This window comes from Pelodiscus sinensis, chromosome 23, assembly GCF_052426305.1.
Source record: "Pelodiscus sinensis isolate ZL-2025 chromosome 23, ASM5242630v1, whole genome shotgun sequence".
In the NCBI taxonomy this organism is placed as follows: domain Eukaryota; kingdom Metazoa; phylum Chordata; order Testudines; family Trionychidae; genus Pelodiscus; species Pelodiscus sinensis.
The window spans coordinates 20186552-20327554 of record NC_143074.1 but is presented as its reverse complement, the minus strand read 5'-3'; the positions used below and the strand labels follow the sequence as shown (position 1 = coordinate 20327554).

General features: G+C 50.0%; 4 protein-coding genes, 1 long non-coding RNA gene and 4 other non-coding genes across 11 annotated transcripts; 2 read left to right on the top strand and 7 right to left on the bottom strand.

Annotated features, from left to right (window-relative positions):
• The first annotated feature begins 26515 nt into the window (after nucleotides 1-26515).
• On the top strand, nucleotides 26516-83932 carry DIPK1B (divergent protein kinase domain 1B). The gene is made up of 5 exons (XM_075905323.2): nucleotides 26516-26870; nucleotides 41091-41225; nucleotides 67574-67681; nucleotides 69411-69587; nucleotides 75143-83932. Exons 1-5 carry the CDS (start codon nucleotides 26670-26672, stop codon nucleotides 75953-75955), a joined length of 1434 nt encoding a protein of 477 aa, XP_075761438.1. The 5' UTR covers nucleotides 26516-26669; the 3' UTR covers nucleotides 75956-83932.
• LOC102459471 (uncharacterized) lies at nucleotides 79082-89039 on the bottom strand. The gene is made up of 6 exons (XR_012897169.2): nucleotides 88963-89039; nucleotides 87829-87876; nucleotides 86895-86945; nucleotides 85918-85966; nucleotides 84228-84289; nucleotides 79082-79333 (listed from the first exon to the last, which is right to left on the bottom strand). It is a non-coding gene; the product is annotated as an uncharacterized LOC102459471 (long non-coding RNA).
• Nucleotides 83333-83463, bottom strand: LOC112545422 (small nucleolar RNA SNORA17). The gene has a single exon (XR_003088889.1). It is a non-coding gene; the product is annotated as a small nucleolar RNA SNORA17 (small nucleolar RNA).
• LOC112545423 (small nucleolar RNA SNORA43) lies at nucleotides 85300-85434 on the bottom strand. The gene has a single exon (XR_003088891.2). It is a non-coding gene; the product is annotated as a small nucleolar RNA SNORA43 (small nucleolar RNA).
• On the bottom strand, nucleotides 86730-86863 carry LOC112545425 (small nucleolar RNA SNORA17). Its single transcript, XR_003088893.1, has one exon. It is a non-coding gene; the product is annotated as a small nucleolar RNA SNORA17 (small nucleolar RNA).
• On the bottom strand, nucleotides 87157-87293 carry LOC112545424 (small nucleolar RNA SNORA43). Its single transcript, XR_003088892.1, has one exon. It is a non-coding gene; the product is annotated as a small nucleolar RNA SNORA43 (small nucleolar RNA).
• Nucleotides 89040-93494: 4455 nt separating the features above from the next.
• On the bottom strand, nucleotides 93495-98192 carry MRPS2 (mitochondrial ribosomal protein S2). Its single transcript, XM_006120758.5, has 4 exons — nucleotides 98034-98192; nucleotides 97518-97640; nucleotides 96398-96527; nucleotides 93495-94624 (listed from the first exon to the last, which is right to left on the bottom strand). Exons 1-4 carry the CDS (start codon nucleotides 98059-98061, stop codon nucleotides 94081-94083), a joined length of 825 nt encoding a protein of 274 aa, XP_006120820.2. The 5' UTR covers nucleotides 98062-98192; the 3' UTR covers nucleotides 93495-94080.
• Nucleotides 98193-100387: 2195 nt separating this feature from the next.
• On the top strand, nucleotides 100388-104519 carry PIERCE1 (piercer of microtubule wall 1). Its single transcript, XM_006120757.5, has 3 exons — nucleotides 100388-100621; nucleotides 101224-101302; nucleotides 104240-104519. Exons 1-3 carry the CDS (start codon nucleotides 100476-100478, stop codon nucleotides 104426-104428), a joined length of 414 nt encoding a protein of 137 aa, XP_006120819.1. The 5' UTR covers nucleotides 100388-100475; the 3' UTR covers nucleotides 104429-104519.
• Nucleotides 104520-114264: 9745 nt separating this feature from the next.
• Nucleotides 114265-131875, bottom strand: PPP1R26 (protein phosphatase 1 regulatory subunit 26). Of its 3 annotated transcripts, none has more exons than XM_089772891.1 (5): nucleotides 131707-131875; nucleotides 129873-129995; nucleotides 122745-126591; nucleotides 118114-118231; nucleotides 114265-114441 (listed from the first exon to the last, which is right to left on the bottom strand). In XM_089772891.1, exons 3-5 carry the CDS (start codon nucleotides 126527-126529, stop codon nucleotides 114412-114414), a joined length of 3933 nt encoding a protein of 1310 aa, XP_089629017.1. In that variant the 5' UTR covers nucleotides 126530-126591; nucleotides 129873-129995; nucleotides 131707-131875; the 3' UTR covers nucleotides 114265-114411. The 3 variants fall into 3 exon arrangements, with proteins under 3 accessions (XP_089629017.1, XP_089629018.1, XP_075761437.2); XM_089772892.1 differs by lacking the exon at nucleotides 131707-131875 and adding an exon at nucleotides 131596-131681; XM_075905322.2 differs by lacking the exons at nucleotides 114265-114441; nucleotides 118114-118231 and having other exon boundaries at nucleotides 120558-126591; nucleotides 131707-131874.
• Nucleotides 131876-141003: the final 9128 nt, after the last annotated feature.

The following is a 141003-nucleotide window of genomic DNA, read 5'->3' as shown; positions in this document are numbered from 1 at the left end:
GGCATGATGTCACGGCCTGGGACTTTAAAACTGCGCAGCCCAGCATTGCACCGTGCAGCCCAGCTCCAGGCCCGGCACGTGGTCTGGAGCCCCGGAAACAGCTGGGGCCAGGGCTGTGGGGACTTCTGGGGCCCGACCACAGACTCCAGCCCCGCAAACGGGAAGGCAGAAGCCGAAGGTAAGGTAGGGGAGGGGAAAGAAAGGGAGGGGGTAAAAATAGGAGGAAGAGGTGGGAGAAGAAGGGGCTTGTGCTGAGGGGAGGGGGGCAGGTCAGGAGAAGAAAGGGGAAGGCACCAAGGGAGAGGGTGGAGGAGAGAGACAAATGCCAGGGGGCCAAGAGGAGACAATGAGGAAAAGGGCAGGAGGGGAGGTGTCAGTGGGAGGGGGAACAGGGTGATGCTGGGAGAGGAGAGGGTAAGGGCATTGGGGGTTGGGGGAGGTGCTGGGAGAAGGCTTGAAAGAAGGGGTGGGCATGAGGAAGGTGGAGATGGAGCACGGTATGGGTGAGAGCACAGGGGCATGAGGGGAATGGGGGCAGACAGTGGTGAGGGGGTGGGCATCCAGGAAAAACAGGGCAAAGGGTGCAGGGGCAGTGAGGGAAGGGGGAGGCACCAGGAGGGTGCAGGGGTAAGGGAAGGTGCAGGTGCCAGGGGATTCTGGGGTGAAACAGAAGTTTGTATTTTTTAAGTAAAGTTTAGTTAATTTAAAAAAATATGTTTAGTTAAGTTTTAGTTTCTTTAGTTTGTCTGATGAATAAAAATAATGTCCTTTATGACTGAGTATTCAATACATGTTTGCCTTTAAAAAAAATAAAAATAAAATTCCCTGGGTGCACACCCTAATGAAATGTGCTGCGCACGCCTACGTAGAACCATAGAACACTAGAACTGGAAGGGACCTCAAGAGATCATCAAATCCAGCCCCTGCCCTCACGGCAGGGCCAAGCACCGTCTAGACCATCCCTGACAGGTGTCTGTCTAACCTGCTCTTCAATATCTCCAGTGATGCAGATTCCACAATCCCCCTAAGCAATTCCCAAACCTCCCTAGGCAAATTATTCCAGCGTTGAACCACTCTGACAGGCGGGAAGTTTTTCCTCGTGTCCAACCTAAAGCTCCCTTGTTGCAATGTCAGCCCATTGCTTCTTGTCCTGTAGGAGCTGCACTGCGCATAGACCTGGGTGTTTGTGAAGGACTGTGCCATCTAACCCTGGCACTGTCCAGTTACAAGGCACGTGCCTTGCCCACCTGGCAGGCCCACTGGTGGAACTGCACAAGTGTTTTCCTCGCAACCGGCTTTGCCTCCTTTAAGATAGGCTCGAACCAGGCGAGATCCTTCCGTGGAAGTTTGAAGACGCTAAGGATCCTGCAGCTGCTGCTGAGCAGGGTTGGGAGGGTTTGAAAATGGCCCTGTGTTTGCATCACGGCCGTACAAGTTACCCAGCCTGCCCTCCTGCCCTTCCTTTTGAAGCAGAGTCTCCAAACCGGGTTTCAGCTGCACCTTCCAGCCTCCTGACGGGTTGTGTATCCTCAGGGTGCTGGCAGCCGGGAGTCAAGAGTTGCTAAGCTAAGCCAGGCTGCCCTCTAGCTGTTCACCAGGGCTGCAGGACGCTTTGGGGAAGAGACACGCACGTTCCAAGCACTGTGGCCCCGAAGGCAAGTGCCAAGAACAACCCCCTGCCTGGGTAAGGCTAATGTGGCTGAGAGCCTCTCAGAGGGGTCACCGTGTTAGCCTGCAGCTTTAAAAACAACGTGTGGTCCGGGGGCACCTTCGAGACGAAGCAAAATGCCCAGAATCACGAGCTTTCATGGGTAAAACCCACTTCCTCAGATGAGTCGGAGTGGAACTAACAGTGACCGAGATTATATATAGAGAACATAAGAACATAAGAACGGCCGTACTGGGTCAGACCAAAGGTCCATCTAGCCCAGTATCCTGTCTGCCGACAGTGGCCAGCACCAGGTGCCCCAGAGAGGGTGGACCGAAGACAATGATCAAGCGATTTGTCTCCTGCCATCCCTATATAATAGCAGAAGTACCTGTCAATTGTGGAATCAGTGTTAATGAGGCTAATTGAGTGGTCTGGGTGTGTCCCATCCATACCTTTCGATATGGAAATGCAGATGTGAAAGGTGGGAGAAATTGGCTTTGTAACGCTCCAGCCAGTTGATGTCTTTGTTCAAGTCCAGGATAACGGTGTCAAATCTGTAGCTGAATTCCAGTTCTGCAGACTGTCTCTGTAGCTGGTCAGTGAAATTCCTTTAGAGCCACCTGGCTACTTTTAAATTTCCAATTGAGTGACCAGGCAGATTAAAATGTTCCCCTGCGGGTTTCTGTGGATTAGATAGAACTGCCCAGACCCTCCAAGGTGTTTTGTTGGGTAACTCCCAAGATGAGTTTTGCGAGGGGAGATTCAGAGCCGTCATTGGCATTTCACATCCAAACCATGTTTCCTTCCCAAACTTAGTCACTCTTCATCCACAGGACCTCACTCTAGCGGAGGAAAGGACGCAGGAGCCCTGCAAGATGGGAATTTGGTGCAGGGCTGGTTTAGGGCCATGTCTGCACTGCTCCAAATCTAGAGTCAAGTCCTGTATTTGAGTGAAGGGACTCGGGATTTACACAGAATGAACCTAGACTTCAGCTACGAGGGACCAGATTTTCCCTCCTTTTTTCGGAAACATGGTTCCAGGGTGAGTGCCAAGCACTTGGGAGCTGGGCCCTACATACGTCTACCCAGAAGTTTACGCTACGACATGCCCCTTTCTGCCACACCAACCCGGGTGAGTTCTTCAGGGGAGCAAGGTGGAACTAGGAGACAGTGCCCCAGTGGCCAGGCCCCGAGGCTTGGGGATCCCACCGGCATTGGCTCTTCAGCCCCACAATCCCCTCCCGCTCCCTCCCTCCCTTCCCCCATGAGGCTGGAGCACCAGTGCTGGCATCCCACTGTGGGGGGAGGAACTCCAAGCCCCGTGGGCCGGAGTCAGGCAAGCCAGAGCCGGATCTGACCCACAGGCTGTGCCCGGGAAGGGGGAAGGGGGAATTGTCTCCACACACTCCCGCTCCCCTCCCCCTGGCTGGCTCAGTAAAGCGCTGCCTGGTGGCTTTCCCCTCCATCCCCCACATCTATTAGCCCGGGTCCCACTAGGCTCTGGTGTGTGAGGGGAATGTGGGGGCCCACTGTGACGGCGAGTTGGGGGTCCCCCGTCTCCTGCACCCCGAAATGGCACAAACAGACTGCACCAGCCGGTGGAATAGAGGAAGTTTATTGCCTCTCCAGGATACAGCACAGCACAGATGTAATCTGGTCACAGAGCTGGGCTAGGATGCCTCAGGCCCCCTTGAGATGGGGGGAGACTGGCCCCTAAACTCCAGCCCCTTTCCCTAGGCTGTCTCCTCCATGCTCCCAGACAGCCACTAACTAACCCTCTTCCAGCCCTGCCCCCCAGCCAGGGCAGCATTCCCCCTTCCTTTGTTCCTCTCCATGGGGGATGTCTGGCCACTGGTTTGCATAGTGACTCATCCTGTTTTGCTGGGTCGTGGTACCCACAGCAGCCAGTGGGGGTTACCCCAGAGCCAGCAGCATAGAAACCAGCCAGGTACCCCCACTACGTCACACCCACATCCGACAAGTTGTTGTTGTTGTTTTGCTTTCCACCTGCGGTCCCCGACTGATTTCCCTGTGGGTCAGTGGCCCCCGGCCCACAAATGGCTCCCCACCCCCGAATGGATTGATTCCTTCGGATGACTCCAGCTACAAAAGCTTGTGGCTGTAGCCGGGGAGGTGTGATCAATGGAGAGGCATTGGCACAAAACACAGAGGAAAGACCTCCTGCGTGTGTGTATGGAGGGGGGAGGAGGAAGGGGTGTCTCTTCAAAAATCATCTCAGGGAGAAAAACCACAATGTGCCCAATCAATGTTTCATCCTGACCTCTCCCTCCCCTCCTTCCCCCAGCCCGCTGGAGAACAAAGAAAAGCTTCAAATCTTGCACAGAGACTAGATTATAACTCTCCCGATTGATCGTCTATATAAACAAAACGGAGGCCTTTTAAGCCAAGCGACTGCATTGGAAAATCTTCAGTACAGATAGGGTCAAACTCTCATTAGTCTCTAAAAGCTTGGAACCGGTCTCCTATGGATTGTGGACCCTGAGCTGCCGCACCGGAGAAATTCAATTAGTTACGGCAAATTTCAACTATTCCTCCCCAGAGACTTCCCAGTCACTGGCAAGACCTTTTCACTGATATCAGAGTCAATTTTCTTCCTTCGCCGGTTAAAGTCGGCCACGGATACAGGTTTTGACCAGAGGTGTTTGGAGTTAAGATTTGAGGTGAGAGTTTTGGAGAGCCGGATGCAGATCCAAACTTACCTCGATCCCAAGAGGGTCGAGATTTGATTCTGCCCATCATGCAAGTCGTGACATTTAGATCCTGGGTCTAAACTGTCCCAAAATTCAGACTCCTGTTTTCGGGTCCTGGGGACCGTCCTCTGTAAGAAGGGGAGGGGAAGACACAGAATAAAATTCTGCACATCGAGGTCTGGGATCTGCTTGAAAGTTGGTTGAAATAGCTATCATGGTGCAGGCTATTAAAAAAAAAAACACCCTCCTCCCCGGCCTATCTCTAGCACAGATGTAGCTATGTCAGTAGCAGAATGCTTTCAGCAATGTAGCTTAGGGTGAGTCTACTTCAAAAAATCCACAACCCGGAGACAGAGCTATGCCGCCATATGCTCCGGTGTAGACAATGCTACGTCGATGAAAGGATTCTTCCATCCAGCGAGCTACTGCCTCTTGAGGGAGGTGGATTAACTACAGCGTGAACCTCTGTCGTCCGGCACTCTCAGGACCTGACCGATTATGAACCAGAGAATTTTCTGGACCACGGGAGTCAATATTGTCTAGCAGCTTTACCCACAATTCCACTGCTTGCTGGGCTCTGAGAAAACATGTAGGAGTCGATGAGAGCTAAATAACAGCATAGAACATGGAGAGCCAGGACTGGGGTCTGGAAACAAACTTTATGGGATTGCGGGGAAACTCGGCCACGCCCATGAAGAGTGGACATCCAGCTAACTAACATCATACCGGACCACGGATGGTTCCCGACCAGCGAGTTCTGGACTAGAGAGGTTCAACCCTGCAGCAATGGGAAAACTTCTGTAATGAGCATCTACACTGCTGGGCTACGGCTATTTTAACTGCAGACACCACCTAACTTCCTTTGGGGAGGCGGCGTTCCTCCGCTGATGCAAAGCCACTTCTGCTGCTGCAGGCTGTGTTACACGATGGAGTCACGCCAGCATAGCTAGGCCAGTGTTGCTACCGCAGAAGAGTGGAAACACAGCCCGATTGGCCAAGATTCGGCATGATCTAGTGAGCACAGAATGGAGGATAAACGTCGCCCGGTTCTGCAGCGACACCCTGGCTGACTGAGGCACTGTGCCTAGGGCTCTAGGGCCACCTCGTCTTCTCCGCTGGGAGTTGTGATTACGGGGGCCTGTCTGCAAGTGGCAGAGGAAGAATTTAACATGTGGCAAACCTCGTCAGACCGGCATCGTCAGCCCAACCTGTGGGCTGCTACTAAGATGGGCTGGTGAATACAGGGAGACCAGAGTTTGTGAACACTTGCTCACCTCTCCAGAGGCTGGTTGTGCCAACCACATCCAGGCTGCTTTTATAGAGCTCTTGGTGAACAGGGGGGTTTTGCTGACATGACTATTGGGAGAACCCAACAACTTCCTGACTCTGCCACTGACCTGCTGTGTGGCCTTGGCCATGTCCCATCACCTCTTTTCCCAACAGGATATTTGCCTTCCTTTGGGAAGCACTTGGAGAGATATGGCACTAAGAATCTTTACTGAGGATCATTCATAAGGTGCTTAGAGGCTTTTGGACCAGGGCCATCGTGATGCAGTGTATAAACTCTGCACAGCAGTGGCCACAGAGCAGGGAGGGAACACAGCAGCTGTCTCTCCACTTGCAGCTAATTGTTTGACTAGCAGCTAGCCGGGATAGCAGAGTGTCGCTGAGGCCTAAGGGAATGGCTTTCAGGGCCTGCACTGAGGAAACACCTCCCCAGTGGCTGGTAAGGCCCAGGCCCAGCAGGAAGTACCTGCAAACAGCTAGTTAATTTCTCCTCTCCCCCACCCCCTGCCCACCCTGCGAGGTGGGAGAAAGGACTGGACTTTCTGAGATGCTTGTTGTCTGTCCCTTAAGGTACATCTACACAGTCGTGCATATCTCATATCTCCAAATAAGCTACGCGATTATTAGCTTATTTCGAAATTTGGCACTCTCTACACAGCGCTAATTTCGAAATACAGGAGGGCGCTGAGCAGAGGCGTCTCAGCCCGGAATACGGGAAAGGGCTGTGCAGGAGGCCAGGAGGACAGGCCAGAGGCTCTGGGGGATTTGCAGAGGTCGCCCCGCTCTCGCCCTGCCGCCGCAGTGACTAGGGCTGGCTCCCCACCACCATGACGGGGCTCCAGCCAGGCCATAGTTGAGTGAGCGGCCCAGCTGCCGGGGCCCACCCGAGCAGGGGGGTGATCCCGGCGGACGCCCTGCGCAGAGCACGAAGCTGAGCCCAGTCAGCCCGGGGGGACAGGAGCCGCCACGAAGGCGGATGTATCGTGTTAGCGGGGGTGCTGCACAGCGTGGGCAAGGAATAGTTAGCGAGCCAGAGGGGTTCTGCACTCATGGGATTTCCTGGGTTGGGGAAGGCTCCACGGATGGGCCTTGGGGGACGTTACCTTGTCCCGGGCTGGCGGCAGTTCCGCCCTCCTGCACGACTCCCCTGGCTGCCTCTGGGCGGTGCTAACCCCGCAGAGCTCGGAGACGCCGGGATAAAGCCGGACCGTGTCCAAGCGTCTTGATGCTGCCGTTGTCCGGGACTGGGAGAGGCTTGTGCCAGGCAACTCAACACCCATCGTCACCTGAACCAGGGTTTGAGCCCAGGTCTCCGGAGGTGCAAAGCCAATGGATTAACCCCCTTCTCTCCCCGGCACCGCCAATGGCAGAACTGTATTCAGAATGCGCATGAAGGAAAACCACCCCAGATCCAGGGAAAGAGAAGCGGCGGCAAATGGGTCACCTCGTGGCGGGGGCCTCAGTTTCCTCCAGGCTGTGGGTGCTGTGAGGGTAGCGTGTCCCTGTCATGTGGGTGCACACACAGATCTGGCGGGTGGTCGGGAGGGCACGATGCGTTTGTGTATGCCCGGGCAATAGCTCTGCGGGTATTGGCTGTGTGTGAGTGTGTATATGTGTATGCGCACACAATAGCTCTGCAAGTATTGGCTCTGTGTGTGTGCGCGCGCACATAATAGCTCTGTGGGTATTGGTTTTATGTGTGTGTGTGTGTGTGTGTATGCACACAATAGCTCTGGGGGTACTGGCTCTGTGTGTGTGTGTGTGTGTGTGTGTGTGTATGCACACAATAGCTCTGGGGGTACTGGCTCTGTGTGTGGGTGTGTGTGTGTATGCACACACCATAGCTCTGCAGATATTGGCGCTGTGTGAGTGTATGTGTGTATGCGTGTGTGTATGCCCGCACAATAGCTCTGCAAGTATTGGCGCTGTGTGAGTGTGTGTGTGTGTATGCACGCACAATAGTTCTGCAAGTATGGGCGCTGTGTGAGTGTGTGTGTGTGTATGCACGCACAATAGTTCTGCAAGTATGGGCGCTGTGTGAGTGTGTGTGTGTGTATGCACGCACAATAGTTCTGCAAGTATTGGCGCTGTGTGAGTGTGTGTGTGTGTATGCACACACAATAGTTCTGCAAGTATTGGCGCTGTGTGAGTGTGTGTGTGTGTATGCACGCACAATAGTTCTGCAAGTATTGGCGCTGTGTGAGTGTGTGTGTGTGTATGCACACACAATAGTTCTGCAAGTATTGGCGCTGTGTGAGTGTGTGTGTGTGTATGCACGCACAATAGTTCTGCAAGTATTGGTGCTGTGTGAGTGTGTGTGTGTGTATGCATGCACAATAGTTCTGCAAGTATTGGCTCTGTGTATGTATGTGTGAGCATGCGCAATAGCTCTGTGGGTATTGGCCGTGTGTGTGTGTGCACGCGCGTTCAGTAGTTCGATGTGTGATCTGTGTTATTGTGAGTAAAACTTTGTCTCCTGCATCCATTGCCCTGGCTGCCCGGGGAGAGATCTCATTGTCTGAGCCTGACTCCTGAGCAGGCGACCTGGGAGAGATGCGTGCCAGTAATGCTCCCGGGAGAGCCAGGCTGGCTGTGGCCCAGGGCGCTTGCTCTGGAGAGGACCCAGGCTTTGTCTGAAGAGCTGAGGGCGGGATGGTGCTGTGGGGTGGCGGGGGGGGAGAGGAGGTGAGAGATGGGGGAGAAGCAAAGAAAACTTCCCACGGTCGTTGCTCTGCACAGCCAGAATCTTCCAGCAGCACTAGTGAAGTTTATCTCGCTAACTAGCAACCAAACAGCTATCTTCTCTTCCCACAGTGGCTCCTTCCGCAGCCCCTTCCCTTCCCCCTGCTCTCGCATCCTCAGCTGGGCAAAGCCTGCAGTTGGCACATGACAGAAATCCCAATGCAGGCAGCTCCCCTTTCAGAACCGCCTGGCTGGCTGTTCTCAATGGCAGCCTCTTCTGGCCCCCGCTCTCCACCTTTTTGCCTTTAACTCCTGGCGTCAGAGCCAAGCGAGCAGCTCAGGCTGCGCCCAATTAACTGAGCTGGGAACCTGCTGGTGGAGACGCAATTCACGGCCTTACGCAGGGCCAGGAATTGCTGCCTCTCAGGGGCCTCCCTCAGCTCCTCTGGGGCTTGGGCGGAGGCAGAGCAGGGTACCACACCACATGAGATCAGGGCTCCGGCCCAGCTGAGACTGACGCTGCCTCGTCTGAAACCATCTTCTCAGTGGGCAGTCAGAAAAGCAAACAGAACGAGAACTCACTGCTTCAACCCCATTGTCCTCCCCCCGCCCCGAAACCTGCTCCAAAGACAAGCGTGGCAGCTGACATCCCTATCTGGGCTAGACACCAAAAACGATGGTAAAGACCTTGGATGTATGGCTTCTTACAGCCATCTGGGACCCACGGACCTTCCCGTGTCCTGTCTGCCGAGACATTTGATGCCCCCTTCACTTCGAATGGTCTCTCGCGACATGTGTTATCAACTCTTCCTGCTTAACCGTCTGGTCCACCTCATATTGAGCTGGGCCACGCGGAGTGCATTTCCCAGGCCTGAATCAGAGCTCTGTGTCAGCTCAGAAGCGTGTCTCTCTCATGATCAAAAGTTGGTCCAACAACAGATTCCCCCACCCACCTCGCCTTTCTCATGTCCTGGGACCCACACGGCTACCCCACTGCTGCAGAGATAGGTCGGGGTTGGTTTGCGCTGTGGGTAAATGTTTAGATCACATCACTTCCTAGTTTATGGGAACTCGGTGGGATTTCACCTCCCTGAGAAACACGTAGATGGTATCGTGAGCTTTTGTGGGCACAACCCGCTTCTTCAGTCATCTGACAAAGTGGATTGTGCCCATGAAAGCTCACGTGTCGTTAGTCTTTAAGGTGCTACTGGACTATTTGGTGTAATGCCCACAGGCAGAATCAAACCCCCAGACCTCTGGAGCTTAGTGCAGGAGCCTCTCTACCTCTGGAGCTAAAAGCCAGCTGGCCTCATGCTCACACTCTGTAAGCGACCTCAGTGCCCCTAGCTGGGCCAGTGCCCCACACCCAGAGGGTGGATGGGTTACAGAAAGACAAATTTGTCTTCAAGGGCCCATCTAGTGCCCACAGACTGGGTATGTCTAGACTACATGCCACTGCCGACAGAGGCATGTAAATTAGACCTACCGACATAGTCAATGAAGCGGGGATTTAAATATCCCCCGCTTCATTAAAATAAAAATGGCCGTAGCGCTGTGCCGGCTCAGCTGATGGTCAGCACAGCGCGGCAGTCAAGACGCGGATCGGTCAACAAGGAAAGCCGTTGTCGACCGATCCCGGTTTACAGGATCAGTCGACAACGGCTTTCCTTGTCGACCGATCCGCATCTTGACTGTTGCGTTGAGCCGACAATCAGCTGAGCCGGCACAGCGCTACGGCCATTTTTATTTTAATAAAGCGGGGGATATTTAAATCCCCGCTTCATTGACCATGTCGGTAGGTCTAATTTACATGCCTCTGTTGGCAGCGGCATGTAGTCTAGACATGCCCACTGTCTCCAGAATCCAGCTGCACCCAGAATCCTTTGCCCTCCTCCAGCCCCTGGTATTCAAAGATCTCAAAGCACTTTCCAGCCGTGAATGGAATAAGCCTCGCAAGGCCTGGCGAAGGGGCGGGGATTATTATCCCCTTGGTAACCGTGTCATTAACAGGACTTTGTAAGGGCTTTGAGAAGGGGCTGAGTGTCCTTATTCCACACCGGGGAGGTAGCTGACTGGGATTGTCCAATGTTCCCTCTAATCTGTTCCGTCCAAGTGGGGAATAAATTGTGGTGTGTGCACCAAAGCATGTGCAGATGCGCACCACCAGTAGAACCACCTGCTGTCGGCCGCGGGAGCTCAGCTAACCAGCAGGACAGCATTTGAGTCTCCCTTGGGTGGCTGCCCATGCGCTTAGCTTACCGGGAACTGAGGTATTGTCTCCATGGCACAGAGGGGAAACTGAGGCACAGGGACGGTGCCAGAAAGAGACATACCCCAATCCCTCAGTCAGAGCCTCCCTGAGCCCTGGAGAGGTCCCGGTGCTATGTGTGACTCGCACGAGGGACTCAATGGAAGAGCCAGGAATAGAACCTGGCTCCACTGGGGGAGATGCAGAGGGGGATGGGAGATGCTCAAAGCGGCCAAATCTCAGCTGAGGCAATTGCATCCTGAGGTCCCATGGCATGAGGAAGGCAGAATTCTCCCCTCCCACCCTCACCAGCCTTTTTCTGGTTCTGAAACAGCCTGGGCCATGCCCGTGAGCTCTGTTTCAGGCCGAGGGTGGAGGCAGAAGTGCTGGGAATCCGCTGGAGGTTGCTGGCCCCACTTGGCAGAACGATAAGTCCCGGCGCATAATGCAAAGTTTGCCCCCCTCCGCGCCCAGTGCTGATCTGAACAGAGCCTGAATCCCAAACCTTGGGAGACTCCCGGCTTTCCGCAGTTTGATGAAACCCGGTGGGGCATTCAGCGAAGGGGTGGAGGAGGGAGCGAAGGAGAGAGCATTGTGTCGGGGGTGGGGAGAGGGGCTGCCAAGCCAGGAACACAAGAGCCGATTAGCCGTTCTAATTATAACCGCTGCACCCAGCAACATCAGCCCCGTCGAGCAGCCGGAGGCAGCTGCGGGCGCCGTGTATCGCCAGCTGTGCAGTGCCGGAAGTACGGCTCCTCGGAAAAGAACGTGACTGTCGGGGCCCGTTCGTCCCCGAGCAAAGCTGGGGAAGGTGGGAACCCCAGGTTGGATGATGAGCCCAAACCTGCAGCGATGGGGGTCCCCAGCTCCACACTTAGCAGGCAGAGGGGAAACCCTTCGCGTGATGTTGCCTTTGGAATGACGACCGGGTGCAGTGGGAGCTGCTTCCAGCTGATGGATGTCTGGGGTTCGGGGCGTTGACCCTTTTCTCAAAGGCCTGGCTGGAGTTCATCGCACGTAGCCCCCTTCTCAGGTGTGTCCTTGCTCCAAGGAAAGTGCCCAGGTGTGGGCCTAGCATCTCCCTGGGATGTTTCCTGGCTCTTTCCACAAACACACACTGCGCGTCTGGCGCCAATCTGTATTCTCCTCTCCCGCCCCCTCCACAGAGCTCGTCCCTCTCCTGCCTTCAGGGTGCGTCATCTGCACCCACTCCATGGCAGCCTCACAGAGATTGATGGTTCTTGGACAACTAGATCAGGGGACCACAATACACCCCAGATTCAAGGAAGAATGGAACTGGGCCCCAAGGAATCAGAGAAAGAGAGAGAGAAAATCAGAGGGGGGATTTGACAATTCATATCCACTAGAGCAGTGGTCTCCAACCTTTTTACACCCAAGATCACTTTTTAAATGACAGACCAAGCCAAGATCTACCGCCCCGCCCCTTCCTTGAAGCCCCGCCCTCTATTCTCCTCTCCATCACTTGCTATCCCCAATCCTTATACTGCTACTTTAAAAAAAAATTCCCACCATTCCTCGCAGCTACTCACCTGTGCTGTTGCTCGGTGAGTAGCTGCTCCTCAAATGAGGAAATCTAATGTAAATGTACTGCGCAGGTGTGCAGTTCAAAGAGGGCTCAAGAGCTACTCTTAGAGCCTCCGAGATCTACCGGTAGATCACGATCTACTGGTTGGTGACCGCAAGCAAATATAAGAACAGCCCTCGGGCCCTGCAAACTATTTGGGTATGTCTAGATAGCATCCCTCTGTTGGCAGAGGGCTGCAGATTAGGCAGATCGACATTACAAATGAGGCAGGGATTTAAATATCCCCTGCCTAATTTGCATAAAAATGGCCACCACGTTTTGCCAACTCAGCACTTTATCGGCAAAAAGCGGCAGTCTAGAGCGGGATGTGTCGAGAAAGAAAGCCTTTTTCGACAGATCCTGTAAATCTCCTTGCAGGAGGCAAAATGGATCTGTCGAAAAAGGCTTTCTTTCTCGAGACATCCCCCCTAGACTGCCGCTTTTTGCTGACAAAGCGCTGAGTCGGCAACACACGGCAGCCATTTTATGCAAATTAGGTGCAGGATATTTAAATCTCTGCCTCATTTGCAATGTCGACCTGCCTAATCCGCATCCCTCCGCCGACAGAGGGATGCAGTCTAGACATACCCTTGGGCCGGGCCTGGACTCACCGCAGGGAGCTGGGGATGCAAAGCAGCCTCTTTGCAATTGAGCAGAAAGGCCTGATCTGGGCCAGAGATGCAGCCTTGTCACCGGCCACGTTCCTTCACCAAGATCCATTTGGAGCTAAATGTGATGAGGGGAGGTCTCGGCACCAGGCCTCAGGCACTCGCCAGTCCCAGGGGTCCTTCCGCTCCATTATCCAACCTACCCTGGTATCGCCCCGCAACGACCTCGCGCTTCCAGCCATGGGCGGAGCAGCTCCCAGGAGATGGCGGCTGGGTGCGGAAGGGAACACGACCGAGAGGGGCACATGCCTCACGTGGAATCCGGCTCCTGCGTGTGTCCGTGTGAGAGTTTACACGGGGATGGCCGGGCATTAGTGTGCAAGCATGTCCGTGTGTGCGTGACAGTGAGTGTGTGAGAGTTTACATGGGAGTGGCCGGGTGTTAGTGTGCGAGCATGTTCGTGTTTGTGTGACAGTGTGCGTGTGAAAGTTTACACGGGGGTGGCCGGGCATTAGTGTGTGAGTGTGTCCGTGTCCACGTGACAGTGTGTGGAAGTCCCCACGCCCAGCGTGGCCAGCTGCGGAGCAATGGGAGTGATACCTTTCCTCTCTCCGCCAGGGGCTGATCCGGCAAAGTATCCAGCTCCCTCGAGTTCCCAGGAGTCAAGCACCTGGCAGGATTGGGTCCCTAGTCTTCCCTGGACCAGATGGCAGGCTGATCCGGAGAGGTGCTGAGCACCTGCCTGGCCCCCGAAGGCCAGGTCCCTGTAGGATCGGCTCGGAGAAGGCAGGGAGGTTTCTGTGCTGCTCTCCATTTTTGCATGAACGGTTTCCATGGGGATGAGAGGAGAGGTTGAAATCTGGATTCTGCTTTTCTTTCCACCAGACTAGCCAGAGCGATGCTAATTTACCCCAGCCCAGCTCCTAACACAGCCTGACCCTGTGTGTTTCCTGTAGCGCTCGCTGCCTCATCAGCCCCGCCAGGGGAATCGAAAGACTCCCATTTCAGTCTACTTGACTCTCTGTGTCCGATTCCTTTCCCTTTGCTGTGTCAGGAAGGGAAACCTGTCATCCGGCCACCCTGGAGGGTCCCCTCCCTCGGAAACCCGGTGACAGCAGCCCCCAAGAGACGGCCAGCTGCTTTTCACAGCCCCTGTGTACTGGGAAAATCCCTGAGGGCGTAATCTGGAATGATGCCGAGTGGTGAGCAGGGTCCCTGGTAACCCGAGCGCTTGGGTGGCCACCCAGGAGAGAAGCGGGTGCCGTCCAGCTGATCAGCAGAGTGCCTGCAGCATGTGTTTGTACTGGTGGTGCACATCTGCACTTGCCCTGGTGCATGTCACAAAATTTATTCCTCACGTGGATGGAAAAATTGAGAGGGAATCCGGGTGGTGAGCGAGGGCTGGATGGGGAGGGAGAATGGGCCCTAGTGAGGTGCATGATCCCGACAGCAGCAGCTCCTACAGAAGCCAGGATCGGTCTTGAGATAGGACGAGGTGGCCTGCGCGTAATCGCCCTGTGAGGGAGGCAGTCATGGCAGCCGTGTGCCGGGGGGCAGGGCCCACACACAGATGTTGTTGGTAGACGCCTGCCCTGCAGGCGGCACCTGGGACGGTTGGCAGGATTCTGCTCAAGATGGCGGGAGCACCAGTCATTCGAAACCCAGAGCGGAGGGAAGGCGGCTTTGTTGTCAGGGTGCTGGGGTGACTCTGGGGAGCCCTAATGCCAATTCCTGCCTCTGACACAGAAACTGTGTGACCTTGGGCAGGTCGCTCGGTGCCTCAGTTTCCCTTCTGGGGATCGCAAGACTCCTTTTCTCCCGCCTCTAAGCTCTTGAGGGACGGGGATTCTCTCGCTATGTGTTTGTGCAGTGCCGGGCACAGTGGAGCCGTAATGGCCATAGGGGCCTTTAGATCCAGGTTAGGCGATAAGCAGCCTGCGGGCTGAGCGGAGTTCACCAGGGTTAGCCCCTCACGGCCCACTGGTGCTTTATTTACCTGCCCATCCACAGGTATGGCTGCTTGCAGCTCCCGTTGATTACAGCTCCCCATTCCTGGCCAATACGAGCTGCAGGAAGCAGTTCCCAGGTCCGAGCTACTTCCCACGGCTCCCATTGCCGGGGCCAGCAATCCGCAGCCCACGGGAGCGTAAATAAAGTGCCAGGGGCCAAGGCTAGCAAACCACCTCGGGCTTCTTGCCCACAGCAGTGCTAGGTGATAGGCACTTGGGCAGGGCTTGATACCCCATCGGGACAGCCATCACTATCAGCATTTGGTGGCAGCTAATCATGGGACCTCACTACGGAAAATTAAGCAAGTGTCCCATCTGTCCATCCTTCTGTCCAGTCAGCCAGCCAGCCATCCTTCTGTCCGTCCATCCATCCATCCCTCTGTCTGTCCATCATTCTGTCCGTCCGTCCATCCATCCGTCTGTCCATCCTTCCGTCCATCTGTATATCCATCCATCCATCCTTCCGTCCGTTCATCCATCCATCCATCTGTCCATCCTTCCATCTGTCTGTCCATCCTTCTGTCCATTCATCCATCCATCCATCCTTCTGCCCATCCATCCATCCATCTGTCCATCCATCCATCTTTCCGTCCGTCCATCCATCCATCCATCTGTCCATCCTTCTGTCCATTCATCCATCCACCCATCCTTCTGTCTGTCCATCCAGCCGACTGTCCATGCTTCTGTCCTTCCATCCATCTGTCTGTCCATCCTTCCGTCCATCCATCCATCCATCCATCCATCCTTCCATCTGTCTGTCTATCCATCCATCCATCCATCCATCCGTCTGTCCATCCGTCTGTCCATCCTTCCATCTGTCTGTCTGTCCATCCATCCATCCATCCATCCATCCATCCATCCATCCATCCATCCATCCATCCATCCATCCATCCATCCGTCTGTCTGTCCATCCTTCCGTACATCCATCCCAAGAGCCAGAGGCGCAAAAGGACAACAAAGGTGCTGCTGTTGGGCCTCCAACACCATACAGGCTTGCTCCTCACCCTTATCCCTTCTACTCCTAAACAACCCAAGAGACAGAGCCATCAGAGACACCACCATAGTCTAGAGTCAAAGGCTGAATGGCCACCTCCATCCTGCCGGGCCTAAGGCAGGCCATAAAACTGCACCCCAGTCCCATAAAGCTTGCCAACGGGAATGGTTCAGAATCCGTTTATTTCTCCCTCCCCCACGGCTCGTTAGGATGCCACTCCCACTGCCTGGGTCGAGATGACCTTCCCCTGAACCATCTGGTCCTGGACATTGTTAGACAGATGATCAGACCCAAAAGGACATTGATGTGGGGTGCTACACCAGCGTGTCTGGCACATCTGTTTGCCAGGGAACACCCGTGGCCTGCGGGGAAATATTTTACTAAATGATGGAGGAGCTGGAAGTATCATTGCTACATAAAAGCTGTTTATATTACAGGACTGCTTATTATGTTCTTATAAGGACTATATAGTACGCTATTTGCATATATGTAACAGACGGAGACAGATATCTGAGAGCAGCCTCTTGAGAGCTTCTGTCGATGTAATTGGGATGCATTAGGTCTCAACAGCACTTCAGAAGAAACGGACTCCTATTCGACTCCGAGTATACACAGAAGCATTCCTATGGGTCTCCATATCTTGAGAGGACACTTTGGAAACCGTTTCACTCTTTCTAGATTTAAAAACAATGAGTAGTCCTGTGGCACTTTAAAAACATAAGAACGGCCAGGCCGGGTCTGATCAAAGGTCCTTCCAACGCAGTATCCTGTCTGCCAACGGTGGCCAATACCAGATGCCCCAGAGGGAGGGAACACAACAGGAAATCACTTTAGGGTACATCTACCCAGCAGGGCAAAAGTCAAAGTAAGCGACACAACTCCAGCTACGTCAATTGACTTAGCTGAAGTTGAAATAGCTTAATTCGGCTTTTGGCGCTGTCTCCACAGCCGGAAGTCGAAGGAAAAACGCCCTTCCTCCGACTTCCCTTGCTCCTGGAGTCAGAGTAAGACGCCTTCCAGCTGTGTAAAAGCACTCTTTGTGATGTTGGAATAACGTCAGTTATGCTGAAATAACACTGCTGTGTAGATGCACCCTTCGGCTGTGTCTACACTCGCGGCTTCTTGCGCCAGAAATATGCAAATCAGGCTAAGCGTGGACCATCGCCGAGCCTCATTTGCATGCCTAATGAGCCACCATTTTTGCAGAAGAGGCTCTTGCGCCAGAAGGAGCTGTCTACACTGCCTCTTTTTGCGCAAGAAAAACCCTCTTGCGCAAGGCCGTTCTTCCTGAAAATAATCAGCGTAGCGGCATTGCGCAAGAGGGCTTTTCTTGTGCAAGGAGGGGCAGTGTAGATAGCTCCTTCTGGCGCAAGAGCCTCTTCTGCAAAAATGGCGGCTCATTAGGTATGCAAATGAAGCTCGGCGATATTCCATGCTTAGCCTCATTTGCATATTGCTCACACAAGAAGCCGTGAATGTAGACATAGCCTTAGGGTGTGTCTAGACTACAGGGTTTTTTCGAAAAAGTGGCTTTTTTTCGAAAAAACTTCCCCTGCATCTAGACTGCTGCCACGTTCTTTTGAAAGTAAATCGAAAGCACATGGCAGTTTTTCTGACCACGGAAAACCTCATTTTACGAGGAAGAACGCCTTTTTCTGAAAGTGCTCTTTCGAAAAAAGACACTATGTAATGCAAACTGTGCTTTTTCGAAAGAGAGCATCCAGACTGCCTGAGTGCTCTCTTTCGAAAAAGCGTCTTGCTTTTTCGAAAGTATTGGTTGTAATCTAGACGCTCTTTTTCGAAAGAGGCTTTTTCAAAAGTCTTTTTTGAAAAAGTCTCTTTCAAAAGAGGCTTGCAGTCTAGACGTAGCCTTGGAGACTAACCAAAATAGATATAGTTTCATGAGCTTTCATGGGAAAACCCCACTTCTTCAGATGAGGAGCAAAGAGGAATAACAGAAACAAAATATTTTATAACAGAAAAAAAGGGTACCTGTCAATTGTAGGTCCGGTGCTAATGAGGCTAATTGAGTGATCTGGAAGTGTCCTGTTCTTAGCTTTTGATGTAAAAATTAGATGTTAAATGCAGGGAACAAGGGTGCCATTTCAGGTGCGTGTGTGGGGGGGGCGGCAGCTATGGGGGGGGGGTGACTAGCTTTTTATCATGTTCCCCGGATGTTAAGGGAGTGCAGGGAATGTGCCTGCCAGCCAGGTGTGAGAAGGGAGCTCACCGGCCAGGCGTGAGAGGCAGACACAGAATGCAAACACTTTCCCTTCACTCCCTTAGCGTCCGAGGGATGGGATGAAAAGCTAGTCATGTCCCAGAGTGCACGGTTGCCGCCCCCAGCCCCCTCGCACCTGAAATGGCGCCCTTGGTAGGGAAGGCTGGCTTTATAATGTGACATCCAGTTAATGTCTCTGTTCAAGCCCAGGGAATGTAATTAGGCCCTGTGAGGGGGTCTAAGGTGCAGATTCAGGGTTGGGATGTGGGGTCTAGGAGGGAGCTAGGGTGCTGGAACAGGCTCAGGATTAGGCAGCATGGTCTGGGAGGGACTCAGGGTGTGGGAGGGGGCACTCCCACAGTGCCTGTTGGCTGCAATCCCCAGCCAATGAGAAATGCGGGGGCGGAGCCTCCAGACAAGGGCAGTGTGAGCTTCCCAGTTTTTGCGGTGATGAGGCTCCAGCTGGGGGAGGGGAAGGAACGCCACCCCACTGGCCAGGAACCCAGGGGCTTTAAGGGCTGCAGTCACAGCCCCGAGCTAAGGGGCCCCCTTTAGCCTGGGGCTCTGGGCTGCAGCCCCCTAAAGCCCCTTTCTTAATCTGACCCTGGTGAGATGGCGTCTCTGGGTGAGAATCTCTGCTCTGGAGGTTCCAGGACCAGGTGAGGAATTTGAAAGGGCTGCCTCTCCCGACAGCCACCTCCACAGGCTTTGTCATTGGTGGAGACAAAGGAGGTTTTCTTAGTTCCTCCCTTTGATTCTCCCCTGGAGATACCAGCTGTGAATGGGAAACTTTGCCCCCATCTCCCTGGTCCCCAATCCAGCCAGCCCTGCACAGCAGAGGTTCGGTGAGATTAGTGCAGTCTGGTCCACGTGGCCCACAGAGGAAAATTTCTCCACTGGAAAAGGGGCAAACATCTTGGCTCTGTTACAAGTCCATGGCGCGATCCCCATCGACCTCAGCAGAGCCTGGCGGTCGCCCCAGGCCTTTTATGACTCCGTTATATTTGTAGGCAGATCTTCTGCCAGCCCACCAGCCCTTCCCCCCTTCGTTTGCAGTGCCTCTCGGTCAAACAGAGACGGGGTGTCTTAAAGAGCTCTTTGTTTCCATTGAAACTCTTGGATGGAAAATTTGCTTCTGAGACACTTCATGGAAAACGTCACTTTTTGGTTGACAAGTGTGAGTATCTTGTAAAAAGAAAATGCTGAGACCTGAAACAAATGGATGAAGATGTTTGACAAAAACAACAAAGTCATTTTTAGCATGGGGAACTGTGTCATTTCCCAACCAGGCACTTGGTTGGATTTCAGCTGTTCCTGGAACAAAAGCAAGATCTAAAAACTCCCCGTGCACCTGACGTGAAGGCACAGAGCCAGAGTAATGCAGTTTGGGCAACATGCCCTCTTTGTGTCGGTGGAGCCAAATGAGAGAGCTATGGGCTCTGGGTTTTATCCTGGTGTAAGTCCAATGACTTCAGCGGAGTTACTCCAAGATTCACGTTGGCGTAAGGATCTAATCTGACTTCTGTTCATTTCAGAGGTGCAGGACCAGAGCCTTAGAACAGAGTAGATGCACCTGCTTTGTGCCAGGGATCAGAGTCGGATGCGCACAGTATGTAAATACATGTTGCTAGAGATCAGAATGAAACAGAGAAGCAGAGAGATCCCCTACCCATGCTCAGTTGGCCGGTAGAATCATAGAACTGGACAGGACCTCGTGAGGTCATCAAGTCCAGTCCCCTGCCCACACGGCAGGACCAAGCACCATCCCTGATAGATGTCTGTCCAATCTGCTCTTAAATCTCTCCAGTGATGGAGATTCCACAACCTCCGTAGGGTGTTTAACCACCTTGACAGTTAGACAGATTTTCCTTATGTCCATCCTAAACCTCTCTTGCTGCAGTTTAAGCCCATTGCTTCTGGTCCTGTCCTCAGAGGCCAAGGAGAACAATTTCCCCCACTCCTCCTTGTAACACCCTTTTAGATACCTGAAAGCTGCTGTCCTGTCCCCCTTCAGTCTTCTCCTTTCCAAATTAAAAAAACCCAATTCCTTCAGCCTTGCCTCATAGCTCATGTTTTCTAGACCTTGAATCATTTTTGTTGCTCTTCCCTGGACTTTCTCCAATTTCTCCACATCTTTCTTGAAATGTGGTGCCCAGAACTGGACACAACGCTCCAGCTGAGGCCTAACCAGCGCAGAGTAGAGTGGAAGAATGACTTCTCGTGTCTTGTTCACAACACTCCTGTTAGTGCCTCCAAGGATCATGTTGGCTTTTTTTGCAATGGGTGTCACACTGTTGTCTCCTATTTAGCTTGTGGTCCACTCTGACCCCTGGATCCCTTTCTGCAGTATCCTTCCTAGACAGGCGCTTCCCGTTCTGGATGTGGGAAAGGGATTGTTCCTTCCTAAAGGATGATATAATCACACCTGCAGAATTTTTATTACTCTCATTATTGGATCAATTAATCATTCCGTGATAACTGCTCTTTAAGCATTTCACCAATCAATACTAATCACTTAATTACATGGCAGGATGCTGCTGTAGAAGGTCTGCTCACTCAGGGTATGTCTACACTACCCTCCTAGTTCGAACTAGGAGGGTAATGTAGGCATACCGCACTTGCAAATGAAGCCCGGGATTTGAATTCCCCGGGCTTCATTTGCATAAGCGGGGCTCTGCCATTTTTAAAACCCCGCTCGTTCGAACCCTGTGCCGCGCGGCTACGCGGAGTACGAACTAGGTAGTTCTAACTAGGCTTCCTAGTTCGAACTACCGTTACTCCTCGTGGAATGAGGAACCCTTCTCGCCAATGCGTCATTTCTCATCTAGCTCCTTATTCTGCCAGGCCTCCGCACATGGGAGGATTGTGCCCAGGTGAATGGAGCCCGGCCTCACCACTGGGGCTTTTAAAAGGCCGAAGTCTCCAGCAGGAGAATGAGAGCGTCTGACAATCAATAGCACACGTAGGGCACAGGAGGGAGTGACAGACCCAGAGCCATGCATCGGCCAGGGCCGTGTCAGCAGAAGCCTGCTGGAGTCAAAGGCAGAGCTGTTTACGAAGGCGCAGTGGGCGGTTTTATTAGGTAGTGTCGGCTCAATGGACACAGAGTGGCCAGCGTGGTGTTTTTTTGCAAGCAGGACAAGTAGGTCACCTGTCCGTAAAAATGCAAAACAAGGATCACTGCAGAATCTTCTTAGGAGGACTCTGGCGCACGCATGCACATATACACGCAGGTGCACACACATGCACACACACACATGCAAGCATGCACACACGTACACACACGTACAAACACACACCTACACACACACACACACTCAAATGCACAGATCCCCACAGCAATGAGGTTCCAACAACTGTGAAAATAATGATCCTAAGATTCCAAGCGCAGTAATGAACTATTGCTTAGTAACACGGCCGATTCCTGGCTTTATGATCCCAGTCTGCGATGAGGCGGAGGGATGATAAAGGGGAGCGGGAGACCCACGTCACCTTCTGCTATGAAATGAAATACCAGGTGGAGGAGAGGACGGAGTGTGCACATGAGTGTGTGAGGGTGTGTGTGTGCGTTTGTGCATGTGCTTGTGTGAGTGTGTGTGTGTGCGTTTGTGCATGTGCGCGCGCGTGTGTGTATGTGCATGTGCATGTGTGTGCACCTGCGTGTGTATGTGCATGCGTACATGTGTGTGTGTGTGCATTTGTGCGTGCGTGCATGTGTGTGCGCGCTCTTGCATGTGTATGTGCATGTGTGTGTGTGCATCTGTGCGTGTGTGCATGTGTGTGTGTGCACTTGTGTGCACCTGCGTGTGTATGTGCACACGTGCTCTTTTACAGCTTTTGTGTCACGAATGGCAAGCAGGATATTCCTCTTCCCCTCTCCCATTCCTCCCCCTATCCCCGGTCTCTCCCAACTCCATCCCAGCTCCCTTCCGCCAGAGTCTTTCTAATAAGATTCTGCAGTGATCCTTGTTTTGCATTTTTGCGTACGAGTGTGTGCACGCACGTGTATGTGTGTGTGTGTGTGCACGTCCGCACACCTGCAAGTGAGCAAACACATCACGGATCCCTCTTATTCCAAACAGATGGTTCCCGACAACTCAGGTGGCAGTCTGTACATGGCAATGCACTGCGCCCATTTGGGACTTTCATTCTCTCTTACTCGGAGGGCCTTGTCCGTACACTCATCCTGCGTCTATACAACTTCCCTTATGCCAGGAGCCACTGCTGTCCGTCAGTGCCCACATTTCCCCCTGGGGACTTCTCTGGACGAATCCGGCTTGCAATCAAAGCAACTCCGGCCGAGTAGGAGTGAAATTGGCGTAGTAGCAGCTGGAATGCAGCCCATTTCTGATTTAACTAAGCTCATGGGAGTCGGTATCCAACGCCTGCCCAAGCCTGCACTGCGGAACTGGTCTGCCCCGGTTGCTTTCGGGGCTCCGCTGCTCCAACAGCATCTGGTCCAGCTCACACATCAATCACCTGTTTTAATTGCTCTGGCAAATGCATTAAGCGAGGCAGAGGCCCAGCTGTGTCCCAGCTTTCTGAGGGCCTCCTGAAGAAAAACACTTGAGTCTCAGCAGTGCGGCTGGCGAACAACAGGGCCCCAGAACATCCACCCTGCACTGAACTCATCTGACAAGTCCTGCCAACTTGCAGCAGAGCCTGGGATGGATTCTCCAGAGAGGCCATCTCTCCTCTGATGGCGGTGCCAAAGTCCTGACCGGAATCATGATGGGATGTTGCCAGGGCATTACCCAAAACCTTGGATCAAACATGCCTTAAATATGGGATTGTCTGAGCTGCGAAACCAGGAGCCAATCCCCCTTTTCTGCAGTTGCCTCCTTTCTTTATAATGATTTGAACGGAAAACCCATGAACGTTAGCGGGTTCAAAATCTGGATCCAGCCTGGGACTTTTGGACTCTTTGTATTGATGCAGACCAAGGGACGGATCCTGCAAGGTGCTACCTACCTCCTGAGTGAGGCTGAGTGCTCTCAACCAGTTGTTCCCTCTGATTTTTTCCATCCATGTGCAGAATAATTTTTTTCTATGTGTAGCGAGGCATGTGTGGATGTGCACCACCACCAGAAACACACGCTGCCGGCTGTGGGCGCTCTGCTAATCAGCCGGGCACCATTTGAATCTCTCTTGGGTGGCTGCCCAAGAACTCCTCTTTCAGGGAACCCTGCTCTCGACTCTCAGAGCATGCCTACCCGAGAAGTACCGATTTTGAACTAAGCAGTGTGGACTTATAAATTCGATGTAAGGGGGGTTATTTCGAGATAAAGTCCTAGAGGAGACCAGGGCTCACTGTAGTCAGCCGGTGAATCATAGATCTTAAGACCAGAAAGGGCCATGATCCCTGTCTAGTCTGACTTCCAGCTCAGTACCTCTCAGGATCAGGTCTTACAATAGGGGTGGGAATTGTTCATGCTTAAGGCTAGAGTAAGTTGCATGGCAGGTGGACTTTTGGGGAATGATGGAGTGATGGTGGACTTCAAAACATCAGCTACTACCCAGTGCTCAAAGTGTAACACTAGGCGAAATTAGCGCATAGACTGATCTGGTAGGGTGTCCTATTTCACTGACAAAGTGCTGTTGACAGCTCCGTTTCCTCTCACTGGGCTGACTCCGGATAAGCAATTCTATTGGACCAGTGAAATACGTTTACACTCCACTGGCGTGGTCCATGCCAGCGTTCTTGGCGAATCTCTGTGTTAAGAGGAACACCTGTTGGCTGGGTCATTTGACACTTTCTCCTCTTGCCCTGGGGGTTGCTGTACATGCCCCTCTATGTTTTCCATAAAATGGTTTCTTAGAAGAAAACTCAAGGGTCTTAGCACGTTTGCTGGGCCAAGTAAAACTAAAAAGAAGATGGGCAAGCTCCAGGCTTGTTAGGAGAGGGATGCAGTTAACTAGTACTTGAAAACACTAAGCACAGATACTGTAATAAAATCTTTCTGGGGCTTTCAGAACGTCGTATCAAAAGAATGATTTTTTTATAGTAAAAGCAAAATTAAATAAACAGGGTGTTTTATTTATTTATGTAAGCACATCCCTGGAGCAGTACAAACATAGACAAGAGCAACTTTGTGATAATATATAAGACCTAGAGAGAAAAATGTACTGGAAACTAATGTGACCTTAATCACATTCTGGCTTTAAATTCCACTTTGAGTGAAGTGGAAAAGCAAATAAACCGCTTAAATAGCGGAAAGGGAAGTGAATTCAGATCAAACTGCAAAACTACCTGCGCAGATTTAATCGCCTAAAGTGCTGCAAGTAACCCAGGCAGGCAAATATTTTAAAATATGAGTTGTATCTTTCAGGTGTGATCTTACCCCTGCCATTTCTGTGCTGCTGTTTTTCTTCCTTGTATCTTGCAAACTCACTGGGGGCAGGAACTGTCTTTTTCTATCAGTTTGTACCATTCCCAGCATGATGGGGCCTCTCTGTAGCACAAATCACAATCATTGATATTGTTATCAGTGTACTGTTAACTTCATAAGATGAAACAAAGAAACTTGGAGTTCGTTTTCTCACTCCGTGGGAGGAACGTTCTCCTAGGTCCGACTGGCAGAGACCCTGGGTTTGTTTTGCTTCTTCTGCAGCGCAGGACACATCGCTTGCTGATTTGAACGACACTAAATGATGGACTCTGTGCAAATTGAAGTCTTTCAATCAAGATTCGAGGACTTGGGTAACTCGGCCAGAGGCTGTGGGCCTACTCCAGAAGTTGGGGGGAGGTTCTGCTGCCTTCTGTGCAGGTCAGTCTAGAGATGATTGGCCCCTTCTGGCTATGAGAATGGCTGTGTGGAGTTTCTAGGACAAGCCTCATGTATCGGACCACAGAACAAAGGGGAAATGTGCAGCACTGAGAACGTTCTCATGTGTTCATTACTGTAAGCAGGGCAGGGTCAGCGTGCTTTCGTGCACATCGGTGTAAATTATTGGTCAGGAAAATCAGTGCGGTTAAAATCAGCCTAGGAAACCCTTTTGTCAACTAAACACATTATTTCCGATTGAACATCTTGCAGAAATCCAGTGGGGACAGCAATCCGTTAGCTGAGCACTTGTGCGGCTGCCCTGGAGAGAGTCAAATGTTGCCCCACTGATTAACAAAGCACCCACAGCTGGCAATATGTATTTCTACTGGTGGTGCATATCTGCACATAGAATCATAGAATACTAGGACTGGAAGGGACCTCGAGAGGTCATTGAGTCCAGAACCCTGCCCTCATAGCAGGACCAAGTACTGTCTAGAGTAGACCATCCCTGATAGACATTTATCTAACCTACTCTTAAATATCTCCAGAGATGGGGATTCCACAACCTCCCTGGGCAATTTATTCCAGTGTTTAACCACCTTGACAGTTAGGAACTTTTTCCTAATGTCCAACCTAAACCTCCCTTGCTGCAGTTTAAGCCTATTGCTTCTCATTCTATCCTCCGAGGTCAAGATGAACAATTTTTCTCCCTCCTCCTTATGACACCCTTTTAGATACCTGAAAATGGCTATCATATCCCCCCTCAGTCTTCTCTTTTCTAAACTAAACAAACCCAATTCTTTCAGCCTTCCTTCATAGGTCATGTTCCCTAGACCTTTCATCATTCTTGTTGCTCTTCTCTGGACCCTCTCCAATTTCTCCACATCCTTCTTGAAATGCGGTGCCCAGACCTGAACACAATACTCCAACTGAGGCCTAACCAGGGCAGAGTAGAGTGGAACAAGACTTCTCGTGTCTTGCTTACAACACACCTGTTAATGCACACGCTTCGGTGCACAGAACAAAATTTATTCTGCACATTTTCTGGGCATACTCTCTAATGTTAAAGGAGACCTCAGAGGAGCTATTCGGGCATACCGGCCACAAGGGTACCTCAGATGGTTCGATCCCTAGCTATCCAGAGGGTTATCAAAAGGGATAGGTGCATCGCAACGTTTGTTCTCTCCCCTCATCGTCCCCACGACCTTGCAGTGGGAACTGTGGGCGGGACAGGGGCTAGCAGATGTCCTTGCAAGACGGGCGCTCCGGCCTGTAATTTCATGGTCCGATGTGCCGGCTGTTCACCTGGCAGCAAAGAGCCGTGCCCTTGTGGGGCCCTCTGCAAATCCCCGGCCCCCTTCCTTGAGAGAAGAGGGGGGAAGCTCATTCGGCCTCCGGTGGGTCTGTTTGCCGGGGGCCTTGCTCTCTGTGGGCCTGAGACCCTCAGGAGGGCTGGCGTGCAAAGAGACGCAGGCGGTGTCCGCTCGCCAGGCAGAGGTGAGAGCAGGCGGGTGCGCAGGGAGCCACTGAGAAAGCTGGCAGGACCCCTGGGGGGGGTCAGAAGCGGAGAGGGAGTCACCCCTGGCTCCAGGACTCCTCCCCTCCTCCCCCAGCTTGACTCTCCTCCCGGCCCGGAGGCGAGAATGGGGGCTGAGGACGCGCACAGCTCAGCGCAGCTGCGGGAGGGGGGGGGAGAGGAGGGAGGAGAGGAACCCCCCCCCCCCCTTCCCTTTCCCATCGGCGGACAGAAAGTCTCCCTTCGCCGTCGCCTTTAACTCCAGCTCCGCGGCGCTCGCAGCCCGAAGGCTCCGCTGCGGCTGCTCCCCCGCCGGGCTCCCCATGCAGCAGCCCGGGGGGGTGCCCGGGGCCCGGCCCCGCGCCTGACCCTGCGCCCCCGGGCAGGGGGATGCGCCAGCCGCGGGGCGAGCCGGGCTCGGCAGCCAGCCCCCCCGCTCCGCGGGCTGCAGCCGGGCCCCCCTGCGCTGGGGCGGGCGGCGGGAGTCGGGGCGCGGAGCCGCAGCCCCCGCGGGGCGCACGTCGCAGCATGAGGAGGCTCCGCAGGCTGGTGCATCTGGTGCTCTTCTGCCCTCTGTCCAAGGGCTTGCAGGTGAGGGGGGGGGGGCGTCGGGGGAGGCCGGTGGGGGGGGGGATGCCTGGGCTCCCAAGCTGGAAATCAACCCCCCCCCCCGGCCCCTCACCCTGATCCTGAGCAACCATTTGGAGAAGGAAATGTTTCACTAAAGGGAGGGGGGATTTAACTCCCCCCCCCCCCACTCTTTAGGGGATTCCACCGAGGGGGAAATGGAGCCCTAGTCTATTTCACCGCACCTCCGCCTGGCCCTGCGGACATGGGAGGTCAGGGAGAGAGATGGACATGGGGGCTGTTTAGTTCTGCCTGCCCCCCAGGGTGGGGGGCTGGGAAGAGTCCCAGGAAACCGGCTCCCTGCTCCCGAACTCCTGTTCTCCTCCATGGCTGGTTTCCCACACCCCACCCTGGCAAACCCTCCAACCCGGAGCCCAGAGTCATTGTGGCCTCCCGGGGGGATTTTGTATTTGAATTTGGCAAGACTGGCTGTCTGTCTGTAGCTGCTGGAACGGGTCCGAAGGGAGGGTGCGGTGGGATATCGGTGTCCGCCCTGCTCTGAAGGAGATCTCAGAGGTGCATGCGATGCCAATAGATGCGTGTTCATCTCCGGCACCATGGTACTTAAGGCCCTAAGCTCGTGGCAATCCGCCGGAGTCTTTCCCCTAGCTCCCCCGGGAATGGGATCTAGCCCTTAATCCACTGGTTCGCAGGGGACATTTTATCCAGGGATGCATCTCCCCTTCCCCTGCTTGTTTTTGAAAATGCTCCTGGATTATTGGAGGTGGCGTAAATATGGACCAGCATGGCCCATCGGTTGCATAACCAGGCGCCTCATGTTGGGAATACCCCACCTTGCCCTTCCATAGAACGTCAGAGCCAGCCCTTCCGTAAATAAGTGGACCTGCCGAGGCAGCAACGTCCCAGTCTAGAAGGACTCCTTGTTTTCCTTGGCATGCCCCCCTGACTGGATTGCAAGTCTGGTTCCTAGAGGAGGAGCGAGGACTGGGAATGAGCATCCCCCAGGTGGTGCCGGGAGGGGCAGAGAACAGAAGCTAGCACCAGAACCTGATGTTCTTACTCAAGGAAAGGGATCACTTGATTCCCTGTTCTGTTCACTCCTTCTGGGGGCACCTGGCATTGGCCCCTGTTGGCAGACAGGACACTGGACTAGATGGCCCATGGTCTGACGCAGTGTGGCTGTTCTTATGTAAGTTCCCTCGCTGTGAACGTTCCAGCAGCAAAAGTCACAGTGGAGCCAGCAACGAGGTTGGTGTTTTCACGGGGCCATTCTTGGGGGCGGGACAGCTCAGCCACCCTGACACGGTTGCGTGGATGGAAAGCTAATGCAGGGAGGAGCTCACCTCTTCTCCCCTCCACCCAGCCCCGGGGCGGGGAGGGAGGGGAATGGAAAGGATGTTGGAGAAAATGCGAGCCAGGCCAGGCGGGGGGACGGGACCCAGCGAACCCCCAAAAGCCGCGGGACCAGTGACAGAGCAAAGTTCCCCGCTGGGGCCGAGCTATTCCTGCCAAAAGTCGTTTTCCATCCCTCCCTGCAGTCGCCTTCTCCATCCCTCTCGGACCGGGACCCTCCCAGTGCGGGCAGCACAGGTCTCCCCTCGGCCCTGGGCCGCAGCCTGAGGGACAGTGGCCACGAGATGGGGGCCGCGGGAAGCTCTCGGGGGTGAAGGGTCTCCGGGCTGCCCACCGCTCTGCTCCCCTTAGCCTGGGAAAGCGGGGCACCGCAGTGCTGTGGGAGGAGGGATTCTCTACAGGGGGTGCGGCGTGGGCTTTACACGCAGCAGGACTGCTCAGGCCTGACCGAAGGGTGAACTACGACTTTGGTGCCCCCCCCAATCAATAATTTGGGAGGAGCAGCGAGAGAGCCGGCGCTAAAGTCTGCGTGGCAGGCGCTGCCTGGTGGGGGCGGGGAGAGGCTCTGTGCTCTGCCCTTCCTTCTCTTCTCCCTGGCTGGGGGAAGCGCAGGGCAGGGGAGCCTGTGTTTGCAGGCCTTCCCCCGCCGCGCCCGTTGCCCGGGTTTCTGGTGCCCTTAAGGGCTGGGGAACCTTTTCGCCACCAGTGAGAGGCGGCCCCTGACCGAGAGGGAGAAAGACGCTCCCCTCTTTCCCCTCTACATAGGGTTGCCAGATGGCTGAAACAAAAATACCGAACACCCTCCCCACCCCGCAAAAAAAAAAACCCACCGGGAAAAAATGTTGAAGGAAAAAAAAGCGGGATTGGGGGGGCACCAAAGTTGTTGAGCAAAAAAAAACAGACTCCAAGAACCTGGCTCACTGGTAGGGGTTACCAGGTAGTCATTTAACAAAAAAACAGGACACACTTCATGGGGGGAGGGAGAGAGGACTGGCCAGGAAGGGAGCAGTGCTGGCTAGGAAAGGGGGGGGGGCCTGGAAACAGCTAACGGGGGGGGGGGCAATGGGGCCAGGAGGGGGCAGGGCTGGCTGGGAGGAAGGGGGGGGCGGGAAGCAGAGCTGGCGGGGTGTGTGCGTGTGTGCGGCAACGCTGGCCGGGGAAATCAGGAAGAGAAACGGGCCAGTGGGAAGCAGAGCTGGCGGGGGGTGGGGGGGGGAGGGGGCGGGGGGTGGGGGCTGGGGGGGTCAGGGGCTGGCCGGGAGGAAGGGGAAGCAGGAAGCACAGCTGGCGGGGGGGGGGGGTGCCGTGTGTGGCCAGGAGGAAGGGGGGGCGGGAAGCAGAGCTGGCCAGGAGGAAGGGGGGGCGGGAAGCAGAGCTGATGGGGGGGCAGCAGCGCTGGCCAGGAGGAAGGGGGGGCCAGGAGGAAGGGGGGGCGGGAAGCAGAGCTGGCGGGGGCAGGGAGGTGCAGCGGTGCTGGCCGGGGAGATCAGGAAGAGGAACAGGCCAGTGGGAAGCAGAGCTGGGGGGGGGGCGGGTGCAGGGGGACTGGCCAGAGAAGATCAGGAGGGGAAGTGGGGGAGAACCGGCCGGCCGGGAAGGGGGGGGTAGTAAATTGGCCGGCAGGGAGCGGGACTGACCCGGGCACTTGCTGCCTGTCCCGCGCAGGCTCCCGGCAACGCGCGAGCGAGGAGGAGGCTTCCCCTCCTCCTCACGCTCACCCAGCTGAGGGCTCCCGGCGGCAATCGCGGCCCCGCCCCTCCGCTGGGACTCCCAGCCGCTCCCCAGCCCACGCCAGGCCTCCGTCCGGTGCACAGCCAGACAAATCAGGAAATAGCAGACATTGCACGTGTCCGGTATTTTCTGGTTTTTTTCTACCCGACAGAGCACGCAAATCCCGGACTATCCGGTACAACACCGGACACCTGCTACCCTACTCCCACGCCAGTTTTGGGAGGCCCAGCCTAACAGTTTTTGCGAGTTCCAGCCCTGCGGTGGGGCAGTGGGAGGGCCGGAGAGCTAACGCAGTCTCCCCAATGCTGGGGAGAGCCCTGAGCCTTGGAGGCCGGATCCAGGCAAGCCGAGGGCTGCATCCGGCCCCCGGGGCCTGAGGTTCCTCACCCCTGCCTTAAAGCCTGGAGCGCTAGGCGACCACTTTAGTTCATCTGTGTGGTTGGCCTGGCCTGAAAGCAGGGCCTGGCATGGCAAATGGAGAGTCAAATACTGAGCCACCACCGATAGGGAAGAGAAACATTCAGGCAGGTTAGCCATCCACTTTGGCCTCTCTTTACCGTGCCTAGCTCTTCCCGGGCCAGCTTTACCCCTGGTCGTATGGGGCAGCCTCTGGCACTGGCATTAGGTGGCTCCATTACTATTTCGAGCCCTCACTGTGCAAACCCCTCAAGGCAAGGTCAAAAGCCCAACGTCACTGTTTCAGGGCCAAACCCAGCTTGGCTACTTTGCACCGGAGGTCTCACTGACAGCGCAATGCCCTGATTCTCTGGGCCCTGCCTCTTGTGTCATCATTCCTACTTGGGCAAAGTAGGCCAAGCCCCCACGTCTTTCCCCAAACATGCCCCATGTCTCTAACTGGTCCCTATCCACGCCCCGCCGGCGACGGAGGCCTGTGACTGTAAACGGCAGCTGTGCTGATTTGCAGCATCTGAGGATTTGGCTCGGGGAGGGCAAAAGTGGGAGTAAAATGCCAGCGCCAGCAGGAGTGTCAGCGTCTGATCTGATCGCATTTCACGCTCCCTTTGCCCAGGTGCACATGCTGCTGGGAGGTGCAAGGCTGTGGAGCATGTGCCTCTGGGTGTCTGTGGGAAATCAGTGCATTTGGTGGGGGGAGGAGGCGTGCTCATGTCTGATTTTGATCTGCTTCACCAATTGACACAATCCGAAATCCTGGCAGAAAGGAACTTGATATTCATTGGCTAGCGAACCTCTGTCGGTTGGAGCCGGGTGCGAACCGATAACGGTCTTGAGCCATACGTCTTGTTCAAGAGATTTTCCTTTTTTTTTAAATTGCCTGTTCTACAGTTTACTCCTTTAATGTAAGAGTCATGGCAAATCTTACTGACAAGTCCTTCGTTTCTCACTCTATTAGCAAGGCCGGGCAGTTGGCAGGGATAAAGAATCACAGAAAGCGGCTTTTTCCTCCAACGCTGAACTCCATCAGAATAAGGTTTTTTACTCACTCTGTCTCTGCCTTCAAGGGGGGAGCTATGGCTGAGAACCCAGGGCTCATCTTGTTTGTCTTCCTGGGAAAGATTTAAAGACACAGTACAAATACACAGGCCATGGGGTAAAACGTTTTGAAAAGAGCCAAAATTACATAGGTGATGAACCCACATTACTCCTGACGGAGGATGGGTTTGAAATGAACTCGTGCTCTCTCTGGTGGAATAACGAGTCTGTCCGCTAGTAAAGCTCAGCAGAGATGCGAATGGATGAGGTACGTTTTTGCACTAGTCCCACCGTGGGATGTAATAGTGTAGTCGATTGACCGATTAACCAATAAGCAAAAGCGTATAGGTTAATGCTATAGACTACACGCATTTCCCTCCCCCTGCCAGTAAATGTTTTAGCAGGCTGGCCAGCAGCCTAGCTCAGTCCTGGCTTGCAACAGATCCGGGACCTACCCCTGCTGAGGATCTGCATTTAAAGTATATTAGGAGCAGAGCAGGGGAGCAGCCTGGCTCAGTCCTGGCTCACACTGGGTCCCAGACCTGCCTCTGTTTCAGCTCTGCATTTCAAGTGTATTAAGAGCCGGGCGGGCAGGCAGCCCAGCTCAGTTCTGGGAGCTCAGATTTCCCCTAGACAGGCTGCTGCCACCCCGCGCTGCTGCCTCTTTTTCAGAAGCAGCAGCCCAAGGTGACTGATTTTTAAACTGGCTCCCCTTGTGGACCAGCTCCCGCCTAGCACCCCGTGCTGCTGCCTCTGATACAGTGGCAGGGCTGCAGGGGGCTCCCCAGGAGTGGGACTGGAGCGCACTGGCTGCCGTCCCCGTCCCCAGGGACTATAGAATAGTCGACTAACCGATTCAAATTTCATGAGGTTGCTCAGCTATTCAAGTATCAGAGGGGTCGCCGTGTTAGTCTGAATCTGCATAAACAACGAGAAGTCCTCTTATAGACCAGCGGTCTCCAACCTTTTGAAGCATGAGATCCCTTTTTTAATTTAAGTGCAATCCAAGATCAACATAACACCCAAATACCCTTGCCCCGCCTCCTTTGTGCCCCTTCTCTGAGGCCCCGCCCCCTGCTTACTTTCACCCTCACTTTCACCAGTCGGGGGCAGAGGGTTGGGGTGCAGGCTCTGGACTTGAATTAAGGGATTTGGAGTGTGAGAGGGGCTCTGCGCTGAGCGTGGGGCAGGGAGTTGGGATGCGGGAAAGGGTTCTAAGCGCAGGTTCCGGCAGGGCATTTGGATGCAGGGATGCTCGGGGCTAGGGGAAGGGCTTAGAGTGTAGGAGGGGATTCATGACTGCGGGAGGGTTTCAGGATGTGGACTCCAGCTGGGCCCTCTTACCTCAGGTGGCTGCTGGGTGGTGGTGCAGTGGGGCTAAGACAGGCTCACCCCTGTCCATACCCTGCTCCGCTCCCAAAAGCAGCCTGCAAACTCCATCCCAAGACCTGTTGTGCCCCCTCTCTGCTCTTGGAGATAGGACACAGAGTGGGAGAGGGGCCACCCTGACATAAGCATCCTCCTCTCCCTCCCCTGCTCAGTAAGCAGTTGATAGCTTCTTGGCCAAACCTGTCAGGATCACCTGTCAGAAGCTCCAAGATCTACCAGGAGATCCCGATCGACTGGTTGGTGACCCCTGTTATAAACTAACAGCTTTATTGGAGCATAAGCTTTCGTGGGCAAAGACTCACTTTGGACATGAATCTGACGAAGTGGGTCTTTGTCCATGAAAGCTCATGCGCCAATCAACGTTAGTCTATAAGGTGCCACAGGATTTCTTGTTGAAATTGAGAAATTGACCGCTATTTAATTGACCGCTATTTATCCCTAGTCCCACATCTACCCTGAAAGAGCATTGTCAGAAAGGCAGCGAGGTAGGCGTGAGAATGACCGGCAGGTCACGGAGAGCTGCCCTAGAAGAAAGGAGACAGAGGAGCCTTTGAGCACTCTGTCAGTTTCACCTTTGAAAGTAACTCCAGCTCAGGCCAGGTAGCACTTCAAACAGTAGGCACTCAAAAGCCCCGCTGGCCAGCTGACAGCGTGTCATTCTGCCTGCCCGCTGGTTGCTGGCCAAGGGAAGGGCAGACGCCAGCTGCGGATGGGATGCAGTTGTGGCTCAGCTTTTGTGAAATATGCCTTAAAATACCCGGAAGGGTTCCGTCCTCACAGCTGGTGGAAGCTGAAGAGCCGCCATTCTCAGGGGTCTGGAATAGGTATCGGGAGCTTTCCTCTGTCCGGTCCTGCTCTCTCTCTTTTTCGTCTGTGTCGCATTGTATAGCTCGACTGTGAGCTCTCTAGGGCAGGGAAGTGCCTCTGTATTAGCTGCTGGGGGGCCCCTGGTCTCCGCCTTTAGGGGTTACTACACTAGCAGTAATAATTAGCCAAGGAAAGTGACCTTTTAAACACCAAAACCAATTCACTCTGAATCCCTGGAAAGTGGCCCATTTGCTGCCGAAAACTAAATACTTACAGCCAAGCAAACAAACAGATCCCTACTGAGGCCAAATTCTGTTCCCATTGCCACCGTAGGAACCCCGAGTCGCTGAAGGGTTTAGCTTGACGGAGTTACTCATAAAACCAGAGGAAATTAAATCCATAGATCCTGCTCTGGTGTAAACGGGTGGAAAGGGAAGCTCTGGTTCTAAATAAAGCAGAGACACTTGGGTCCTGTTATTATTTCGAGGGGCCAGTCCCATGGTGCTAGGCGCTGTACAAACAGCTCCGGTGTCAATCCGGAGGAGGAGATGTTTAGCTCAGTGGATTCCTCCTGGATCCCCTGGGCTTCGCTGAGAACAGAAGCAGCCCTGACCCTGGAAGCTCTAAGACTGATCATCCCAGCTCCGAGACTGCCTGGTGCAATTCACCGGGGAGGCCGAAGAGCGGAGTGAAAGGGGCAGGGTACCGCGGCTGTCTCCACCATAGAGACAATTTGTCTCCTAGGCCGTGCAAGAAAGATAAGGGGCCTCATTCCCCTTCCATTCATTGCTCAGGCAGGAGTGGGCTGCTTACACACGGCCGGTTATTCCACGGCTTGGAAAAAACCTGAAGTCAGCGGATGAACGCTTGTGATGGACAAGGCCCATTCGATTATCGAGCGCCTCCACCCATTGGCTAGTGTCCAATACTGCCCGCTGGCAATTAGCCCCATCCTCAGCAGGGCGTCCTCTTTGGGACGCTGCCCAAGGGCAGGGCTCACGACTCCGGTTTCTCGCCTCCTTCCTGGGTGTCTCAGCAGGGCTCAGTTTCCCGCCTGCCACCGTGGCCAACTGCAGCCAACGTCTGGCCCCTCACTACACGGGCAAGTCACAGTCTATCAAGGCCACGCTCAGGTGCAGAGCAATGGGGGAGGGGAGGTACCCAGGCTCACCCACTACTCAGGGCCTCAGCCCAGGGACCCCCTGGCAGCAGCCTTGTCCTGCCTTCCTTCTCTGCTCTTCCAGTTCCCTGGGCACGTCCCCTGTGACCCCTGCACCTTCCTGGCCCCTGTATCAAGCACTGCAGCCTGGCAGGTATCAAGCTGGAGACTTCTTTTCTCCCATTCTGTTGCAAAAAAGCAGACATGATTCTGGGATACATGAACAGGTGTGTTGTGAGCAAGACACGAGAAGCCATTCTAACTCTGCACTGGTTAGGCCTCAGTTGGAGTATTGTGTCCAGTACTGGGCACCGCATTTCAAGAAAGATGTGGAGAAATTGGAGAGGGTCCAGAGAAGAGCAACAAGATTGATGAAAGGTCTAGAGAACATGACCTATGAAGGAAGGCTGAAAGAATTGGGTTTGTTTAGTTTAGAAAAGAGAAGACTGAGGGGGGACATGATAGTTGTTTTCAGGTATCTAAAAGGGTGTCATAAGGAGGAGGGAGAAAGCTTGTTCAATTTGGCCTCTGAGGATAGAACAAGAAGCAATGGGGTTAAACTGCAGCAGGGGAGGTTTAGGTTGGACATTAGGAAAAAGTTCCTAACTGTCAAGGTGGTTAAACACTGGAATAAATTGCCCAGGGAGGTTGTGGAATCTCCAGCTCTGGAGATATTTAAGAGCAGGTTAGATAAATGTCTGTCAGGGATGGTCTAGACAGTATTTGGTCCTGCCATGAGGGCAGGGTTCTGGACTCGATGACCTCTCGAGGTTCCTTCCAGTCCTCGTATTCTATGATTCTGTGATTCTCCTGAGCCTGCAGCACTACTCTCTGAAAGGTGCTTCCCGTTGGAAAGCAGCGCAGCACCCTCCCTGGTCAGGTCCTAACTGCTCTCTGCTCTGCTGAGCAGCTTTTTATAGTTAGGGCTGCCCCAGCAAGCTGCCTTTTGATTGGCCCCTTCTAAGCCACTCTGTTATTGGCTGTGTTGGCTCCCTCCTGCTGATTTAACCCCTTCTGGCGGAGTGAGGCAACCCCCCCAGTACACACTGAAATTAAACCAGAGCATCGTCCCAATTTCCAGATCCAAACATCTTGAGACTCCAGGTCATTCAAAATCTAGCTCCAACATGTTGCTGTCTGGGCCCATCCCATAGCTAACCCTCTAGAGACTGGTTCTCAACTTGCCCCGGAAACCTCAGCCAAGGGCCTGGGTTTTTTATAAAGAATAAAATGTTCCAACAGGCCAAAGGCAATTGCTATTTAGATCGAATTCGTCAAGGGGAGAATAGCCACGGGTGTCATCTTCTGGAACGACTGGCTGGCTTGCTTCACAGATGGAGGCCAGATGTAAACTAAAGAAGGCTTCACATTTTCGTGGCCTCTCTTGTCGTTCTTATGTAGGAAAGGCTTCCGCACCAGGGCCGGCTCTAGGTTTTTTGCCGCCCCAAGCAAAACATTTTTTGGCCGCCCCCCGGCCCACTGCAGCAGGACAGGCACTGAGGAGGAAAGTGCCCCTTTCACCTTGCAGCTCTTTGACTCCTACCACGCCCTCTGGCCAAACTCAGCCTACGTCCTGTCTCCCCTCCATACACATCCCGACCCCCCCACGCACTCACGGAACCCAGTTGCCACCTTCTCTCCCCTCCCAGGCAAACCTGACCCCTCAGTGACTGGACCCAGTCCACCCCGATTCTCTGCCCCACCTGATCCACCCTGCACCCTCTTCCCTCCCAGCCAAACCCGATCCCCCCTGCTCCTGACCAGACCCAGTCTGCTCCCCTCTCCCACCTCCCCCCTACTGACCCAACTCCGTCTCCTTTCCCTCTCCCCGCCAAAACCTCGTGTCCCCTCCCCACAGCATGCGTGGAAATGTCGGAGCGCCCTGGGGAGGGGTGAAAGTGGCCCGGGTCCCCCGACTTCCCCTGCAGCTGCCACGAGGGACTCTGCAGCCAGCGGTTCCCGGGGGTGCTGCGGCAGTGCTGAGGGGCCGGCGCGGTAGCACAGCTGGCTGGCAGCCCCGGGCAAACACCTGGGAGCAGGAGCGAGGCAGAGCGCTGGGTCCAGGGTCCAAGCTCCTCGCGGAGGAGGAGGAGGGTCTCCCGAGCTCTCCCGGAGCTGATTAGACAAGAGGCCGGAGGGAAGGGGATAGGTGGGGGGAGGGAGTGAAATCTACAACAACAAGCGGCGCAGCGGCAGGGCGAGCGGGGACGGTGGCAGGCGACTCAGACCGTGGAGCGCAGCAGCCCGCCCCTGCCTGCTGCTGAGCTCGCTGGCGTTCGCCATCGGGGTGGGTTAGGTGCGGGGCGCACCTGGTCCTCCCGCAGGCTCAGCTCGCACGCGGCGGGGCTCAGCGCTCGCCCGCCTCCCGGCCGGGCTGCCCACCATAACACTCCCTAGGACACTGGCAGTGGCTAGCGGAGCGCGCTGCACCTGCCTCCATGCCAGCCCCGGCCCGGTCGCCTCTCCCCGCCGGCTGCCGCTCCACAGATGCTCGGCTGCTTCATGCCCAGGCCGGGCTGGGCATGTGTGGAGCATGGTCCCCCCATACCGGCTTGCAGCCCCCTGCCCGCTGCCGGGACCCTGCTGCTCAGGGCGGCAGCAGCCGCATCTGGCGCCCCATGAACTTCAGTCGTCGCCTAGCGCAGCCGCTGGGGGAGGGAGGAAGCTGCAGGGGGCAGGGATGGCTGGTCTCCGGCATCCTGCTGCATGGCCCTGCTCCCCTCCCCCTCTTTCCTCCCCTCCTGTGTCTGAGGGGACATAAATAATTTCCTGTTCATCCAGAAATATAATTTATGCCATCATGTGCCTGACGTGTCCGTCTGCTATGAATATTGGACAGATTTCTCAGACACTTCGCCAAAGAATCAATGCACATAAAACAGACATCAGGCTCTCTCACAGACAGAAAACTGTTGCTTGCCATTTTAACCAGACTGACCAGTCTCTCAATGACCTTAAAACATGCATATTGCTTCAAAGAGATTTTAACTCCAGACTTCAAAGAGAAGCCTCAGAACTGTCATTCATGCTTAAATTTGACACTTTGCGTACGGGTCTTAACAAAGATGCTAATTATCTCACCCATTACAAAGATAGCTTCCCCAATTATCACCCCTAATGTCATTACCTCAGACACTCACCTTCCCCCCTCACCCCTCCTCTGTTCTTAAATCTGATTCGTCAATTTTATATGTATTCACTTTTTTTTGATTGTATCACTTTTGGTATATATGGGCGTGCCAATTTTCTTCCACGTATTGATCTGAGGAAGTGGGTCTGGCCCACGAAAGCTCCTCACCTAATAAACCATCTTGTTAGTCTTTAAAGTGCTGCATAGTCCTGTCTTTTGTTCTTGCAGAAAGAGGGCTGCTTTTTCCACTACACATTGTTGGCTCTTGATTTCTTGCTAGGTTCTGTGGGTCCCCCTTCTAATGGATAATTTAGGAGCTATTTCTCTTTTAACACCCGGGGGGGGGGGGGTCCATTACATTTCCCAGTAAAGGACGTGAGTAGGAGTTTGAAAAGTGCAAGGAGGGGCATATTTCTCCCTGGCCTTTCTGCTTGCTTTGTATATTTCCTGTCCAGATTTCTCTCTTCATCAGCCAAGACTCTGGCAAACTCCACTCTCTTCATTGTTCTCGTTATCCTTCCTGACTCTTCTTCATTTCCTCCCTTTTCTTAAATGTAAAATATGTTTTGTCTTGTTCCTTCGGAGCCATCCAAAGCACCTGGTGAAGCTTTCCGACCATCAGAGATAATCCTCATGAAAATCCCTCCATCAGTTCTCCTGGGCCAATTTGACATCAGGACATTGACCTACAGGCAGACCGATAGCCCGATTAACTTGGACAATAAATATGTTTAGGCCTTCCAAAGAGCCCTAGTCACACAGCATGTGGCCTTGCAGTTGTTTGGGCTTACAGGTGCTATCCTACATTGAGCAAAATTCCTCTCGCAGCCTGATGCTTCTGAAATGCCGTGGCCCAGCGTGGTTTGTCCCCCTCTAGTGGTCACAGCACGTAAAAGGCCCACGAGTCTGTTACTGATTCCAAGCATGCCGGTAGCATTAGATACTCTGGGTTCAGTGTTGTGGGGGACCCAAGCAAGGCGTCATTACATTCAGGTCCCAAGAGGTGGAACAGAAAACAAATAGGAGGACCGTGCTCACTGATCTGATTTCTAGTCTACGCCCCTCAGTCTCACTTGACAGTCCCACATCAGGCCCCCTCTAGATCCAACAGAAGCAGCCTCGGCAGGAGTATTAAACTGCCACTAGAAAGCCCCATTTGCTAATGATAAGTGTGAGCCATTATTGAGTACAGCTGGTTTTAGATCTGAAATCACAGACTCAACCACACTCCAATCGGAATAGCCACAAATCTCTTGTGTTTGACAACTCTTCGTGGTAATTAGAGTCCACCCTTTTACAGACATTCATTAGCGGGGAACTTTGTGATGTTGAAAGCAGGCCTGCTAACCCAGGGCTTTGTGGGTTGATTCACACCTCGGTATTTGCAATTAGCATACAATGCATCAAGATGCGCAGTCAAACCTAGACACTTTTATCCTTGTCTGCAAATGAGCTCTGATTGAATTGAAATAACGAACACCACCACACTGACATGGAGAAGGGGAGGTTTCTCCCTTGTTGACTGCAGCCGATCAGATTCCCGTGTGGCATTCACGCAGCTTGATTAGGAAGGTGGCATCGGCCCGATGTTTAGAATTCATTAGCGGCGTTGGAAAACGTAACGGGCCAGATCCTCAGATGATGCGGACTGGTATAAATCCATTGGGTCCATTCAGATCCAGCTTTACATAAGTGGAAGCAGTTGCCGATTTTGGTTAATTATTTCACTAGAACTGGGGGGGATCAGATTCACACCGATGTGACTCTCTGATGAACTGGATCGGTGCGTTTATTATTTTTGCTGAAGACCCAGACAGAACATCCTAGATACACCAGTAAGAGAGAAATCGATGGGTTGATACAAAATGTTTGCTGACTGCTCTCAGGCTCAGCCGGAAACCCGCTAATGAAAGAGCCAAGTGAACAGCTACAAAGTGACTCCCAACGTCCGGGGAATTTCTCACCATTTCTTAAAACCATGCAGGCCCCTCTGGCTCATTCCCTCCAGGAAGAGCCTGCAGCAGTAGGTGGGCATTGAAACACACACTGCAGGTCAATAAACCGAGTTATAAATAGATCCTTCTGTTCTGCCCAGCGTGCGTTACATTCAGCGCAACTGCAGCAGTGAAAAACGGGAATGACTTCTGCATTTTTCTCGTGATTCTTCCTTCCACCCCCATGTGGCCAATCCCCAGTTGGCGTAAACTAGTCTAATTTAGAAGCACTCCACTGACTTCAGTGGCCAAGTGCCACCAGCGAAGGATCTGGCCGAACTGGTCTATGGGGGAGCCAAGCCCTCATTGTACCTTGTGCTATACAAATTGATATGTCCCCTAGTGGGCAGCCAAACCCTTAATATTGCTTCTCTCTGCAGAGAGAGACTCCTTCCGCTACCGGCTTATTTTATCTGTTCCCTAGAGGAAGGAGAGTCATTCTGCTCCCATGGGACCCAAATCCTCTTTGCTGTACTTGCCTCTTGTTTGTTATTTGCATGGCAGTCGTGTGCAGAGGTGCCAGCCCGGGGTTACGCATGGTGCTGGGTGCTGTACAAACGTCGACGCGTACACTGCTGCACGGCAAACAACAACCGTCTGTCCCTGCCCCAGAGAGCTTACAATCAAAACACAGCAGAGCAACTGCTGAATACAACCACCGGGGATGGGAGGGTGGACAAGGTGACAGTGCGAGGCCACTTGGAATGGAATAAGGGCGTGTCTACACGGCACCGTTTTTCCGGAATAATGGCCGCTATTCCGGGAAAGCAGTACTAGCGTCCACACAGCAACTGCGTTATTTCAAAAGAAAATCGACATGACGGAGGGCTTTTCCCAACGTTGGTAAACCTCATTCCATGAGGAATAACGTCTCTTCCGAAAAAGCTTGTTTGGAAGAGGGGGTGTGTGGACGCTCCACTGTTGCTATGTCGAAATACCTCCTCCCCAGGGCTGTTTTCAAGTTATTCCTCCCCAGTGCCTCTTGGGCTGTCAATCAAGGTAGCGCATCTACATTAGGGGAGCCTGCCTTGGACTAATTCGAAGACTTCCCTGTAATGTGAACGCTCTATTTCGAAATAAGATCTCTTCTGGAACAGTGTATTCTGAAAGGAGCTTGCAGTGTAGACGTACCCTAAGTCACAGCAGAGCTGCTGCCATTTGCGAGCATTAACTTGTATGTAATGGCCTTTTCCTGGTTTTTTCCTCAGAGTCGCCTCCCTGGCATCAAAGTGAAATACCTTTTCCTTGCCTGGCTGGGCGTCTTCGTGGGCAGCTGGGTGGTCTACATGCATTATTCCTCCTATTCTGAACTGTGCAGAGGTCACGTCTGCCAGATGATAATCGTGAGTACTGGCGACTTGTGCTTGCTCCTGCTGCTTTGCTTCAGAGCTGTGTGTTTTTCCAACCCCTCGGGAAGAGGAGCGGGGGATGAGGAGGCCTTGGGAGACAGCGACGTCCGAGTAGGGAACTGCGCTTGGAAGTCCTGGCTAGATTTCACTGAGGGAGACTGTCACTAGGATAGTTTGGATGTCGCTTTTGACACATTTGGGGGGTTCTTGGGGATGAAAGGAGCCATATAGAAGAGAGGAGCATTTTTAGTGTCACATCAGGGCTCGTCGTTCACTGTTTGCTCCTGTCATAAATCCAGGCAAAGAGACACATGAACTAGTTTTTCTCTGTATTTTTCTTATTCCATTTTGTGTTAAAATTCCAGAGGGAACATTTGCACTTTCATTTAGGGCAGATAAGACAAACGTATTCACGGAAAGGAAAGTAGCACCGGACCTGAGCTGATATTACATGCTAACGGCCTGCAAAATATTTCAAAAGTGTAAACTCCAAGCAGGGCGAGGTTACTGGACAAGGGGCCAAAAAGGAATGAAATGTGAAATGTAGAAGGGATACGAGAAAGAGTGAGGTCTGTTGGGCTGTGGAAGAATCTGCTGAGAGAAGTAGTGGAAACTCCATTGCTTACAGTATTTAACACTGGACTAGAGAGAGTCAAAGCCAGTTTCCCCAACCTTTGATATTCACATTTTCACATCAGTAGCTATGAATGGGACACATGCATCCAATTAGCACAGGTCCTGCAATTGACAGGTAAATGCAGTTGCTGTGATATATATACCTTGAATTCTGTATTTTCCACTCCAATTCATCTGATGAAGTGTGTTTTAGCCACAAAAACTCACAATGTCATCTACTTGTTAGTCTCTAAGGTGCCACAGGACTGTTCCTTGTTTTTAAAGCTGCCAACTAACCCGGAGACCCCTCTGAGATTTTGTACCGTAGGCTGTGTCCAGACTCAGGGGTTTTTTCGGGAAAAGTAGCCTTTTTCCGAAAAAACTTCCCCTGCGTCCAGACTCAAGTCGCGTTCTTTCGAAATTAAATCGAAAGAACGCGGCTTTTCTTTCGATGGCGGTAAACCTCATTTCACGAGGAAGAACGCCTTCTTTCGAAAGTTCCTCTTTCGAAAGAAGGCGTTCTTCAATGTAAATAGGGCTTCTTCGAAAGAGAGCATCCAGACTCACTGGATGCTTTCTTTCGAAAAAGCAAGCCGCTTTTTCGAAAGTTCAACGTGCAGTCTAGACGCTCTTTTTCGAAAGAGGCTCTTTCGAAAGTATCTTTCGAAAGAGCCTCTTTCGAAAGAGGCTTGCAGTCTAGACATAGCCGTAGAGAGAATAGGGCAGTAGTGGATGTGGTGAGCATCTAGCTCTTCTCCAGCTCTGCTCTGCACGGTTCTGTCACTGATCAAACGAAGTATCGAGGTTGCTGTTCTGTATGTTTCAGGGTGGTATCTACCATGCATGGCCAGCTCCGGGCCTCCGCCAAGAGGAGGGAGCTCTTTCCATGACGTGTGCTAAAAGAGACACGGCACTTTCTGTATTCTCCTCTCTCAAATCTATTCAGGCCACATTGCCTAGGATACGGGCCTGGGTGAGCCTCGGCGTAGAATCATACAATCTTAGGGTTGGAAGAGGCCTCAGGAGGTCATCAAGTCCAACCCCTTGCCCAAAGCAGGACCAACCCGAACTAGGGCCTTTATCCCCCAAACATCTGAGTGCCTCCAGTGGCGTAGCGAGGGGAGGGTAGCGAGGGGCAGTTGCCCCTAGGCACCACACTAGGGGGGCACCAATTTTGTCCCCTTCCACTCCTCCTGTCATCCCTCGGCTCCCCTACTCCTCCTCCACCCCCGGCTGGAGCCACCTCCTCCCTGCCTCTGCGCCCACCGCGTGACCCTCCTCCCTCTCTGCCGGCGGGTTAGTGCGTGTTGGGGCCCGGTCCCAAACTGGAGGGGGCGGGGGAAGACGCAGTGCCATCTCTCCCTTTCCACCTCCTCCCAGGGTCGGGTTCAGCCGTGCGCCAGGTTTGGGGCCCTGCTGCATGGCAGTAGCAGGGATGTGTGTGCAAATTTTGCCTTTGTCCCTGGGCGCATAACACCCTCGCTACAGAATGCCCCGGCTGCAGTGGGCTCTGAGAATGCAACACGTCCATGTGGGCAGAAATGGCTTGCGGCGAATAGGGTTGCCAGATGGCTTTACCAAAAATACCGAACACCCCCCCCCCCAAAAAAAACGGGGAAAAAATTCTGATCAGGAAAAAAAGGGGGAGACCACAGTTGTTGAGCAAAAAAAAAAAAGGGGGACCCCAAGAGTTGTTAATCTAAAAAAATTAAAAAAAAAAAAAAAGCGTGGTTCCTTTAAGAAATGCTTTTGAGGCTTTTTGCCCCTAACAGGCTGCTGGCGGCCATTTGCAATCTTGTCTCCCTGCTCCGGGCCGGACAGCTCCCCTGCGGAACCAGGTAAGTACCAGGAATTTTCGGCTGCTGGCCGGGAAAAAATCAGAAAACACCGGACATTTTAGGTGCCCGGTATTTTCTGAACTTTTTGAGTGGACAGAAGGCGAAAATACTGGACTGTCCAGGTCAATACCGGACACCTGGCAACCCTAGCGGCAAACCACGCGGAAAACATCTCTTGACAAATGTGCAGCGTGAGGGGGTGGCACAGGCTCTGTGTGCGGCAGGGGTTGTCCCGACACGTTCGGTCTCACGCCAGGCAGAGCCAGCCCGACGCTTTTGGTTAGAGGAGACTCCGGGCCCGGCCCACTTTGCCTGGGTGCAGCCCCATGAGGGCTGGCGCCTCCGTCTGGTTTCTGCAAGTCCTCGTCCGGCGGGGCGTGCCAGGCTGGGAGCAGGGGGAGGTGGGTTGTGGGCACAGATAAGGGTGAGTGCCAGGCACGGCCGTGCAGTATCTCAACCCCGGGGGAAGGAGAGTAGGGCCAGGGTGGGGGTGTCTGAGCTGACCTGGGCTCGGCAGCTTTTCTCACCTTGCTAAGCAGACACTGGCCAGACTCCCCCGTCTCGGCCTTGCTTGTGGGACTTGGCCAGAGTACCCTGGTGAGACGTTCTTGCCGGGAAGGCCCTAGGCTGGGTATCAAACAGAATCACAGACGTAGGACTGGAAGGGACCTCGATAGGTCATCTAGTCCTGTCCCCTGCCCTTCAGGTAGGACATCTGGGTTCAGATCTCTGCTCTGACTCCCTCTGCCAGTCACCCCCCCCCTTGGGGCCTGGAACCAGGGGATAATCTCCAGCTGGGGGCATGCTGGTAGCACAAATAGCACAAGGCAGGGCCCTTGCTCAGCCGTGCGCGTGGCCCTACCCACCCCTTTTCACCTTGTGCCCATGTGCCCTGCACACATGCTGGGAAGCCCTTCCCCCCCGTAGCAGCCTCCAGATGTGCTGAGCGAGCCGTCTGGCACCGTGCTATGTGATTCCACAGGGCGATGGCTGGGAAGCGGTCTCAAACCATCCCAGTGCGTCTTCCGATGCTCCTCGGGCTTTATGAATAGACATCTCATTAGAGTGATCACCCTGCAGGTCGTCCCAGATGCTCGCCCAATGCTTCTCACCTGTGACCTCCCCAGGCCCCACGCGTCCGACCTGCAAAGAAGCCCACTTAGCATTCGCCCGACAGCTGTAATTAGTGGAGAATCAAAGATCTTCTATGCCACAGTTAACACACACAAGAGTTTTCAGGGGGGTAATGAGGCGGAGATGCCGGAGAATTTTCTGCTTCTCTGGCTCCCTCCTTACTGCCGTCTTAACCCCGTTACCACTTGCTGGGTTCTGCTTCGTCTGAGCTCACCTCTGCTCTTCCCCCACCTTCCACAGTGGAGATAACATTGGCCCCAGAGCCAGCTTTAGTGGGGGCCCATGGAACCCCAGAACTGGGGCTGGGCCCTGTCTGTTCCGATCGCCTTTAAGAATGAGTAACTCTCTGCCAGTGGCATAGTGTGGGGGGGCAGTTGCCCCCGGGCGCCACACTAGGGGGGCATCAATTTAGTCCCCCTCTACTCCCCCGTCATCCCTCTTCCTCCACCCACTGCCACCGGCAGGAGCCTCGGACTCTCCTCCATCTCGGCTGGCAGGTTACTGCGTGTGGGGCCCAGCCCCAAACCAGAGGGGGTGGGGGAAGACGCGGTACAATCTCCCCCCGCTCCTCTTAGGGTTGGGCTCAGCCGTGTACCAGGTTCGGGGCCCCACCATTCGGTGGTGGCGGGGGACGGGCACAACGTTTGCCTTTGCCCCCGGGCACATCACACCCTCGCTACGCCTCTGCTCTCTGCCCCTTCTCACAGTCCTGGTACCAGCCCCGGCCCCAGCTCACAAAGAGAGCGCTGGCTTTGTATGCCGGGAGTGAGACAGAAGCAGCCTCATGTCCCCAGCAGCAGCGCCCCAGGCGTGTGGGGATGAGCAGACACATCGGATAGGACAACGGCCTCAGGCACTCAAAGGAAATTGCAAATGTTGCCGCCTTGTGAAGCGGCCTCACTCCAGTTGCTTGCTCCACAGGTGACTCTCCCCGCCCCGCTTCCTTCACCTGAGGCTCCGCCCTCTTCAAGGGTCAAGCCCCGCCTCCAGGGCAGGGCTCCAGCTCCCCCACAAGCCATCCCCCACTGCAAGGGCAGGTCCCCAACCCTCTCCCCGCCCTGCTTCCTTCACCTGAGGCTCCGCCCTCTTCAAGGGTCAAGCCCCGCCTCCAGGGCAGGGCTCCAGCCCCCCCACAAGCCATCCCCCACTGCAAGGGCAGGTCCCCAATCCTCTCCCCGCCCCCAGCCTCGGAGTGCGGGACGGGCAGGCGGCACGTGGCCCCACGCCTCAGCGTGGCTGAAGCCCATAGGTAGCCCGGGAGCCACGCTGAAACGGGTTGGAGTGTGGGCAGGGCCACGCGTGGCACTTAGGGAAGGCAATGCCTTCCCCTGCCTCTTCGACCCGCTGCCCATGTCCACAGCCTCCCTTTCCCAAAGCCTCCCCCTAAAACCCAGCCCCGGCAACGTGGCCGCTTCACAAGACAGACTCCTGATCTCCTACCCATCTAGTCCCTGGAGAGCCACATGTTGACGCCTCATCCGGGGCAGGGAGGCGCTATTGACTCTGGGGGAGGTAGCAGCTGCCTCCCACTCTCCATTTCCCCTCTCTTCTGCGTGAGGACCCTATCCCCGCTCTTGCAGGAAAAGAGCTCTCGGGCACTGGAGGCGGTGAGCAGACAGCCGGCTAGGAGACCCAGCAGGAGAGATGGGGCGGGCAGCGTGGAGGGACGTTCTGTGTCTCGATAGGACTGTCGTCTGGGGGGTGGGACCATGGCACCCAGTGACCAAGAATCTCCTATTGAGCTACCAGGCCGCGATTTGCAAAAGCAGCGAGTGGTTTGGGGCCCCGCGATGATCCACTTCCGAGGCCTTCAGCGGGCACCATTTTCAGAAACGCTGGGCATCCTCCTCGGAAATCTGACCCCCTCCAACATGACTCCGGTTGGGACCCACCAGAGATCACAAGTCACTTTGGGAAACATGGGCCTAAGTGTTTCCTCTGGGAGTAAGCAGATGGCTAGTAGAGGAGGGGGCAGGAAGCAGACAGAGACCCGGCGTGCCTAGAGCCAGGGTATCCTCTACCAACAGGGGTGCCTGGGAAGCTGTCCTGAATTTTCCAGGCCCCCCTTTGAGACTCCCCGTGCTCTGTGTTGATAGGGATGCAACATTCGGGTGCAGCGAGTGTTGCTGGCAGCCTGACGGCGTTTTCATGGCGACGTCCTGCAGAACTGTCCCAGGGGCTCTTTTGTGGCCTTCTGGGGTGCGTTGGCCCTGCCAGGCAAACCTCCGCCACTGACGAGGCTACTAGAAAGGGGAATGGGAGGGGGAGGGATGTTTTGAAGTGGGGAGGGCCGTGCCCCCAAATGCAGGGATGCACAATGCCCCCAGAGACAGAGAGGCAGACGTTGCTCGGGGTCACGGGGGGATTCTGGTGTCTCCCCTTTAATGCTCACCCAATACCCATCTGACTCTAGCAAGGAAAATCATTCGGGGTTAGGTCCTGAGCATCTACAACTCCCGCCGACTGCCGGTGCTCTCAGGGTCTCCGTGACGCAGGCCTTTTAGGACGGAGCCCTCTGCTGCGAGAGTAATGATATACAGAGCGAGTGGGTGTCAACGGGCGTCTGTATGGATACTTGTACGTACAGGTGCGTGTGCATACGTGTGTTAGTGCATCCGTAGGTAGTGCCTACAGGCGGAACCGAACCTGGGGCCTCTGGGGCTTCGTGCAGGAACCTCTACGGCTTGCGCAAAAAGCCAGCTGGTGCTCAGTTAAGGCTGTGGAGCAAACTCCATCTCTCTCAGTGAGGGGGCTCAGGACCGCTACGCGGAGCAGGGGCCCACCCCCGGCAAGTGTGTGGCTTACACGTGCACGCTCCCACGTGTGTCTGAGCGTGTGTGCCTGTTTGCACGTTCGTGTCTGAGCACGTGTGCCTGTTTGCAGATTTGTGTCTGTGCAGCTTGGCGCAGGTGGGCGTATTTGTGTTGGTTTGCACTTGCACACATGCGTGTGTGTTTTCACTCCACTTAAATCCCCAGAACTGCCTTTCCTGGCTGGCGCGGTGGATTTCATCGAGACAGATTAACTCTCTCACCGGCCCCGCCCACAGCCCCACTAGCCTGGCCTGACCGACTCCTGCCAGCGGCCATGGCAGCATTGTTCCCTCCTGATCCAAGAACCGCGGTGGGGGAGGGAGGCTTGAAAAACGCTTCCTCTGGCATGCAGGCTGAGCTGTATAATTGAGCCAGCCAGCGCAGGGAAGCCATTAAAACCCAAAGGGACGGAGGATGGGGAGAGCGAAGGGAGAGACAATATTGAATAAACGAGGCCGGGCCGTCCATCAATTTTATCGTTAACTCTCTGTCATCTCCCTTTGGGGTTCTAAATAGCTACTAACACGTTACTCGTTAAGGATGTAAATCCTGCTGTCAGGATTAGAATGAGACAGCGGCGCGTCCATTTACCCCCGCCCCCCCCCCCATTCTTATTTGAAAGCAGCGAAGGGACTTTTCTGCTGCAGAGCAGGACGGGGCCGAGGCAGGATCCCAGCTGGGTCCTGTCACCCTCAGGGCCCGGAGGGGAGGAGGCAGGAGTCACTTTGACCCACCGAGCTGTCATGAGTATTCCAGGGCTGGGGCACATCGGGCGGAATCTCTGCCCATGGGGCGGGGGCCAGGCAATGCAGCGGTTGCCAGAGCGTCTCTGAGCGTCGACCTGGAAGGGTCTAGCTCCACGCCAGTCATGCCGCTTCACCCCACCCGGGGAGTCTGCCCCTGAATCTCTTGCTATGCCGAGGGCCGTAGGAGCAGGTTTAGGTGAGAGAAAAGGATGTTGGGGTGCAGGTACCGTGGTGCTAAGCAAACATGGGACTCAGTGGCCAATACAGGGGTCGGGTGTTCGTGTTTGTCCATCCATCTGCTGCTGTCCCATAGGGCCTGTGTGTTTCCAGGTCGGGTTCCCTTTGGAACACAGAGGACCATAAGCTTCTGAAGCCTGCTCCAGCTGAGACATTGGTAGGGTTGCCAGATACTTTCACACAAAATCCCGAACATGGCGGGGAAAAATTTGGTTGAGCAAAAAAAAAAAAAAAGTTCCTGCGCCTTTAAATTCCCCCCGCCCCCCGGGGTATTTTCTGGTTTTTTTTACCGGACAGAAGACGCAATTACCGGGTGAAAACCAGACACCTGGCAACCCTAGACATCGGAAACTGTTACACTCCGGCTGTTGGTCCTGCCCTAGCTAGGAACGGGGGAGGAAGAAGAGTTCTAGCCTCTGTATAGACTGGGGTGGGGAGGTGGAGAGGGCCTGCGAACAGCTGAGTGAGGCCCGGAGGAACGGCCCTGCACATACTGACTGCAGAAACCCAACGGTTTGCGAACTGAGCTTGGTCCTCTGGGCATTCACGTGGGGCCCTTTGTTTGGAGCGATCGTAGCTCACTGGATACCTGGCCCCATCTTGACTGCTTTGGACTCGGTCAGCTCTCCCTGAACCCAAACCCGCTCCCTCATAACAGGATGAGAGAATGGTGTGAGTCCACCACAGCGCCCACTGGCCTGTGCCGGGGCTGGCTGAGAGTTAAGACCAAAACAGATTGTGAAGAGCTTCCAAAAGATCTCCTCAAACTACATGATTGGGCAACAAAACAGCAAATTAAATTTAATGTTGATAAATGTAAAGTAATGCTCATTGGAAAAAAATAATCCCGAGTATACATACATGATGGGGACTAATTTGCCTACAACTACTCAAGAGAGAGATCTTGGAGTCATTGTGGATAGTTCTCTGAAAACATCTGCGCAATGTGTAGGGGCAGTCAAAAAAGCAAACGTTAGGAAAATATCTTATTGTTTCTATATAAAACCATGGCACGCCCACATCTTGAATACTGCCTACAGCTGTGATCGCCTCATCTCAAAAAGGATATATTGGCATTGGAAAAGGTTCCGAAAAGGGCAACAAAAAGGATTTGGGTCCCATATGAAGAGCAATTAAAAAGACTTGGACTTTTCAGCTTAGAAAAGAGGAGACTAAGCGAGGAGAGGATAGAGGTCTATAAAATCATGAGTGGTGTGGGTAGGTAGGGTTGCCAGATGGTTTCAACAAAAATACCGGACACACTTGACATTACGTCACAATCTACATTACATCTTATTTAGAAAATACCGGACATTAATATTTTCTCAATGGGCTCGTCTACACTGGCCCCTTTTCCGGAAGGGGCATGTAAATTTCATGAGTCGTCGTAGGGAAATCCGCGGGGGATTTAAATAAAAATGTCCGCCGCTTTTTTCCGGCTTTTAAAAAAGCCGGAAAAGAGCGTCTACACTGGCCCCGATCCTCCGGAAAAAGCGCCCTTTTCCGGAGGCTCTTATTCCTACTTTAAATCCCCCGCGGATTTCCCTACGACGACTCATGAAATTTACATGCCCCTTCCGGAAAAGGGGCAGTGTAGACGTAGCCTAGGTGTGGGAAAAGTGAATAAGGAAAAGTTATTTACTTATTCCCACAATAGAAGAACTAGGAGTCACCAAATGAAATTAATAGGCAGCAGGAACAAAAGGAAGTTTTTCTTCACTGGTGCACAGGTGCGATTTGCTCCCTGACCCCTCCCTGAGCTGCAAGGGGGTGGAGTCATCCGCACGGTGGGTGATGGAAGCTGGTTCCATGCTGAAGGCTTCGTGCAGCTAGTGCAGGTTGAACCTCTCTAAAGTGGGACTCTGTGGGTCTGACAACATCTGGGGAGAGGGGTGTCCAGCAGGGCCACAGATGTTCCTGGACCACAGAGCCCCGGTGGCTGGGAGTCCAGCCAGGCTGGCAGCAGTGGGGCTGGCAGTTGGGAACCCTGATGAGCCGGTGGCAGTGGAGTTTGGGGAGAGCCCGGAGGCCAGTAGCAGAGGGACCAGAGGTGACCTCCCCTGGTTCGGCAAATTCCCTGTTCAGGACCAGTCTGGTCCTGAAGGTGCTGGACTAGGGAGGTCCAAGTTGTAGAGAGTTGGTGAGTGGAACTTCCACTCACTACGAGCTGTTGATATTGGTCCCCTCCCCCCCCTCCCCACTGATGTGCACAGCCGGCCCATGCTGCATACAGACATACACACCTCCATACATTGCCTTCCATGGCAGCTCACCATGCCTGGCCAGGAATCCACCCAGCCAGGGATGGGCAAGGCCTCTTACCAAGACAGGCTTTTTAATCAGCCTTGATTCTTAAAAGGATTTCCTGGTTTTTGCTAATGGGTCAGGAAGCGAACGAAAGGGAGAGACACCCAAAGCTTTTAGCACCTGGGCCACGGAAGCCGATGGACAGGGCAGCCTGGTGGCCAATATTTACCATCCGTGGATGGGAGTAACCTTGGACGAACTGATTTAATGTCTGTTACATAAGCAGTGACCTGCCTCTGTCTGACTGAGTAGCTGCTCCAGGCACGGCAAGGAAAATAATTTTATGGCGAAGGGCTGGGTGAGAGGAGGAGGACACAGCAGCCAGGCAGCTAGGGATACAAAGACTGGCAGGGGACATTGAGAATAAGGAGAACCGATGGCTCGTTTGCCTTTCTGTCCTGAATATGCTCCCAAAAGTGATGATCTACTGGGTAGTTGCGTGGAGCGGCGGGTGATAACCAGAGTGGAGTGTCTCTGTATTGCTACGAATTAATAGTTTGTATTACAGGCACGCTCAGTGGCCCTAGCTAGGATTGTGGTCCATTGTGCCCAGCAAGCACGGTAGGAGAGAGTCCCTGCCCTAAAGAGCTAGATCAGGGCTGGGCGGTGATAGGACGGTGGTTTGCCAGGGTTAGCACCTGGCAGGTGGCAGCCACTATATTGACCTGCACCTCTGCAGGTACGGGCGATCGCAGTTCCTATTGGCCATGGATCCCGGCCAATAGGAGTGGCGGGAAGTGGCACGGACTAGGACACCACTTTCCACAGCTCCCATTGGCCGGGAATGGTGATCCTCCACCAACAGGCGCTGCGATCGCTGGTCTCTGCGGCTGTGCAGGTAAATAGAGATGCAGGCCTGCCGGGGCTAACCCTGGTAGACCGGATCCAAGCCAGTATTTGCCCACCCTGGCTTAGACAGGGTGGGAGGAAGGCCGGATAACTCTCTGAGCTTTGTAGGGAAGGGTTTTCTTGTCCCGTGAGAATTTTGGAGCCTTTTGAAAACATTTCCTGTCCCAAATAAGGAGAAAAAGTCAAAACTCTCTCCAGCATTCACGAACTGGAAATCCTTAGTGCACACCTGCTCCCTGGGCGACGGCAGAGAGATTAGGCTGGAGGGGAACTGTGCGGGGACCTGGAGAGACGGGAACCAATTGGATGGGCTCAGAAGAGGCTGTAGCCAATTGCCGCACTCAAGAGAGGAGAGGAGAGGTGCGGAGACGTGACCAGAGGCAGCTGAGTAGCAGTAAAGCTTCGGAGTCAGTCCCCAGCGAGGTGGGTTCTCCGCTGGGGGCTGTGATCAGCAGCGAGTCTCCTCTGCCTGCGGCGTGTGCAGGGTTTGGCAGCAAAGCTCACAGGGACGTGCTCCATGGTGCCACGTGCTGCCCTTTATCTACAAGCACTGAGCCCACAGCATCTACTGGCCACAGTTCCCCATTACTCATCAATGGGAGCTGCAGGAGCAGTGTCTGCGGGCATGGACAGCGTGTGGAGACCCCCTGCTCTGCCTCTCTCAGGGGTTGCAGGGACGTGCCAGACCAGTGGTCACTACCCAGGATCTACGGGTAGATCTTGGAGCCTCTGTCAGGTGATCCTGACTCATCTGGCCAGGAAGCCATCAGGTGCTGGCACTTCAGTTGCCCCTGTCCCCACTGCTCTGCTGCTCCCGCCCTCTGCCTTAGAGCTGCCCCCTGCTTGCTGTGCAGAGTGTGGGAAGGGGGGGGGCGCTGATGTCAGGGTGTCCCTCCTCCCCCCACTTCTGTACCCCCCACAGATCTCCCGGCCCAACACACACGTGGGTGGTTGTTTTTATTTCTTTTACTGCCTGCAGAGTGGGGCATTTTGGGTTTTGGGCTGCTCTGTGCATGTCATACCTTTCATTTCTCCCTTACGCTTACATTGAATTCTTTGAGCAGTAAGTTCTCCAATGCCAAACCCGTGGTGGCTGGAGTCATTTTCCCCATGCTAACTGCTGCTCCTGGAAGTGTCTGGCATGGGGGTCTCCAAGCTTTTTAGCACGAGATCACTTTTTAAGTGCGATCCAGGATCTACCTCAGCCCAAATACCTTTGCCCCGCCTCCTTCCTGCCTCTTCTCTGAGGCCCCGCCCCTGCTCACTCCGTCCTCCTTTCCCCCATCCTCCCTCCCTTTCACCAGGCAGGGCAGAGGGTTGGGGCGCAGGCTCTGGTGTTGGGCTAAGGGATTTGGAGTGGGAGAGGGGCTCTGAGCTGAGCCTGGGGCAGGGAGTTGGGGTGCGGGGGGGGGGGTTCATGGCTGGGGCAGGGGTTCGGAACTGGCTCTAGCTAGACCCTGCTGACCTCAGGTGACTCCTCTGTGGTGGTGCAGTGAGGCTAAGGCAGGCTCACCCCCGCCCTGGCCTGCACCCTCTCTAAAGCAGCCAGTGAACCCCCCCCATCCCAAGCCCTGTGCCCCCCCCCTCCATTCTGTGGAGACAGAATACAGGGTGGGAGGGGGGGCACCGTCACATCAGTGGCCCCTCCTCTCCCTGCCCTGCCCTGCATAGCAAGCGGGAGGCTCCTGGAGGTGGGGGCAGTCTCCAAGGCAAAGGGCAGGAGGTGCACAGCAGGGAGGAGAGGGGCAGCTGAAGTGCTGCACTTGACAGCCTCTTGGCCAAACCAATCAGGATCCCGTCAGGGGCTCCAAGATCTCCCAGTGGATCCCAATCTATGGTTGGTGACCCCTGTATTAGAGTGATGGATGTCTGTGCAGGGTGACACGGAGGTGGGTTGCCGGAGGCTATAGGAATGGGAGGTGGGTCCCAAGAGTAGAGATGTTGGAGGGATTTGCAGCTCTCTGTTATTCCACTGGGGGTTTTATTTGCCTGTCTAGTCCCTCGGTCCCCGCATCTAATGCCAGGTCCATCATTGTGGCCTCTGGGCACCTTACAAAGAGATCGCTCCCTCAGCTCTCCTCTCTCTCTGTCTTAGGCAGAGCCTTAGCGTGCTTGAGTTTGACTCCCAACTCAGCTCGCCCGGCATGTGGATTTCAGTCCCGGAGGGCCAGACCGGGAGGAGCTATGCACCTGCATTGTCCCGGCAAGGGGAGGGAGTTAGCAATCTGGGCTCCTAGCGTGTTGCGTTTGTTGATTAATATCATGCCTGGATAGCAGCACCGGCGCGCCGGTCACAACCCGGGGCCTCGCTGTGCTGGGCGCTGTACAAACACGGAACGAGAACGCGATCCTGGCTCCAAAGAGCTGACAACCTACGTGTGAGGCAAGACACAACAGGTGGATACAGCAGGGGCATAGCCACTGGTGGGCCTGCGTGGGCTGTGGCCCACCCACTTAGTATCCAGGGCCACCCCTGTCAGCCCGCTTGGCTGTCCAGCTGAGGAGTGGGGCTGGGGCATGCCTCGCTCAGCCCCAGTGCTCCAGCTGGGGAGCAGTGTCAAGGTTTAAGCGGGTTCCTGTTCTTCTCCCCGCCCTCCCCACTTATCCACCCTCTGCAGTCGAGGCTCCTCCACATGGTCCTTTGTGGCCACGCCAATGCGATACAGACAGATCCCCAGGGAGCATAAGGAACCAATTAGCATTGGCCAGCATGATCAGCCACAGTCTGAGCCCACTAGTGGCCTAGCTTGTCAAGCGTTTTGTAGGCATCCTAGCAAAGGCGAGCTGAGCTATTCAGACATTCAGGACTGAGAGCTGGTCCCCACAAATGTCTCCGAACTCCTAATTCCCCTCCCTGTTCACAGCTTAGGACGTGGCCCCGGCACGTGGGCAGAGGAGGTCAGCGTGTCCCGTCCGGAGAATGGCAAAGCAATAGAACGGAGTGTCAGCAGAGATCAGGCCGACAGCGGCAAATTAACATCCCAGTCGGTCCATGGAAACCAAGTGACAATGACAAAGCCGTTCCCGCCTCTGGGGAGATGACGCTGCGCCAGTGGAATGGCAGCCCGACGAGTTCAGGGCACGCCTGCGGAGGGAAACCAGACCCCCTGTGCAGAGAACAGGCGTGGAGGGGGGAAAGCCATGGCGTTTGTGACTAGCAGCCAGCAGTGCCGAGGCCCAAACAAAACCAGCGAAACACAGAGGCTTTGTGTGAATGTAACGTTGCACGATTGACCTGAATTGCTGAATGGCCTGTGGCATGCAGGGGGGGGAAGGCTGCAGGGGGGCAGGCGTCCTTGTGACCGGACAATCCATCAGTCTATAGGAGCAATGAAGGGACAAGGGAAGGCTGCCAGCCAGTCCTCAACGTGGCTGTACCTCGGCTTTGTAGCACCCACACTCTCTACCAGACGGGCAGATGCAGCTGGAGAGAACCTGAACACATAGAATCCTAGAACTGGAAGGGACTTCGAGAGATCAAGTCCAGTCCCCTGCCCTCACGGAAGGACCAAGCACCATTTAGATCATCCCTGACAGGTGTCTGTCTAACCAGCTCTTAGATATCTCCAGTGATGGGAGATTCCACAACACACTTGGGCAATGTATTCCAGTGTTTAACCACCCTGACAGGTAGGAAGTTTTTTTGAATGTCCAACCTAAAGCTCCCTTGCTGCAGTTTAAGCCCATTGCTTCTTGTCTTAATACCAGAGGCCCAAAAGAACAATTTTTCTCCCTCCTCCTTGTAACACCCTTTTAGGTACTTGAAAGCTGCTCTCCTGTCTTCTCCCTGTCTTCTCTTTTCCAAGCTAAACAAACCCAGGTCTCTCAGTCTTCCCTGCTAGCTCATGTTCTCTAGACCAGAGTTTCTTAAACCTTTTAAGACCGAGGAACACCAAACAATATTTTTTTTTATGAGGAACGCCAAGGATATTTTTGTTGAGCAAAAAAGTTGGGGCAGGAGTTTTTGAGGGAAAAAAAAGGGTCGAGGAAATGTAGTGAGAAAAACAAAGAAAAAAAAGGTTGCCTGCCCCTTTAAGGGTAGCCATTTTGAATTCCGTTGTTCTCCGTGGCATACCGGTGTGCCACGGAACACAGTTTAAGAAACACTGCTCTAGACCCTCAGTCATTTTTATTGCTCTTCTCTGGACCCCCTCAAATTTTCTCCACATCTTACTCAAAATGTGGTGCCCAGAACTGGACACAGTACTCCCACTGAGGCCTAACCAGTGCGGAAGAGAGCAGAAGAATGACTTCTCGTGTCCTGCTTGCAACACTCCTGTTAATGCACATCGGTCTGTTGCTGGCAAGGGCACCTGCTGCCCATACACAAGAAAGTCGGGTATATTGCTGGGCCTACTTCAGTAGGGCTGGGCTGAGGCGTTAGGGAGACAGCTCTTGCTTATACTATAGTTCTTTATCAGCACCCCCATCCTGCATGTCCTTTCTCCTCCACTTGGGTCCCAAGGAAGCCTTCAGGGAGACTGACATATCCCACTTCTCGGGCAAGGAGATGGCTACCCATTAGCAGACAGCTTCGCCCTCTCCACACCAGCCTGTAGGTAATGAGGTTTTAGCAGCAGCCCTTGATTGTCCTTGCTAAGTAACGACTGAGTTCATTGTGTCAGGTGGTGGGTGCCTGATCACTTGTCCTGCAGTCCTAACGGGAATGGAAGCTCAGAAGGTCACAAGCAGAAAGCCATTAAGCATGTATTAGCATGGAAAAGTCCCAGTTTCGCCCACCCACCCACGTGGCCCCCAAGAGGGACCTGGAAGCACACACAGGCCCTTATTAAGAAGTGCTGGCAACAAAGCGGGGCAACAAAAATGGTTAGGGGCAGGGATCTATTTCCACGTGAGGAGAGATTAAAAAGATGGGGGCTGTTCAGCTGAGAAAAGAGACAACTGAGAGGAGTAATAATAGAGGTCTATAAAATCATGTCTGGTGTAGAGAAAGTGAATCAGGAAGTGTTATTTACCCCTTCCCATAACACAGGAACCAGGGGTCCCCCAGTGAAATTAATAGGCATCAGGTTTAAAAATGCTTCTTCATACAACACATCGTCAACCTGTGGGACTCCTTGCCAAGGGATGTTGTGAAGGTGACACGTATAACTGGGTTCAAAGAAGAATTAGATAAGTTCATAGAGGATAGGTCCATCATTTAGCCAATACAGTCAGGGATGCAACCCCATGCGCTGGGTGTCCCTAAATCTCCGACTGTCAGAAGCTGGGCCATCCCTGTTTGTGTGTTGGGGGAGGGGCAGTGTCACCAAGGTGTGGGGGAGTCACCGGGCCCTGCACCCGCATCTGCAGCCAGAGGTGACGCTCAGCTGGCAGGCAGAACAGAAGGGTTATTAGCCCACAGGGACACAGACTTGTCAGCACAAAAGCAGCCAGTAGCATCCGTCTTGGGGAGAGGGGCTCAGAGCCAGGGCCTCTGACCTCCGCTTGCCCCAGCCAGCCAAGATTGACTCCAATGCCTAGCAACCCTGACCTAAGCCACCCCCCCGACCCGCCCTTTCATCACCTGGTTGCACCTCCTGCTGGGCTCAGGTTAGGAAGGGCATTGGCCATTGGGTACCGGCTGAGGTCACTTCCCTCAGTGAGAGCCACACCCGAAATCCCCATCTGTATTAGGGCGGTGCCCCGGGAAACTGAGGCACACGCACGGGGTTACTATAGGACAGTAGCGCTCACATGCAACATCATAAAGGGGATAAAATCCCCACCTCGTCACAGGCACCCTTGCTAGCCACGCGCATCACCGGGGCCCAAGACGAGCTCTCTGAGCTCAGTCCCCTCCCTGTTCCTGCATCGCCCAGGTCTGTCGGCCATCTTGGCACGATGTCAGGCCCATTTCCACCCCTCCCCCCACACACAATCACTGATAAGTTTCTCCTCGCAGCACCCCGGGGAGGGAGGGAAACGCTCTCTCCATGTAGGGAGGCTCGGGGCAGAGTGACTGTGCCAAGGTCAGACAGGGAGCCTCAGGCCAGAACGGCACCCACGCCTCCGATGTCCCAGTCCAGAGCCCTAGCGACTAGCTCATCATTAGGCCCGACAGGGACTCGGCACCTGTGAATATTGGGCCTCCGAGTATCTTAATATGGACACGAGGCATCGGGCACCTCTAGATTGTGTCTCCTTTCCGCTTCCCTTCACTCCACCCCTGCCCTCGGTCTGTTCCCTGGCTCGTCGCTGTGCAAGCCGTGTCTTCGGCGGGTTTCCTGTTGCATTTTGAAAGGCGTCCATGACCAAACCAACCCAGAAGCATCATTAGCTCCCCAGCGTAGACCCTCATGCTCCAGGAGGTCCAGGCCCGAAAGGGGACACTCGACCGGAAATGCTGTACAAGTGGAGTTTCCTCCCAGTCAGTTCCTTCTTTATGGCCTCTTCCTGCTTGGTCCTTTCTTTTCCAGCCTAAAGGACACGGCCTAGAAGCAACTCCTGGAAGCTGTTTCCAGCTTTGGAAGCCGGTGGTTAAAGCCGCTGGCTGAGAGCCAGGCTGCGTCTCAGCTTTGGAAGGAGACTGCAGGCCTGTACTTAAGGCTGCTGATAGATTCAGGACTCCTGGCTTCTCATCCCCTGAGCCATCACTTCACCTTGCGGTCGCTCGTCTCAGATGGATTTCAGAGTACGCTTCCGCCGCTGTTGCTGAGGCGTAGCTGACTGTAGCTCTCCGACCGAGCATCCTTATTTTAATGGGTTTTCCTCTTGGCATGCCAATTCTCCAGCTGGTTCCTGGTCCCCCCCTTTTGCTCGGGCTTTCTAGGTTGCCGCCGTGAGACGAGGGGGGCCTCTCTCCAGCTGGCAGTGGGCAAACTGGAGGTACGTGGCGAGAGCGGCTCTCCGTACCATGCGTCCCAAAACTGCCATTCGTGCTGAGCTCTGCTCACCCTTCCGGGCGGCAGCTGTCAGCCAGGCTGCGATTCCGCCCTGTTTGTGCTTCTCTTTCCTCCCTCCCCGCTCCATCTCTAATAATGGTTCCCTGGGTAGGAGCCTTTTCATTTGCAGCCGCGCTGGGCCCACTTCCGATTTCAGCCCTGCTGCGCCTGCCTTGTTTTGACACATTAATTGATTCTGCCTTGCGAGACCTCGCTGAATCAACCCTGCTCGTAACGAGCCTGCCTGACGAGGGAACGTAGAGCAGCCGTGCGGGGACAGATAAGGCTGTCCTCGGAGGTGCACGGCTCGTTCCACGGAATATGTGAGGGGTGATTACATGCTCCGGGCTCCCCAGATCTGCTGCCCTCATGTTGCTATCTGAGCGCTTCCCCCTTCTCCCTCCGCATGCTCCTGCCCAAATCATCACAGCTATGGCATGGCATAAGTGTCCCTCTAACACAGGGGTGCGCGTGTGGATTGTGGGGGCGAGGGGTGGATTGCTGTCCCATGCTCTCGACCTAGAGCTTGCAGTTTAACGTTCCCTCTAATCTTTTCCACCCACGTGCAGATTTTTTTCCGTCCACATGCAGAATCATTTTTTGTGCAGGCCGAGGCATGCGTACCAGCAATAGAAATAAAACTCTTTCGCTGCGGGCGCTCTGCTAATCCGCTGGGCAGCGATTTGGAGCAGCCGCACAAGCGCCCAGCTTACAGGGAACACTGTAGCTGCTCACAGCAACGCACACAGATCAGTTGCATCATTCTGGTAGTGCAAGCACATGTAGGCATGGGCGGCGGGTAATACAGGCAAGGGAAGGCATTGCCTTCCCCCAAACTGCCCACACTCTCCGCCAGCTGCCTGGGAAGGGTGGGGACAGCTTCTCACTGGGGCTGGGGGCAGTAACCTGGGGTGGGGACTGGGCTTGACTCCACAAGGGTTGTGGAAGGGGTGGAGCCTCAGGCTGCCTTCCCCAGCTGCTCCTGCATATAGAGGAGCAATTTTTGGATGACAGTCTCAGGTCTGTGCTATGCAAGTGGTCAGACTAGATGACGACAAAGGCCTCAAACTTTATTCATCTAAAGCTTGGTGGGAGAAGGGGTTTATTTCATTTGTTGTTTGTATTACAGTAGTGGCTACAGTCCCCGACTGCTATGGGCAGCCCCACAATGCCTGACACAGAACAGGCACATAAAAGACAGACCCTGCCCCAAACTTCCAGTCTGCATAGACATGACAAACCGACAGATTCTCTAGAGCAGTGGTTCTCAACATTTTTTTATCAAGTACCCCCTTTAAAAAAATAAGTATCCCCGGTTCCTACAGTTTTCAGACATTTTTTTTCTACCATTGCAACACATTTGTTTAAACAACTTAATTGTACCCGGGTGGGCGATGAAATTTTTAGGTGTAAAAAGTACAAAAATAATAAAGAGCTTAAAACAAAAATTCAGTTTTCTCTAAATTTCAGTTGTGTTGACATACCCACCCACCCCAGACTTCCCTCGAGTACCCTAAGGCTGTGTCTACACTCGCGGCTTCTTGCGCAAGAACATCTTGCGCAAGAAAACGTCCACGCTGCCATGTGCGAGCTGTGCTTTTGCGCAAGAGTGCCCATGGCAGTGTGGACGCTCTCTTGTGCAAGAAAACTCTGATGGCCATTTTAGCCATAGGGCTTTCTTGCGCAAGAAATCCCTGCCGAGCGTCCACACTGCCCGCTTGCGCAAGAGCTTCTGCGCAAGAGGGCTTACACCTGTTAAAAAAAGAGAGTAGCTCTTGCGCAAGAAGCCATCCTTACCACGCCGTCCTGGAAATTTCCTTGCGTGTGGACGCTCTGCAGATTCTTGCGCAAGAACGGCCATACTTGCGCAAGAAGCTGTGAGTGTAGACGTAGTCTAAGGGTACTCGTACCACTGGTTGAGAAACACTGCTCTAGACCATTCGTATATTATACATCTTATTGTCATGGGCAGTGGGTGATGGTAGGGCTGGGGGAAGCAAGCCCCCAGCCCTGCCCCTTCTGCTAAGGCCCCGCCTCCCATGGGTGAGAAGCCCCCCCCCCCCTCAACACTATGGGGAGGTGGGGCAGTGTACAGCCCCAGCTGCCCGGGAGGGTGGGCACTCATCACAGCATGCCTACAGCAGGCCTTCTGGGGGTGGAGTGCCGTGGGGCCAGTCTGGTGGTTTGGGAAGGCAGTACCTTCCCCTGCCCATTATACACACTGCCCCTGCTTGTCATGTTCCCTCCTGATCACACCGGCTACGTCTACACTGGCATGATTTTCCACAAATGCTTTTCACGGAAAACTTTTCCATGAAAAGCATTTTCGGAAAGCGTGTCTAGATTGGCAGGATGCTTTTCCGGAAAAGCACTTTTTGCAGAAAAGCGTCATTTTTGCGATCGGGGCTTTTTTGCGGAAAACACTACTGTGCTGTCTACACTGGCCCTTTTCCGGAAAACTGTTCCAGAAAAAGACTTTTGCCCGAACGGGAGCAGCATAGTTTTTCCGGAAAAGCACTGATGATTTTACATTAGATCGTCAGTGCTTTTCCAGAAATTCAAGCGGCCAGTGTAGACAGCTGGCAAGTTTTTCCGGAAAAGCGGCTGATTTTCCGGAATAACTTGCCAGTGTAGACACAGCCATCCACTCTAAATTAACCAGTCTTTTCAGGCTGTCCACCTGCCCGTGCTTATTTCCACCTGCTGCCTCTGAACGTCCAGCTAGCTCTGCCATAGCTGTTTAAAGACAGCGAACCCCTGACATCTCTAGTCAATTATTCCAATGGTCAGCTCTCCTCACTGTAGAAAAACATGTGCTTTGTCCTGGTCCTGAATTCACCCAGCTTCTGCTTCCTGCCTTCAGATCTTGTTAGGCCTTTGTGGAGCCTCCAGCCAGCAGAAGTTGTCTCCCCATTTAGATACTGGTAGACTGTGTTTAAGTCACTTCGTCTCGGATAAAAATAAATAAATAGCCTGAGCTTCCCAACCTCTCATGGTAAGGCAAGTTTGCCAGATCTCGGATTATTCGGGTACAGGTTGGACCTCTCTAGTCTAGTGTTTGTAGGGGGAGAGAGAAACTAGCGAGCTGGGATGAAAGCAGGCACAAGTACAGGTTGGACCTCTCTCGTCCAGCAACATCCATGGTCCGGCATGATTTCAGTTAGCCAGATGTCCACTTAGCGTGGGCGTGGCCATTTCCTGTGGCTGATTTGCACTCAGCACCCCCACCAGCCACCCAGCAAACACAGAATACACATGGCAAGACCCCCTTCCCTCACCCGGATTCAGGCTCACCTCAGCCAGCTCCTACTCCCAGCAGCTACCCCCTCCTCCCTCCAACCTCAGAGATGGTTTTTTTGACTCAACAACCTGGCTTGGCTGGGCTGTCTCGATTCAAAGGCTCTCCTGTCTTCGGCTCTCTTCTCCCACCACTAACTTGAGCAAAGGAGACAAGTCTCCCCCTCCCCCAGCATCAAGAAGGGCCTGTGCACTGCAGAGACTAGGAGGCTCACTAGCTAAGGGCAGCCCAGCCCTCAGACAGGCCCTTTTCAAGGCCCAGAGACCTCCCCCTCCTGCTCTCCAATCAGCCCCTGGCAGCCAGGCTCAGTGGTGGCAGCTGTAGCCCATCTCCTGGGGTGAGCTTGTCCGCCCAGAGAGGCGGCTGATGAAGGGCTGCTGCTGGGCTCCACCTGCCGCCTCTCTGACTCTGGAATCAGGGAGCCTGGGTCCAGTTTAGCTCAGGCCGGGGTGGGGAACTTTTTTGGGGGGGAGCTGGAGCACCAGTGCAGGCTCCCTGATGCTGGGGGGAGCCCTGAGCCTCAGGGGGCCAGATCCAGGGAAGCTAGGAGGCCGCATCCAGCCCCCAGGCCTTCTGTTTTCCACCCCTGGCTTAGGCCATAGGTCTATTTGAGGCCATGGGGAGGGAACCCCCTCGTCCAACATCCTCCTCCTGGTGTTATATATGGTGGCTTTAGCCAGAGCCAGGAGGAGGCTGACGAGAAGGTCCCGTGACTTTGTGGTGCCTCGGATAGGGTGTGCATATATGAAGAGGTGAGGGGACAAGTGCAGCCAGAACCTCAATAAGAGGTTCTGGAGGAGCCGGAATAGGGGCTGCAACCTGGCGCATTCCAAATATGTGTGCGCCAGGTTCTCCCTCACGCCGGAAAAGGGGCAGGTCTCCGGGATGGGAGTGAACCGCGCCAAGTACACGCCTGTGCTCGCGGCTCTGTGAAGGACCTGCCAACTAATGTCCCCGATGGGTCCCCCACCCTCAATGGGTCTTAGATAGTCCTGGCACTTGGTAGCGGGGTGGGACAGGAGACACGAGGACACGAGAGTGGGGAAATGCAGAGTATGGAGCACGAGTGTGTACAGATGTTCCCTAGGCACGGTTTGAAAGCAAACAGCTGCAAATTTTGCAGCCAGCTGGGGGTCCAAGGATGGGGATGGGGAGACCGGGGGGTCCTGCAGAACAGGGGCCCAATAAGAAGACACAGAGGGTTTGCAGGAAGGGAGGGCTGGGGCATGCCCTCTCACAGGGCCTGCTGTAGGAGATTGAGAGCAGGCCCTGGCAAGGCTGCCTTCACCTCCTGGAGTAGGTGCAGGGGAGTTCAGAGGGTGGAGAGCCCCATGTGCTGAGCAAGTGCTCAGGGATCCACCCAGTCCCCCCTGTAGTAGTCCAGGAGGTCTCTGACCTTGGTGGTTTCTGCCAGGATCAGCCTCCAGTACACTGTGGGAGACTCCACCACCTGCACACACAAGGCTGGATTGTGGAGCAGGGGCTCTGTGAGGAGGTCTGCTCCCTCAGTGGGCAAAATTCCCCCCTGCCCTCATGGCAGGACCAAGTACCATCCCTGACAGATTTGCCCCAGATCCCTAAATGGCCCCCTCAAGGATTGAACTTACAACCTGGGGTTTAGCAGGCCAATGCTCAAACCACTGAGCTATCCCTCCCCCTCCTGCTTGTAGGCAGCCCACCCGGCCACCAGACTCACAAGCCCTCGCTTGTGACTGCCTCCGGGCAGGGCTTTGCCTCTAGGTAGTGATGACCTTGCCTACCTCTGCCGGGCAGGGGATCTCAGCTCTGCTCCTGGGCCTGGCAGTGTCCCCTGAACTCGCCAGCGAGTAGGAAGCGGCTTCTTCCCACCCATTGAGCTAGATGAGTGGGGAGTCCATCCAGGCACTTCCCCAGCTGGTGCTGCTGCTTCATGCAGCCGGTAACTCTCTTCTACCCCCACCAGGGTGGGCAGAGGAGACTCAAATCTAAGCTGGGAGATTCAGATGCTGCCCAGCCAATGAGGAAAGAGCCCCCAGGGGCAGCATGTGTTTATACTGGTGGTGCACATATGCTCATGCCTTAGAGCGCGGAAAAAATTATTCCACACGGGTAGAAACAATTAGAGGGAACGCTGGTGATGACTCAAACCTGCAAGGGGCTGAGCGCTCCAGGGAGACACCACGGGCCCTCCACTTGCTGACATCAATGGGGCCAAAGAGCCCTCTGCCTCTGGCAGGATGAAGCCCTCAGTCAGGGGAGGGGGGAGGTGGATGTGATCATTGCAGCTTGCAGTGCAAGTTCACAAAGGTGGCATCTTTCCCCTCCTGCCCTTTTATGTGAGCGGTGAGGTGGGCCTGGCCCTGGCGGGGGGAGGAGGGTGTGATCCTGGGCTAAGGAGTGGAGGAATCTGTAGCGACGATGCTCCCTTTACCATCAGCTGGGACATTCCTTAGCACCTGGCAGGGGGCTCAGAACAACACCCCTCCACATCTAGCCAGCCCGGACTACTTCAGAGCGCAGCTTAGACCAGGGGTGAGCAAGAATTTTTTATGGAGGGGGCTATTCTAAGATTTTGGTAAGTGGTCAAGGGCTGTACTTGTCTATGGAGGGGGTGAGGGGTGTGGGATGGAGGTTGGGTGCAGAAGGGAGCTCGGGGTAGGGGGCTGGGGTTCAGGAGAGGGTGTGGGATCTGAGCGGGAGTTTGGGTGCAGGAGGTAGTTTGTAGCGCACAAAGCTTCCCCCTACCCGCCAGTGCAGACAAGCATATGGAACAGCCAGCCGCTCTGAGCCTGGCGCTGCTCCCTGCCTGTGGGTCCAGTGGGGCGGCCTGTGGGCCAGACTGAAAGGTCTGGCGGGCAGGATCTGGCCCCTGGGCCGGATGTGGCTCACCCCGGCTTAGGCCCTGTGTGGCATAACAGGCCCAGTCCCGGCATCTCTGACAGCTGGGAAGTTTTGGAGCCAGACGCAGCTCACCCCCCTTTCTGGACCAGTGCCCCGGCGGGAAGGCTGCACTTCCTGGGGGAGCAGGACAGAGAGCGAGGGGAAGTCACAGTCCATCCCCCGCCCCTGCGCGAGCAGCAGGTCATTTCACACCCTGCTGCCTGCCCATCCGGCCTAACGAAGGCACCGCTCGTGCTGTCGGCTGGAGCCTGCCACTCCAGAGTGAGCGAGCGCCAAGCATTGACCTGCTCCCGGCCCACAGGGACTCATTTGTGTATTGATGCCTGCTGGATCGTTAGGGCAGCGGAGGCTTAAAGGGATGGCTCTCTTTCCGAACAGAGCAATTAGAGCCGCCAGGGCAGCTCTTGGGGGAGCCGGATGAGCCACACACAGGCCTGGCTGGGGGAAGGGGGAGGGGGAGTTCACTCTACGCCCAAGTACTGCTGCTGTCTGCTTCCAATAATGGCCGTTTGCTAGTGGCCAGGAAGGGGCCGGACATGTGCTGCAGGGGCAACAGGGCAGATCAAACTGGCAGGAAAGGCAACCGCTCCAGCCAAGCTGCATGACCTGCTTCTGCAATAAAGCTAAATGCACATGGCACATGGCTCCAGCGTGGAAAAATCAGGCCCAGCTGGGGAAGGCAAGCCCCAGCCCCAGCCCCGTCCCTTCCGCCCACGCCCTGCCTACCTCCAGCTCAGGCGACTGTGCAGCTTTCAAAATCTGAGCGTGTGGGGGGTGTGCTTGCAGCTGGCACAGCTCTTCTCTTTTGGCCCCTGGCCTTGGGCTTCCTGCTACAGCAGGAGTGGGCAGAAGGGCCTCCGTGGGCCGGATCCAACCCGCCAAGCAAGTTGATCTGGCCTGTGGAGGTGCTGCCACTCCCCCCGCCCCCAGGCCAATCAGGGTCTGGGGGTGGGGGAAATGAGCTAAGTATCCCACCCTGCAAGGAGTGCACGGCGCTTAGGGAGGGAAGAGACTTTGCGTGCTGCCCCCAGGCCAATCAGGGCTTGGGGGTGGGGGGAGCGCGTGAAGTCTCCTCCCACTGTCAAAGGTGCGTAGTGGGAACCGCCAGCTGTTCAGAACAGCTGGGCTACGTCTAGACTGGCATGATTTTCCACAAATGCTTTTAACGGAAAAGTTTTCCGTTAAAAGCATTTTCGGAAAAGCACGTCTAGATTGGCACGGGCACTTTTCCGCAAAAGCACTTTTAGCGGAAAAGCGTCTGTGCCAATCTAGACGTGCTTTTGCGCAAAAAAACCCCGATCGCCATTTTCACGATCGGGGCTTTTTTGCGCAAAACAAATCTGAGCTGACTACACTGGCCCTTTTGCGCAAAAGCTTTGCACAAAAGGGACTTTTGCCCGAATGGGAGCAGCATAGTATTTCCGCAAGAAGCACTGATTTCAGACAGTAGGAAGTCAGTGTTCTTGTGGAAATTCAAGCGGCCAGTGTAGACAACTGGCAAGTTTTTCTGCAAAAGCAGCTGGTTTTGCGGAAAAACTTGCCAGTCTAGACACAGCCCTGATGTTTCTTTCTGGGGAGGCAAAGTCTTTGCATACTCCCCCACTCCCAGACCAATCAGGGTCTGTGGGTGGGGAAGCATGGACGTGTCCTGGCCCCGCCCCTTCCAGGGTGGCCCAGAGCCACTTGAAAAATTTCTGAAGTGGCTCCCAGTCAAAAATTATTGCCCACCAGTAAGGAACTTGCTTAATCTACATGGATGCATCTCTAACGAGGACAACATTAGCGTTCCAGCCCTTTTTTGAGCGCAAAGAGGATTCTGGATGCTAGAGGACCGTCTATCTGTGCTCTCAGGAAGATGCTAATCTCAGCATGTAACTAATTAGGTGCTAGGAGAATGTGGAAAGGAAATTGGGCTGATCTTTCAAATGGATTTTGAAGCATGCTGATTCATGCAGAGCCCCCACTGGCTGTGTGTCACTCCCACTGAGGGAAACACAGATCCCTTAGTCCTGAGAGGCTGGACTGTACATCAATGAGAGGCTAACCGAGAGAAGACTGGCAGCAGCCATTCATAACGTAGCGTAAAAGCCTCGTGCCGCTCCAGGCTGGTCTGTGCTTATTTGCGCGTGGGTCCCAGCCTCAGATGCTGAAGCGAACCCTGCTGCCTCTGAGAATTCATTCTTGGTTTGGTTTGGCATTAGCAGCTCGAGCTGTTTTAGCTCTGTGTTTGCGCCGCGCGATGACGTTAACATCCCGTGAAAATGGCGGTGGGTGGGTTGGAGAGTGGCATGTTTCGGACGGCACGACTCGGCCGACAGATCTATGCAGAGCAGGTGCGCCACCATCAGACGGGGCGATTTGATTTGGCTGTTTACATTCTGCATTTAGGTTACATCAATCCCACCCTCCTTTCATCCATTGCCCTCGGCCGTCCCACCAAAGCCAGGTGCTGCAGTGAGGGCAGCTAGACCAGGTGCTGGTGACCTGTCCCAGGCAGTGGGATGCCGTGGGATCAGGGCTCCAACATGAACGGTGACACCTTGCAGCTTGGGAGTAACTCTGGGATGGTAGAAAATGCATCCGACTCCTGGGCAACAGCTAGGCGGTGTGGGGGGGGGGGCAGGGGGAATAGGGGCATAGCCACACACAGCCCCTTTGGGCTACCTCCCTAAGTAACAGAAGCCAAAGGACACCTCTGACCCTGCGACTGAATTAGGTAACGTCTCTCTCTTTTTCCCCAGTGCGATCAATACAAGAAGGGGATCATTTCTGGCTCAACATGCAAAGACTTGTGCGAAGAGCACACCCTGGTGTTCCAGCAGTGTCTGTCTTCATCCCCCTCTCAGCAGGTAGGTTGGTCTGGCTGGCTGAGCCCTGGGAACTTAGCGTGGGGCGTGAAGGAGTCTCTGTGCCCCTCTATGATAGCAACATGCCACGCACCCTCTGCTCCTCATAGTCTGTTTTGTGGCAGGGCTGGCCCACAACATTTTGGCCCTTGAGGCGGGGAGCTCAAATGGCGCCCCCAGGCCCCTTTTCTCCTGCCTTCCTGTTATGGCTCTTGTGCCCTCCTTCCCCCAGTACAGCACGCCACCATCTCTCTGCTCTAGATGCACAGAGAATACATATGCATCTGCAGCAGACAATTTTCTACACTCTGGGTCCTAGAGGCGCCCCCCCCCCACAGTCTGGCATCTGAGGCAACTACCTCATTTCGCTTCATGGCAAGGCCAGCCCTGGCCAGTGGGGTGGGGGGTAAACACACAGGTGTCTAGTGCTTCAAAGGGGCCTGGAGCACCAGGCCACCAGCAGCAGTGATTGGGAGCCCCGGGGCCCTTTGAAACGCCATGGGAGCACCGCTGTGCCGCTCTGAGGACGGTGGGGGTGGGGAAGAGTCCAGCACCGCGCTCTGGGCAGCACCTGTAAGGGCTGAGTGCTCTTGGCCCCGCCCCTTCCACCCGAGGCTCTGCTCTGTGAGCAGACTCAGGCCCCCCACATTTTGCCCCGGGACCTGCGATGACTGCCAGCCCCACTGCCTGTCCCCCCACCCCATTCTTCCCACAACTGGCTTTTGCTTGGGAGGGCTGAGCTGAGCTCTTAGCGACCTCAGTCGATGCAGCTTTCTTCTGGAGCTGCAGGCCAGTCTGTATTGCTAGGCAACCGCATCATCTCCTGGCCAATCAAAGCAGGGAAAGGGGGGAAACTATGCAGGCCTGGGGTAGGCAATAAGCAGCCCATGGACCAGATGCGATTTGCTGGGGTTAGCCCTGGCGGGCTGCTGATCTGCATATCCGCAGAAACAGCTGCTTGCAGCTGCAGTTCACTGTGGCTGGCCAATGGGAGTTGCACATGGCCGTACCTGTAGACACACAGGTAAATCAAGCATCCAGCGGCTCACGAGGGGCGAACTGTGTCCGGCCCGTGGGCCATTTATTGCCCTCCCCTGATGTAGGCCCTGATCCAAAGTCCGTCAACGTTACTACGAGCCATTCTTATGACTTTGGATCAGGCCCTTGGAGATGAGGCAGCCTTTCCCCCTCCTCACCCGCCCGCTTTGCGTGACCTCTGGCGGGGGTGGCATTGACAAGAAATAATTGCTGTAGGAAGGCCATTGGGAGGGTGGGGATGCACAGCTCCCCTGAACTCGCTGGAGTTGGCACCCAAGATCCCTGTTAAATAAAATGGAGAAGGCTTGATGCAATGCTGGGCCCCTGCGCCTAGCTGCTGGGGTAGCTCCTTGGGGCTGCTTTTCAGTCCCCAAGAGCCCCCAGCACTCCTCCATATGGGCTGCTTCAGTAGAAAGGCCAAGGACTGCACAGGCCGTCCAGACCCCTCCTCTTCCTTCCTGAGGACGCCTGTCCTGCCTGTTCCACAGACGATGGGCTGTATGGCTGTCAACCCACCAGCTTCCTGTTCACCAACAGTGAACTAACTGAGATTGGTAGAAGGAATCGCAATGATTTCACCCAGAGGGCCTCCACCTTTACTGGGCTCTCCTGGGAACCGTTCAGGAACCCACCGCTAACTGACTGAACACAAATGCAAGTCTTCCCATGGTCACTTACTTCTTCTTTGGTCCAGGTGTACAGGGGGCTCTGGAAGGAGAAAGAAGTCATCATTAAATGCGGTATCGAAGACGCCTTCAAGGCAGACAGCAACCCTGACGCAGTGCCCAGGAGGGACCTGGTTCTCTTTGACAAGCCGACAAGAGGGACATCTATGGACGAATTCAGAGAGATGCTCCTAAACTTCCTAAAAGTCAGTGCTGCTGAGGCTCTTGCATTGTTTTTCAGGACATGGCCTTGCCCTCTTGATCCCCTGTCATGCTTGAAAAGATCCAGTTCTGTCTGCAGGGCTCTGAGCTCCACTGTTTTAGCGTGAGATTCCATGTGATGTTCAAGATCATTCCCAGAGCAGATACTGTAGGAACCGTTAGGGAAGGATACATAGCAAACAAAATCCGCTTGTTAGGTGAGAGGGCACATTTCATTCTCATTTTGGAACTCTATTTGCAAGACAGTCCCCCGCAGTCAGTCACAAAGGCGCTTAAGCTGCAATCTCTGTTGATTTCAATGCAAATTAGGAGATTAAATAGCTTTAAGGATCTGGGTGAAAGGCGCTCTTTGGCTCTACTCATCAACACTGCTAGTACAGACAGAGCACTAGGCAACGTACTACACACATTTATATAGTCCAGGTCAGCAGTCTTGTCAAACCAAAGAGCCAACCTACATCAAAATTCAGAATAAGTGGTCAACAAAGAGCTATAGAAGCCATTTGCATGACTGAAAATATACAAATTAATATTATGATGATTAATAAGAGCATAAACGAAACATTGTACTCACAGAGTTTATTTAGTGGGTCTTCTGATGCTACAACTTTTTGTGCATTTCTTTGACGTTTACATCGTAACTGATCAAATACAGGTTCATGCACAAATTCAATCTACATGAGTAATTACGCGTTTTTAAAATTTTGAATTTTTCATTTTAATTTAAAAAATTGTATGTATTTTGGGAATGACTAAAGAGCCATACTTAATTCCATACTGAGACATATTTGGCTCAAGAGCAATAAGCTGCAGACTCCTGATAATAGACATTGAGAGAACTTTATTACTGTTTTTTAATGCAATGCTACTGGGGAATTATTCTATTTTGAATTTATATATCGGTCCTAAGCACTTATAGATCTTTTAAAATACCCTGAGTCTGTATTTAACTTTATTGAACATTTTCACGGAATGTATTCGTTTTCCCCATTTTCAAGGTGTTTTTTTTTAAATGTTGAATTAAAATGAACCCCGCAACCACACTGATCAAAAACATTTTAAAAAGCATTCCCTGAAAAAATGGAAACTGAATTAAACGATGCAAAAAATCCCAAAGTAAAAACTTTTTACTTCCAGCCAATTTTACTTTTTTTCGGATTGCCTGTGCTTGTGACTATTAAAGAAGTCCCCTGCCCTTTTGCTAAGGAGTTTATAATCCTAGTCCACCCAGATTCCAATTCAGGTACCCTTCTATTCTCTGTGAACTTTGAAGTAGTTATAAAGATGGTCTCTGTAGCTATGTCTAGGCAGCGGCACTATTTCGGGATACCGGAAGTACCCTGAAATAGCTATTCCGTATTTTTTAATGTGCCTGTTATTTTGAAATATTTTTCAAAATAATGGGCATGCTATCCTGGCGTCCCTGTAGCCCTTGTTCCACCAGGGGTAAGGGTCTTGTTGGAATAGCCCTTTATTTCAAAACTTGGCCCTGGGTAGGCAGTGCCAAATTTCAAAATAAGCTATTTTGAAATAACCTTCAAATAAGCTATGCAATTTGCATAGTGCAAATTGGGTAGCTTATTTCGCGGTAAGGGGGCAGTGTAGATGCACCCAGTGTGACAGAGATTCATTGCACCCAGTGCTAAAACTACGGAGTAGTAGCACTAACAAACATTTGATACTTTTCACTCTAGGAGTGTGGATAAAACAATCTCTGCATTCTGCATGTCATAAAACCATATCGAGAACCCTAACGGCCATGGTATTTGATTATGCTTTAAGTTATCATGTTAGGAAAACTCAGATCACTTCTCAGTTGGTAATTCCCTCTAAGTGAGGTAGGGATAAAGCCGGCATTATGGGAAGAATTAGTAATCTTATGTAGCACAAACCTGAAATTAAGTTTTCTGGCTTCTTGAAACTGGCATGCAAAGCTATCATCTTTAAAGGGATACAAAAGGGAATGTTCTTAAAAAAGGGAGTCTGCATGGATTACTGATCACACCAGAGGCTGCTACTGTAATTTCTGCAAAAGAGCATCCCAAACTGCTCAGAAACATTTTAGGAATTCACACTGAACCACTCCAGTCCGACGCCCTCAGAACCTGACCAGCGCCGAACCAGAGAATCTGCTGAACCATGGGAGGTTAATATTGTCTAGCAGCATTATCAACACTGCCACTGCTTACTGGGCTCTTAGAAGACATTTAGGGGCAAATTAGACCAAAATGACAGCACAGAATGCAGAGATAGGACTGGTGGCTGTAAACAAACTTTATGAGACCATGGGTAACTTGACCACACCCCTGATAAGTGGACATCTGGCTAACTAACATCATGCCAGACCAGGGATATTGCTAGACTAGAGAATGCCGGACTAGAATCATAGAATAATAGGACTGGAAGGGACCTCAAGAGGTCGAGTCCAGCCCCCCGCCCTCAAGGCAGGACCAAGCTCCGTCTGCACCATCCCTGACAGATGTCTATCTAACCTGTTCTTAAATATCTCCAGAGAGGGAGATTCCACCACCTCCCTTGGCAATTTATTCCAATATTTGACCACCCTGACAGTTAGGAATTTTTTCCTAATGTCCAATCTAAACCTCCCCTGCTGCACTTTAAGCCCATTACTCCTTGTCCTGTCCTCAAAAACCAAGAGGAACAAATTTTCTCCTTCCTCCTTGTGACACCCTTTTAGATATTTGAAAACCGCTATCATGTCCCCCCTTAATCTTCTTTTTTCCAAACTAAACAAGCCCAGTTCATGAAGCCTGGCTTCATAGGTCATGTTCTCTAAACCTTTAATCATTCTTGTTGTTCTTCTCTGTACCCTTTCCAATTTCTCCACATCTTTCTTGAAATGTGGCGCCCAGAACTGGACACAGTACTCCTGAGGCCTAACTAGTGCAGAGTAGAGCGGCAGAATGACTTCACGAGTTTTGCTTACAACACACCTGTTGATACAACCTAGAATCATATTTGCTTTTTTTGCAACAGCATCACACTGTTGACTCATATTCAACTTGTGGTCCACTATGACCCCTAGATCCCTTTCCGCCATGCTCCTTCCTAGACAGTTGCTTCCCATCTTGTATGTATGGAACTGATTGTTCCTTCCTAAGTGGAGCACTTTGCATTTCTCTTTATTAAATCTCATCCTGTTTACCTCTGACCATTTCTCTAACTTGCTAAGGTCATTTTGAATTATGTCCCTATCCTCCAAAGAAGTTGCAACCCCACCCAGTTTGGTATCATCTGCAAACTTAATAAGCGTACTCTCTATCCCAATATCTACATCATTGATGAAGATATTGAACAGTACGGGTCCCAAAACAGACCCTTGCGGAACTCCACTTGTTATCCCTTTCCAGCAGGATTTAGCACCGTTAACAACAACTCTCTGACTATGGTTATCCAGCCAATTATGCACCCACCTTATCGTGGCCCTAAGTTATATTTGCCTAGTTTATCAATAAGAATATCATGCGAGACCGTATCAAATGCCTTACTAAAGTCTAGAGAGGTTCAAGCTGTACTCGTGCCTGCTTTCATCCCAATGTGCTAGTTTCTCTCACTCTCTGCAAATGCCTATTTGTAAATATTTATTCTAGCTGCACCTCCCAAAAGGAAGTCGATTAAAATACAAAAGTGGCATCTTGTACAGACTTTCAAACATGGTGAAATAAGTGATAGTCTCTTCCAGTGTGAATTTCTGCCATTCCTGTGCTGGAGGCTACGGCACAGTCCGTTTGAACCTAAATCAGGGTGTTACAGTTGTAATATATCATAGAATACTAGTATTGGAAGGGACCTCATAAGATCACTGAGTCCAGTCCCCTGCCCTCACGGCAGGACCAGACACCATCTAGATCATCCCTGATAGCTGTCTGTCCAACCTGCTCTTAAATATCTCCAGTGATGGAGATGCCACAACCTCCCTAGGCACTTTATTCCAGCGTTTAACCAACCTGACAGTGAGGAAGTTTTTCCTAATGTCCAACCTAAACCTCCATTGCTGCAGTTTAAGCCTGTTGGTTCTTGTCCTGTCAAAAGAGGCAAAGAACAACAATTTTTCTCCCTCCTCCTGGCGATACCCTTTTAGATACTTGAAAACCACTATCGCGTCCCCTCTCAGTCTACTCCTTTCCTAACTAAACAAGCCCAGTTCTTTCAGTCTTCCCTCCTAGCTCACGGTCTCTCGACCTTTAATGATTCTTGTTGCTCTTCTCTGGACCCTCCTCCAATCAATCCAAATGCAATAGGTTTCTCGTGACAAAGGGGTTAGAGTCTCCCAGCAGACTGACTGTACTTCCAGGGCTGGCCCCAACAGGCGAACTACTGCACTCCAAGGGTGGCAGGCAGGCAGAGGGTGTGTCAAGAGCCCAGCCAAAGCATGCTGCACACTGCCTAGCCCTGTGAGAGCTTTTCTCACTTTAGAGCAGCTCTCAGCTGCAAAATGACTTTGAGGATCTAAAGGGCTGTAACCAGTTGGCTGCAGCAGAGCACGTGTCCCAGAATTATTCTAGCACTCATTGGCTATGTCTACACTGGCATGATTTTCCGGAAATGCTTAAAACGGAACAGTTTTCCGTTATAAGTATTTCCGGAAAAAGAGTGTCTACATTGGCAGGATGCTTTTCTGGAAAAGCCCTTTTTCCGGAAAAGCGTCCGTGGCCAATGTAGACGTGCTTTTCTGGAAAAAAAAACCCAATCGTCATTTTCTCGATCGGGGCTTTTTTCCAGAAAAGACTACTGTGCTGTCTACACTGGCCTTTTTCCGGAAAAAGGACTTTTGCCCAAGCAGGAGCAGCATAGTTTTTCCGGAAAAGCAGCTGATTTCTTACAGTAGATCATCAGTGCTTTTCCGGAAATTCAAGCTTATTCCGGAAAAGCGGCTGATTTTCCGGAATAAGTGGCGCAGTGTAGACACAGCCATTCAGAAAGGAAAAAAACAGGACCATGTAGCACTTTACAGACTAACAAGATGGTTTATTAGATGATGAGCTTTCGTGGGCCAGACCCACTTCCTCAGATCAAATAGTGGAAGAAAATTGTCACAACCATATATACCAAAGGATACAATTAAAAAAATGAACACATATGAAAAGGACAAATCAAATTTCAGAACAGATGGGGGGGGAGGTAAATGTCTGTGAGCTAATGATATCACCTCTAATATCGTTAGCTCACAGACATTCACCTCCCCCCCCCCATCTCCCTTATGTTCTGAAATTTGATTTGTCCTTTTCATATGTGTTCATTTTTTTAATTGTATTCTTTGGTATATATGGTTGTGACAATTTTCTTCCACTATTTGATCTGAGGAAGTGGGTCTGGCCCATGAAAGCTCATCACCTAATAAACATCTTGTTAGTCTTTAAAGTACTACATAGTCCTGTTTTTTGTTTCAGCTACACCAGACTAACACGTCTACATTTCTATCACTGTTCAGAAAGCAGTACTCTAACCCGCTGCCCGGAATTCATTTGCATAGTGGGTAACGTTTAAAAAGCTGATATGATTTCTTGTGTGTCCGCAGGCTAACCTAGGAGATCAGATGTCACTTGCAGCCTTGGTGAACCAAATCATCACCACAGCAGACGTGAACAAAGATGGGAAAGTGTCTTTGGCAGAGGCCAAATCCATCTGGGCTCTCCTTCATCTGAACGAATTCCTGCTCATGCTCTCCTTGCATGAGAAAGAGCATACCTCCAAGCTGCTGGGGCACTGCGGGGACTTGTATGTCACAGAGAAGATCCCTCACAACTCCCTCTACGGTACTAATGTCCCTCACTTCTTCCAGCCATTGCTGCCTTCCGCCATCCACCGGATTATTCACCAGTGGTTTGCCCCGGCCTGGCCCAGGAGAGCCAAAATCGCCATCGGACTTTTGGAGTTTGTGGAGGAGATATTCCATGGGACGTATGGGAACTTCTACATCTGCGAAACCAGCTTTAAGAACGTGGGCTACAATGACAAGTATGACTTCAAAATGGTCAACCTGAGGAAGGTGGCAACCGAGATGACCATCAGAGGGTTCCTCAAGGGCCGTCACTGTGAGCAGAATGTGGACTGCACCTACGGGAAGGACTGCATGGCAACTTGCGACAAACTCATGAAGCAGTGCAAGAGCGACATGGTCCAGCCCAACTTGGCGAAAGTCTGTGGGCTATTGCAGGACTACTTGCTGTACGGAGCGCCGTTTGACATGAAAGAAGAGCTGCAGAAGCAGCTACAAACTTGTATGACCCTTAGCGGCTTGGCTAGCCAAATGGAAGTGCACCACTCCCTTGTTTTGAACAATCTCAAGACCTTGCTTTGGAAGAAGATTTCCAACACCAAATATTCCTAACGGGGCAGCCATAACTGTAGGCTGTAGTGTTGGTAGCCAGTTAAGGATAAAAGTTCAACCCTCATCCTTCCACTGGAGGAACTGCACTGGAAGCAGGTAGTTCATATGGCTGCAGCCCCCTTTCCTTCATGAAAAACCCCTAGCAAAGCATCAATGACCCATCCCATTCAGCAAAACCATCAATAGTGTTGTTTAGGTCTGTAAAGAACATGATGCAAAGGAGAAATACCAAGAGCCTGGGTGAATAGGTTTGGGAGGAGAAGATAGAGGAAAACGACGAGGATTGATAAGTCTAGCTGCACCTCTTTCCTTCTAATTAAGGAACAATCACTAGTGCAGAAAGAGAATGAATGATCACGCTGTAATTGTCACATCTTATTTTGATGAAAACCCCTGATGTAAATAAATAGCTTTTATGTGAACAGCATGGGTAAACTTGATAGCGAAGAGCCTTTTAAATATCAGATTTCTGGCTACTGACCTGCAGATAAATCAGTTGGGGGCCGCAAACAAGAAAGAAGTCAAGTAAGTAGCAAACAAAAAAAAACCCTCACGGACGTGGCCCCCCAACAGAAAAGGAGAAAGACATTTCCCTAGGGTGGGGGGAGGCAGCCCTGAGCCTTGCGGGCTGGATCCAGGCAAGCCAGAGGCCACATCTGGCCCCCCGGGTTTCCCTATCCTTGCTTAAAAGGGTAGATTATCTCAGCTTGGAGTGTGCACAATTTATTTGAATGTCTGAATTTGATACGGTCAAATTCAGTTAGGCTGTGTCTACACTGGGCCACTTATTCCAGAAAATCAGCCGCTTTTCCAGAATAAGCTGCGAGCTGTCTACACTGGCCCTTGAATTTCCAGAAAAGCAACGATGCTCTACTGTACAAAATCAGCCGCTATTCCGGAAAAACTATTCTGCTCCCGCTCGGGCATAAGTCCTTATTCCGGAACACTGTTCCGGAAAAGGGCCAGTGTAGACAGCCCAGGAGTCTTTTCCAGAAAAAAGCCCCGATCGCGAAAATGGCGATCGGGGCTCTTTTCCGGAAAAGCGCGTCTACATTGGCCACAGACGCTTTTCCGGAAAAAGGGCTTTTCCGGAAAAGCAGCCTGCCAATGTAGACGCTCCTTTTCCGGAAAAACTGAAAACGGAATAGTATTCCGTTTTAAGCAGTTCCGGAAATTCATGCGTGTAGACACAACCCTATAGTGCATGAAGCAAATAGACAAGCACATCCACACACACTTTGATTCTGGTGGTTACACCAGAAGTGACTGACCCCATAAGTAAGTAGGTCCTGGCAAATTCTAGGCTGTGAGAGAACAGTTGCTACATTTGCATAATTCTTATGATTTTACAGGGAGAGGAAAGCACTAATGGCTAGAACAGTCGGATAAAACTGACCTATACAAATACAGAAAGTCTGCAAGAAAGGACATGAACTAAATTAACATGCAGTCATATATGCCACGTAGTATATTGTATCCCTCATCTAAAAACAATGCTCAAACTCCAGCTGGGGGCCAAGTCCACCCCTTGGTTTAATTGGCACTTTTAAAATTGGCAGGATATGAGCAGGAAATGAAAGGCTAATTCCACATGAATCCACTGCTTCTCCCCCCTTCCCCGCCCCTCCACACAGGAATTTCAGGCAATTTTTTAATAGGCAACAAAACCTAGTCTCACTCATTTGGTTGTCTGAACACTACCTGCTATTGAAGTACTGACCCTTTGTTTCCATTTGTATTCACTCAGAATAATCCTTTAAATGTTCAGAATGCTCTAAACACAATGGATGGAATGGGGAGCTTGGTTTATGTAAACCATTATTAGTTGATTCTCCTTTTCTGGCAAAATTGTCCGTTCTGTTAGACTGTGTACCGATGATCTAAGCATGCGGCTTTGTGAAGTGAAGCACACAGCTGAAGTACAATCACTAGGAAAAAAAAATCTGTCCCACAGGATATATGGCCTCTGAAAGCAGTCTTTAATGCCACAGCCGTAAAGTTATGAACCCTCTGGAGTGGAGATATCAGTCTTTTCTATTAGTTCTATAAGATCATTACCACTCAATTGTTATTTATGGGGGAAACATTTTAGTGTCAACACTGCTCTAAATCTAGCTTGCGCAGCCAGTTTAACTTGCTTCCTAGAGACAAGCCAGCTTTGTACCATGACGATTCATACTCCAGAAGGCTAAGCATCTTTTGAGGGGGGATTTTTGTTGGGTTTGGGGCATCCGCTTCATTGGAACGGCCATAGAAGTTACGCAGGATCACACCCACACCATGCATCTTTTAACAATAAGGCTGTGTTGACACAGTCCAGTTGCTAAGAGTCAGCGTGTGTGAACTAGACCCGTATGCAGGAGTGCAAAGAGTGTGAACCCCCCCCCCCGGTCTCCCAAGTAAGCTTGCAAGCCTCCCTTCCCCATGCTCAGCTGGCTGGGGGAAGGCTGATTTCCCTCCCTTCCCCAAGAATGAGGCTGGGGCTGGGCCTTGCTCTTGGCGGAGTGGGACACGGGGGAGAGTGGGCATGGGGAGAACTGCTCCAGGCAGCTGGGGAAAGGCTGAAGTTCTCTCACTTGGGGGATTAGGAGGGTGCGTTCTCACCTTGCGGTCCACTTTTACAAAAAAATCATCCTGCCCCCCCCCGAAATTCCTGCACACAGGCTTGTGAAATACTTCCATCACCAACTAGGGGCTTTTGCTTTGTTGGCAGTAGAGCACTCCGGCTGACATAGCAGCCTTCACACTTGCAGTGGCAACGTTCGGTCATTCATGGGTTTGGGGTTTTTTAAAGCACGTGCAGACATAGCCATAGATCTGAGTTTCTAAAGGCCTAGTGACATGCCAGATTTCCCATCTTTCACCAGTTGAGAAGTGAATTTAAACTATTTTTTATAATTTAAGAAAAAATTGACAGGTTAAAATGACTATTATATTGTTGGATTAATTGGGTAGGCCCCTTTTCTCCGTAGACTGACACTTAAATGAAGCCCCCACTACGACAGGGGGAAAAAAATCAATTTAAACTTTTTAAATTAGGTTCACTATCATTTGCTAATCTGAAAAAGCTTGGAAAATACACGCGCAGAATGTAGTTTATTAGGAACACACACAGAAGCAGAAGTGTGAAGATGACAACAGATGTTTATTCTTTATTGCACGTTGGCTAACCAGGTTACAGAGAACATTTAGTGTTGCAAGGAATATATTTACATTACAGCATATTACAGTCACGTTCACTCACTTGTGTTTGCAGTGTCTTTGAGCCAGTGCATGGTAGAGGCTGAAGATGTACCTAGTAAACTTCAAAGTCAGAGATTCCAAATGGTTTCTTTTTCCATGTTGAAGTTTGTTAGGAAACAACCCCACAGGCATCATCTGCAAGCAAAGTGCCCCTGCATATTAGAATAAGAACTTCCAATAAATGCCACCCTCAAAACACTGACAGTGCACAAGATCCTGCTGCTAGTATACCCAGGATGTTGAACCAACGCAGGACTACTTAAGAGAATTTCATTTCTCAAAGAAAAACAGTCCATAAAATGAAACCCAGTTTTCCAGAAAAATCATGGGGTCAAAAGAAGCTTACATTTTTAACCACTCCATATCCAAGAACAGTGGGAACTGGCCAGTACGAAGAAATAAAGCAATTCATATGGACACTCAGTGGTTACAATCTATCCCAGCACTGAAGGCCTGACAGAAGGTCCTAAGCAACCTGAAATCTTTGACAGTGCATTTAAGTAATGAATACAGCTGTGTACAGGACCTATGTGCCAGGTTGAATTTCATTCCAAAGAATAATCCCAGTCCATTTAACAGAGGATACAGGGTTAAGAAACTATTCACAACCTCTTGACTTGACCACAACGACACTGACCCATTGGTTTCAGAGTAAGGGTCACTCAGGAAAAAGGTTAAAGACCTAATCATTTGAGACATTTTAGTAAGCCATAGACTTTTTTCAATCCTTTCTTGCTTGTGAAGGTCTTCGGAGTCCCTCTGAGTCCTCTGCCAGTTCCTTCATTTCCACCAATCATCAGCATAAAAGTAACTTTTAGCCACCTTCTACTTTATTTTCCAAGACACAAAAATTGAGTTAAGGACTCAAGCAACACTGAGTAAATCTTCTAGTTACTATATGTGGTAGAACCATGCTTAAGACAACCCTGGAAGTAAAGGCAACATAAGCTAAAGTGGGTTTCAAGACATGTTTATGCTTGGTTAAATTATAATTTGCAACAATGCACATATGAAACCTCTCAATACACGTGCTTCTTGCCAGCTTAGTTTCTCACTATATCAGTAGTATTTCAACTTGTCCAAGTTTTTCTTTAAGTCATCCCAAGTTGATCTCTTATCACTACACCTAGTGCAGGGTAGGCATGTAAAATCCCATTTAATTGGTTAAATGGGTAAATGTGGTGCTACCACTTTTTAACCACTTAACAGATGAAAGGGAGTTTGGGTGTTGCTCCAGCAGGACTGGAGTGCCCTCCCCACTGTGCCTGCCCTTCCCCCACTGCGGTTGCCACTGCAGCTCCTGGCCCTGACATGGGGGCCGCTCCCAGTTACCCATTTAACTAGCCACCCATTAACATCCCTAGCACGGGGTAATCTATTTTTTAATCAAAATCCAAACTTCTTGGTCAAGGTGTAGTCAAGGTCCAGACTCCAGAGAAAATACAAAAATAAACACACAGCCCATTCGAAAGCATCCAGACTTGGCCCCCAGCCCACTTATTGACTACCTGACCTAGCAGGATTGCCATAGCTCGGGGCAAATCAAACTTTTCCATTGGATTTCTCTTCTGCATTCAAAATTTGACAGGATACATGAATTATCCTCAAAGGCCTGACATGGCTATGCAATTTTATAAATGCATCAACAACTGGTGAAGCGCTTAAATCAAATGTGTTGAACTCTTAACCTACCACCTCTATTTACAGCGTGTCAAACATTTTCAGAGACATGAATTACATTTGCAGGAAATTACATATAAAAACCTGTTAAAATAACATTCAACTCAACTGACATTTCTATGGTCATCTAAGGTTGGCCCTTTCTAGACTAGCAGCTTGATGAACACAGTAGAATATAAAGCTTTTGGTTTCTCTTGGACTCATTTAGCTATACCCAGACACTGGAACAGTGACATTCATGAAGTATCATATGCAGTATCTAGACAGTGATAGGAACTAACTCAAGCATTAGCCAAATCTCTGAATTTCCTTGTACTCCTCAGTCTTAAGTCAAACCATTACTTAACTACATAGTTAGTCCAAAAGTCATTAGCTTACATTTTGCTCTGTACCTTAGACTGTAATTATGCGGATATCCCTGCCCCACAACTGTCTTGATTCTTAACTGGCTACCATTTTACTACAACCCCCCTTGAGACACAGCTATTCAATACACTATACCAAAAGCCGACCCCTTCAACTTCTCACATGTGATATGAACAGATACACAGAGGAAGTCACAAAAACATTTTTCACAACATTTACTTTTGAGTGTTCAACATATATAAGATTTATTTACAGATTAAGCCATAGAACGGAATGAGTCTGGATTCTGATGTATGAGTCAATGTGAAACCAGGCTTCTTTTCAAAAGATGTCTTACGAAGTCAGAACCATGGATGAGACCCCTATCAAGGTGGAGCTCATATCTGGATTGCTGTCTGGCTATGGGAAGATAATTAACTAGCACCATTAACACGTTGGGAAAGCCACTCAACGAGCAAAACTTCTGCACAGAAGCGATCTTAATACCGTGCAATTTTTACTTAAAACCTTGTTTTTTTACCTAATGTCAAGATTTGGCACCAGATTAATTGACATGTTCAAACCAGTATCTCCTTGAGTCACTGTATTTTAATCAAATGCTAGATTTCTATGCTACTTTCTGATTTTCTCAAATCTCCCCTTTTCCCCACAGAGTTGGGGAGGGTCTCTCTGAATCCCCCCAGATGTGCCTACTGGCCCATGTGTCCCCCTGCACATCCCCAGCCCCACCTGCCGCCCCAGATGATTTAACCCCCCTGGGAATCCCTTCCATCAGCTCAACAGGACAAGGGTGGCTTCCAGCGGCTTGTTCCCCACCACTGCCTGCATGTGTCTGCGGCATGAGGGAGGTGTGTGTCTACCCCAGTGAAACAGAGCAACAGCCTGGGAGGTGGTGGCAAAGTGGAGCAGAGGCTGCTGCATTGCTTTGCTTCTCAGTGGCGAGTGCAGGGTGGCCAACCTCTGCTGCTACCCCAAGACAGGCCCTCAGGTAATCTGAGGCCTCCTCCCTTGAGGGAAGGGGTGCAATGAGGGAGGGGAGAAGAGGGTGGAGCAGGGACTGTGATGGGGGAAAGGTATGGGCACCCTCCGGGCTGTAGTGACTCGCGTGTCAGCAACCACGTGCAGTCCAGACTGCCACTGCTATGGGGCAGTGCCTTTTCCCCAATGAAATGGCTTTTTGCAGCCACTAGTTACTCACTTTGGCCCCTCTAACATGCACTTAATAAGGGCATTTTCCAACATTAAGTACTACCAGATTTTGTCAGGCTATTAGTCAAGGCCTTCAGGAGTTTTAGAATGCTGAATCCAACTACGGCCTATTCCTGTTCAGTCACCTTATAACAGCAGTGCAGTGGTGGGCTATCTGCACTGTACTCCAGAGATGAGATAGGGTTGCACAATTATTACAACATGCTCCTATCTTTGCTCTCTAATAATTTACAAGTTTGGAGGTCAAGCTTCTTTGCAGATGTATTCACATATAAACTCAGTAGAAAAATACTACACGAGCCAGTTCCACCAATTTTAAATAGACCTTCTCTTTAATCAAAGTATTCCACTGTCTTATTCCTCTCTTATGAAAGGGCTTCACTAAATTTCTGCAGAGTGTGGACTGGATATTGAAAGTGTATTCTTTGATCTATTCCTTTATAATGTCTAAATTAATTTCTATATTCAAACCTGTGACATGACGAATGCTTTTGCTGTGTTAGAAAGGATTTTGCACAAAGCAGGCTGCGGCATGAAACCTCTTTTCCTTTATTTTGATATACATCTTAGTAAGACATGGAAACATACAATCAGCGACATGTTCTTTAGCAAATGTGTCTACTGCATTTAGCATAATTTTGTCAGCGAGACATAAGAAAAATGCTGTGCTTTAATAACAAAATTAACTATTATATTAATGCATCCAGACCATTTTAATTTGAAACCGAACAGTCCTTAAATGTGCTGATTATTTTAAAGGGTAAATGATTTTCATTTGCCAAAACAGTTAGTTAAAAACCTTAACACAAATCCAATCTCTACAGAACAGTCTGATGAAAATCAAACAAACAGCTCCTCACTTCTCCTCTTCACAATAACATTGTTTAGCTGCTATACATGTCTGCATCCATTCCTTAAGGATACAGGCTCAAAGCAGCCAATGCTTCCTGTCTGCCTCCTTCTGGCATAAAGACAACACTGCAGTCGTATTTATGTCTCTTCGGGGCAGATTAAAAAAGAGTGGCCTTTCCAAATGAAGTAGCAAACATCTCCCTTAGCTAGATGAACTTAGAGGCTCCACAATGCTAACATGCTAGTGATGGCCTACCCTGTGCCAGAGGATTAAGCAGTGTTAGCACACAAATGTGAGACAGTTTGGTTTCTAAGTTAGTTGCTGTTATCAGTAAATGTCATTTGAAGTAATACAGTTGTGCTTGTATGCATATGAATTTTAATGCTTAAAATATTCACATTTAAGCATAATAAAACATAGTCTGAGCACTCATGTTCTATCAGTTTCCTACATTAGCCAGAAAAAAAGTTCCAGCTCACTCCCAGCGGACAATGATATACCACCATGATTGTTAGATATATACCCAATTTTTTAGTTTTATAAAAAGAATTTACAGGTTGAATTTAAAAATTCCTCTCAGACTAATTAACCCAAATATAATAAATATACGCAAAAGCACAGTGCTGCAGAGAACCAGAGTGTGAAACTGATAACAAAAGTGAAGCTATCAATCTATTGCCCAAAATACACTGGGGACAGTAAGGGAGAGAAGGGTGAAATCAGAAAAAATGGAAGATATTTCAGTCATTTAAGTTTATCAGTAACCTAGATAAGGACATTCTTTTATAAATATGGTCCCTCCTCACAAATCTGACCATGATGTTCCTTAAATATCAGGTTTTAGGCTCCAACTTACTGCACCAGCAGTGATGATGTGCCTGTAACATTAAATTCTGATTCTAAGGATGCCATAATACATACCTTTAACAGCATTTATATTACACAATTTCAAAGGAAATTAATGCTGTCGTCCTCAGAAGCAACTGTGAATAGGAGACAGAATATCAAACATTTGCAAAGCAAAGCACTGATTTTAAAATACTTCTCAGAGGATTTCTCTATTTTAAAATTACCCATTAAAATGTAAAACCCACTCAAGTGTTTTTATTTGCATGTAGGCATTATATTAACCCAGCAACATTCCTAGAATTCATGTGGTATTTGCTCACCCCCCCCCCCCTTTTGAATTATACAGGTTACACATTGCTCAAAGATCTCTACATGCCAACAAAATAGACACAAATATTTCTACTTCAATTCATAAATAACCAGAATTTACCTCTTTGGGCTTTCATTAACAAGTATGCCTATTCTCACAACCCAGAACTGAAGATAATGGATTAACATCTCAATAGAAGCATTACTTATGGTTTGTCTACATGGTAAATTAGGCAACAAAACTATATAGCAGTAGAATTAGATTGTTACAGACATAATGCAACAACTCGTCATGTGGCATTCTTATTCCAGGATAAGAATGTCCTTTTCCTATATAGCTTAAATTGCTGCCAAAGAGACATTAGATAAACTGGAAAGTCACTCTTATTCCAGATACTTAGCATTTATATGATTGTTTTTGTATAACCAAAACACTCAAGTATCAGAGGGGTAGCCGTGTTAGTCTGAATCTGCAAAAGTGGCAAGGAGTCCTGTGGCACCTTATAGACTAACCGAAGTGTTGGAGCATAAGCTTTCGTGGGCAAAGACCCAATTTGTCAGATGCAAGAGAGGTATTAAAACATTATCTCCAATTTACAGATAGCAGAATGGACACCAAGTGGCAATTTCCCCAAGACCAAAGAAAATTGTTTCAATAGCAAGCATAGGACTGAAGTTCCTGAAAATAGAACAGTCACATTTACTTGTCCTTGCATATAAGGATATAGGACCTATTCCCGGTGCAGCTAAAATTAGTGTGCTTATAACTGCCTTTCAAAAGACATTTGCTCCATCTTCCACCGATTCTCTGGAGAAATGCATACTTACTTAGAAACAATGTCAGGCTACTAATCATTCTGAGTGCTCACAATTTTCAGAACACTGAGTGTAGACATAGTCTCTTCCTCTCTGCCACCTAATGACACACACATGGCATGACAGCCACATGTGTAACGCCTCTTGGGGCATGGGACTATTAACATACAGAATGCTGAAGAGAAGCAGTGCTTCTTCTAAAATAAAAATCAAAGCATCAATAAACCAAAAAGAAAGCCAAAATAGGACCTCAACCATGAGCCTGAAATTGACATAATCACTCCTAAATTCACTTTGTTGTTCAAAATACAGGGTATTTTAGAAAATGTATAGAGCTGCTGCATCTCATAAGCAGTTCCTCTGAGCTCTCCTCTCAGCATCTCTGCAAACTAAAGCAATGCAAATACCTGCCATTTTGCAGTTTAGAGTTGCACATTAAGGACTAGGCTAGCTACTTCCAAGTTCTGATCCAGACAACACATAAGCGTGTTTTAACATACCAGGTTCGTGTGCATTACCTACACTCTAGGTGGTCAACATTGCTTGCAAACACATTCCAACTCCTGTCTACATACGGGTTTAGCTGATGGTCTCTGGTGTATTACTTACAACGTACACACATTGTCTCCATGCTCACCTCATTTCTATAAGGCAGACTTCTTGGACCACGGTATCATTTGCTTCTTCTGTCCCAAAAGACAAACACATTGTAAAACAATTGTAATCATTCTAAAACTTGACATGGAAAGGAATTACAATTCCAGTGAGATGAAAAGGAGCTATGTTTGGATCTAGGATATTTCAGAGTTCACAGAAGTAGTTTGGATTCAGGCTCACCTCTGCAAACAAATGGAAATGAATACCCATCTAGCACATTATTCCCCCCATTAAAGGATCCCAGTCATGCAGAGTGAAATATAAGGACAGCTACACCTACAATTTTAAAGTTTGCCAAACACTGAGTAAACTGCAGTTCAGGAAAAACCTGGTCACAAAGGCTTATGAACAAGTTTGCAGCGCCCCACTCTTGCTGAACAAAACAGTGAATTTTCCCAGAAGACATTGTTCTTCCTCTTTTTGATACTTTAAAACCACAATCTTCAGGGGACACTCAGGTGACTTGTACTTTCAGCTCCAACTGTCACTAAAAAATGGCTAGCCCCTAAACAGTGCATTACCAGCCGATAGCCACAACAGGTTAGTAGGTGCCAGTCCAACACAGGACAAGTGTCCGCACTGCAAAAGGCATCACCATAATTTTTCCCAACAAAACGGGTAGACACACCAATTACCTTCTTACAGAGATGAATGCACTAAGGCAGAGCAGAGAAGCTATCCCTGCTCCTGTATGTAATACCTGCACTTAACAGAAAACTTACATCTCCACAGCTCTGAATCTTGCACCTTTCACTAACATTTTAAACAACTTAATGAAAAGAAACAAAATTAAGTGTCAGGCTGCTAATCATTCTGAGTGCTCACAATTTTCAGAACACTGAGCGTAGACACAGCCTCTTCCTCTCTGCCACCTGATGACACAAACATGGCACAGCAACCACATCTGCAACGCCTTTAGGGGCATATAGTGAAATCTGTATGAAATTAATGGCTCACCTCATGTCCAGGAGAAAATCTCCTGCATTTGTAGTAGTCACATGTACCACCCTGTAAAAACAGCAGCAACAAAAAATAAACGCTGTTTATAATACTCACTGAGACATACCTCAGAGGCCCACTACCGGTGTATCAGTGGGTTGCTGAAAGTAGTTTGGAAGACTAAGCTCTACAGCCAGACTGAATAATCACGTTTTTAATCTTACAAGGATAAAACAGCTACTTCTTTTGCAATTAGTTTGACTCTCCATAGTTTACTTATAAATGTAAGGCTATTAACCATTCTGAGTGCTCAAGGGTTTCAGAACACTGAGTGTAGACAAAGCCCCCTTACTCTATGCCCCCTGCAGACCAAAGATGACATGGCAGCCATCTTGTACGACTCAGGGCAGGGACCCATTTAATGTCAATGGTTGCATATATAAAAAGCAAATTGCGAAGATTTAAACTATATCAGTGAAGGTTCTGACGCACACTGAGCCAATAAAACAAAAATATTTGACATCAGTAAAGCCTTATAATTTCTTTATGCCTGTTTGTTTGTGCACCTAACTTCCCCTACATAACACTGCCACAGGACAACATGCAATCATTTCTACCTCAAACCCATATGTGCTTAGACTGGAATAATGTACCTGATTCTCAAGCAGACGCACTGCTCATTATAGGTAATTGCAAAGCAATGAATGGAAGACATTGAGCACCAATGTCACGTTTTAATACTGAGATTGTCTTGCAGACTGTTCCCTCCCCATTTGTAATCATACAACTAACTTACCTCTAGGACCTACAAGAAAAGTAACGTTAGGAAAATAATTCATGTATTTTCCATGTAATTTAGAAGCTGCAAATAATAACTAGCAGTAGGCAGCAAAATGTGCTTCATAATCACCATAACTTAAGGTAACTTTCTACTAGGCCTAAATTCACTCACTGGGTCTCTTTTCAGGACTCCACCTCCTTTCATGCCAGGATACTTTTGCTAAACATGAAAAAGAAAAAAAAAATCAGAAAAAGGGCATCATCAAACAGCTGCCTCCCACAAAACCAACATTTCTCTCTTCCTCACCCAAGAGTTCCCTTTCCTGAAAGCCCACTCCCCATTGCAACCTACTTTAGACCCCAACATCCCCCTCCCTCTGCACCACTTCACCATGGTCTGCACCATGACAGAGCCAGTAGGGTCACCGCAGCGGGGAGGGGAGGGGAGCCACCAGTGCTTTGGGACGGGCGCTGGGGGGGGGGGGGGGGGGCAGGCAGCGCACAGGATACAAGTAGGGGGAAGTTGTAGGGGAGCCCAGCAATTTGGATACAGGCGGGGAGAGGGTTGAAACCCAGATTCACACACCCAGAGGGAGCGGGCCAGGCGCGAGGTTTGCAACCCTACAGACTCGGGGGGAGGGGGGGGGGGGGGGGGGGGGGGAAAAAGGCGGGGGGGGGGAGGGCGCGGGGGGCGGGGGGGGAGAACAATTTGGATACAGGCAGGGAGGGGCTTGGAACAGGTTCACACACGGGGGGGGAGGGAGCGGGCAGGCAGGCAGGCGGGGGGGGGGTAGAACCCTACAGACTCACACACGGGGGGGGGGGGAGCAGGGCCAGACGAGGGGGGGGAGGGGGGGTTAGAACCCTACAGACTCACGGGGGGGGGGGGGGGGAGCGGGCCACGGGGGGGGGGGAGCGGGCCAGAGACGAGGGGGGGTTAGAACCCTACAGACTCACACACGGGGGGGGGGGGGGGGGGGACGGGGGGGGGCGGGCCAGACGAGGGGGGGGGGGTTAGAACCCTACAGACTCACACACGGGGGGAGGGGAGCGGGCCAGGCACGGGGGGGGGGGGGGGGGGGGGGGTTAGAACCCTACAGACTCACACGGGGGGGGAGCGGGCCAGGCGGGGGGGGGGGGAGAACCCTCACACAGACTCACACACGGGGGGGGGGGGCCCAGGAGCAGCTCGGGGGCGGATACGGGCCTGGGGGGGGGCCCGAGGCAGGGCCCCGCTGGGGTGGGGAGCTGTCGCGCTCCCCCCCGCCCACCACGGGGAAAAAGGCCCGGCCCCTCCCCCACTCACCGCTCTCCGCGGCTTGTTGAGAGAAAAAAGGCCGGGCCCCCCCGCGCCTTGCGCTTATATAGAGCGACCCGACGGGAGCCCGAGAAGGACAAAAAGCCCCGCCCGCCGCGGCCGCGTGGCCGCAGACACACTCGCTCGCCCCCTGCTGGACAGGCGCGCGAAGTGCAGCGAGCAGGCTTCGGGCTCGGGGAAGGGCGGTGGAGAAGCAGCTGGAGGACGAGGCAAAAAAAAAAAAAGTTAGTTGGGGCCCATATGACCAATCTATGGCATTAAAAAAGCACCTGCCTCGCTCAACAGAGGAAAGCTTCCGAGGGGTAGATGCCTTAATGTGTAACTGGAAAACTTGAAAAACAACAAGCAGCCCTGCAGCACCCTAAAGACTAACCAACCATGTAAATGGCATCATGAGCTTAATGGGACCGTCGACATGGCTTGTTAGTCTTTACGGTGCTTCTAGACCCTTCATTGTGCGTTAAGTTTCAAAACGGAAATACATTCAAAATAGCAGGCGGGTGTTTTTATTGCTTCTCCTGTGGCTGTTTGAGTCTATAATGCTCACATTTCCCAGCAGGGACACACGGGTTTCCTTTCAAAACATAATCACATGGGTGACGCGTCTCCCACAATCCCATGACTCCAGGAGATGGAGCTTTCGAGAAATACCAACTTGCTCAAGAACTGTCAACACTGGAAAAAGATCTGTTAAGGCAGGGGAAAGAAAGGAAGGGAAACAGGGAGGAAACTAGCAATGGGGAGGAAGGAGAAGTGGAGTACAGCTGGATTAGAAACCCATTCCTGCCCAGGAATGAGAGGGAGTCATTTTATCCCTGAAATATCTCAACATGCATGCGCATGAGGAGACTGTTGCAGTGAAACTGATGGACTCAGTGTGAACGGGAAGCTAATTCAGTGAGACCTCTGCACCATTTCCACATTCAAGCAGTGCACATATGTAGAACCCTACAGGGAACAGTGATTACTGAACACAACTTTCCTGGAAATGAATCGTGAGACTAGTTTAAAAAGCAATGGCCCATGGAGACCACTGATCAAATGGTGCTTGTCCAAATCCAACATGGATCTTAAGTTGCTGGTGGTGTTAAAAAACTGAATGTTTCAAATGCTAAGCCTAGAACGTGTTTTTTCACAAGATAGGCTGCACTTTTGAAAAGAACTTAATCATGTGAGTTCTTCATTGGGAAATCAATGTTAGGCTAACATGTTAATTACAAGCTTAAGAGCTTTGGTGATCTGGGGCCTTTATTCACTGTCTACACTCATTTTCCTTCCACATAAAGCAAAAGAGTTGTAAAGTTAAAAACAAAAAAGCTTTTAATGGAATAGTGTACCCTTTCAAGATACTACACGGTTGTCTGAATAATGTTTAAGTTGTAACAAGCCACACTTAGGACTGTAATGAGAAGACTGGAGAAACAAATAGTTCCCCTGTTAGTTTAGTGTGAATATGACTACATAAAATGCTGCCAAATACAGCATCATTTCCCCTCTACAGCCAATTCTCTCTAGGCTGTGTCTAGACTGGCAAGTTTTTCCGCAAAATCAGATGATTTTGCGGAAAAACTTGCCAGCTGTCTACACTGGCTGCTTGAATTTCCACAAAAGCACTGACGATCTCATGTAAGATTGTCAGTCTTCTTGAGGAAATACTGTGCTGCTCCCGTTCGGGCAAAAGTCTTTTTCCAAAAAACGTATGCGCAAAAGGGCCAGTGTAGGCAGCAGAGATTTGTTTTCCGCAAAAAAGCCCCGATCGCAAAAATGGCGATTGGGGCTTTTTTTGCGGAAAAGCGTGTCTCGATTGGCCACGGATGCTTTTCCGCAAAAAGTGCTTTTGCGGAAAAGCGTCCTGCCAATCTAGATGCTCTTTTCCGAAAATGCTTTTAACGGAAAACTTTTCCATTAAAAGCATTTCCGGAAAATCATGCCAGCGTAGACGTAGCCCTAGTGTTTGTGTGGATCTTTAAGCAACGGAAAAAAAAATTCAAAAAGGAAATGAAAGGGTGATGACTGGAGGGTAGTTAGTGCGATGGCTATTTTAAAATGATCAGACACGCAAACCTAGATAAGTGCTTCCTGACCACAGCCTGCCTCTGGCATCCCAGCCACTTCCTCCTTCCAACTACCTGCCTAAGTCATCATACAAACCTTCTGCTCCCGCAGGTCACAACTCCCTCCCACATCCTGCACCCCTCCTGCACCACTCCCCCAGGCCAAAATCCTCTTCTGCACCCATATCCCCTCCTGGACCCGGCACCCCAAGATCACAATCCCCTCCTTTACCCCAACTCCCTCTCAGACCCCACATCCCCTCCTCACCCCAGTCACCTACCCCCGAGCTTCCTTTTTAACCCAACCTCTATCCCAAAGCCCGCCCCTCCATCCATAGGACAGTCTAGCTCTTGATCACTTACCAAAATCTTGGATTAGCCCCCATCAAACACTTTTGCCCACTCCTGGATAAGGGGGAAGGTCCTCTCATGGGTATATAACTGGCTAAATGATAGACAACAAAGGTAGTGTTCACAATGGAGGTCAACAGTGGAATCCCCCAAAGATCCATACTAGGATCTGTGCTAGTCAACATATTCATGAACGATCTGGAAAAATAGGTGAACAGCCAACAGAAAATTATTCAAGAGAAACTATTGCAAAGAGTAAAACAGGAGTGGGGAATCTCTTTTTGGATCAGGAGCCTCTGACCCACAGAAAAATCAGAAGAGTGAGAAGCAAAGAAAACATCCCAAAACAAAAACACCTCAGTGATGTGGCCCACTACAGAGAAGCAGAAAGACACTCCCCACATTCCCCACACATCAGAGCCTGGGGGGCCCAGGCTAGTAGATTTTGTGTGCCCCTCTAGGCTCTGGGGTGTGGCCAAAAATAAGGGGTTCATTGTGTGGAAAGGGACTGCCACGAAGTGGACTTGTTGGGTCTGGGTGGGTAGTAGGGTGCAGGAGGTTGGCGGTGGGAGAGGTGGGCAGGAGGTAGGGTGCAGGAACAGAGTGGGGGTGTATCAGTGGGTTAGGGGCGCTGCAGAGCTGGGGGCAGGAACCGTGAGGGCCAGATCCAGACAAGCCGGAGGCCCCCGGACCATAGGTGTCCCACCTCTGAGTAAAGGGATCTCACATAAGTGGGTGGCTGGGCAACAAAACAACCGATGAAAATTCAATGTTGATAAGTGCAAAGCAGTGCAAAATGGAAAACGTAACCCCAACTACACGTACAAAATAATGGGGCTTAAATTAGTTACCCCCACTCAGGAGATCTAATTCATCATGGACAGTTCCCTGAAAATATCTATGCAATGACAGTCAAAAAGGCTAAGAAGATTAGGAGACATTCTTAGGATTTTCAAGCTACAACAATGAGCCTGGGTCACTCGTGGGGGGGAGGGGAGGGAAATGCAGAACCCGAAACTACTTTTAAACTCCCCAGATTTCACACGGATAGCAAGACTTTAAAGAGTAGAACTTTTGCCCTTTCTAAATCCATGGTATTGAATACTGAGGGCAGTTCTGCTCACCTCCTCTCTCAAAAACAATAGATTAGACTTGGAGAAAACAAAGCAGAGAAGGGCAATAAAATTAGGGCAACAGAATGACTTCTGGGTGAGAAGAATATAAACATCTTCAAAAAGGAGAAATTCATGGAGGGTAGATCCATCAGTGGCTATTAGCCTGTGTTGTTAATGGTGGAACCCCATGTGCTGCATGTCCCTAAACTAGGGATGTTAAAATGCGTTTGCGTAAACGTGTAAATGGCATCCCATGGAGTAGCCTCCCCTGTCCCCCACATTGCGCTGCTGCCTGTGATAGAGGCAGCAGTGTGTGTGTGTGTGTGGGGGGAGGCAGCTCTGCAGAGCCAACTCCCCACGTGTACCGGCTCCCTCCTGCCCCCCTCACGCTGTGCGCTGCTGCCTCTCTATCAGAGGCAGCAGCAGGTGGGGTGGGAACAGGATCCAATGTTCATGGGGAGCCAGCTTAATGCGGGGGGAGGAGGGAATGTGTGTGTCGTCAACAGGATTAACCGATAAGCCCAGGCTTATCGGTTAATTGGGTAGTCAACTACACGTTGACATCCTTATTGGAGAATAGGATAAATTACTCAGTAATTACCCAATTCTATTTATTCCCTCTGAAACTTCTGGCACCAGCTACTCTCCAAGACAGCACACTGGGCTAGATGAACTATTGCTCTGACTCAGAATGGTCATTCTTAAGATTTTCAAACAACAAAAAGGAGCCTGGTCTCTTGGGGGCAAACGCAGGACCTGAAACTACTTAACTCATTTTTAAACTCACCAGATTTCATGCGGATAGCGAGACTTTAAAGAGTGGACCTTTTGCTAGCTATATTTTAGGGTACGATACAATTTATTCTTAGCCTATGACATAACACCTGACTCAGACTTGGTATTGATTAGCCTAGAGACTCTTTGCTCTCCCCCAACCAATGACATTCAGTCAGCTTTTGTAAGGGATTTCTTATCTTTCATTTAATAAAACACATTTCCATGCAAAAAAGAAGGTACATTTTATTTTGTCCTAGAGAGAAGTGAGAGGAGAGGGAATGGGAACTTAAATCCAGTTAAATTCACAATACGTTTGAGGGAGGAGGGAAATCAGAAGACAGATGTTTTACATGTTCCTTCTTGTGTAAGAGACAAATAGAAGCGAAGAGAACTGGACATTCCTATCCTATTTAGCTTTGAATAGTTCTAGTTGCTCTGGCTTCTTTTGGGGGAGGGGGGGGAGGAGTGGCACCCAGAGGCGACCGATATTGACAAATGCAGTTACACTTTTTATTGTTTGGCAAGTTACGAATCACAGATGTGCACAGAAGGCTGACAGCAGAGAGAGGGCTGCTAGTACCTGGGATCTCTTCTAGCACCCAATCCAATTCTCACTCAAGGTCATGTTAATACTTCCACTGCCTTCAGTGGGAGCTGGATCAGAGCTAAGATGGGAGCTCGCGTTCCCATCCTCCTCTCCCTTCCACCCAGGCTGTATACAGGCTGCCGACAAGTCAAAGATCACCAGCTGCTCACCCTCACCCAGCTTGCAGATTTTGCACCTGGGCTAGTAAGAGCATGAGGCTGCTTTAACCGCTCTCTGCTTTGTTTTGCAGTCCATACAAAACCTCCATCTGCTTCCTTTTGTTCTTGGCGCGAGTAATGGTCATCTTAAAGAGCTTGCAATAGAGTTCCACTGCCAGGGGGCTGTCGTCGTTCCCAGGGATGGGGTACGTGATGATGGAGGGGTTGCAGTTCGTGTCCACCACTCCCACCGTGGGGATGTTCATCTTGGCGGCATCCCGAACGGCCACGTGTGGCTCGAAGACGTTGTTCAGGGTGCTGATGAAGATGATGAGGTCGGGCAAGCGAATCCCGCCCCCGTACTGGACGTGGGCATTGGTCAGCAAGCCCCCCTGCCAGTAGCGGGTGTGGGCATACTCTCCGCAGTCCTTGGCCGTGACCTCCACCAGGTGGCCAAACTGACGGTTGCGGCTGACAAAGAGGATGATCCCTTTGCGGTAGGCGACGTGGGCTGTGAAGTTCAGAGCCAGCTGGAGGTGTTTCACTGTCTGATCCAAGTCGATGATGTCCTGCTCGAGGCGGCAGCCAAAGATATACGGCTCCATAAACCTGGGGGTAGGAAAGGAAGGAGAATGGGACACAAAGAACTCGGATCATTTTTAGTTTTTGACTAACGTTTCCAAACGCTCCCTGTCCCTACAGAAACTCTCCTCTGTCAGGGCATCTGTCAGCCTCTAACCCAGGGGCGGGGAAACTTTTTTGGGTCGGGGGCCATTGACCCACAGAAAAAAAAAATCAGTTGGGGGCCACACAAAAATGAGAAGCCAAAAAAACCAAAAAAATCTACCTCACTCAAGTGAGGCTCTGGGGTGGGGTCAAAAATGAGGGCTTCTATGTGTGGGAGGGGACTGCCAGGAAGTGGGTTTGCGGTGTGGGGTTAGGGTGCAGTAATGAGTTGGGGGTTGGTGTGTCTGGGCAGGAGGCAGTGCAGGAGTGAGCCTCGGGGGCCAGATCTAAATAAGCCAAGGGCCAGATCCAGCCGTTGGGCTGTAGGTTCCCCACCCCTGCTCTAACCAAAGGGAGTCAGGAAGAAAGTTTCCCAGCAGTCAGGTTATTCTGTAATTGCCTTCTTGCATCTTCTTCCGCTGCTAGCTGCTGTCAGAGGCAGGACACTGAGCTAGATGGATTTTGGGTTTGATCTTATCTGGCAATTCCCAGGTTCCATTTAAGGGAAAGTGATAGAAATGTGGCCGTGTTAGTCTGGTGTAGCTGAAACAAAATACAGGACTGTGTCGCACTTTAAAGACTAACAAGATGGTTTATTAGATGATGAGCTTTCGTGGGCCAGACCCACTTCCTCAGATCTGGCCCACAAAAGCTCATCATCTAATAAACCATCTTGTTAGTCTTTAAAGTGCGACCTAGTCCTGTATTTTATTTAAGGGAAAGGGCAGTTGAGGCCCTAGCCATACAGATCCTTGTATCACCCTGATAGACAGGGGTTCGCCCAGGTGAACCAGGGTCTTACTTTGGTTCTCGATCAACTCACTGGAATGCCAGAATATTTGCAATAAGAACCCTTTGGACCCCTACAATCTTTAGCTTACAATGCTGCACGAGACATCAAACAACACAGGGCTGGGCAAGATGCGGCCTGGGGTCCAGCTCCGGCCCGCCTAACACTTTGATCCAACCCCTGGACGGCACCTGGCCACTTTCTATTTATATCCTGCTGCCTGTGCATTCAATTTCCAGGTGGTGGCTCAGGCAGCAGGATCCTATTGAAATGACTTAGGGCTGGAGCCATAAGCCCATTAAATTCTAGCAATCTAAAGGGCTTGCAGCTTTGCCGCTACCGTGTTGCCTTGCAGCCGCCCAGGGTTGCTGCAGCTATTTAAAGGGCTCCCGCTCATGGCACTACCCCGGCAGGAGCCAGAGCCTCAAACCCTTTAAATAGCTGCAGTAACCCTGGGCGATTGCCAGGCAATGCAGTAGCAGCATAGCCGGGAGCTCTTTGTTGTGTTTTTAATTCAAAGTTTCTGGCCATAGACAACTCTGGGGGAAGGAGAGTCCTCAGCCCTGCCCCTCCTGCCCTAGGCCCCGCCCCTCTGGGGGTGGAGCCAGCCCATGACCGTGTACCAAAATACGAAAATTATTGCCCACCCCTGCAATGAAATAACCCTTCTCCGTGCGACCGCAGTCAAGCACAGACTTATTGTCAAAGACCTTAGGATGGAACCACCTTGCAAACATTTTTCAGGGCAAAGAATCCTCCCCTTCTTTTCACCAAAGACCCAATCAAGAGGCAATGGAAATAGACCCATTGACTCAACGGTTAATGGCTCAACCTCAAGGCTCCACACATCAAGTTCTGAAACTGACCGATGACGGCATCCTTTTTTGTGCCCCAAGTGCACTCTGGCATCGAAGAGATCTTTCAGGGAGAAGAGCTCTTTCACGTTGAAGAAGTCCGAGTGCTTGAGGGGCTCAGTGATGAGCTTCTCATTAATAGCTGAAAGGAGGACAGCGAGAGGTTAGAGCTCCGGTCCCAGTTTGTGCGGCACAAAAGGTTCGGTTGTGTTGTAAAAGAAGAGTGTTGTCTAGTAACTGATTGCCAATAACAGCACAATGTTGGGGCACGCATAGGGTGGACAGTGAGTTTACGCCATCCCTTCCATCCAGGTATCTTAATGCTTTTACGCTTTCAGGCTCATATTATTTATCTCAGAGTAGAGAGGTACGGCTAGGTTAAGTGACTTGCCCTACGTCATATGGGAAGTCTGTGGCAGAACAGGGAACAGCTCTCAGGAATCCTGACTTTTGAGCCCAAATCTCAGGCATGAAGCGATCCTTCCTCTGCTAGGCACATGGTCAGAGGGGAATCAAATGTACTGAATAACACATGCGTATGCAATCTGAAAACTAAATAGTCAATTTGGCTTAGAAAAGATGCTCACAAGATACATGATCCTCTGGCGTAAAGCAAACTTGGTGGTTACCAGAGAGAGATGGTTGGCTTATTTCAACTGTCTTTGGTCAGTATCAGCCGAATAGGCTGATTCCTCTCACTCTCCTGAAACAGGTGGGCTATGTCTACACTGGCCCCTTTTCTGGAAGGGGCATGTTAATTTCAGCTATCGTAATAGGGAAATCCGCGGGGGATTTAAATATCCCCCGCGGCATTTAAATAAAAATGTCCGCCGCTTTTTTCAAGAGCATCTACACTGGCCCCGATCCTCCGGAAAAAGCGCCCTTTTCCGGAGGATCTTATTCCTACTTTGAAGATCCTCCGGAAAAGGGCGCTTTTTCCGGAGGATCGGGGCCAGTGTAGACGCTCTTTTCCGGCTTTTCTAAAAGCCGGAAAAAAGCGGCGGACATTTTTATTTAAATGCCGCGGGGGATATTTAAATCCCCCGCGGATTTCCCTATTACGATAGCTGAAATTAACATGCCCCTTCCGGAAAAGGGGCCAGTGTAGACGTAGCCGTGGGGGGAATCTTACCATTGGGGTCTGCTGGAGGATTTGCTTCTGGGGCAAGAAGAGTTCCGTAAAGTCGACTGCTGAGCTGGGAGGTCCTGGGAGCCACTTTCCCCAGGGACTCAAGGCCCCTAAACCTGGGGGCGACTGCCCATGGAGAGAAGGGGGACAGGAAATAAAAAGCCTTTAACAAGGAGTTAGGGGGACCAAACCCGCCGATAATCCCCAGCCGCACCCGTCTGCAGAACCCAAAGCCCCTCCCAAAACCCTTCCGGGGGCCTTGAAACAGAGGTTAACATTCGAACCACCCCCCTTCCTTTCCCAAAGGGGGGGAAACTGAGGCATGGGGAGGGGGGAAACTGAGGCACAGAGTGTCAGCGCCTGTAAAAGCTCGGCCCTTTGTCTGCTCTGGCAGGCAGGGAGCGTGTGTGTGTGTGTGTATAAGGGGGGGGGGTCTTAAAGCCTCAGCCCCTACAAGCAGGAGCCAGCTCCGCTTTGAAGACAAGGCTCCCACTGCCCAGCCCCGGCTCCCAGCCTCACCCGCCCGCAGCAGCCTGGCCGCGGCCATGTCCTGGGCACAGCAGCGCAGCGCGGTCCCTGCCCCGGCCCCGGCCCTTTCCGCTTCCTCTGCGCGCAGCCGGGCCCGCCCCGCAGCTCCGCCCGCTGCCCTCGCTCCGCTCCCGGCCCAGCGAGCGCTCTGCCGCCGGGAGAATGCAGACGCCCGGCTCCCAGGCAGCAGCCGGGACTGGGCGGGAGGCAGGGAGGGGGACACGTGGGGATCCCCCCCCCCTTGGCAATTAAAGTCAGGGCCTTGGACCAGGCGATGCCTCTCATTTAGAGGGGAGGGACTTTTGGGGGGTCGGGACCCAGGGGGAAGTCAGCTGGGGGCCGCACACAAGTGAGAAGCAAAACAAACACCCCCCCCAAAAAAACCCACCCCCGCATCTCACTGACATGGCCCCCAACTGAGAAGCAGAAAGACGCCACCTATTCCCCTTGCACAAGGGGGGGCAGGGGGGAGGGCTCAGGGTAATAGGGAGGCAGGCTCAAGGAGTGGGGTCTGGGCAAAAGGGAGGGTGCAGTAGTGGGCTGGGAAGGTCCAGGAGCAGACCGAGTGGGAGGTGGGTGCAGGACCGAAACGGAGGTGCTGGATGTGGGCAGGAGCTGGGTGCAGGAGAGGACTGCTCATTAGCTGCTTCCTCCCCTGCTTGTGGGTTGGATCCAGACCCAACTTGCCTATCGCCTGCAGGGCTCAGGGCTTTTCCCCCCACTGCAGTGGGAAGCCAGTGCTGGCACGCCAGCCTGTGGGGGACTTTGTTTTGGAGGGCTGGAGTGCCTGCCCCAGCCCCCTGATGCTGGGGGGAAGCCCTGAGCCTCAGGGGCTGGATCCAGGCGAGCCAGAGGTCACTTCCAGTCCCTGGCCTTCGGTTCCCAACCCCTGCTCTAAATACAAAACATGACTAATTTGTAGTTGTATCCTGTATATAATACGCAAATATAACACTTTATTATTTCTATTTTCATTGTCCTTTCTCTTAGAATAATATCCTTTTTTGGTAATGCTATAGGGCCTCTTAAACTTGACATAGGCCTCAGCTGTGTTAGTCTGGCCCTGGGTGCACCTTTGACTGCTTCCAGGAGCGACCTGTGAAAGGTAGCCACTGCAAAAAATTGGAAAGGGTACAGAGAAGAGCGACAAGAATGATTAAAGGTTTAGAGAACATGACCTATGAAGCCAGGCTTCATGAACTGGGCTTGTTTAGTTTGGAAAAAAGAAGATTAAGGGGGGACATGATAGCGGTTTTCAAATATCTAAAAGGGTGTCACAAGGAGGAAGGCGAAAATTTGTTCCTCTTGGTTTCTGAGGACAGGACAAGGAGTAATGGGCTTAAAGTGCAGCAGGGGAGGTTTAGATTGGACATTAGGAAAAAATTCCTAATTGTCAGGGTGGTCAAATATTGGAATAAATTGCCAAGGGAGGTGGTGGAATCTCCCTCTCTGGAGATATTTAAGAACAGGTTAGATAGACATCTGTCAGGGATGGTGTAGGTGGAGCTTGGTCCTGCCTTGAGGGTGGGGGGCTGGACTCGATGACCTCTTGAGGTCCCTTCCAGTCCTATTATTCTATGATTCTAAAACCTCCCTGCCATATAGCATGTGTCAGCTGGAATTCCTATTCTGGGCCTATTGGGTTTCTACAGAGACCAGAACATGTGTGAAGCCCTAGAAACAATAGGATTGATCAGTGAGCAAAATGACTGCTCGTCAGATCCAACCCTTTTTCACAAATAAGTTGTAGGATATATGGCTTTGACTAGGGAGGTAAAATCCCATTTAATTAGTTAACGAGTTGCACATCAGATCTTGTTTAAATGGTCATCCGATTACATGGGGAGGAGGCTGCTCTGGATCACTCCTGCCTGTTACCTGTTACCTTACTGGCTGATGCTTACTGGTTAACCATTCACATCCCTAGTTTGGACTGCACTAGTACCTAAACGCTCAAATCCCATTAGGAGACAGACGGGAGCACAAGGAAACAATGAGACAATATGGGTCAGCAAATGGGCCTTCCTCATACCTGCTTCTCTCTGGTGCACATGTACACAGAAAAAAAGGACGCCTGCAAAATACATTCAGCAAAACTACTGAACCTAAGAGAGCGAAGGCCTGGAACCTGCAAACATTGCAGGGCTTTAGTGCTTGTTACAGGAGCTAATGCGTCCCCAGACCTCAAGAGACTACTCTCAGTGGAGTGCAAGAAAAGCATTTGTAAGCTGGGACCTTGTGTAAAAATAAAAAACCAAAATAAGATAAAAGCGTACTGTGCCTTTAAGGACTTTGTTGCCAAGTTACAGCCTGTCTCTTAGCAACAGACAGTTTGTTACTTAAGCACCCTCCCATTTTCCTTTGTGCCTGGTCATTTTCCTGCCTCTTTGTCCAGCTTGGATCAGCAGAGTCCCCAAAAGGCCTTAGCTCAAAATGCACCAGGAACATCTGCCGGAAGCATCGGCCACCAGTGAAAAAGAGGCAGAAGTGGGTTGGTCCCAGAGAACCAGTGATTACTACAGAGTTAGTGACGATTTGCCACCCCGGTTCAACCACCCTGGATGGTTTCAGGGCTACAGGTAAGGAAGCTGATATAACTTGTGTGATGAGCAAAAGCGGCATGCACAGTGGGAGGGGTTCACCACACATCCAGAGGTGGCCACATTTTGCAACAACGCCCTGTGATCCTGTGGCATCGTCATGCTGTTGGCAAGACTCTGAAAATAGATACCCATTTTAAGACCTGAACTGCTTCTAGGAGGTGCTCCATGATTAGCCACCATGGCCAGAGGTCCCCAGCATGCTTTGCTACAGCTTCATTCAGATCCCAGCTTTCCAGAGTGCAGATTGTGTAGAATTTTCCTTGTTTTTAAATTCCTCCAGGAACCTTTCCTTGCTGTTTCTGTAGCAGACAGTCCCTCTCTGCTCCCTCAGTCTCACTGTTGGTGAAAGACCAGCTGCTTAGCAGCCTATACCACTTAGAAATGCCCTCTCATCTCTCCTCACCTTATATATTCCCCATCTCATCCCAAAAGCATCTTTTCAACTTTGTCTGCACTTAATGCCCATCTGTTGCTGTAATTTATCTCCATAATCGATACCATTTAATGCTGTAGAGTGCTGTGGGATACAGTGTGTGTGAAAGAAACCATTCCAAGTAAAATTACCTTCTATTGTGTAGAACGAGGGAGCCTCATCCAATGTACAGGACCACCAACCAGACCTATGGAAGTAAAGCACCTACTGTACATGAAATGCCGGTAAGTATATGCAACACAAAGCTAATTACAGTGTGGATCAATCTTACCTTTTAAGCGAACTCTAGGCATGCACTGAATATTTTTTTTATCTGTGGAAGTACTTAAAAAAAAAAGTCATGCTTTTTGCTTGGTTCCTTTGTTTAAAAATCTGTCAATTCAGTTAGAGCTGACACATTACCTTCCTTACGGAAGCATCTATCCCTTGCAGTATTTTAAAATACATATATTATCCTGCGGGCACTTAGCGTTTACTCACCCTCCTGAACCCAAGTATCGCTCGCTCCTGGCATGAGCAAACTGGGGAGGGAAGCCATGTGTGCACGGCCACAGCCAGCCAGAATGCAGGCACAAAATAATACTAAAAAGTAGTTAGGAGAAGGGGAGCAAGGAAGAATTCTGATGGATAAAATTTATTTTCTCATATCTTTTGTTAAATTTGAGTGCTTTCAATCCAGACCAGCAATGGTTCAAATTTAGATCTCCTGTATAACACCCAATAAGCTAATTTTTCAATGGCTATTAACATTTTTATTTCATGTTACCACTCCAGCCTCTTACAAAGGAAAAATGCAGTAATATATTGCAGGAAAAATGGAGGGGCATCATCATAGTTCTATTTTAATTTTGTTGGTCTCACCAAATCTTTGAAATCAGAAGGTGGCATTTTCAGTAGCCCCTAAGTGACTTTCAGAAAGATATATGCTCTCATGTTGCCTAGGGGCTTTTGAAAAATCCCACCCAGAAATTTCAGTGTCTCCAACAGCACATTTTACAGTATAGCAGGGTTAGAAAGAAAAGACTCAATGGTTTAAAAGGGGGCAAATGCAATGACCTAGAACAGCGATGGGCAACCTAGGTTAGTGACCAGGCTCCATAAGTGGTCCTCTTTTCTCTTAGTAAGCCACAAGATTATTGTAACCAAGATGGTCTACCACAGTGTTTGTTAAACTGTGTTCCACGGTGCACCGGTGTGCCGCGGAGGACAACAGAATTCAAAATGGCCACCCTTAAAGGGGCAGGCGACTTTTTTTTTCCCCTCAACAAAAAATCTTTGGTGTTCCTCATAAAAAAAATTATTGTTTGGTGTTCCTTGGTCTTAAAAAGTTTAAGAAACACGGGTCTACCAGGATAGGATAGTTTTGCTAACTACGCGTGCATATCTAGTATTTGCAGGGGTACCGAATGAACTGTAGCAGCTTTGATTGGATTCAGAGGGAGTGCACAGATCTCACAATGTTATATACAGTCAGCACACACCTCACTTCATGTGCCCTGGCTTCATGTGTGTGTCACTTTAGTAATACTGGTGGGAAAAAAACCAACATGGATTGAAGTCAGCGGAATCTGGCAACCCTGCATGTGGGCAATAGTGATGTAAGCAACTAGCCGAGTACCCAGTGGCTGTGTCTACACTGGGCCACTTATTCCGCAAAAGCAGCCGCTTTTCCAGTGTAACTTGCCAGCTGTCTACACTGACCGCTTGCTTTTCCAGAAAAGCAATGACGATCTACTGTAAAATTGTCAGTGTTTTTCTGGAAAAAATTATTCTGCTCCCGTTCGGGCAAAAGTTCTTTTCCGGAAAAACTGTTCCAGAAAAGGGCCAGTGTAGACAGCACAGTAGTCTTTTCCGGAAAAAAGCCCCGATCGCAAAAATGACGATCGGGGCTATTTTCCGGAAAAGTGTGTCTACATTGGCCACAGACGCTTTTCTGGAAAAAGTGCTTTACTGGAAAAGCATCCTGCCAATGTAGATGTGCTTTTTCTGGAAATACTTATAACGGAAAACTGTTCCGTTTTAAGCATTTCCAGAAAAGGGTGCCAGTGTAGACGTAGCCCATAAGCATATGCATATTGGGTATTCAAGTAGTGACTCGACTAGTTTCTTCTCCCTTTACCTTTTGCTGCCTCTAGCAGGGGAAAGAAGTAGGAGCCAGTGCTGGGGGGAGCATGGTTCCCCCAGCACTGTCTCAGGGGGCAGGGGATGGAGGAGCAGATGCAAGCTGGCAATCAGCTGATTCCAGGCTTGCATCCGGTCCCCTGCTACACCTCTGCCTTCTAAATGTACTAAGAGCTTGGCGGCTCTTAATACATTTAAAAGGCGGAGCCGCCATGGGGTTATCTCTCGGGGCTGGAGTTAACTCCGCTGCGGCTCTGCAGTTTCCCCCCTTATCAACTGAAATTCCGTCGATTTCTCGATTAGCCGATTACAACTTCGCTTCTAAGCAACAGTAAATAAAAAGTATCATGGGCCACACATAGAACCCCAATGGGCTGCAGGTTGCTCACCACGGTTCTAGAACCTCTTTTGAAACACAATGGAGTAGATAACATTTTAAATTAGACATATGTCTCCCCTCTCCACATAAACAAATTGAGTCTCTAGCCACTTGTGGCTGAAGTCTGATGCCAAAGAGAACACGGTGTTTATTCACAAACACCCCCACAATTATACTGCTACTAGTGCATAAAAAAATAATCAGACGAGCCAAGTTGGAACACAGGGATTGCCAAAGTGAAAAAAATAAATCCTAACCAAAAGCACATGGTGCTGACCAATGCCTGAAGCTTCAGAAGGTGGCCCTAGTTTTTCTCCCCACTCACACATAGCATATCACAATGCATCTGTCACAGACAGGTATACTCAAGAATTGCCGGTTCTGCATTTAGCTGAAGTTGGTGCAACCTCTCCAGTCTGCTCCATTGGTGTGCTGCAGAAATCAACTTTGTTTCTGCAAAATTTAGGACATGTTTCCTAGAGCCCAAAGACTCTTGCTTAAAAATATGCAAACAATCGGTGGGTATGTAGGTTCTTTCTGCCCCTGATCATAGCTGGAGTTTGGTAACTTGTGTAATTATATCCTAGCTATTGTAAAAATACAGAGATGCTATTCATATGGGTATCTAAAGTTTTTCCTCTTGCTTTTCTCCCTCCTCCAGACCTCTTTTAACATTACCTCACATGCATTTTCAAAAAATCTTGGTAAGTGTGGCTTGTATAGGAATAATGGGCTCAACACCTACATAGAGAAAAGTTACGTGACTGGCGCAGATAACTTCATCACCTTCTACGACAGACTCAACTTTCACCCCAGTTACAACGGCAGTGGACCATCCCACTGTGAATAATGAGTCAGCCGGGATATCTGTTTTATGACACCTGTTCTTTGGTTTACTATCTACTGCCTGGTTAATAAAAAAAGCCAAGAAAACAATAGAACTGCCATTTCCTTAGGATTTCTACTTCTCTCCTAAATCAGCACCCAAGACTCCTTTTGAAAACATGACTGGAAACTAATGTTGCTTCTGCACTGAGTGATGTTAATGTACTTCCATCTGCCACATTAGGTTGCAGGATAGTTCACCACCAGAAACACAGGCATCTATTACCATAATGCATTTTTAAGCTGCAATGGGAATCTTTTATTGTAATGTCTGACTTCAGGTTACCATGCTGAAGAGGAGCCTAGATCCAATGTTAAGGTAGTTGAAAAGTTCATGAAAACGCAATAAAATGAGAGCAAGGATGAAAACTTTGCCATGGAGAGAGTAATAAGCAAAATATTGCTTTAGAGCAGGTGTGTAAATAATAAAAAATCAAGAAAAATTCTGTTTTCTTAAAATGCCTATGAACATACGTGAATTCCATGCCGGTGAAACATTGATGGATGGCCCGAACCTATAGCGGCAGTTTTCAAACTTTTTTACTCACAATCCAGTTGAAGAAAATTGTTGATGCATGTGAGCCAATATCCTTTGACTAAAGCAGGGGTTCTCAAACTTTGTGATTTCATGACCCCCCTCTAAGTTGCTCGCAACCCCCCAGGGGGTCGGGTCCCACAGTTTGAGAAACAATGGACTAAAGTGTGAGCTCTGGGATGGGTCTGAGCAGGACAGCTTCCGCTTTGGGGGAGGGGTCAGGGCTGGGGCAGGAGGGGCTTATCTTGAGTGGTTCCCAGTCAGCAGTGCAGCAGGGGGGGTAAGGCAGCTTCCTGCCTCTCCTGGCACCGCAGACCATGCTGCTCCCCACAAGCATCCAGCAGCAGGTTCTCAGCCAACAGGAGGAGCCTGTACACTTGTCTGCCTCTTCTAGGAGCTGGGCCTGCTGCGGGCTGTTTCTGGGGTGCAGCGCAGTCTGCAGTGCCAGGACAGGCAGGGAGCTGCCTTAGCACTCCCCGTCCCCAGTCACCTGATTCCTCTGTAGCAACGAGACCCAGCGTCTGACATTCCACGACCCAGAACTGGGTTGCAACCTGTAATCTGAAAACCACTGCTCTATGGTACAGCACAGGCGGCCAGGGCACATGCTTTCCTATGCCAAGCTGCTCTGTCAGTGTACCTCAGGAATGCCCAACAAACACAACTGCTAGCTGTATTAGAGAATCATACAGCCCAGTCCTATCCTAAGATTGCCAAATAAGGGCCACACTTTTCCATAGATTCCTGGACCAGAAGGGACTGTTGTGATTATCTCTAGTCATTCTAGCGTGACCTCCCATATAACACAGGCCACAGAAATTCCTCTAAACAGTTCTTCAAGCAGATCTTTTAACAAAGCATCCGGTCTTTGACACAGTCAATGAACTATGATTTGATTGGAATAACGATGACTTGGTGGGATGACTCACATGACTAGAGCAGTGTCATGGAAGGTAACTATTCAGGAAGAACAGGCAGGGGAGAAAAGGAGGAGGAGTTGCACTATATGTAAGAGAGCACTATGATTGCTCAGAGATCCAGTATATAGAGGGAGAAAAGCCTATTGAGAGTCTTTGGGTTAAGTTTAGAGGCGGGAGCAACAGAAGTGGTGTTGTGGTTGGTGTCTGCTTTAGACCACCAGATCAGGCGGATGAGGTAGACAAGGCTTTCTTCAGACAACTAAGAGACGCTTCCAGATCACAGGCCCTGGTTCTTGTGGGGGACTTTAATCATCCTGACATCTGTTGGGAGACCAATACAGCGGTATACAGACAATCCAGGAAGTTTTTGGAGAATGTTGGAAATAACTTCCTGGTACAAGTGCTGAAGGAACTAGTAGGGGAAGTACATATGGGTGGCAACAGTGATCAGCAGTGATCATGAGATGGTAGATTTCAGGACCTGACCAAAGGAAGAAAGGAGAACAGCAAAATACACACCCTGGACTTCAGAAAAGCAGACTTTGACTCCCTCAAAGAACTAATGGGCTGGGGGGTCCCTTGGGATGCTAACATGAAAGGGAAATGAGTCCAGGAGAGCTGGCAGTATTTTAAAGAAGCCTTATTGAAGGCACAGGAACAAACCATACTGATACGCAGTAAGAAAAGCAAATGTGGTAGGCGACCAGATTGGCTTACCAGGGAAATCCTTGACAAGCTTAAACACAAAAAGAAAATTTATAACAAGTGGAAACTTGGACAGATGACTATGGTGGAGTATAAATATATTGCTCAGGAATGCAGTAGAGTAATCAAGAAGGTGAAAGCACAACTAGAACTGCAGCTAGCAAGGGATGTGAAAGCTAACAAGAAAGGTTTCTACAGGCATGTTAGCAATAAGAGGATGATCAGGGAGGATAGGGGGGGGGTCTTACTGGATGAGGGAGGTAACCTAGTGACAGATGATGTACTCAAGATGTACATCACAAACAAGGAGGACAAACCAGGAAAATACAGACCAGTCAGCCTTACCTCAGTCCCTGGAAAAATCATGGAGGGGATCCTCAAGGAATCCATTATTAAGCACTTTGAAGACGGGAAAGTGATCAGGCATAGTCAACATGGATTCATCAAGGGCAAGTCATGCCAGACCAACCTGATTAGCTTCTATGATGAGGTAACTGGCTCTGTGGACATGGGGAAGTCAGTGGATGTGATATACCTTGACTTTGGCAAAACTTTTGATATGGTTTCCCACAATATTCTTGCCAGCAAGTTAAGGAAGTATGGATTGGATAAATGGACTGTAAGGTGGATAGAAAGCTGGCTAGATTGTTAGGCCCAATGGGTAGTGACCAACATCTCGATGGCTGGTTGGCAGTCGGTTTCAAGTGGAATGCGCCAACGTTCGGTTCTGTGGCAGTTTTGTTCAACACCTTTATTAATGACCTGGATGAGGAGATGGATTGCACCTCAGCAAGTTTACAGATGACACTAAACTAGGGGAGAGGTAGATACGTTGGAGGGCAGGGATAGGGTCCAGAGTGACCTAGACAAATTAGGGGACTGGGACAAAAGAAATCTGATGAGGTTCAACAAAGATAAGTGTAGAGTCCTGCACTTGGGATGGAAGAATCCTAAGCATTGTTACAGGCCAGGAACTGACTGGCTAAGTAGCAGTTCAGCAGCAGAAAAGGACCTGGGGATTACAGTGGATGAGAAGCTGGAGATGAGTCAACAGGGTACCCTTGTAGCCAAAAAGGCTAATGTCACATTAGGGTGCATTAGGAGACGCATTGCCAGCAGATCTAGAGAAGTGATTATTCCCCTTTATTCGGCACTGGTGAGGCCACATCTGGAGTATTACGTCCAGTTCTGGGCCCCCCACTACAGAAGGGATGTGGATGCACTGGAGAGGGTCCAGTGGAGGGCAACCAAAATGATTGGGGGCTGTGACACATGACCTACGAGAAGAGGCTGAGGCATTTGGGCTTGTTTAGCCTGCAGAAGAGAAGAATGGGGGGGGGGGGGGGGGATTTGATAGCAGCCTTCAAATTGCTGAAGGGAGGTTCCAAAGAGAAAGGAGAGAGGCTGTTCTCAGTAGTGACAGATGGCAGAACAAGGAGCAATGGTCTCAAGTTACAGTGGGGGAGGTCTAGGTTGGATATTAGGAAAAACTATTTCACTAGGACGGTGGCGAAGTACTGGGATGGGTTCCCTAGGGAGGGGGTGGAATCTCCATCCCTAGAGGTTTTTAAGTCCTGGTTTGACAAAGCCCTGGCCGGGATGATTTAGTTGGGGTTGATCCTGCTTTGGGCAGGGGACTGGACTCAATGACCTTCTGAGGTCTCTTCCAGCCCAAGGATTCTATAAATCTTGATTTGAAATTTGCCAGTGATGAAGAATCCACCAGTAAATTTTAGTAAATTGCTCCAATGGTTAATTACCCTTATTGGTAGAAATGTATGCCTTAATTCCTGTCTGAATTTGTCTCGTTTCAACTTCCAGCGAGCCATCTTCTTCTGCTATATTGGAAAACCCATTACCCAACATTTGTTCCTCATGTAGATTCTTGTAGACTGTGATCACATCACCCCAATCCTCTCTCTGCTATGCTAAATAAATCAAGCTTCTTCAATCTATCACTATACACAACGGCTGTGTCTAGACTGCACCCCTTTTGCGGAAAAGGGATGCAGATTAGACACAGCGCAATTGCAAATGAAGTGGGGATTTAAATCTCCCCCGCTTCATTTGCATGAACATGGCTGCCGCTTTTTTCCAGCTTGGGGCTTTCTTAAAATCAGGAATAAGGGATCTTTCGGAAAAGGCTTTATTTTCCGAAAGATCCCCGTCTAGACTGGCGGTTTTTGCCGGCAAAAGGGGTGCAGTCTAGACACAGCCAACATGTTTTCTAACCCTTTCCTCCTTCTTGTGGTGCTTTTCTCTTCATTTATCAACACCTTTTAACTGTGGACACCAGAATTGGACCCAGTATTCCAGCAGCTATTGCAACTGGACCTACTACAGAGGTAAAATTGCCTCTTTTCTCCCACACAAGCGTCTCTTGCTTAAGCGTCCAATGATGATATTAGCTATTTTGGGCACAGTGTTGCACTGAAAGCTCATATTCAGGTGACCATCCTCCACAACTACCGGTCTGTGTCTTCAGATGTGTACATTTCCGTTTAGTTGCATTCAGATGCCTTCTGTTTGTGCTCAGTTTACCAAGTAATCCAGATTGCTATCAGTGACCTGAGGAAGTGGGTTGTGCCCATCAAAGCTCAGGATACTATTTATACTTTTTTGTTAATCTGTAAGGTGCTACAGAACCATTACTGTTTAAGTTTTTTTAGTTACAGACTAACACGGCTACCCTTCTGAGACCTGTAAATATATTAAACACTCTTGGGGCAAGAATCAGCCCCTGCCAGCACCTACTAGACATACACCCCATTCAATGATGATTCCTCATTTACAAGTAGATTTTGAGATGCATCAGTTAGGCAGATTGTAATCTATTTAATGTGTTCCGTGTTAATTTTATATCATTCCTGTTTTTAATTAAAGCAGGATGTAAAACATCTTACAGAAGTCTATTACATACTGTTTAGTGTTATCAACCAACCTTGTAGTCACATCAAAACAAATATCAAATTAGTTTGTCAGGCTCTATTTTCCACAAATCCATGTTGATTGGCATTGATTATATTCCCCTTCTTTAATTTTGTATTTAGTTCTATATCAGCCCCTCTATTATGTTTCCAGGGAACATTGTCAGACTGGCAATCCTATAATTACTCAGGGTCACCCATTTATCCTTTTTAACTATTGGCACTGAATTAGTTTTTTCCCCCTACCTTTCTGAGTTCAAGAAGAAGTGTTCTAAGTGGGTACTTCTACACTGCAGTGTTTTTCTGGAATAATGGCCGTTATTCTGGAAAAATCAATACTTGTGTCCACATTGCAACAGCATTATTTCGACAAAAAGTCAGAATAATGGAAGGCTTTTCCCGACGGTGATAAACCTCATTCTACTTGGAATACCACTTTTTCCAAAAAAGCTTTTTCGGAAAAAGGCATGTGTGGATGCAGAAGAGGCCTCCAGAAAATAAGACAGGTGCCCTGTTGGCCATTCCATCCACACGCATCACAACTCTATAGTTCCTGTCTCCCAGCAGCTCTTAAAGTTGCAGACACCCAGGACAGGCCTTGTGGCAGGAAGCCGGCCCTGGGAGCTTCCAGACACCACACGGCTGCCCCTGCCATACATCTGAGCACTATGTCCCAGCCACAAGCCCCCCAAGAGCTCAGTGTCCTACCAGGGAGCATGCCCAGGGCTCCCAGGAGCTTGCCGGGGCAGGAAAAGGCATGCACAGTCCAGGTCTGGAGTGGAGATCCTGGCCATCCTTGAAATGTGGGGCGAGGACACCCTCCAGGATCTCCGCTACAGATGAAGAAATGTGGACATCTAGGCTGGATGTCTGAAGCCCAGCCACGAGGGGCTACCACCGTAGTCTGGAGCAGGTGCGGAACAAGGTTAAAGAGCTCCAGCAGGGCTACACCAGGGCCATGGAGTGCAGCTCTCGCTCTGGGGCAGGACCCTACTCCTGCCCCTATTTTAATGAACTGCACCTCATCCTGGGGGGCGGTGCAACCCCTTCCCCACTCCTGGTGGTGGATTTGGGGCTGGAGATGCCCGTTGTCGCCTGGCTAAGGGTCCCAGGCCTCGAGGAGGAGCTGGAGGAAGAGGAGGAAATGGCGAGCACCGTCACCATGCTCACCTTGGAGCCGGTACCCTAGGCCCTGGATGTCTCGTAGGCATCCTCCAAGGCCGGGGAGGGATCAGCAGGTGAGTGCTCTTAGTATGTCACACACAGGGTGGGAGTGGCCAGCGCTATGAGACTGTGGTGCGATCGTCGCTCAGCCTTCTCAGCCTGGCCCTTGCGCTGCAGTCTGTGCATGCGAATGCATGTGCAGCGCCACTCTGCACCATGCAACCCCAGGAATCAGCCCTTGAGCACCCCCGGGCTCCTGCTTACAGGCTCTGGGGTGGTCAGACACACTTCTGACCCTGGGGAGAAGGGGGACACCCTCCCACGCACCCTCCCACGACCAGCCACTGCTGGAATGAGGCTGGCGATAAGGGCACATGCTCGCCTGCATGCAGACTCCGGAGTGCCGTACACAGGTATGCCTCCCTGCTCGAGGCACCACCTGCTCCCAGGTGCAGGTGTGTGTGCGGCCCTGATGGAAGCCCAGGCTACTCTCCTCCCCCCTCTCCTTATCCAGGTTCTCACCCCGAGAGTGCCTTACCTGCATGAGGACTTGGGGCTGGAGAGGGCCCCCATGTTGGATTTTCCCACACCAAACTGGTTGCCCACAGCTGTCTGGGGTGGCAAGCTTTCAGACAGTGATGGCGACCAATTTCTCCAGAGAGATGGCGGATCGCATCTGGTTGTCCCATTGACAGAGAGCGAGCCAGGCACACAGCTCCATGAAAGTCTCCTTCCTCATTCAGAAGTTGTGGAGCCACTGCTGGTCATCCCACTGCTCCATCACCAGCCAATCCTACCAGTCGGAACTGGTGTCCAGCCTCCAGAACCTTCTCTCCACCATGAGGTATGGCTGCCAGGGTCTTGCTCTCAAACACAGCGAGAGGGTCTCAAGGATGAGCTCGGTGTCGAGGTCGTGGAGGGCCATGAAGGCAGCCTGCACAAACTGCAGCATGGCAGTGGGGGACCATTGCATGCCCAGAGGCAGCTCCGGCTCCATGGTAGGGAGTGCCGTGGTGTCCTGAAGCAGGGCAACCAGAGCACGCACTGCAAATGCTTTGCTGTCCCTTGGAGAGGTAGGCAAGCAAACAGAAGAACCTGAGAAACGGCTGTCCAGAAGAGATCCCTTTAAGCATGTGTCTCAGATAGCCTTAGGCAACAGCACCTGGAAGCAATGGCTGACCTAAAGCCCTGCTTGAACTGGATCCAGGTGGCCTTAAATGCGAGATGGTGTCCAATCAGTATGGATGCTATCTTTTGAAACAATATATCGGTATTTCATTGTGCTTTTTATGTGCAGACGCGCTATTTCAAAATATGCTTTTCCAGAACATCTCTTCCGGAAAAGCTTATTTTGAAAGAAGCTTGCAGTCTCGACGCAGCCAGTAGAGCCAGGGAGCTCCTTGGCCAGCTCTTTCAAAACTCTTGCATGCAAGCTATCTGAACCTACTGATTTGTAAATGTCTCATTTTAACACCTGCTTGATATCATCCTTAGTTACTGCTGGAGTAGAAACATTTCATCATCATCTGATATGAATACATCATGTGTCCCTCCCCCCCCCAAATACAGAATAGAAATATTTATTGAACACAATTTGTATCAGTTACAATGCTGACTTCTGGGACATGCACACTTGTCTACTGAAAGAAACAGAATAGTTTAAAAGATCCTGAGCTGATGCCACTTAGAAGAATAAAAGTACATACAACTGGCAATGCTTCAACACATTAATCTTAAAAGTCATAGTTTAACAGAACAAGATTTTTTTCTTCTCCTACTGCAGATATTTTTTTAACCTTGCTTAACAGGACATTTCCTATGAGTATTTGGCAAAGCAACTACAAAATTAAGAGATTTAAGATGGACCTGTGATCATAAATCTTAGAAAAGGTGTCACCAGAGAAATGTTTTTGAGAGAGATTGTTAAGTAGCTAATTCTTCAAGTTTAGGTTTGGAGATGAAATTTTTTAAATGAAATGTCATTGAAAACAGTTTCAATAGCTTCTGTCTATGGAATACAAGTATGTTTCACCACAAAACTGGAATGAAGTTTATTAGAAAAAGACATCCATTAACACACAGATTTAATATGGCAAAAAGTTTATAGGTGTTCGGGTAGAAATGGTTAGTGAACCCCTTCCAGTAACATACAGTTACTTATAATTAAGCGATTGTTGTAAATTACGTGAACTGAACCAAGATATACACATAGGGTATGTCTACACCTTTCAAGAGGAATGCAAATGCAGCTGAGCGAAATTGCAAATGAAGCGCGGATTTGAATTTCCCACACTTCATTTGCATAATCGTGTCTGGGCGCTATTTTGAAATACCCTATTTCGAAAAAAGAAATGCAGTCTAGACGTGGTTATTTCAAAAGAAAACCCTTCTTTCGAAATTACCCTTAAACCTCATTTTATAAGGAGTAAGGATAATTTCAAAAGAAGGGCTTTCTTTCTAAATAACCGCATCTAGACTGCGTTTCTTTTTTCGAAATAGGGTATTTCAAAATAGCACCCAGACGTGATTATGCAAAGGAAGCACCGGAAATTCGAATCCGCGCTTCATTTGCAATTTTGCTCAGCTGCATTTGTATTCCTCTCTTGAAAGAAGAATGCAGTATAGACATACCTATACTTAATAGCCTTCTCTTCAATCCCAAGTCATCCTTTCAACTCTTGGCTCCCGGTATTAAAAGATTAATGCATTTTTGAACCTTTGCTTCTATGTTGTTTAGAATGTAACTAGAATAACTAGCACGCACGTTTTCCCTAAGATTGTAGTCCTTTAAATATTAATTGATTTGTTGTAGGGAATTTGTTATTCCCTCCTGTCTCAAGACTATAATTTCTTAATTATTCAAACAAGGACAAAGAATCCTAGAGAAATATTTTCTAAAGTTTTAATGCAATTGCAGTTATACAACCAATGCACCTATGTCATATGTATACAAAGTACTCCAGTGCAGTGCTAACTTCACAGCGCATTTCTACCAATAGCTCTGAATACCTCTGTGGATGAGACACTATCCTAGTTTCAGAGTTTGATACACTTAATATATAACTAGAAGCTATGATAATTTTCCAGCTGAAAGGAATATTTGGTATAATAGAAAATGTGTGTGTCTATGTACTACTACAACCTATATTTTTCATAATATTTTCTTAAGAAAACTTCTCTCTTACTTGGATCATTTTATATTGCCATAAAACCAAACTGAATATGAGCATGGCATGGCAACGCTTTTAAAACTACAAGAAAAGCGAGTTTACTTTGTTACTAGTTAACAAGATCAGTAATTAAACACTTGAATATGAAAGTGAATAGTAAGTCTAATAAAGGCATGAACTTAGAATAAACAAATCCAAAAATATGGTGCCTGATCTAAACCTCCTGTAGTCCCAATTGACCTCAAAGAGTTTTGGATGAGGGCCATTGTGTAGTTTCACTATTACAACACACAATATTTGATGATCTCAAATACAGAAATATTTGGCAAAATTCTGCTTTCATTTATAACCTGTCAATAGGGTTGAACAAGTACAATAAAGCCAGGGCCAAAATTTGCCCAAACGGCTTTTATTTTTGTTATCTATCATACGGCTTCCAAAAAAAAGAAAAAGTAATTTAGGGGGAAAAAAATCAACCCTTTGCTTTCTCATTCACCACTTCTGTTCTAGGACTTCAGGGCATGTTTTCATTTCTTCCATTGTTTCCAATTCTTTGTCTGAAATGCAAAATCAACACAGTGCAGAATAAACAAGAAACAATTCTGGTAGTCACCTTTTCCGTGGATCTCTTTCATAACAGGTTGCCTCGTATCATTTAATTTTAATACAAACTGTATCCCCAGATGTGCTACAAAGATGCCATACAAAATGAAATCATATTGTAACACATTACATTTGTGTACTATTATAAAGAGCTGGAACATACCCACCCACTCATCCCACCTACATGAAATAATACAAGTTGCACAACTAAATTTGTCCCTCTTTTTAGGCAACACAGTGCTTATTTCTTCATTTTTAGAATCAAACATCATAATGACTAGAGTATGTGGATACTATTCAAGGTAACTGGTAAAACCTCTTGTCTAACCATTGTGGGGGAAAAAGCCTTGGATGGCTGTTTTAAACAGCAGATGAGCTACAAAAGTGTATGCAGAAAAGCTACTAGCTGGTTTGAAAATAGAGCTGGTGTCACAGTGAGGTACAAAATATATGTTTTGTTATTTCTATTGCTTTTCAACCCTGAGCAACAAATCAGGTTTCTTGTTTTCCCTTCAAACATGCAGTACACTTTCTGAAAGCACAACCCCACATGCACACGCACTCCTAGAATAAACATACCAACATGATTTAGGGGAGAAAGTATTTCCATAGGCCAATGAAGAAAAATGCCCATACAGAAACAGAGGGGTAGGGCATCTTATTTGTTTTCTGAGTATTCACACAAGTTTTTAGGCTATGTTTATCACGGGGTTCTATAGATGTGCTTAGAATTAAGCAGTTGTTGATTTCAGGTAAGTAAGTTCTCTGAGGGTACATGTACACTGCACACTTATTTTGAAATACTGTATTCTGGAAGAAATACTCCAAAACAGCTTATTTCAAAATAGCACGTCTAAACTACAGGGAAACCTCAAAATCAGTCCCCTAACATAGACATGAGCGACGAGGAGTCCTGTGGCACCTTATAGACTAACTGAAGTGTAGGAGCATAAGCTTTCGTGGGCAAAGACCCACTTCGTCAGATGCACGAAAGCTTATGCTCCTACACTTCAGTTAGTCTATAAGGTGCCACAGGACTCCTCGTCGCTTTTGCAGATTCAGACTAACACGGCTACCCCTCTGATACTTAACATAGACATGCTACCTCGATTTAGAATCCCAGGAGGCACTGGAGAGTAATTGCTTTGAATGGCCCTGGAGAAGAGCTATTTTGAAATAGCAGCAGTGGAACAGCCACACTACTGCTATTCCAAAATAGGCATTATTCTTCATGGAATGAGGTTTACAGAAGTCGCAATAAACTGTCCATTATTTTGAATTTATTTTGAAATAACAGAATTGCTGTGTATATGCTTGCATTGTTATTTCGGAATAATGGCTGTTATTCTGAAATAACACTGCTGTGTAGACACACTCTAAGTGTGATGAATCCAGAATTTACTAGCATAAATAGAGATTTTCACAGTCTCTGAAAATACTTATTCCAAACATTTTAAGATAGACAAAGAATGAAGGGCAATCTCACGATACAAATATTACAAATCTCTTTGCCTGATTATTTCTGAGCCCACTGTTGAATCAGAGTCTGAAATATAGTTAACATTTAACCTTTACCAGTTTTAGATTAATAGAGTATTGATGAAAAGTCCTGTATTGACAGATTTAGGGATTTAAGTAGGTAAAGGACAGACAGTGCAGGCACACACATCTACTTTCTTCCTGACCTGAAGGAACCTCCATGGTCCCATCTAATTCATGACCACTCTAAAATGTCAAGAGAGGTGTTAATTAATGCCAGTTGAAGTGATAGCTTTATTAATAGGGACATCTGCACACTGGGAATGGGACTGAGATGTGTCAAATTCATTGCACATAGGTCACCATACAAATGTAAAATCATGGCTGACCTAGAGATAAAAGCCTATCGTATTAACAATTCTCCAGATTATCCAGTAAACCTACAATATGTATCATGGTCAATACCGGGTTTGTGCATTTACCATTTGTATGTAAACAGGGGTCATCAATGCTTGTGTCTCTGTACTAATAAATGTTTCAGTATAGTCATGGTCTTAAAATTGTGCCTCAGATAAGGTAAAGAGGAGACTTTTTTTACAGCTATAGCCCTGGTCTAGTCTAGCCAGCTAAGTCCTCTACAGATGATTTCTGCTAGAATCAATTTATATGAGGGCACTAAGTATAAAATCAATCATAGAATAATCGGACTGGAAGGGACCTCGAGAGGTCATCGAGTCCAGCCCCCCGCCCTCAAGGCAGGACCAAGGTATAACTTCAGAGAAAATGCATGGCAATGAACAGGTCCTCAAGGTGTTTAAACATTTTAAACCAGAGGTGGGGAACCTGGATCTGGCCCCCGAGGCTCAGGGTCCCCCAGCACTGGGGAACCCACACTGGCATTGTAGCCCTTCTGCTGCCCCACCACAAGGCTGGAGCACACATAATCTACTAGGTTGGGCCCCTCCAAGTTCTAGTGTCAAGGGGAATGTGGAGAGTGTCTTTCTCCTTATCGGTTGGGGGCCATGTCAGTGAGGGGTTGCTTTTGTTTTTCTTGCTCCTCACTTGTATGGAGCCCGACTGATTTTTCTGTGGGTCAGATGTTGGAATTGAAAGTTTTATTCTTTTTATATTTGTATTTTAGGATTAATAACGTAGCAATGTAAGGTAATATACCACATTTAATATTGTATTAAACTAAGCCCTTTAGTAAGATATATATATTAAAGTTTAGTAAGTAAAGAGACAGGATTTCATATTGTGTCTATGTCAATGAGATTAGAAGAGTGTTCAAGGCCTGAGCCTTCAGTGTGAATTGTTTTAATTACAAAATTTAATAAGGTAATTTACCGTGCTGTTTGCTTTTGTTCAATATAAAACTTTGCTGTTTGTATCTCTGTAAAAGACTGTTTGTATGAATGAGCTATGGTGTGAAGGTCATCGTTAGAGCCAGATGGTCAAGAGAGAAGGGGGAGAATGCGGGGTGAAGACAAACTGTAAAAGACAGACTGCGAAGAGACATATCGGTATCAGAGAAACCATCAGTGCGTACCCATGGTCAAGAATTGATCAGATTGGCAGATTGACGGCTCTAAAGGTGAAGGCATCCCTAAAAACAACTGATTAACAATCCAGGACAGGATGAGCCTTGTGGAGATGTTTTGGGAATGATTAACATCAACAAGATAACAGTAACTGGTCACAGACTGACATAGCAAAATCCATAGATTTCAACAGAGAAAAAGGATTATAAAAGCAGGGTGATTTGCTATGGAACTTTGGGTTCATCTTGTCACCAACTCCAGATGAGCATCAGATTGTGACCGACGAAAGGCCCTGCTCTTCCTCTGTGGTTGGCCACTAGATTGATCCAGACTCTGGACTGGAAGTATAGCATTGTCTGGTGGGACTGTGTGTGTATGGTGTTTGTGTGTGAGAGTGACTGAAAAGCATATGCTACTGCTGTAACCTCAATAAATGTGGCATACTGCCTTTTTCCCTATAAAAGATCTCATGTGCTTCGTTTAAGCATAACACAGCGGCCCCCAACCCGAAGACGGTTCCCCACCCATTTTAAACTTTGGAACACTAAAAATTAAAAAAAGAGAACACTGAAAGAAAAAGATGACATTTCACAGCTAAGAATCTACCTGGAATTCTCTCCTTTCATTCTGGATTTTTAAAGAAAGCTTTTCACATAGCTGTGTTGGAGATAAAGTTATATAAGGTTGTATTGTCAATCCAGGATCAATAGAAGTTCTTAAAGAACTGCAAAATAACAAAAAGTACAAAAATGCATCAGTCGACAAAGAAAGTAACACAGATCTGCATTATAATCACTTCTGCTTTAGGCATCAATATTTATATTTTTAAATGACTTGAAACCTAACTTAGCAGAATTTATGCACAGACTTAAAAATCAAAATTATTAAAAGTTATTTTTTTCTTTACTTACTTGCCAAATTCCAAGTTTGTCTATTGCAGAAGAAATCTGGAACAGTAAAAAGATAGCACCAACATCTAACGGAGGTTTGGGGTCACTGTAACTACAGGACAGGCATGGTAGGGGCATGCCAGTGTACCTTCAACCATCATCTGGAGGTTCCACTGGTAGGACCAAGAGGGTTAGTCTGCTCCTTGCCTTTTTAATTGTTAGCCTTAGGATGAGTGCCAATAAGGCGTTTCCCTCAGTACAAAGGAAACAGACAAGTAAACCATTTTGCTATTGTGTCTAAGATGACATTGCCTTGCGTGATGTGATCAGGCAGAACTCTCTGGGGATCCCAGCGCAGGCTTTGGATGCAGTTTAAATTCACAAAGTCCCTGACTCAGTTAGTGTAGTGTTACTGTTCCTTAACTGGGTAGCCTTTATTCTTTTATTTCTATCATTCTAAGGATTCAGGCTTCATTTTCTTGACTACGTGAATGAGAACTGTGCCCAGAACGATGCTTTTGCCAACACCACGTGGAAAGAAGTCTGCCACGACTGCCTGCGCACGGGTGGGGTGCCAATACTGAAGATGATGTGTAGTGTTTAGAATAAAGTTCCCTCTGGACAGTTTGCTTCTCTAGCTAGTGAGCAATCCTGAGGGGACGAAGTTTGGAAAACTGAGCTGGAGAAGTATCAGAGCAATCTAGGGGATAACCTGTAAGGCTCACATTGTGACAGAAACATCAGGGAAGGCTGGTTGGGTCACATACCAAAATGCAACCTCAGACAACAGAAGACAAGCTTGTGCCCAAGCGCAGAACCTGTAATCCCCAGCTACCCTTCTCCCAGCACATAGGCTCAAACCCCAGCCGTCCACACCGCGGGGTAAGCAGGAAACCATTCGCTTCCTTCTCTTTCAGGACAGGCAGGCAGGCAATCACCCTCACTGCCTCAATCCTCGGCGCTGGTCCTGGGTGCTGTAAGGAGGGTATGCTGGTCCTGGACACTGGGCGAATAGTTCTGGGTAAGAGTGCTGATGCTGAAAGGTAGCAGTTGGTGGTGCTCATGTATCTCAGTGAGGTCTCTAAAAATGCTGCCCACCTCCAACCCCACAGTCTCCTGCTGACCTCTTCCTACGTCCCAAGAGAAAAAAAACAATGTTCCCGAAAAGCAGTTTTCAGAGGATGCTATGGGCAAGAGCAAGTGAGGAAACACCCCTTCCTTGCCCACAAGTTTAAGGGAAGAATGGTGCCTACCATTGCTTCCCTTGCAACACTGGAGCACCCGGCAACCCAGCTCTCCGTGTAATTGGGAGCCATTAGGCCTTCTAGATTTACAGGCCCCATTTTCACATCACTCATGGAATTCTCAGAACCACGTTCTACACTTCTTCCTACACGTTTTGTAGTTTCTCTCCCCTTCCCTCCCCGTTGATACTAGGAATAAATGCATAAAACCCAGATCTTTTAAAATCTGTTTCTGATTCTTATTCCCACTAGAATCAGACTCTTGGGGTATGTCTAGACTACAGGCTTTTGTCAAGAGAAGTTTTGACGACAGATACTGTCGACAAAGCTTTTGTTGACAAAGAGCGTCTAGACTACAGCCAGTTCTGTCTACAAAGCAAGTTGCTTCATCGACATGAGAGTGTAGATGCAATAACGCCTTTTGCTGACAGAACTCTGTCGACAAAAGGCGTTATTCCTCGTAGAATGAGGTTTACATACGTCGACAAAACTGCTGAGTTTTGTCGACGTTATGTTGACAGAACTCAGTGGCAGTGTAGACATAGGTATAGTTTTGTCGACAAAAGTCCACTTTTGTCGATAAAACCCTGTAGTCTAGACACACCCTTCGTGTCATAGCCACAGAATTATGATTTCAGATAAGATGTGTACAGAGGTGGAAAGAGAAAATAAGCAGCAGGAACAAATGAGAGTTATGAGGCTCTCATCTTGTCAAGGGGAGTTTTGCCATGATTTTCAAACAAAGCAGAAATAAGCCTTTTTAAAATCCAGCTGCCCCTACTCACAAAGACTGTAGGCAGCTGCTCTTGACAACTAACCCTGCATTAAAAAGAAATAATAATAATGGACGGGGAAGAAAGATTTCATTTCAAATCAGTCTTTGGACTCGTGATGTTGATACAAACCACTTGAAATCTTGTTGGTTTCATGGTTCATGGTCAGAACCCAATTTATTAAATGTTATAAATGTATGAATTCACACCATTTCTTATATACAAATCAGGGTTTTCAATGTTGAAAAAAGTGCTCTTTAAAAATTAGGTTAGTTTAAAGCACAAGTTATAAGGAATTGCATCTTAATTGAAAGTGAATTAGTACACCAAGATAAGTTTCAACCACACACACATCAATTGGAGCACGAGACACTTTTTAAATCTTAAAGTTGGTTTACTGACATTTTAATGGAGGAAACATTCAGCTTAGGTTATACAGACAGGGTATATAGTGCTTCCATCATTAAAATTAATATCTTAATGCTAGTAAAGCAATATATTTGAAAAACTGCTATTTTAAAATATTGGCTTGCATCCCAATTCCAAACTAAATCAGAACCTTATGCCTGTGCAAATTAATGGCAGGTTTGAAGGCTTAGAATACTTTTTTTCCCCAGGTGTACTATTACTAAATTAACATTGTTAGTGACCCGATGTAAATATTTAATCTAAAAATCAAATGTGGCCAGGTGATAAGATGTCAGATGACCACTATTAACATCTTTTTCAAGTATAACCGCACAATAGTATAAAATGCACAAAGATGTCTAGATATAAAGACCATTGTTTCTTCTCTATAACAACATTACTAGTTCTACACTATTCTACACTCATAGCCTGCCAATTCTCTGCAAGATCACAGCAAACAGGAGGATGAAATGCAATACTGGATACATTCTTGACTGCTTTTGCTCTGTTCTGGGAAATTAAGGCCAACCTCAGGCAGGCTGTTGAAATAAATGCATGGGTGGGACACAGAGATTTGGAAAAGGTTAGCCATTTTAAAAGACCAAATTACCATGGAAATGCCAAATCTAACTGTTACTAAAGATAGAGAGTGGCTTGACAAAGGGCTTACACATAAACTGGAACTGAAATGACTAAATTAGTTTTAATTCACAGGTTTCTGTAATTTCAGTCCGTGTATGGGGACACTCTTATTCCAAAATAAGTGGCCCATTGAAGCAAACCACCACCTCTGATTTTTACTTTTGATGGAATGGGGGTGACAGGATGAATGGAGTTAGGACTCTGAAAATACCCTAGAATCTCACTTGAAGACCTGCTTGCCAAAGTTTTTAAGAAAGTATTTACTGTGGCAAGCCTAGGTTTTGCTCTATTGCACAGAACAGCAAAAAAGGATCAAATTTTTGAAGAGATACATCTTATAAAAACCATTGTTAAAAACTATTTACAAGACACACCAATGCAACAAAAGTTAATTTTGAAGGCCAAAACTCATGTAATTGTTGGGCATCAAAATGAAACTAAAGAATGCCCATGGAATTATTTTGGTCTTGCATGTTATAGCAACCTATGAAGAAGGTTAAAAGTAAAGAGCCACTTCACTTTACTGAACTGCAATTGTGCTTTAAAACATCTGCTTACAGGAGGATATCAGAATGGTCAGAAGATAAAAAGGACTTAGCAGTCCCAGAGTTTAAGTAGGAAGTGAAGCCCCTAAAAGACTGCTCCACACCACGTTCCTGAACTTGCCACAGAATCTACAGGGACAGACCCTGCACCTGCATAGAGCTACATTGACTTTAGTGGGCCTGTGTTAGTTTGCAGAGGTCCAGGAGAGCCGTTTTAATTTTAAGATTCAGATCCAAGAGGCAAATGGCTACATGAGGCTGTTTGAAAATAGTTCCAATTCCATGAAATACCAGAGAATATGCTTCAATAACTATGATATGCCTAATCAACTGCAGTTGTTTTCTAAGATCTCTTAACAACTGACCAATACATAAAATGAACACAGATGGATTCACTTTCAATGTATGTATGTTTCAATGCACCATATAATTTAAAGCATAATTAGCTATGCTGTGTTCTTATCTATGACAATTACATGTTAAATCCACCATCTGTAGTAATGCATGCTCTAAAAATCATTATAAAAATATGTCCTTAAAGCACTTTAAATAATTTACAAAAGTCTACAAAAATTAAACATTTATATCCATGATACACCTATTAAATAGGATTTTTCACATTAGTGTATACATGATATATATATATATCAGTATCTTCCATCTGGTTTTATCAAGATATTTACAAGAATAGGTCTTCTCAAAAGACTGAATGTTATTAAAAAAAAAAGTACTTACAAATCTGACACCTTGCCTTTCACCAGGGAACTTGTGCATTCCTCTACAGCTACGTCACTAAATTCTGCAGAACTTCTGTCTAAAGCTTCCTGAACATGGTCCTCTTTACAATCAACTTTCCTACTTTGCTGGGCTAACATTTTCCCTTCCATATTAGAACTGGCTACATTAATTTCTTCCTTCCTGTTGCTGTCCTGAGGGCTCTCTCCTTCCTCCTCCTTAATGCACATGTTTTGGCTCTCCAAAACTAATGTATCTATGCTAATTTTGTCCCCTTTTACTTCTGCCATGATAGGTTGCTGTAATGGGGGATCTGGATTTGAATCTGAGCTGCAATACATCTGCTTGTCTCCCAAAGTGTTTTCCTTTCTGCAATTATCATCTTCAGTTTTAACATGCAAAGGAGCAGTCTCCAGTTTTTCACATGTTTCTGCTATATGGAGACCTGTCTCTGCTACTACGAGGCTCTGAGTAAAATTTGCTTCTTTTATTTCTGTCTTTCCCTCTCCACCAATGTTCCCATTTTGCATCAGGTCTCCACTTCTCCTCTCAAGTGCACAAACATTCGGGAGAGCTACTGCAGTCTTTAATGTGCTGCTATGGGGAAATGAAAGTTCTGTATTTTGCCTTTTGTTTAAAAGCACAGATTTCTTCCTATCGCGAGCATATTTTAGACCAGCTATAAATTTACTGGAAATTTTTAACTGAAAGGTGCTATTTCTTTTGGAATTAGATTTAGCTTTATAGTAATTTTGCAATTTACAACCATCTCCTTTGCTGTGTGCAGATGGAGGACTTTTCTGCTTAGGATCTATAGCACTCTTTTTACCTAATGAATTTCCTTTTATAGATATACCACCAGCAGCTACACCTTTAGCCCATGCTGTTTCTTGCTCAGCCTTCAACTCCACTGTAGTATGGAGGTACACATTCTCTGTGTAGGATGCGCTTTTCCCACCATCGTGAATTATTGCACTTTGTCTGACAGTTCTCCGAGAGCTTTTCAACTCCTCTGTTTGCTGAGACACCTTTTTAGTCTTTTTACTCTGATCTGATAACACGTCAGTCTCATTTTCTGTTAGCTGATGCTTGGTTTTTCCTTTATTTGCACGTGGTTTGGCAACTCTCAGTGGGTCAGCAGTTAAGTTATCCCTTTGTATTTCCATATTTCTTGCAGAGTCCTTAGCCTTTTCTGCCAAAAATTTCCTAATTTCTTGTTCAATGCTGTCATCGCTATCTACAGAGCTGCTGTCATCTGTTGCTGAAGTAGCTGTCAAAGAACATCTTTTATTTTTAGCTGCCTCCAGGTTATTCTGGTTGGAAACTGGTTTAGGTTTACATTCATTTTTAAACTGCAATGCAAACTGTAAGTCATTTATACTTTCTGGTCTTCCCTTAGACAGCTTGCAATTTATGTTGTTTTGGGGGCTTCTAACTGCATTTTCCTTAATATCTTTACGTGATTTTGAGAGGCAGCTTTTCAGCAGAATAGGACTTTTGCATTTCCAGTCCTCTGGCTGGAGGCCACTAAGTTCATCCAACAGCTGGGTTTCTGTCTCACCAAATCTGACTTTCTTCTTGCATTGGAATTTTTGGTCTTTGGACTTTTTCTTTAGTTTCCTCTTAGACCGTAAGAGGTCTTTGATAGCACTATCAAGATCTTCATCGCTGTCCAGAGAACTGCTCTTGTCATCTGTACCATCTCCCTCTTGAGCTTGGACTGTATTTTTTATCAGTTCTCTTGTGTTATCATGAACCTGCATTAAATTATCTGTGATGCCTAAAGCCACCATATGCTTGTCCACAAGCCCAGTTAATTCTGTAGAGGTCAGCCTCTGACTTGTTCCTTTGTCATCAGCTTCACAAGCTTTTCTATGGCTACTCAAGCTACCCCCACCTTGCAAAATTGGGATTGTGGGGCTATTACCATAACCCGCTGGAGTACACACCATCTCCATCCCTTCTGTTTTATTGTCAATGTTCTGCTTCACCACTTTGCTTTCCACTTTAAGTCTCCTTTTACGACTCAACGATAGATTCAATGTTTTGGGGAGAGAAGGTTCAAGACCACCAATTACACGGTTAGGTTCAGAAGGCAAAGGCCCTTGGGCAGAGTGAGACAGGTTATCAGGTTTTGTTATAAGACTATCTGACTGTGCCTTGAGAGCCAAAAAAGCCCTGATTTCTTGCTCTATGCTATCATCGCTGTCCACAGGGCTGCTGTCACTTTCACAGTGGGCGGAAGGCATGCTTTGGGGATAGAAGAAAGGGTTGGCTGCAAGTGATCTGTCCTCACTTCCCATTTGGGGTGGCATTATTGTTTTCGAAATGTCAAGGATTGCTTCTGCACACATGAGTTCTGCGGCCGTGTCTGCCCTGCAAGAAGCCTGCAGCGTGAGCTCGCATTTGGCAATTTTGTTAACTGGAGACGTACAATTTCTGGCTTTTTTCAATGGCTTAAACAGTTTGTTATCTTCATTGCCAGTGCCTTTTAATTGTGTAGACTTTGTACTAAGCTCTCTCCTTTTGCTGCTTAAGGTTTTTTTAGGGTCTTCTGCTGATGCGCTCTTTGTTGAGCTAATTGTTAAACTAGCAGAAATATCTGCTATACGTTTTTGCGAGTCTGCTGTAGAATTTGCCTCTTTCTTGATTTTTTCCAGCTGATAAAGCTGAATGGCCTCTTCAATACCATCATCACTACTTGAATCAGATAAATGTGTGCTTTCAATAATTTGTTCCCCTCCGGTTTTGCAGAAATTTCTCTTGGTTTCACCTTCTTTATTTTGCTCTATAACCCAGGGTTGGCTAGTAGCAGTCATTTTAAAATGTGCTTGGTTTGCTTTCCTAAAATCACTAGGCTCTTCACTGATTTTAGATTTCAAACACTTAGATTGTACATTTGTCTTCCTTAGTTTGGGCCGGTGCCTTAAAAGGAGTGCTTTGCATCCTTGCTTTAAACTACTGCGGTTTGCTTTGTTAGTCGATTCTTTGTTACATTTAAACATAGATGTCATTTGAGTCTCTCTCCGTTCTAGTTTTTTATCCTCCACAATTACACACTTCCTAGTTTCTTGCTGTTTCTTTTCATTCAAGAACTGTACAATTTCAGCATGTATACTCTGTTCAAAAGAGTCATCACTACTGATGCTCAGAGGTGAAGCAGACCGGAGCTTTTCACAAATTCCCAAATGGTCAGAAATGAAGCCTTCAGTCACCATTTTGGTTGTACATGTCATAGGAAGTAGATTACTAGTCACCTTGTTCTGTGAGAGTTCCCTTTTGACCCTCTTGTCTCCTTCTGTTCTATCTGAACACTCTGCATTGCTTGGCAACGGCTGAATACTCTTGCTTTTCTTTTTCAAGTACTCTTGAATGGCTTCCTCTATGTCTCGGTCAACAGAATCATCACTATCTGAATCCAACAGGAGGGTCCCAAACTCTGAACTGTCTTCCACTTCTGTGCCATCAGAATCAGCAGGGCAACCACGCTTGGCATATTTAGTGTGATGTTGCAGCACCCTGGTGCTAGGTGTAAGTCTGTTACCCCTTTTTCCTCCCTTTTGTTTTTTATGTGTAATACAATCATAATCATTGTTCATACCCAGAGAAGACTCTTGACTTTGTAGGTTGTTTATGATCATCTGAACTTTAGCACTTACAGATGCTCTAGTAACATCCTCTTCAGATTCAGAGAAGCAAACAGGGTATCTACAACTCTTTGATTGTCCAAAGGACTCCCATTTTGTCTGCAGAGCTATCAAAGGAGAGGCATTCATAAGAAACATTCTAGCAAGCAATGAAGAAGTCTGCAAAAAAATTGTTTTTTCAGCTTGGTCTCTCTTCCATCCTAAGGGAAAAGAAAAAAATAATCATATAATGTATATAAAAATATATAAACACACCAATTATATTTCCACTTGATACTCTGTGATACAACTCATATATTACTCAAGTCCAGTACTCTTATGTCAACTATTCACAAGCTTCTCTTCAATATCATTTAAATGGCAAATCTATGACTAGTATCTCCTCTATAAATGGTACAACTCAGGTGCTCACCATTTGCCATCAGTTCACTAATCAACTGGCACTCAGGATCTAGCCACAGTCCAATTCAGGTAATTATATTCGACCTACCTAAAACTCTCCCTGCATTTTGAACATAGTATTCTTTGATTTTAATTCTAAATTGTCATGGGCTGAAAAAATTGCATTTTGGGGATGGGTAAGGAAGACCCTTTATATGGGGTTGCATCATTTTATTAATTCTATAAAGAGTTGGGGACACAAGAGATAAAAAAAATTAAGAGGGATTTTCAAGCCAGAACAAAGTTGGAAGAAAAATTGCAAAACATTCTACTAATGTCTGTTTGCATGTTCCTTGTCATCTTTATTGTATTTAAGTAATTTCATCCATCTGTAACTTGTTTTCACAGTCTCATTTAAGATTATATTTTCGCTGAATGACTGCAATGTTACATTCAGCAATATGACTTCACTTCAGGATCAAGGCCATAGGTCTTCTATAAATGCAAATACCCAGTACAATTGGTAAGAAGAGTATGAATTATTCTTTATATTACAGTAGCGGCCCACTCTATTAGCTATTGGATAGCCACCCAGTGAAAAGCAGACCTCATCCCCAGGACTTTACAATCTTACATAGAACTTGACAAGAGCATAGGTTTCTGACTACAGTTACCAGTTTGCAGAGTCAAGATCTTATTTTGCTAGCTGAAGGCATACAGTAAATCCTCATTTAACACATGCTTGCTTATCATGTTTTCACGATAGCACGATTTTTTTTAGGGAAAGTTTTTTGAATTACACAACTGTCCCTGGAATAACACGATTTCCCCAGCCGGCCCACTGTTGGCAGCTGCGCAGGGCTTCCCCCGTCTCCCTGCAAAGCGGCGGAGGGTTCGCCACTCACCGCGCCGTTCCCCGCTGACTCCCCCTCACTGGATGCCTTGCACCCTCTCCTCCGTCCCTGCATGCAGGCCAGCAGCTGGGTTTCCCCAGCCGGCCCATCACCGGTGGCTGCGCAGGGCTTCCTCCACCTCCCTGCAAAGCGGCGGAGGGTTCACCGCTCGCCGCGCCGTTCCCCGGCAACCTCCCCTTGCCGAACGCAGTGCGGGTCCCGGCAGACCCATCACAAGGGCATACTCCCAAACCAATCCCCCTCCTCTTACCTCCTCTCCCCCAGAGCCAAACACCTCCCCTCCCTGCTGCAACCCAGTCTCCTTTCTCTCCCAACCTTATTTCCCAGTCCCAACAGACACCACCGCTTGAAACGCAACCCCCACCTTTTCCATTATTTTCAATGGGAAAATTGACCCCGCGTAATGCGTTTTCATTTAACACGATCATTTTCTGAAACATATCTATAGTGTTAAATAAGGAATTACTGTATGCCTATCAACCCCCATGTTCTGGTAAAACACTGCTGCAGTGGAACAATTCCAAAACTCTGACATGTAATGACCTCCACAAACATATTAGTGCTCAATCACCGCATGACATTGTACTGTAAAGAGATGATAAAACTAAGCTTCTATCTTTGAATTTCTTCGATTCTTCTCTAGTCAGAACATTCAGAAAGATGTTTTTTGCAACCATTTATTTTCTGGTAATATATTTTAAGAATTGTTATAAAGTTCTAGAATTTTTAAAACAAAGCATATTACCTCTTTTTTTTTTACCTCATGTTTTTGTTATGGGAAGTGGGTATTAAAAATGAAGGGGGAAGGATGCTTGCTTATTCTGATCAGACACTTGGAGCACTAAAAATGAAAAATCATTACAGGTGTGCTACCTATTGTTATTTTTGTCAAACTTGTTCTTTGACCTAGAGGCTGGGATCACCTTCAACACCATTTTAACAGCAATTTAGGTCACTGCTCAAATTCCACCAGACTTGGGAGTCACTCCTGATCCGCCTTAGTCTTTCCAGGGTAGGAAATCATGTAACAAAGCTAATGCTTCTGCTGCTATTTGGTCCTTTGGTTTCCTACCACAATTTTTTGGCATAAAACAGTCCAACCCAAGCCTTTGACTCTAGATATCGATTCCTGATTTTTCCCTGTAATAATTAGTTTTAGAGCATTACTCTTGTTGCATAATTTACATTTTAAGGGTATTGAATAAGAATGCAATAGGTACCAACCAAATCTGACACGTGCCATTATAAATTCTCTTTACAATCAAGCAAAAAAAAAGTATCTCTGAACTTTCAAGTGTCAAGCAATAATGAATCGCAGGTTTAGTAGCAGCCTAGAATGCTTTACTTGTCACCTGTACTACAGTGAGTGTCACAGTTATAAGAATGTAGATTAAATAGTTTCTATGTTTTCTAAAATATAGTTTACAGTATACTTCATTAAAACCCAGAGGCTTTCAAACATTGATGGTAAGTTAAACAACCATGTTAGGAGAGAAATGAGTTAAGAGCAGGAAAGAAATTAGAACCCTGAGTTAGCTACCCTTGAGTAATGCATTCAATACATTTAAGCTTTTGGCTCTGTACACATGACATCACTTTCTATTTTTCTATTAACCTCTTTCTTTCCAGAATAGTGGAGATCTTCATTATCTGAATAACACTGGATTATTGGCATACTGAAAATTCACAGCAATCCACAGAGGATTGGGTTTAATTTTTGTGTCATGTTATCCACCCATAATTCAGTGGGCCATTGCCATTCATTTAATAGCAGCTGTGGGAACTTAACTGCACACCAGAAATGAAAACAACAGACTATCTGTAATAATCACATTCAGAACTTTTATGGACAAAGGATCCCAAATTACAGAGAATACACAGCTATCACTCCAATGACTCTTGAAATGCAGCCACTTCTAAGGAGGTATGTAGTAGCTCTTTAGTGCTAGATAATAATTTAAGACAGAAAGTGAAGAATACTGAACCCAAATACAAACACTGAGATTTTAGGAGACAGAATAAAGTTATTCAAATGGAATTTGGCTAGGACATTAAAGTTAGCCTCGTGACTCTTATTGGGTGGGCATGGACCAGAAGCCGACACCGTGTTCTTCAGAGCTGTACCACTGACTTGCCACACAACCTTCAGCAACTTGCTGAAAATGGACACAGTGATAGCAACCTACCTCAGTAAAAGCATTTGAGAACAGCAGCTGAGATCTGCCATCACTGCAAAGTAGTTCACCCATGAGAGGTGCCACAAGACAGTCAGTGCCCAAGAACGGCCAGGCACGCTGAATTTCGCCTTCCTGAAGGAGATGCCTGTATTAGGAGACCTCAAAACACTGATCTTCCTCAGCCCCTCCTCACACTGACCTTTGCCTTCACAGTTGCACCCTTCCCTGGGACACTAACTCAGAAACCCTCCCAATCCAAACCCCTGGTTTCTACACTCAAAGGTCAGCAACTCTACCATCCTCCTGGGCCACAGCTGTTAGAGGAACCCTAGGGAGCCCTTCCCCCAGTCCAGCCTCAGTAATCCAACTGTCACCCCTCAACTCCACCCCTGACCTGCCAGGGACCCCAGTTTGTCATCCCCTCGGCGAGCCCCCCCATCCCAATCCATCCCCCAGAACTTCCCCCAGCATCCCAGCCTGTCAACCCCATGGCGTCCCCCCCGCATACCAGCCCGTCACCCCCATGGCGCCCCCCAAAGCCCCACCTCCCACGGCACCCCCAGAGCCCCGCCCCCCGCATGTCACCCCATGGCGCCCCTCAGAGCCCCGCCCCCCGCATGTCACCCCCATGGCGCCCCCCAGAGCCCCACCCCCTGCATGTCACCCCCATGGCGTCCCCCAAAGCCCCACCTCCCACGGCGCCCCCAGAGCCCTGCCCCCCGCATGTCACCCCCATGGCGCCCCCCAGAGCCCCGCCCCCCGCATGTCACCCCCATGGCGCCCCCCAGAACCCCGCCCCCCGCATGTCACCCCCATGGCGTCCCCCAAAGCCCCACCTCCCACGGCGCCCCCCAGAGCCCTGCCCCCCGCATGTCACCCCCATGGCGCCCCCCAGAGCCCCGCCCCCCGCATGTCACCCCCATGGCGCCCCCCAGAACCCCGCCCCCCTCATGTCACCCCCATGGCGCCCCCCAGAGCTCCGCCCCCAGCCTGTCACCCCCATGGCGCCCCCCAGAGCTCCGCCCCCCAGCCCGTCACCCCCATGGCGCCCCCCAGAGCCCCCCCCCACCCCCCGCATGTCACCCCCATGGCGCCCCCCAGAGCCCCACCCCCCAGCCCGTCACCCCCATGGCGCCCCCCTAGAGCCCCACCCCCGCATGTCACCCCCCATGGCGCCCCCCAGAGCCCCGCCCCCCAGCCCGTCACCCCCATGGCGCCCCCCAGAGCCCCGCCCCCCAGCCCGTCACCCCCATGGCGCCCCCCAGAGCCCCACCCCCCGCATGTCACCCCCATGGCGCCCCCCAGAGCCCCGCCCCCCAGCCCGTCACCCCCATGGCGCCCCCCAGAGCCCCGCCCCCCAGCCCGTCACCCCCATGGCGCCCCCCCAGAGCCCCACCCCCCGCATGTCACCCCCATGGCGCCCCCCAGAGCCCCACCCCCCGCATGTCACCCCCATGGCGCCCCCCAGAGCCCCGCCCCCCAGCCCGTCACCCCCATGGCGCCCCCCCAGAGCCCCACCCCCCGCATGTCACCCCCATGGCGCCCCCCAGAGCCCCACCCCCCGCATGTCACCCCCATGGCGCCCCCCAGAGCCCCGCCCCCCAGCCCGTCACCCCCATGGCGCCCCCCCAGAGCCCCACCCCCCGCATGTCACCCCCATGGCGCCCCCCAGAGCCCCGCCCCCCAGCGCCCCGCATCCCAGCCCCTGCCCCCAAGCGCCCGGGGCCTTCACCGTGGCCGAGACGCGGCGCCCCCAACCGCCCTGGGCCTCTCCCGGGCGCGCGGCGCGGGGCTGCCCCTTCCCCGGCCCCCGGCCCGCCCGGCCACGGCCCCCGCCGCTCACCTGCCGCCGGGCCCCGGGGCGGGGGCGCTGGGGGAGCGGGGCGCGGCTCCCGCCTGCTCCGGCCGCTGCCCGCCGAGCTGGTGCAGGGGCGGGCGCCGGGCGGCGCTTCCTCCCCTGCCCCCGGGGAGCGGGGGGCATGCGCCGCAGGGCTCCGCCGGGGGGGGGCGGCCTGGCCGGGCGCGCGGGCCCAGCCGGGGCGGCCATGGCTGCCGGGGGGGGGGGGGCGGGGGGGGCTCTGTCTCTTTCATCTCTGCCCCCCCCCCCCCCCCCCCAGCGCCTTGAATCCGCGGCCAATGCGGCATCCTTTGTGCGGCCGCTTTGCAAAGGCACCGAGTTCCCGCTTAGCCCCCCCGCCCCCAACGATGTTCAGAATCGGGCCCCTTCTGTGGGTCCGAACGGGGGAACCCCCCCTTCTGTGGGTCTGATCGGGAGGGGACCCCCCTTCTGTGGGTCCGAACAGGGGAACCCCCCCTTCTGTGGGTCTGATCGGGAGGGGACCCCCCTTCTGTGGGTCCGATCGGGAGGGACCCCCCTTCTGTGGGTCCGAACAGGGGAACCCCCCCTTCTGCGGGTCTGATCGGGAGGGGACCCCCCCTTCTGTGGGTCCGATCGGGAGGGACCCCCCTTCTGTGGGTCCGAACAGGGGAACCCCCCCTTCTGTGGGTCCGATCGGGAGGGGACCCCCCCTTCTGCGGGTCTGATCGGGAGGGAACCCCCCCTTCTGCGGGTCCGAACGGGGGAACCCCCCCTTCTGTGGGTCCGAATGGGGGAGCCCCCCCCTTCTGTGGGTCCGATCGGGAGGGGACCCCCTTCTGTGGGTCCGAACGGGGGAACCCCCCCTTCTGTGGGTCCGAACGGGAGGGACCCCCCTTCTGTGGGTCCGAACGGGGGAACCCCCCCTTCTGTGGGTCCGAACGGGAGGGACCCCCCTTCTGTGGGTCCGAACGGGGGAACCCCCCCTTCTGTGGGTCCGAACGGGAGGAACCCCCCTCTGTGGGTCCGAACGGGAGGGACCCCCCTTCTGTGGGTCCGAATGGGGGAACCCCCCCTTCTGTGGGTCCGAACGGGAGGGACCCCCCCTTCTGTGGGTCCGAACGGGGGAACCCCCCCTTCTGTGGGTCCGAACGGGAGGGACCCCCCTTCTGTGGGTCCGAATGGGGAAGACCCCCCTTCTGTGGGTCCGAATGGGGGAACCCCCCCTTCTGTGGGTCCGAACGGGAGGGACCCCCCTTCTGTGGGTCCGAACGGGGGAACCCCCCCTTCTGTGGGTCCGAAAGGGAGGGACCCCCCTTCTGTGGGTCCGAATGGGGGAGCCCCCCCTTCTGTGGGTCCGATCGGGAGGGGACCCCCTTCTGTGGGTCCGAATGGGGGAACCCCCCCTTCTGTGGGTCTGAACGGGAGGGACCCCCCTTCTGTGGGTCCGAACGGGGGAACCCCCCCTTCTGTGGGTCCGAACGGGAGGGACCCCCCTTCTGTGGGTCCGAATGGGGGAGCCCCCCCTTCTGTGGGTCCGATCGGGAGGGGACCCCCCCTTCTGTGGGTCCGATCGGGAGGGACCCCTTTCTGTGGGTCCGAACGGGGGGGACCCCCTTCTGTGGGTCCGATCGGGAGGGACTCCCCTCCTTCTGTGGGTCCGAACGGGGGGGGACCCCCCTTCTGTGGATCTGAACGGGAGGGACCCCCCCTTCTGTGGGTCCGATCGGGAGGGGACCCCCCCTTCTGCGGGTCTGATCGGGAGGGGACCCCCCCTTCTGCGGGTCCGAACGGGAGTGACTCCCCCTTCTGTGGATCTGAACGGGAGGGACCCCCCCTTCTGTGGGTCCGATCGGGAGGGGACCCCCCCCCCAGCTCCTGGGAGAGGGGGGCTGAGTCCTTCTGAGAAATCCTGCCTCCCAGAGCCTGAGGTCTCCCTGGGCTGGAGGGGTCAGTGCCCCTAGTTCCGTCCCCAGCAGGGCTCTCTGGATCTCGCCCTGGCCGGAGAATCGCCCCCGAGGTTGCCTGCACCGTTGGCTGCCGCCTGGGGTCGGCTCCCTCTGGGCAGGTGCCCCATGGAGGTTGGGAGGGTGAGCTGGGCTCAGCTCTGGGCCTTCCGGCCGCTTCTCCAAAGCAGGATGGCATCCCGAGTGGTCCTGGTTGCAATTCACACCAGCACCTCCAGGCTGGGGTTAGTCTGCGGACAGGGACAGACCCCTGGATGCTGCCCGTGTACGTAGAAACAAATCGCCTTCCCAAAACACATTTAAACCTTTTTTTTTAAAGAGTTCACATGAGGTCAACGTGGTTAAGACATTTGGCGCCTGATCCAAAGCTCACTGAAGTTAACAAAAGACAGGACTAGGCAGCACTGTAAAGACTAACAAGATAGTTTATTAGGTGATGAGCTTTCGTGGCCCAGACCCACTTCCTCAGATCAAATTCTGGAAGAGAATTGGCATGACCATATATACCAAAGGAATACAATGACAAAAAGTCAACACATTATAAAACTGACAAACCAGATTTAGAACAGAAGGGGAGTGAAGGGGAGCAAGAATGATGCTAGGGGTGACAATTGGGGAAGCCATCTTTGTAATGAGCATCTTTCTACTGACTCTTCAGTGGGCAGTGCTTTTTTTGTTAAAAAAAAAAAAAAGGTGTTGGTACTCCAGGGGAAAAGGTGTTGAGCTCTGGCAGTGCCAGTACTGTGTCTGGAGGTGCCGGTACTGCATACCGGGCAGTACCATTACAAAAAAAGCGCACTGTCAGCGGGGATTAGATTGGGACATGGTGAATTCATCATGAGTGTCAGTCTCATTTGGTATATATGGTTGTGACAATTTTCTTCCACTATTTGATCTGAGGAAGTGGGTCTGGTCCATGAAAGCTCATCATCTAATAAACCATCTTTTTAGTCTTTAAAGTGCTACACAGTCCTGTTTTTGGTTTCAGCTGCACCAGACTAACACGGCTACATTTCTACCACTAGTCTTTACACACCTCTGTAAAGTGAGTAAGATGCTCAGGCTTGAGCTAACGATCCCATTTTCAAAATCTAGAAGTGACCCCTGCAGTAGTGTTTTTATATAGGCCAATTATCATACAGTGCTTGTTTTAAGTTCTTCCATTTTCCTAGCTATGTCTCTCTCTCCCTGCACTTAACAGAGACCTTTAAATTAAACTAGAGGTGGGAAAACTTTTTAGGGTCGGGGCCACTGACCCATAGAAAAATCAGTCGGGTGTTGTACACAAATGAGAAATGCTCAGTGGTTTGAGCATTGGTCTGCTAAACCCAGGGTTGTGAGCTCAATCCTTGTTGAGGCTATTTGGGGCAAAAATTTGTCAGGGATGGTACTTGGTCCTGCTGTGAAGGCAGGGGACTAGATTTGATAACCTTTCAAGGTCTGGTCTAGGAGATAGGCAATCTCCATTAATTTTAATTTAATTTAAACCCCCTACCCCAAAAAACCAACCACAAAAAACCCCTCACTGACGTGGCCCCCAACTGATACGGAGAAAGACACTCTCCACATTCCCCTTGCACACCAGAGCCTCGGGGGCCCAGACTAGGAGATTTTGTGTACTCCAGCCCCACAGGAGGGAAAGTGAGGGGACTGGAGCACCAGCATGGGCTCCTCAATGCTGAAGTGGAGGGGAGTCCGGAGCTTCAAGGACTGGATCCAGGCAAGCCGGGGCAGAGCCATAACAAGGGCGGGGCAAGTTGGGCGCTCGCCCCAGGCACATCATAATCAAGAGCACAAAGACACAATCAATAAAAATAATGAGCTGCAAAAGTAAAGAGCACTGATGTGTGCTAACCTAGGGAGAGGGGGCTCATAATTAATATTTTGCCCCAGATGCAAAAATACTAGTTAGGGTGCTGAGCCGGGCTCTGCATCCAGCCCCTGGGCCGTAGGTTCCCCACACCTGACAAACTATACGTCCCATTTGGCTCACTGGATATTTGACTTTTTCCCACACCATCGGCCAGCTCCTATTAACTCACTGAAACACCCGGACAGAAATACCACACCTTCTAGTAGCAGTCAGCTCATAAAGAGGACTATGGGTTCCTTTTTCCTAGCCATGGAAGAACACTATTGTTGCAGAGACAGCGCTGTTTCAGAATTATATTTATAACCCTTTTTACTTCATTCCTTTTAGGTCCTGCATTGTTACGCAAGCCTAAAAAAGGGCAAAGTGATGATCATCTTGAAGATAAGAAGTGGAGGTGTACAAAGGAAACAACAAAAGCTAAACTGTTCCATGAACGTTCCATTATTTCTCTTTCTGATGCAAATAGGTAATACCTTCCGTGTAAATGTTCTATATTTTTAAAGAGAATAGAATCAAAGAATCCTAGAAATGGAAGGGACCTTGAGAGGTCATCGAGTCCAGTCCCCTGCGCTCATGGCAGGACCAAGCATTGTCTAAACCTTGCATGATAGATGTCTATCCAACCTGATCTTAAATATTTCCAGAGATGGAGATTCCACAACCTCCCTACTCAATTTATTCCAGTTTAATCACCCTGACAGGGAGTTTTTCCTAATGTCCAACCTAAACCTCCTTTGCTGTAGTTTAAGCCCATTGCTTCTTGTCCTATCCTCAGAAGCCAAGAGGAACAATTTTTCTCCTTCCTCCTTGTGACATACTTTTAGATACTGCAAAACCGCTACCATGTCCCCTCTCAGTCATCTTTTTTCCAAACTAAACAAACCCAATTCTTTCAGTCTTCCCTCATAGGTCATGTTCTCTAGACCTTTAATCATTCTTGTTGCTCTTCTCTGGACCCTTCTCCAATTTCTCCACATCTTTCTTGAAATGTGGTGCCCAGAACTGGACACAATACTCCAATTGAGGCCTAATCAGCATAGAGTAGAGCGGAAGAATGACTTCTCGTGTCTTGCTCATAACACTCCTGTTAATGCATCCCAGAATCATATTTTCTTTTTTTGCAACAGTGTCACACTGTCGACTCATATTTAGCTTGTGGTCCACTATGACCCCTAGATCTCTTTCTGCAGTACTGCTTCCTAGACAGTCGCTTCCCGTTCTGTATATGTGAAACTGATTGTTCCTTCCTAAGAGGAGTACTTTCCATTTGTCCTTATTAAACTTCATCCTATTTACCTCAGACTATTTCTCCAGCTTGTCCAGATCATTTTGAGTTATGATCCTATCCTCCAAAGCAGTTGCAACCCCTTCCCAGCTTGGAATCAGTTGCAAACTTAATAAGCATATTCTCTATGCCAATATCTAAATCATTGAAGATATTGAACAGAACTGGTCCCCAAACAGATACCTGCAAAATCCCATTTGTTATGGCCTTCTAGTATGATCGGGGTCTAGAGTCACCTGTGTGGAACTCATCTCAAGATCAGGGCTTGAAGTCTTATCTTGCAAATACTGATGCACGTATATAACTTTACTCACCTGAGTTGTCCAACTGAATTCAGTGGAACTAATCACTCGTGTTTCAATTTGCAAAATTGGGCTCATGCAGAGTAGTGCATTTATACACTGCTGCTGTTACCAAGACCAGGAAAAATGTAGCATATAAAGACAATAAAGAGTTATCATGTTACTGGACCCTTGAGAGCTCTTGGTCATGGGGAAAAAATCATGAAACCCAAACAACTTCCAAGCAAGCACAAATCTTAAGAGAGAATCTGATCCATATACATGCTCCTGTCTGGAGCTAGTCCTGGTGAAGGGGGGATGCTGAGGGTGGAACCAGGGAGTCAGTGGAGTCAGGGTAGAGCACACACCGTTAACAGCCATCTTACTTGTGCCACAAACAGCACAGAGGAGGAGAAACAGTTATGCTGGGAGCTGCTTTTGCTGCTGGAGAAACTTTGACTTGGAAGAGCTCAAAAGTGGCTTAACGCTTCCCCCTGGATTGGCCCAGCAAAGAATTTGGCCTCGGTTTCTAATCGCTGCATCTAGACACCCCTGTGAACAAGAGAGTAGGGAGAGAGATCCTCAGGTAGGAAAATCTAGGGCATTCGTTGCTGTTCTGGTACGCTACATCGGAACAGCTGATGTTAAGATTTTACAAGAGCAAGAACTTCCATTAAGTCCCTCATGCAACCATGACTCACGTACATAAAGTTACACACATGCTTAGCAGCTTTGCCTCACCTTCAGTTTATACATCACAGACTAATGGTAATGTAAAGCTGGAAGGGATCTCTCATTCAGTGCCTCCCGCCCCATGCAGTGACAGGACCAAGTATACCTGGACTGTCATTGATTGGCATTTGCCTAACTTGTTCATAAAGACTGGACCTGGGGCAGTCCCCCTACCCTGTGCCCCAGGTGCAGGACCTGGGGCAACACCCCTCATTGAGGGTCTCACTGTACCCCTGCTCCAGCCCCACCCCACTTCTACTCCACCCACACCCCACCCCCGCTCTGCCCTACCCATCCCTGCTCCAACCTCTTGCCCCAACTCCCTCCCCTGACCCAACTGAGCTGGGGGATTACTGGAGGGCCTGGGCATGGGATGGCACCAGGGGTCCCCCCCACCCCACATTCACTGCAGTAGCGGGAGCTGGAGCGACCTGGCAGCTTGCTTTGCTCCCTCCTCACTGCCCTCTCCCCGCCTGCTGTGCAGGAAGTGGCGCGCCTTGGGGCCGGAGCACTCTGCTTCCTGCTGCCATGGTGAAGCGGAGTGCAGTGGTCTGGGAGAGGGCAGTGGGGTAGAGCGGAGCAGGCTGCCAGATTGCTCTGGCTCCGGCCCTGGCGGTGAGTATGGGAGGGGGACCACCCCTGCAGCCACCCTGCGGGCCACCCTAGGCCCCATCCAGAGTGTAGGGCTTGAAGCAGTTGCCCCGAACTGCCCTAGCTCTGAATGCTGGGAGTTCCACAATTTCCCTTGGCAGCCTATTTCAGTACTTAGCCGTCCTTACAGTTAGATTGCCTTATATCTAATCTAAATCTCCCTCACTGCTGATTTAACTCATTATTTCCTGTCCTACAGTGGACATAGAGAACAGTTGATCACCATCCATAACATATTTGAAGACTATCTGGTCCCTCCTTAGTCTTCTTTTCTCAAGACTAAGCATGCTCCATTTGTTAAACCTTTCCTCATAGGTGAAGTCTTCTGAACTCCTTATTAATCTGGTTGCTCTCCCTTGGACTCTCCAAATTGTCCACATCTTCCCCAGACTTGACACACTAGTCCAATTGAGGTCCTCCTCATTTACCTCCTGGGTCTCACATGTGCCATCCTGTTAATATCTCCAGCTGTATGTCAGTTCTCTTTTGTTTCCCAGAAACATAAGGGCCAACGTGCCACCTTGATTTATTTTCCAATAAACTTCGTTTTTGCAGAGCATAAATATTTGTCTGATGCTTCACAACAATTAGCATTCACTACAAATTCAGCTGATGAAACATGCAACATTTGGTATGAGTGTTATCAAAACCTCGCTGAGAAGATCTACCACGAATGCAGGAAATGCTGCAAATTTTACGGACACCTCAAGTACATCTCAGTAGAAAAGAGAAAAAAAAATCTTAAATTTTCAATCATAATCTTAAAATGGAGCGACATCTAGTGGTCGTGTGCTAGCCTGACACTACGGCCTCGGATTTTCTGCTCTTCCACATTTTGTTACACTAGTGTTTCTCCATTAACTTCAGGAGAGTTGTAATTGATTTACACTAATGTAAATGAGATATTTTCTCTCACCTTTTTTTAAAATAAAACAATAAAGCACATGATGCAATAAAGCACAATAGATTCGTAGCTGAGTTAGTCTGTACAGCAGGGGTGGGCAATAATTTTTGCCCAGGGGACACTTCAAAAATTTTTGAAGTAGCTCTGGGCCACCCCAGAAGGGGCGGGGCCTAAACATGAAGGGGCGGGGCTACTCCACCCCCAGACGATGGGTGTCTAACCCATGCCCTGGAAGAGGTTTGGCATGCTTCCCCACCACCAGGCCAATCAGAGCCTGGAGACTGGGGCGCACGGGAAGCCTCCTCCCGCCCTGCGAGGAGCTCATGGCACTTTGAAATGCTGCGGGCTCCTCTCAGGGCTGGGGCACGGCGAAGGAAGCTTCATGCAGCTCCCTTGCCCCCTGGCCCTGATTGGCCTGGGGGCGGTGGAGCGCGCAAAGCCTCCTCCGCTCTTCCCCCCTGCCCTGCGAGCAGCGCGTCGCACTAGGCCTGGGGACAGGGGGAGCAGCAGGTCCTCCACGGGCCGGATGCACCCGCTTGGCAGCCGGATCCGGCCCATGGTGGCCCTTTTGCCCACCCCTGCTGCACAGGATAAACTTAAAAAACAACAAATAGTCTGGTAACACTTTAAAGACTAACAAAACATGTAGATGGGATCATGAGCTTTCGTGGGCACAGCCCACTTCTTCAGATGACCAGAGTGTTGTATGTCCAGAACCAAAATAAATAGGGGAGACGGGAGATGGGAGGGGAGGAAAAAAACACGGGAGGGGGGGACAAAAGGAGGCAGTGGGTATATAAATATCAAAGGGAAAGAGTTTAGGATAGAAATAATTGACATTGGAGGGGATATTGTAGGCCTTGTCACATAGTAGTAGTTATATAGGCTTCGTTTTATAGCTTTGTTTTATGTAGTTATATAGGTTTTGTTTCATAGGCTTTGTTTTATAGCAGCTGCTAGGTATTAATTATTTTTTGACTTTGTAAGTCTGTAAGAAATCCCGCCTATTCCTTTGTAAAAGTAATGAACTGCCCTTGGTGTAAGTGAGGAATGTGGGAAGACAAGAGACAAGACAAGACTCCAGCACTACATGGGGTGTGTCTAGACTACCGAGTTTTGTCGACAAAAGTGGACTTTTGTCGACAAAACTATACCAGCGTCTACACTACCGCTGAGTTCTGTCGACATAACGTCAACAGAACTCAGCAGTTTTGTTGACGCTGGTATACCTCATTTTACGAGGCATAACACCTTCTGTCGACAGAGTTCTGTCGACAGAAGGTGTTATTGCCTGTAGGGTTGCGTCCAGACTATGGGGTTCTGTCGACAAAGCAGCTTGCTTTGTCGACAGAACTCAATGTGTCTGGACGCTCTTTGTCGACGGAAGTTTTGTCGACAGATACTGTCGACAAAACTTCCGTCGACAAAACGCGGTAGTCTAGACGTACCCATGGTCAGAATGATTAACTAAGGTGTGAGCTCAGGATGGCTGAAAAGGGGCAGAATTGATGACTCTAATACATTGTTCAGTCTGTTTTGCATCTTTCCAGTGTCGGTGAAGAATGCTCCAGTTGTGATCCAGTAGCATTAGCACACAGCTTTGCACACATGTAGCAGCATGCAAATGTCTA

What these genes read in the sequence shown, in the direction of transcription:
- MRPS2 (XM_006120758.5), bottom strand. Translation starts at nt 98,061, where the DNA reads ATGGCCGCGGCCAGGCTGCTGCGGGCGG. An exon ending in GGCCAGGCTGCTGCGGGCGG is followed by an intron (nt 97,641 to 98,033) that starts GTGAGGCTGGGA and finishes CTCCATGGGCAG; the next exon opens with TCGCCCCCAGGTTTAGGGGC. An exon ending in AAAAAAGGATGCCGTCATCG is followed by an intron (nt 94,625 to 96,397) that starts GTCAGTTTCAGA and finishes TCCTACCCCCAG; the next exon opens with GTTTATGGAGCCGTATATCT.
- PIERCE1 (XM_006120757.5), top strand. Translation starts at nt 100,476, where the DNA reads ATGCACCAGGAACATCTGCCGGAAGCATCGGCCACCAGTGAAAAAGAG. An exon ending in GGATGGTTTCAGGGCTACAG is followed by an intron (nt 100,622 to 101,223) that starts GTAAGGAAGCTG and finishes TCTATTGTGTAG; the next exon opens with AACGAGGGAGCCTCATCCAA. An exon ending in CTACTGTACATGAAATGCCG is followed by an intron (nt 101,303 to 104,239) that starts GTAAGTATATGC and finishes TCCCTCCTCCAG; the next exon opens with ACCTCTTTTAACATTACCTC.
- DIPK1B (XM_075905323.2), top strand. Translation starts at nt 26,670, where the DNA reads ATGCGCCAGCCGCGGGGCGAGCCGGGCTCGGCAGCCAGCCCCCCCGCT. An exon ending in ACGTCTGCCAGATGATAATC is followed by an intron (nt 41,226 to 67,573) that starts GTGAGTACTGGC and finishes CTTTTTCCCCAG; the next exon opens with TGCGATCAATACAAGAAGGG. An exon ending in CTTCATCCCCCTCTCAGCAG is followed by an intron (nt 67,682 to 69,410) that starts GTAGGTTGGTCT and finishes TCTTTGGTCCAG; the next exon opens with GTGTACAGGGGGCTCTGGAA.
- PPP1R26 (XM_089772891.1), bottom strand. Translation starts at nt 126,529, where the DNA reads ATGTTTCTTATGAATGCCTCTCCTTTGATAGCTCTGCAGACAAAATGG. An exon ending in AAAGGCAAGGTGTCAGATTT is followed by an intron (nt 118,232 to 122,744) that starts GTAAGTACTTTT and finishes GTTATTTTGCAG; the next exon opens with TTCTTTAAGAACTTCTATTG. An exon ending in ATGAAAGGAGAGAATTCCAG is followed by an intron (nt 114,442 to 118,113) that starts GTAGATTCTTAG and finishes TTTGCATTTCAG; the next exon opens with ACAAAGAATTGGAAACAATG.